Here is a 126,461-nt window from a genome sequence, read left to right on the forward strand (position 1 = left end):
CAGCGTCTAGTCTCTCTTGTCATCATTAACCTAAGGCCAAGGTTTTCTCAGACTATGGTTTGGGGAGCCATGGGATTCCTTGAAAGTTTATCAGGGATAAACTTCCTTAGAAGTTTTTGCCAGAGATGCCAGAGACCAAAATTGGAACCTTGTGCATGCAAATTCTGTGCTTTGCCACTGACCAATGGTACCACCCAATACTCCTTCACACAAGAGAGTTTGGACAGGTGGGAATAGAAGCAAGATCTGGAGATATTACTCAAAGAAGGATCCTCAGGGAGGGAAGAAACTTGGAATCTTGCTACCCTAGAGCACAATTTGCTGAATACGGGAATATTGCACACCCATTACTGTTGTCCTAGCAGAAATGGAGGTGCAGTTAAGGCTGGACTTTGGAGCAGAAATCTAGGGTCCCCTTCAGCAGAATGAGAAGTAGGACCCCCAGCTGACATTTTGAAATAAGTGGAATAATATGTCTTACCCCACTAAACAACATCCCTGTAAGACCACTAAGCTGAGAATCTAGAATTACAGCTAACATTTCACCACTGAGTGGGACAATCCAAGTGACTTGGAGGTTTTCCAGTCACAGTGAAGCAAGGGAGGGGAGAGTTAAAAGAGGAAAAGGGATGAGATTATAGAGTAATGTGGGATCCAGAGCTGAAGAAGTAGAGATAGTTGAAGTGGGACTATGATTGTGAAAGATCTGATTTTATGCATGGTGTCCACAGTCTGAGAAGACCCGTGACAGGGCAACAGCTGGTAGATCAACTAAGCTAGGCTGTTTCTCAGGTTTCTCTGAAAATTCAAATAAATTATCAGACCTCTTCTTCATGTTCTGTTATGAGGTCTTATGATGATTTCAGGTACTTATCATGTGCTCTCTCTTTTGGGGGGTTAAAAAAAGAGGTGCTGGTATATATTGATAAAAGTACCATAGGTGCCAGCCCAAATTGGCTGCCATGGGCCACAAAAGAAGTACTGGTACTTCATACCAGTGAGTACTATGAGGGAAAATGCCCGAGGGGGGGATTACATATCTTCCAACTGTATCTCTGAATTATAGGATATGTTTATGTGTTTATGTGTGAGGTACTTCCTCACATGGTCAAGTATATAAACATTTTTTATATTCCTTTAAGAACAACATGGGGCAGTCTTCCTTTGTAACTTTCTCTAGAACAGTGGTTCTCTCCCTCCTCGCGGACCACTTATTGTTTTTTCTGCCTGTTGTAGCAACTGTAATGTGTGGTGCTACTTGTTGTAGCTTTTAATTGTATTTTTTAATTACTTCTTTTGTTTCTTCTATATTGCAGCTTACAGTACTATAATTTGAATTCCATAGAATGCAAACTGTAGTACAATAAAAATCCAATATAAGGAATAAAAGAAGCAACAAAAACGCAATTAAAATTCAGTACCAGTATTTAATGGGATAGGTGCGCCTTCTCCCATCTTGAACCACAAATCCACAGACATGCTGCAGACTACCTGAATGAAGCTCATGGACCACATTTTGGAAACTCTTGCTTTAGAAGGAATCATTGATTCAGACAATAAAAGCTTATTTTAGCTTAACAAATGGGGCTTGCAACAGAACGCTGCAGCATGGAGTGCTTCCATTCAAGATTCCAGTCATGCCCTTTCCCTGGATGTTCCATTGCATTCCTACTCCCCAAAGGCGGTTAATGCATTTTATAACTAACTAACTAACTAAAGTGACAAATCAATATAATGATTTTTTTTAATTGACTTCTCAGGAAGCCACGGTTCCAAATGGTAATGTAGAGTCAACCTCTAAAACTGCATAATGAAACTCTGTGCATAAGTCTATGGCAGGCCTTCTGCCCCTCACAGGAGAAGACAGAATTAGACTCAACAATGGGGAACTTCTTTTAAAAGCAATAGCAACATATATTTGAAATGTTTAAAAATTTCAGGAAATCTGCAAGTTATTAGGCATTGTAACTGCAACTGTTAACTTTTGACTGGTCTTTTCTTTACGATGCCATATCCTTCCCTCCCACCTGAGTTCAACAAACCTGATGCCACCAATTTCTGAAACATTTATATATATATAGGGAGCACCTGGATAAGACTATACAATGTTCTTGTTCAGCAGCAGAATTACTAAAGACAATGAGAATCTACTGCACGGACAAAGGGCAATTCATGAATGCCAGTTACAAGTTAAGCATAGCGAATGATCCTCAATATGGCCAAAACCACATGTGGTTGTTGGAGAAATATTTATGAATGGCTTTCTTGAATAAGATAACTGTGTAAATGAAACCTGGTTGGGTTTCATGAGACACAAGCTAATCAATGTCAAGAAATGATCAGACCAAGTAGAAAAACAACAACCTATTTTCTTTCTCTCCCCTCATATCCTTTCTAAGTCCTCAGCATGTCCAAAAGAAAAGAATAATATTCAGCATGTGCTTGCAAAATCTGTGCCACAAGATTACAACCTAACACAACTAAGGGAGATAAGTTCCACTTTAGAGCATGTCAGACACATTACGGTACTATCAAGTCGTATCAGCTTCGCCTTCAGCCAAGATGTAGTTCAGTTTTATGATCGTGCTGATAAAATCGCCAAGTTCTACAAAGTCCGCAGTGACAATGTTGACACCACTTTCGCCCGGTGTCTGAGTCTGGACCCACTGCATCATGGCAGGGAGAGCTCTGGGGAGGAAGAAGAGAGAGAAAATTACCCACCATTGAAAGCATCAAATGTGCCGGGACATAAGAAGGCACCTTACATTGAGTCAAACCATCAGCCCATCTAGTTAAGTGTTATCTACAATGACCAGCATTGGCTTCCCATGGTTTTAGACATGGTGACAACTCCTGTCAGTGTTGTTGGGCTCCAACACCCATCAATGTACCTCAAGATACCGGGCGGAGGAGAGAGAAAGGATTTTATTCTCCACATCTTGAGAAATGTTCTTTTTTGTTTTCTGTTTCATTTTGGATGCTCTCTGGTTTTTGATGTTCTGACTGAAGTTCAGAAACATCAGGAGGGCCAACGGTTCCCCACCCTGATGGGCCAGGTCTCAAAAATGAATAAAAATGGAAGTAGCAAATACAATTGGAAAACTTGCAGCAGAGAATCCAACTTAACAAAAGTCTACTTCATTTAATTCTCCTCAAGAGGAGAAGTTCACAGGTAGGAAAGTATATTTTTCCTTCCACAGATAATCTTAAAATTCAAATCACAACCAAAATCTGAACCATTTTAATGAAAATATTCCATATGTACATGGCAACGAGAAGAAAAAAACCAAGTCGGTGTTTTCCCTGGGCTGGAGGTGGTGTGTCTTGTTTAAGAATGGACAAATTTGTTTAAGGACATATAGATCCATTAGTTTGGGTTTCTCAGTTTCTCAAACATAAATTAAATTCTTCACATTCCTGCAGCAATTAAAAAAAAATAGAAACCAAACACCTCATGTAAATGTGTTAATATTTTACTGCAAATTTCTGCCAATAAATTACATTTTGTATGCAATTTTACACATGATTGCTATCAGTTTTCACTATTATGCATTTTAAAAGTCATTTCCACTAATATGTGCATGTTATGCACACTTTCCCCTAATATGTGCATTTTTATTTGGCTGGAGAACCGCATCGCAAAATTTGGAGAAGGGCGAATTTCAAAAGACAGATGTGTTTTGGTTCACATATTGGCTTGAGAAGTGAGAATTAGGTGTTTCCTTATTAGAATTCAAACAAAATCAAATTTGTCCCTTGTCCCTTGTCTTGTTTACAATTCCTTGTAATTCCCAGTGCCTCCATCCCTGTAATTGGCCTCATTAAGCAGTTTATTCAGCGAAAGCACAGCCCATGTGGCATGGCAGATACCCACATGGCTGAATGCTCTTAGAAACATAAAACAGCTACATTATACACCCTGACATTAGCAATAAACACCTTCTGGTTAGCTGTTAAAAAAGAGGGGGAGAGGGGGAGAGATAGTGGATTATGTGTCTGGCCCAATGTGTTTCTCTTTCCCAATACAAAAAACTGCAGGTAGCCAAGGCCTTTGGAGAGTCAGAGAAAGCTCTCTCCATCACAGTGTGGTGTAGTGGTTCAGAGCGGTGGACTCGTAATCTGGTGAACCGGGTTCGATTCCCTGCTCCTCCACATGCAACTGCTGGGTGACCTTGGGCTAGTAACACTTCTCTGAAGTCTCTCAACCTCACTCACCTCACAAAGTGTTTGTTGTGGGGGAGGAAGGGAAAGGAAATTGTTAGCCACTTTGAGACTCCTTAGGGTAGTGATAAAGCGGGATATCAAATCCAAACTCTTCTTCTTCATCATCCCTGTAATGTTCCTCAAGTTTGCATCAAAATACCCACCCACCCCAAGCGCCAGTACCAGTTTTCTTCTTGGAATAAATAACAGGGCTATGGTTCCAATGCTACAGAATGGCCCTGATTTGACCCAAGACTATCTGGAGCTTAGAGTATGCAGATCTGAGTCTCAACCCAATTTGGGAGCCTTGGGCAGTCATGTGGTAGAGGGATGGGGAGAAGGAGACAAATGTTTTCTTCTCCCCCCTGGACTTCTTAAACACGGTGAAACATGCAGTTGCAGGGAGAGAAAAGAAACACACCGGTTGCCTGCAAATCTCCTTCTTCCTCTCCTCATCACAATCACCCCCAGCTCTTTTGACATTCCCCAATCACTCCAGGCGAACCTTACGTGGCCTAGGCCAATCTTGGGCTGCCTCAACCCAATCTGGATGAATCCTGGGTTGCCCCAAATCAGCCCACTCCAGTTCAGAATCTGAGAACCAGCCATATCCAGTACATAGCCCTAGTAAGTAACAGCTACCAGTAGGGAGATTCAGATCGGTGCCAGGGCAGGCCAAATGTTACGTCTCCTGTCCCCTTACACTGTGGCCTTGGCCTGGATTGGGTGACCCAGCGTCATGGACTGGCTGGATGCTGAGGAGGGGTGGGAGGCACCAGCAGGGGAACCCCTAAGGGAAGAAGGCTCAGAGCCAGGGAACTGGTGGTGGGACAGTGATGAGTGAGAAGAGGGAGCAGACTGGGAGGAGGAGGAGTCAGAAGCCGAAGACGCAAGAGGGTCTAGTGAGCAGGAAGAGGCTGTGAGAGCAGTCCAGAATCAAAGGCAGAAGCAGAGGCTGAAGTTGAGGGGGAAGAGAAGCAGAGAGGAGGCAGGCCACTGAAGAAGCCTGGGATGTTCTTGGGTTACAAACCCATCCAGCATGGCCAATGGTCAGGCATGATGGGCGCTGTAGTCCAACAACATCTGGAGGGCTACCACTATATTATGCCGTTTGCTTATCTCTCAGCCTGGCCTTTGCAACCAGAGAGAGGAATTCAGCATAGTGCTAGCAGACTGCTCTATCACTGGAAGCACATCTGCTTGCCTGGTGGAATGACCTGACCTTTCTTCCTCCTGCATACTGCTCAGGGGATCTTCTGCCCCCCTCCCGAAGCCTATTTGAGAGATGCAGGGGGCATGGGGGGTGGAGGGAGAGGGGGGCATTGTGTTAGTGGAAGTGCTTGCACAGGCTTCCACTGGCTGAGCTTGTTTGTTGTATCTCACCAAGAAACACAAGTCCTCCAAGTTGGTGGTGGTTCCTTATTAAAAGGAACTGATCACACAGGGGCGAGGAATGGGGGAAGTAATCAGCTCATGGTTGTTGCCAAGAAACTACCGGGTAGTGATCAATCATATTAAAATGTTCATCCAGCCTCAAAATGTTAAACTGTGCCATCTGATTGAATATGCTTCCAAATTTTATCCAGCAATTGGAGAGTGCTGAATTATAGATAAGCATTTCAGCAGAATGAATTCCACGGCTGCCGAGCGGCAATTTAGAAAAGCTGAATTCATAAATTTGTAAAAGTTACTTCCACTTGTTTCCAATGAGCCTGATGCCTATAAGAATGAAGAACTTCCATGGCTGATGCCCTGAGATCAGCAAAGAATCTATGTCAGGGACAGGGAACCTGAGGCATTCAAGAATTTGTTGGACTACAATTCCCGTAACCCCTGATTTGGGCCATGCTGGATGGGGCTGTGTTATGTACTAAGCTTGGATCCTAGAACAATAGGCAAGTAGGATCCTAGAATGCAACAACTGATTGGCTTGCAGGAAAAGACCAATTAGGCTCCAGGAGGAAGTTAATCAGCCTATTAGGCTGGTAGGATCGTAGAATGCAATAACTGACTTATCTGCAGGAAAAGACCAATCCAGGAGGGAAGCAGAATCAGCCAATCAGACGGGACTCATTGTGTAAATAATGTATATAAAAGCCTGAGGTTTGGGGGGGGGGGCAATTCAATCACTGTTTTACAAGCTGCAATAAAGAAATAAATCACTACAGGACTCCGAGTATATTTCAGGCTGATGGGTGGTGAAGTCCAACATCATCATCCATGTCACCAAGAAGCTACTTGCACATTACTTTCCAAAGTCCTGCTTTGTAATGGAGTGGGGGCTTTTCCAAAAGCAGCAGACCCAGAAGTACCCCCAAACTATGTACCCGCTCCTCCAGAGGGAGTGTAATCCCATCAAGAACAGGCAGCCTCCCAACCATCTGGTCTAGGGAACCACCCACTAACAGTGCCCAAGTCTTTGTTGGCTCTCATCCAGTCCATTACTGAGGCAAGACAACAGTCCAGCACATCCACTGCCTCACCCACAGATGTAAAGGGGAAGCAGAGCTGTGGGTCATCAGCAAATTGCCAACAGTTTACTCCAAAACTTTGAATAAACCCACCCAGTCATTTCATGCAGATGTCAGACAGCATAGGGGATAAAATCAAACCCCGAGGAACCCCAAATTGAAGGCTCCACAGGGCTGAAGAACACTCCCCAAGCAACACTCCCTGGACCATCCAGGCAGGACAGCAACCACCTCAAAGCCACCCACCTCTAACTCGGACACCCGCTCAAGAAGGATGCCATGGTCGATGGTACAGTGGTACCTCGGGTTACATATGCTTCAGGTTACACACTCCGCTAACCCAGAAATAGTGCTTCAGGTTAAGAACTTTGCTTCAGGATAAGAAAAGAAATCGTGCTCCAGCGGCACGGCGGCAGCAGGAGGCCCCATTAGCTAAAGTGGTGCTTCAGGTTAAGAACAGTTTCAGGTTAAGAACGGACCTCCGGAACAAATTAAGTACTTAACCCGAGGTACCACTGTATCAAAAGCCACTGAGAGGTTGAGGAGAATTAACAGAAGAGGAGGAGGAGGAGTTTGGATTTGATATCCCGCTTTATCACTACCCGAAGGAGTCTCAAAGTGGCTAACATTCTCCTTTCCCTTCCTCCCCCACAACATACACTCTGTGAGGTGAGTGGGGCTGAGAGACTTCAGAGAAGTGTGACTGTCCCAAGGTCACCCAGCAGCTGCATGTGGAGGAGCGGGGAATCGAATCCAGTTCACCAGATTACGAGTCCACTGCTCTTAACCACTATACCCCACTGGCTCCACACAGGGACACATTTCCCTTGTCTCTCCCCAACAGATTTCATCACACAGCGCGACCAAAGCAGTTCTTAGAGCAGGTCTGATGAACTTCAGGCCCAGGGACCAAAATGGCCCTCAGGATTCTCTCTAGGCCATGCCCTCCCCAGTCCACACCCATTCTCAGGACACACCTATCACCGACTCTGCTCCAGACCCCCCTGAAGAGCTTTTTACAGGCTGGAATGTGCCTTTGACCTGTGATCACAGCTCCTGCTGCTTGGATGCAGGATGAAGATGTATGTGTGGGTTGAAACCACATCCACTTTTAGCTCCTGCCCCACCTACTCCTGGCTTGTGTCCACAGTTTTGCAGCCCCCAAGCAGGAAAGTGTTCCCTGCCCCTGTCTTACAGTAACTGGCCTGTGTTCTCCATGACTAAAGAAGAGTCGTATTATTAATGTTGTTAATTTTAACGGCAGCTGAACATTTAGACGAGCGGTAGTGTCGCTGAAGGGTCCAGGCCAGGAGTACATCTAGTTACACATGAGGGAAATGGTTGGCTTTTGCAGGAAGCATCAAAACACACCAAAGGTTTAACGAAGGATGGCTAGCTGCCTAGTCATCGAGGTCTGTTGTGTTTCCCAGACAGATGGGCTGCCAAGGCATACCTTCTGTTACAGTCAGCCAGTCTCACGGGAGACCGCAGAGGGCCTGACTCTGTGGTGTCTATTCCCATCGACCTTCTTTGGTGACAAGATAAACCCTCTGTTCAAACTCCCACAGGCGTGAGGGAAAGGCGTTGGAGGCGACATTGCATTTGCATGCCGTTGTGAAAAACCCTGCACTCCTGCTACAGATACCCTTCCCACCATTTATATTTGCCGGCTGAGGAATTCGCCTTACTCTCCCATACGGAGACTCAGCCCCTCTTTTAATTGGATCCTTTGAACTGGCCTCTGCTGTAGTAGAGAGATCGCATCAAAAGCCTCCTTGCTGGCTGACTATATTCAAGGCCAGCAAGTCCTAGAATTCCATGTGGAGCAATTACGGTAATTTCTGTCAATTTATTGGGCTGATGTGGTTCGGTAGACGCCGACAAGAGCCAGCAAGCACCGTGGGCCTCGGGACGGAGGTCATTTGACACTGCTACCTAGACTTATTAAAAAAGTTATTTAACTGCCTTGCTGATAGATAATTCATCCATTGTAAGAGGTTGTAACAAGCATATACGCTATTCATATTCAGGGAATATTCAGAGGATGATTTAATGAAGGTGGCATTTATTTTTCCTCTAAGCCCCACATAAAGGTTGCAGCATCTGGGACTTTTTAGTTTAGGGAAAAGGCAAGTCAGAGGTATAAGGGGGGGTTATGAAGATTTGCCTTTAAACCAACCTGGACTCGTGATCTGAGGCCCTTCTTCAGCGCCCCTCCACAAACGGTCCAGAGCAGGGGTTGGCAAAGTTTTTGTGGCTTGGGCCTGTTCATGGTCCTGCAGACGCTGCGGTGGACCAGAGTGCGCATGCACAAACACTATTTCCGGTCCTCCTTCCAGTGCGGAGGAGGCGTGCGCAGCTTCCCATTTGCTGCAGGAGCTTCCTGCAGCCAATGGGAAGCCGGCCAGTGTCGCAGAAGGCGGTCCCCACTCTGCTCTGTGCCGGTTTAGCACATGGGAGCTGACTGAGCCGGCGGTGGGGGTCCATGGGCAGGTTAAATGACCCCCATGGGCAGCTTGTGGCCCATGGGCCTTAGGTCGCTGACCCCTGGTCCAGAGGTTGACAACATGAGAACAAAAACTTTCCTGCTCTGTTTGTGGAATGGTCTCCACAGGGAGGCTTGCCTGGCGCCTTCACTACATATCTTTAGGCACCAGACAGAAACCTTCCTCTACAACCAGGCATTTCGCTGATTGAACATGCTATGGCCTTTTAAATGTGTTTGCGGGAGGGGGGTTATTGTTGGGTTTTTGTTGTTGTTGTTCTTATTATATGTATCTTGTGTTTTCATTTTCTATTTTTATGCTGTAAACCACCCTGTGATCTTCTGATGAAGAGCGGAATATGACCTTAATTAATAAATAATTTAAATGTGGACTGAATTGAATTTGTCCCCTAGCCCTCCATGCCCCCATTTTTCCTTGCCAATCATGAGGAAATGTTCATCAAATTTGCCCACTCCAACTTTAAAGGTATGTTATAGATTAGGGGGGGACCCCCCACCAACCCTAGAAATTAATAAATGGTAGGATTTTGATTATTTGGGATGTGAAGGGAGAAATACAAGCTGCAGATGAATCCCTAAGTTAGCTTATGCAAAACGACCTGGCCAAGCGAGGGCCATTGAGAGCCATTGGCAATGCAACTGTCCTTTCCCCAGTGCCCTGAGGTGTGAACTGGAGTCTGGAAGGTTGCAAGGATAACTGGGTGCAAGGTGACAGGAAAAGAGAGTTTTTAGCAGGGTGTTCTGTGAAGGAGGAGGAAGAAGAAAGACTGGGATCCATCTTGGGCAGGCTGGCTGAAGGCTAGCTAGGAGAGATGCCTTGGACTCCATAGCTGTCCTGCTGTGGGGGACAAGCTCCTCTTGAAATGACCATTTAGTAAGACCTGGACTCCCTCCATGGAGACTGAAGGTCTAAATTGGTGAATATACCATATTTCTTAAAGATACAACAGTCTCTGAAGTCTTGGTTCTCCAAAGGAACACAGACCCTGGGCGAGTGCCTGGACCCCCCTAGAATCTTGCAGGTATGACACCCAGCTTTTGTAACAGCACCTTGATTGCACATTTCCCCACTTTTCTAATATATAAGGGATCATAAAGGCAAGTGTATGATCCTTGCACAAGTGTATGTGACCTACCTATGCAACACAAGATTCCTTACAGCTCATACCCCAACACAAAGGCTGTTTGATGATGCTGAATTTCCAGCACCAATGCCCGTGGCAGTTGTGTATTCACTAGAGATTACCCAAGAAAATACTGACCAGGCTTACCCTCTGTCTCCGCTTATGATATCTGACAAGAACACGGCTGGAGGTAATTCAACTCCAGGCAATTACAATAGCCCTGATCTGCCCTTCCTGTACACAGCATATGTTATCTCCTTAAATAAAACCACATCGAACAGGCAGCGTTTTCTCTGCAGCGGGAGCCGGTAATGAATTGATACATCCCAGCGCTGTTGGATGCATTTCCCCGATGGAATATTCAGCGAGTGTAACCAAGAGTAGGAGCCAAAGTGACATGGTTAACCATGCAGCTGTGAAATGGAGCACTGATGTGAGAATCCAGGAAAGTGAAACTAGCTAGCTCAGGGACCGAGGCATACATGTCACTGAGCAATCAAGAGCTACATAAAGAAACAGCAGGGGGACGAATGATGAGACAAGTGACATGAATGGAGAAAGGGAGAGCCAAGGTAGCCTAGATTTTACCCAGGGACAATGGTGCAGCAAATAAACCTTAAGGTGGCTCAAGGCATTTCTTCAGTGCTATAAATCTGGTTCTTTGCAATGTAAGAACCAATCTTGAAGCAATTAAGAAATCCCTTGAGACACCTTAAGTTTCTTTGTTGGGCCATTGCCACTGGGTAAAATCTAGCTAGCTTGTTTTTGCTAGAGCCGATGGGTTAAAACAGCTCTTTTCTGATTATGCTTAGACATGCTGGTATCCTTGTTGTTGTTGTTTAGTCGTTTAGTCATGTCCGACTCTTCATGACCCCATGGACCAGAGCACGTCAGGCACTTCTGTCTTCCACTGCCTCCTGCTGTTTGGTCAAACTCATGTTTGTACCTTCGAGAACACTGTCCAACCATCTCGTCCTCTGTCATCCCCTTCTCCTTGTGCCCTCCATCTTTCCCAGCATCAGGGTCTTTTCCAGGGAGCCTTCTCTTCTCATGAGGTAGCCAAAGTACTGGAGCCTCAGCTTCAGGATCTGTCCTTCCAGTGAGCACTCAGGGCTGATTTCCTTAAGAATGGATAGGTTTGATCTTCTTGCAGTCCATGGGACTCTCAAGAGTCTCCTCCAGCACCATAATTCAAAAGCATTAATTCTTTGGCAGTATCCTTAGATACTTGGAAAAATAAGTTCCCCTGGGCAGGGCACCTTTTTAGCACACCCTTGCCCCAACCTGGTGCCCTCCATATGTTTCTGACTTGAACTCCCATCAGTCAGAAAGGTTTTATCTTGTAAAAAGTCACCACCAACTTGGCAACAATTTTTCATGAACCCAGCCTCGCAGGCTGAAAGCTGGTACTATTTAGCACACAAAAGAAACAAATTCAACAAATCAGATTTTCTTCTCGTGGCAAAACTGACCTGACCTAAATATATAAAATACTGCTAATGCAATCTGATGCCCTGCCTGCATTTTGCATATTTCATTTATAGATACTATAGCATTTGTAAACTTGGGAAGTTGGATAAGAGCATAGATCTCTCCGCTCCCTCAGAGATCATTACTGATAATGCTCAGTAAAAAATGGCTAGATTTAATACATGCTTGCACCCCATTGCAGCTGAAAAAATAACACTAAAAAGTATAATCAGCACAGATTTTCTTCAAGACAGCTAGAAATGGGAATGACCCGGGTTAGATTTATCTTTGTGATCTCTGGAAGGACACCTTCCTACATTGTACAGCAAAATAATTATTGTTATGCCACAGCAGCTACAAAGTAAAATACATGATTGAGACACCATAAGTGATTCTCTTAGCAATCATATCTAAAAGGTTCTAATGTAGCAAATAGGCAGTCCAATCAAAAGTGTCCAGATGGAGATCATGAACATAGCTCCCCCATGAAATTAACGCCAACAATGATTCCCGCCCCCCCCCCCAAAGTAAGGTATAACTAGCAAAAAAGAGGCAGCCTTTGAAAATAAGGGACCCATTGTGGCAATCCCACATTAAGGAGCTGTTGTGAATTTATAGGTGGCTTCCAGATTGTGTTGGTCTTGGGCGTTTAATTCTTCACACCATGCATTACTGCAATTGTCTTAAAGCTCTTGAGGCAAAACACTCCTCTCTGATGAAGCTCAGTAAACAAAGGATGGACCTGGCAGATCTCCAAGGCTCCAAACTGCTCATCAACAATCAGTTTTGCTTCAGTCCTTAAAGCCACTTTATCAAGCAGTAATATATTCTACATGACAGTTGCTTAGCTACCAGAACTCTAATTTAGATGGCTCTACAATTTTAAAATCTCCCCAAAGGTCAAAGCCCATTGTATGCTCCATCCTTCGGTCACATTAAACCCATCTTTACATCCGCCTCTTCCTCGTTCATTCCAGACCCTCCAAGTGTCCCTGTTTTTCAGGAACGGTCCTGGATTTACAGAAGACCATCCTGGTTTCTGATTTGATCCTAGAATGTCCTGATTTTCCTTAGGACGTCCGTAATTTCTTCAGAGAAATATTGGAGGGTACGGAGCTACTCAACCCCAAGCCAAGGAGATAAGTATAACTATACAGTGGTACCTTGGGTTAAGAACTTAATTCATCCTGGAGGTCTGTTCTTAACCTGAAACTGTTCTTAACCTGAAACACGACTTTAGCTAATGGGGCCTCCTGCTGCTGCCACGCCGCTGGAGCCCGATTTCTGTTCTCATCCTGAAGCAAAGTTCTTAAGCCGAGGTAATATTTCTGGGTTAGCAGAGTCTGTAACCTGAAACGTCTGTAACCTGAAGCGTATGTAACCCGAGGTACCACTGTACAACCTTTGGAAGACATCTGAAGGCAGCCATGCATAGGGAAGTTTTTAAAAATGTTTAATGTTTTTATATATGTTGGAAGCTGCCCAGAATGGCTGGGGCAACCCAGTCAGATGGGTGGGGTATAAATAATAAAATTATTATTATGGGATAGGACGCCCCATTTTCATCAGAAAAATGCTGAAGGATATGTCATTCTTTTACCAGCTCAAATCATGAAGTCTGGGGGAAGCGGCATTATAGCAATTTGTGCATCTGTTTCGGCCCAAGCGTATTGTGTCTTCCCAAGCCCAAAGTTATCCCATCTCCATTACAAACTCCTCCTAGACCCCCTTTTATTTCTTTCGCTATAAAATTTGACTTCTGACAGTCAAGTGGGAATGCACAAGGCCTAACACTGAATTTGCCCACCTTTCCCCCTTGCAAGGAAAGTACAATCAAATCAGAATAATGGCTCTTAAAGGAATAAAAACATCACCACCTGTAATAATAATAATAATAATAATAATAATAATAATGAAATCACTGTGTTTTATCCTACTGCTCAAAATGAAGTCTGCATCTTTTTCCAGCCGCGAAGAATCATGGAAAGTGCTTTGCAAACATTAATGAATTTAGCCTCACAAATCCTCAATGAGGTATTATAATAATTTTCACAGGGAAGAAAATGAGAAGTGAATCGCTGGCTCCAGAGATATTTCATGAACTACTGAGAGGCAAATGCAGTGAGGCAAAATGTGAGTCTCTGTCTTGCCTGCTTTTTATTGATTTGCTAACAAAATGACTGCTGTCATGGTGGGTGGGATGTATGTGGTCATGAACTGTGCTCTGGTGTGAGACTGGATGGAACCGGGGAGTTGCTGAGAGAATGGAATGTGTTACGGTAAGAGGCAGGAGGAGTCTGCAGAGAGACAGGAAGTTGGGGAAGAAGCAGTTGCAGTTTGCCAGTTAACATGTTGTTGTTGTTTAGTCGTTTAGTTGTGTCCGACTCTTCGTGACCCCATGGACCAGAGCGCGCCAGGCCCTCCTGTCTTCCACTGCCTCCCGCAGTTTGGTCAAACTCACGTTAGTAGCTTCGAGAACACTGTCCAACCATCTCGTCCTCTGTCGTCCCCTTCTCCTTGTGCCCTCCATCTTTCCCAACACCTCAGCTTCACGATCTGTCTCAGCTTCACTATCTGTCCTTCCAGTGAGCACTCAGGGCTGATTTCCTTAAGAATGGATAGGTTTGATCTTCTTACAGTCCATGGGACCCTCAAGAGTCTCCTCCAGCACCATAATTCAAAAGCATCAATTCTTCGGCGATCAGCCTTCTTTGTGGTCCAGCTCTCACTTCCATACATCACTACTGGGAAAACATCACTACTGGGAAAGCCAGTTAACATACCCTCCAACATTTCTCCAATGACAATAGGAAAAGCGGGACATTCCAGGATATAATCAGAAATGGGGATGACCTCTGTAAATCCAGGACTGTCCCTGGAAAATAGGGACTCTTGGAGAGTCTGAGTTAAAGTAGTTGATTGGTCTGGAATTAGGGCAGAGAATGGGGGTCACTTATTAGGAACAGGTCTAGCAGATGTGTTCTGCTGCTTTGAACATTTTGAACCTGGAGGACACCAGGTTTGCGAAGTCTGCTTCCAGGCGCTACCGGACTCTCTGTTGTTTTTCTTGCAATAGACTTGGGTTGTGAAGCTGAAACACAGTTAGCTGAGGCTAAGGCTCATAAAACTCATTGGGACTTCTGAGTAGATATAGGCCAACATTCACAGCATACATATAAAGCACTATGACCCCCCCCCCACGTTAAACTTTCATGGCTACCTCCACAGGATTCTGGGAACTGTAGTTTGTTAAGGGTGCTGAAAGTTGTTAGGAGGCCCCTACTCCCCTCAAAGAGACACAGTTCCCAGAGTTCCCTGTGAAGAAGAATTAATTGCTAAACCATTCAGGAAACTGTAGCTCGGGGGGGGGTAATAGGGGTCTCCTAACAATTCTCAACACCCTTAACAAACCACAGCTCCCATAATTCTTTGGGAGAATCTGAGACTGCTTAAAGCACTTTAAATGTATGGTGTATATGTGTGGCCATACCTAGATTGCACTGTTGTTGTTTTTTAAATCACAAAATGATGTGGAAATGTGGAAAAGTGAACTTACATTTGTAAAAGTGTAAAGATGAAGGAAACCAACATTCACAATATTCACCCATCCCTGTTGGAGACTTTGACTCCATAATCCATGCCATCTCTCAATTCTTGAAAATTACTCCTCAAAATCCCACTTTTTCTAAAGTCTAGGTTTGGGCCAGGCAAAATCTTAGTGGCAGTCGCAGCCACACTACTGCTGGCCTAGAGCTATTCCCAACTGCTTCCACAATGGTGATGACTCCTGATACTTTACATTTAATTCCTGCCTCTGCTCCAAGCAACTCAGGATAGATAGCTTGTGTGGAATTCTCTCCATTTTATCCCCAGCACCCAAAACCCTAGAAGGTTAGTGGGGGCTTTGCGGCCAAGTAGAACAACTCTAAGCTCCTTTAACTCACTGGCTCAGTTAGAGCCATCATTACTTAATCCTTGTCGCCAACTCTAAAAATACAGCCGTACCCTGGAGCAGCTAACACAAAGAGATGTAAGAACCTTTGAAGATAAAAACCAGTGCATACAAAAGTTAGAAAATCTGGGCCAGAGAGCAGATACCTCTGGAGAGAGATCATCTCTGCCTGTTCTTGTAAGAAGGCTCCAACATATCCAGGAGGCATTTGGAGCAGTGTCCTGAGGACATGGGAAAACCCATGGTAGGGCTGCCATATTCCGAAAACTGAAAACCAGGACAACTCCAAAGTTGAGCTTACAAAAAAAAAAAAAAGCCAAAATAACAAAATTTTTCGATTGACTTGCCTAAGATCCAGTAGAAAGCAATGGGGGAAATTTATAACATATCTTAAAGGCCACTGTAAACAGTTAAAATCATTAGTAGGATTGGAATATCACTTGTAGTTTAATGGTGAATTTAGGATACAATGGAGAGATAAAGATCTGGATTATTATAAAAGATGCAGGAGGAAATGATTAACAGTGGGACCCACAAAGGATAGGGGGGAAGTCCAAGAGATTCCTTGTTGTTTGTTGTATGTTGGATAGGTGACTGCAAAATTTCAATCTGAGAAACTAAAAAACCCCAAATTTCTGAAAAAAATAAGATCCAGGAGAAAGTGCCACCTTTCGGAAATTGTCCACCCCCCACCCCTGGATGTCAATTCCACCTTTGAAATCCTGGTAATGTCCTGGAAAATCTGTGGGAACAAGTACCGGTAAGTGCTTTCAATTTTTTGATGCCTTTCAGAATGGGGTTTTTCTACTTTCAGAATGGAGTTTTCCTCCTGAGTTCAGGCCCCTAGGCTCACCCCTCTGACTTGGTTGGAGCTGTGTTGACTTCCCAGGCAGACACAGCTATGTACCTATAGGAGGTACATAGGTGAAGCCAGGCCAGCTCATTTGGCCAGGTCTCAGTTCTGCACAGCAGGTCAGAGCTCCCTCATTCATCAGATGACAGATGGCTTCCTTTGGACAGAACCAGCATTCATCAACAGCTCCACCAGACTGGGGAAGGGGAGGGAGTTGACCAATGCTCATCCCAAATTATGAAACATTACAGAGTGAGGGCCTCAATGTACCTGGAACTCCATCTTGCCCCTGGGAGTTTTAGGGTGTGTGTGTGTGAAACTTTGTTGGTTAGATTTAAGGAGGATCCATTCAAATGAATTAAGAGAGTAAGAACTACTAGCAGCTTTTATTTTCAATAATGGCCCCATCAGATCCCTTTTAGAATGGAAAAGCTGAACACACAACTGACTGCTGTTTATCCTCCAGCCTCTTGTTCCAGCCAATGTTGAATTTGTAAAAGGGAGAAGAAAGGCAAAGAACAGGATGGAAAGGGAGGGGAAAGAACAGCAGGATCACGATGAATTTGGCACAAGCTGCCTGCTAGTCGAAGAAGCTTGGCATGTACATGCTGTACAGGAGAACATGCGAAGTCTGATGTTGCCGCGAGCCTTCCATGTTTCTTAAGAAAACTGAAAATGACAAAATAACAGGAAAGTGCCCACCTGAGTCTTCCCATTTACCCACCCATGCCAACCACTGCTGGATCCAGGTTGCAGTTGTGAATTCAGAAAAGAGCTTCGAGGAATCTGACATTATTACACGCCCCACCTTCTTTTAGACACCAGGGACTAGCTGCCTCTGGTATCAAGCAGCAGAGTTCTTCAGTGAACATTATCAGCCAGAAGCAGACATGGCGTATTTGCTATTGAGCTGTGTTTTCGGGGAGGCCTGCAGACTCCTTTCGCTTTTATCTGGATTACAACGGCGCTGCCTTATTGTACATTTGCTGTGTTGCTTGAGGGAAGGGGGCTGGGGAGGAGAGCAGAGCCATTTTTCATTCTGAGGAGGACAGATGAACTGCGCCCTTGTAATTCCCGTCTGCATTAGAGAAATAGCTTTGTGGCAGGTGAGACGGTGTTTGTGCGTCAATGTACGGCGTCAGCACAAGCTGCTTTGTTGTGGGCATGCACTCATGCGCCACATCAGTGAACTCATCAGTCTTCAAAGACCTTATGGCTGGCTGCATATATTTCCGGCCTCCAGTGGAACATCTCCTCCAGAAGAATTAACATCTGGAGGGGTAGGGTCTGAATATGTACCTTTCTCCAAAAGCGTGTATGTGTGTGTATATACGTATACATATACATATACACATACACATATATACATATAAACACACACACACACACACATATATATACATATAAAGGTAAAGGGACCCCTGACCATTAGGTCCAGTCGTGGCCGACTCTGGGGTTGTGGCGGTCATCTCGCTTTATTGGCCGAGGGAGCCAGTGTACAGCTTCCGGGTCATGTGGCCAGCATGACTAAGCCACTTCTGGCGAACCAGAGCAGCGCACGGAAATGCCGTTTACCTTCCCGCTGGAGTGGTACCTATTTATCTATTTGCACTTTAATGTGCTTTCGAACAGCTAGGTTGGCAGGAGCAGGGACCAAGCAACAGGAGCTCAGCCTATCGCGGGGATTCGAACCACCGACCTTCTGATCAGCAAGTCCTAGGCTCTGTGGTTTAACCCACAGCACTACCCACATCCCTACATATACATGTATATGTACATATACATGTATATGTACATATACCTATACATATACACATACACATATACATATACATACACACATATACATACACATATATGAGTCAGATCACCCAATTAAGGAAATTGGAGCTGATTAATTGTATGCATTTTAATCAATGCATCCATTGTTTAATTGTATCTGCACAAATTTATGCATGCTTTTAACAGTAATTTAGAATGGGTTATGGAACCTGGAGCTTCCAGATATGACTGGAAGACAACTTCCATCATTTGAGGCCGATGAGAGTTGAAATCCACTGATTCCCCACCCCTATTTTAAAGGGGGGGAAGCATCGTTCCTTTGTTAGATGGTGCATGCTGTGTTTCATAGCAGACAACATCTTAGAAGAGTCATTTCCATCTGTAACACAATATTAGTTTAAAAGATATATATATTTTTTATAAAGGTGCTCATTATGAACACATAAAGCAATAAACCCATGAATATATTCATTGTACCGAACAGGGGGAAAGGAGACAAGCCAGCTTTCACTTTTTCTTTAAATGTAAAAAAAACACACCATAGGTGAACAGAAAGGGTTGAGATATGTTTTTAACTGGACTCAAATTTACAACTTTTGGGGAATGGTGGGGAGGGAGGAGAAAGGGGTAGTGGGGGTGGAGAGAGTTAAAATCTGAAGTATCGGTTACTCCAAAGCAAGTCCAGGTCTTCAGATAACCGTTACACAAATATTCATTAGGATTTGTAATGCACGCATTAGCAGTAAGATCAAATTTCAGACTGAAAACATACAATTAAGTGATACAATGAAACCCTCTAAGGCTTAGATGTTTTCCAACCCAAGCTAGGCAGCTGAACCTTGATCATTGCCCTATTTTCTTTGAATAATATTTCAAGTGGGAAAGAGCAAAGAAGGAAACTAATCCCCCATGGTAAGAAAAAACTAATCCCTCCGACAACCTTTGTATGAATGGAAATATATTTCAAGGTATTTTCCCAACAGAAGATGCAGAGATGGGTTTTGCACTACTTGAATAATCAGGTTCAAAGTACTCCTTGAAGTGAATTGTTTCAATGAAAAAATTAATTACTCCTAAAACAAAGAAAAAGAAAACAAGAAAAGTGTTTTGAAAATAAATCCCCTTTGACAGAAGTAAAGCATGTGGTAAGAAGCATCCCTTGAGATGCATCTACACTTAGAAAATAAATCAGTTTAATAATGATTCCTTCTCTTTGGGGAACTCTGGGAATTGTAGTTCTGTGTCAAGGGCTAGGGAGCTCTAATAGAGAAATCTCAACATCCTCACCAAACTACATTTCCCAGGATTCTTTGGGTGAAAGCTACTGATGTGATATATAATATAAACAATATAAATTTCTGAAGTTGGACGCCCTTTAGCTCTCATCATTTTATTGTGGCTTGCAACTTAATACAGGAATAAAAACTATTGGGAAGAATTGTTTTTGGAAATAAATTGGTATTCTTCCCCATCTCAACTTCAGGCAAGAAAATGTCATGGATTAGCTCTACCTTGGTGCAAGAGAACACTGTGTTTTGTTTTGCTTTGTTTTGCTTTGCTTTGCTTTGTTGTGTTTTGTTTTGTTGTGTTTTGTTTTGTTTTGTTTTGTTTTTTATGCTCAGCCCCCCACTTCCCTTTCTCATTTCAGAAAGGATCACAAAGTTGGGTGTACTGCAAATCTATCCCTACATATTTACATCTGGGTCACCCATTCCTTCCTCTCTGCATGGTGGCCACACCTAATATTCAGACCCAGACTCAAGCTGCATGAAGGACATTAATCAATACTTAAACCCATCACCTGTAGATAATAAGCATGCATGTTTACAAATACAGACCAAAAAAGAGGGAAACAGTCATTATCTGATTTCTGGCCAATTGCTCCCGTCCACAAGTAACAGTAACAATTGTTGTTTCTGCATTTTTTGACCAACATAAATTAATAAGAGAAGACAACTCTAATAGGATCTTACTTCCATGTAATAATAATAATAATAATAATAATAATAATAATAATAATAATAATAAACTTTTATTTATATCCCACCCTCCCTGACCGAAGTAGGGCTCATAAGATATATAACATTGGTATAAGATCAAACAGTAATTAAATTACCTCCTAAAAACAGGTCAAAATCAAATTAAAGTCTAATTAGATGGCTTTCCGAAGGGTTAGGGTTGGGAACAGTAAGTGCTCATCAGCCTAACGGTTTATGCTGATTTTTTATTGGCCCGTGAGAATGCTGGGAGGCCTCTTTCATATTGGTTCTTATACAAAAAGAAAAGGGGAGTCAGGCTGAGCCCTGACCAAAGGCCTGGTGGAACAACTCCGTCTTGCAGGCCCTGTGGAAAGATGTCAGATCCCACAGGGCCCTGATCTCTTGTGGCAGAGTGTTCCACCAGGCCGGGGCCAAAGCTGAAAAGGCCCTGGCCCTGGTCAAGGCCAGCCTAATCTCTCTGAGTCCCAGGATCTCCAAGGTGTTATTATTTGCAGACCGTAAAATCCTCCGTGGGGCGTACTAGGAGAGGCAGCCCGTAGATACGTATATCCTAGGCCATATATCCAAGCACACCTGGATTTGTAAGGCACTCACCTTTCTGTGATGGTTTCTCTGAGACCACTAGTGACGCCTTTGACCACAGTGCTAGCCTTTGGGGTCAGCACCACCTGAGATATAAAAAAGGAGCCCTTCTTCCTCTTCTCAATGATGGATGCCTGGAGAAACTGGATCAGTTTTTCAGGATCTGTTGTGTTGGCCCACGGAGCTGGCATCATCTGCCCTGGCCACAAGAAGGAAACCTCCAAAGCCACTGGACTGTGATAAAACACCAGCACTTGATAATCCTTCTCCCACAGATACTGGAGACAGACTTCGTGAGCAAATATAGCCGGGCACATTTTATTCCCAAAAGTGTCTTTGAGCATTTGGACCAGTTTTTCATGGTGGCACATTTGCATCCCGTAGAAGTGGTTGAAGTCCAAAAAGACCACTTCCTTGTGGTGGTCAGCAAGAAAGGCACTGATCTCCTCAAGGCCCTCGTTGACTTTGGCACTGAACAAACCATGAGCAAAGTAGAGTTCATTGTCAGGGTCTCTGGGCTTGGTGGAGATTCTAAGATCAAAATACCGTATGCCTGCTCCAAGCTGGCTTGTGAAGTTCATCGTCTGCGTCGCCAACCATTTCCTCATCAGCTTTTTAGCCACAGTTCCAAACACAGAGACAAAATTCTGGACGGTGTCAGGTTGTTCAGGTCCAACGGGTGAGGCCTCATCAATGTAGAAGCTAAATGAGTCATGAGAGCCTAAAAATAACACAAAACAACACGTTTGCATTTTTTTTAAAAAAAAAGCAAGATTTGAAGACTGATACTCAGGGTTGCATGAAAATATTCCAGAGCTCAAATTACAAAACAAATCACTTGTTTCCTCTCTAACTGTTTTAATATCAGTTATTTTAGCATTGGAAAGATGTCGCTAGTAGTATCCAAATGGGCTACCTGTGTAGCAAGAGAATCACAAAATACGTTCTTTTCAGAAGGCACCTGATTGCTTCACACTTGCTCTGGTGTTCTGATAGCATTAGTTTGCACCTCGCAGAGTCAATGAAAGGGATAGCTGTGTTTGTACTATGTTGAGTGTTTGGAGGTCAAAGCATATTGTTAGCTGGGAGGGGGAAATGACTTAACTTTTCAGGCTCAGTCAGTGGTGTGCCGAGTCCCTGCCGAGTCGTGCTTCTTGCACAGAATATGACTCGGCACTGGCAATTGTTTGGTTTTCATTCTGCAAGACCTCGATCTGTTTGAGTAGCAATTGTTAGTCTTGAAGGAAACACACTGTTAGTCTTGAAGGCTGACAATGAGGAATAACTCCAGCTGATATCAGGCCAAAATATATGAATCCAACACCTGTTTAAATTATATGAGAGAGGGCTTAGTCCTAACACCTAATCCTGACATCTGTGGCAGGGCCAGAGGTAAAAGCAGGCAAAGCCACAAATGTACAGTGATACCTCGGGTTAAGTACTTAATTCGTTCTGGAGGTCCATACTTAACCTGAAACTGTTCTTAACCTGAAGCACCACTTTAGCTAATGGGGCCTCCTGCTGCTGCCACACCGCTGGAGCACGATTTCTGTTCTCATCCTGAAGCAAAGTTCTTAACCTGAAGCACTATTTCTGGGTTAGCGGAGTCTGTATCCTGAAGTGTATGTAACCTGAAGCGTATGTAACCCAAGGTACCACTGTAAATTTGCAGCAGGCTAGTTTTGACACACACTCATGCACCCTTCTCTATTCTCCATGAAGACAAGCCACTGAGATGTGTAGCCCGAGGAGAGTTATGAGGGCTGGATGGTGAGGCCATATTCAGTCCCTGGGTCTAAGCTTCCCCAACCCTGACCCAAATGTGCACTCAATTTGGATCATCACCATCACAGTGTCCTTGCAACAGCACAAACTGTAGCATTGTGCAGACACTGTTCAGATGATGGGGCAATGTGCCAGATAGACAGAAGGATTGCATAGGAATGGTTGTCATTATGGACTCATAGGATGAGAATGCTAGAATTATAAGAGCATCACTATGATGCAACCTGGAGCTGACTGTGGCTCAGATCATCAGCTTCTTATAGCAAAATTCAAGCTTAAACTGAAGAAAGTAGGAAAAACCACTGGGCCGGTAAGATACAATCTAAATCAAATCCCTTATGAATACACAGTGGAAGTGAGGAACAGGTTTAAGGATTTAGATTTGCTGGACAGAGTGCCTGAAGAACTATGGTTGGAGGCTCGCAACATTATACAGGAGGCAGCAACGAAAACCATCCCAATGAAAAGGAAATGCAAGAAAGCAAAGTGGCTGTCCAATGAGGCCTTACAAATAGCGGGGGAAAGAAGGCAAGCAAAATGCGAGGGAGATAGAGAAAGATACAGGAAATTGAATGCAGATTTCCAAAAAATAGCAAGGAGAGACAAGAAGGCCTTCTTAAACGAGCAATGCAAAGAAATAGAGGAAAACAACAGAATGGGAAGAACCAGAGATCTGTTCAAGAAAATTGGAGATATGAAAGGAACATTTCGTTCAAAGATTACTATAATAAAGGACAAAAGTGGTAAGGACCTAACAGAAGCAGAAGACATCAAGAAGAGGTGGCAAGAATACACAGAGGAATTATACCAGAAAGATATGGATGTCTCGTACACCCCAGGTAGTGTGGTTGCTGACCTTGAGCCAGACATCCTGGAGAGTGAAGTCAAATGGGCCTTAGAAAGCACTGCAAATGACAAGGCCAGTGGAAGTGATGGTATTCCAGCTGAACTATTTAAAATTTTAAAAGATGATGCTGTTAAGGTGCTACACTCAATATGCCAGCAAGTTTGGAAAACTCAGCAGTGGCCAGAGGACTGGAGAAGATCAGTCTACATCCCAATCCCAAAGAAGGGCAGTGCTAAACAATGCTCCAACTACCACACAATTGCACTCATTTCACATGCTAGCAAGGTTATGCTTAAAATTCTACAAGGAAGGCTCAAGCAGTATGTGGACCGAGAACTCCCAGAAGTGCAAGCTGGATTTCGAAGAGGCAGAGGAACCAGAGACCAAATTGTAAACATGCGCTGGATTATGGAGAAAGCTAGAGAGTTCCAGAAAGACATCTACTTCTGCTTCATTGACTATGCAAAAGCCTTTGACTGTGTCAACCACAGCAAACTATGGCAAGTTCTTAAAGAAATGGGAGTGCCTGATCACCTCATCTGTCTCTTGAGAAATCTCGATGTGGGACAAGAAGCTACAGTTAGAACTGGATATGGAACAACGGATTGGTTCAAAATTGGGAAAGGAGTACGACAAGGCTGTATTTTGTCTCCCTGTTTATTTAACTTATATGCAGAATTCATCATGCGAAAGGCTGGGCTGGATGAATCCCTAGCCGGAATTAAGATTGCTGGAAGAAATATCAACAACCTCAGATATGCAGATGACACAACCTTGATGGCAGAAAGTGAGGAGGAATTAAAGAACCTTTCATTGAGGGTGAAAGAGGAGAGCGCAAAATATGGTCTGAAGCTCAACATCAAAAAAACAAAGATCATGGCCACTGGTCCCATCACCTCCTGGCAAATAGAAGGGGAAGAAATGGAGGCAGTGAGAGATTTTACTTTCTTGGGCTCCATGATCACTGCAGATGGTGACAGCAGCCATGAAATTAAGAGATGTCTGCTTCTTGGGAGGAAAGCAATGACAAACCTAGACAGCATCTTAAAAAGTAGAGACATCACCTTGCCAACAAAGGTCCGTATAGTAAAAGCTATGGTTTTCCCAGTAGTGATGTATGGAAGTGAGAGCTGGACCATAAAGATGGCTAATCGCCGAAGAATTGATGCTTTTGAATTATGGTGCTGGAGGAGACTCTTGAGAGTCCCATGGACTGCAAGAAGATCAAACCTATCCATTCTTAAGGAAATCAGCCCTGAGTGCTCACTGGAAGGACAGATCCTGAAGCTGAGGCTCCAATACTTTGGCCACCTCATGAGAAGAGAAGACTCCCTGGAAAAGACCCTGATGTTGGGAAAGATGGAGGGCACAAGGAGAAGGGGATGACAGAGGACGAGATGGTTGGATAGTGTCTTCGAAGCTACAAACATGAGTCTGACCAAACTGCAGGAGGCAGTGGAAGACAGAAGTGCCTGGTGTGCTCTGGTCCATGGGGTCACAAAGAGTCGGACACGACTAAATGACTAAACAACAACAACAACAACAATGATGCAACTGGACCCTCCCAGATGATGATGAAACTGCACTATTCCTTTGGATTTGGATGGATGAATCAACTGACTTATTGGCAGGTCTATCACATTTCTATTCCACGCATCCTCGGAGGAGCAAAGGATGCGTCAGTTTCCAGGGCTGGAGAAGAGTGCATAACATTCAAAAACCAATAGCTGTAAATGAAACGGGCCCTTCCATGATTCTAAGAAGGCTTTGAGTGATAATACGAGAAGACCAGTAACATTATATAAAATGAAATTTCAAAAGACTACAGAACAGTGTGAGCATGGAGGCAACAAGTTTAGCTCATCATAAAGGACATGACGGGTTTTATCCAAGAGAGTCTTGGGACACTTCTGCCACCAGATTCCCTACAGTTCCCCCCAAAATGCAAGGAACGGCACCACCGCCCAGTACACATGCATGCATATACATAGGGATCTTTTTTGTTTCAGGTACAAAATATTGCTGTTTAAAGGCTGAAAAACATTATACCCCAGTGCCATAGAGGATGAATCTGACAGAGGATAGGGAGGTTTGTTACAGGAGATGGATAGCTTCAAATCTACCTGTCTCACAAGATACCCAGGGGGAGGCATTTTCTTGCACAGTCTGAGGATGTAGCTCTTCCCTCTTCTAGAACTCTGAGCAACCCGTCAGAAAACCTGCCAGTGAAGCAGGAAATCCCAGAGGCAGCAGAAGGCTCCCTAGTCCCATCACAGTCCAAGCCTAATAAGGCACAGCCCCGTTCAGCCCTGATAGGAATCTCGTTGGGAGTGGAGTTGCAAACAGCAGCCCTCTCTGGTTTGCTCCAGATAATTGCTGAAGCAGAATTCCAAGTTTGCGACGCCTGAGAGCCATGTTTCCTGCCGGAGTTGGAACCTTGCTCCCCAAATGTGCTGACCATGGTCCTGATCTCCAGCGACCTATCCTAAGATCCAGCCCTAACCAAAAGCAGAGCAACAAAGGCTGAGGCTCTCTTAAGGAGCATGCATGTGAAAGCGCCAGCAACAAATTGGACACATCTGCACGTTATCTGCATGGCAAAGGACCCTAGAAAGACTCTCATGTGCCACACTCTGTTTAAAGCATAGCGTCTTCTGTTCTCTGCACTCACACCACCCTGCAGGTCATTTACTGAAAGGGGATTAGACAAATTCATGGAGGACAACATTATCATTGCTTACTACTTATTACCAATGGGTAGTCAATGGCTATATATGACCTTCGGGATCAGAGGCATTATTCCTCTGAATTTTCAGTTGCTGGGAAATGCAGATGGGCATCCTGTATGGGGGCCTCCTATAGGCACCTGGCTGACCAAGGTGAGAACAGGATGATGGACTAAATGGGCCTTTGACCTGATCCAACAGAGCTCTTTTTATGTTCTCAGCTCTTTGCAGTGATGCTCCCAGTCCAATCCTTAAAAGGAATCTGAGTGGCTAGAGTGCTTTTCAAGAGAAAGGGTTGCATTCAACGCAGTGCTAAGCCTAAGGCTATCCTTGCACAACAGAATGTTCTCCCCACCCCGAAATCTATTCTGGGTGTTCTCCCAATCCTCCAAGGCAGATCTACAGATGGCCTGGGGGGGGGGCATGCAGGGGGAGGAAGGGAGGGAAAATCTCATTGTTTTGCTGTTTTTGTTTTAATTACTTATTTGTGTTTTTATCTTGTATTTTTATCTCGTGAACCGCCCTGAAATCTTCTGATGAAGGGAGGTATATAAACCTAATAGTAAATGGTAAATAAAATAAAAATTATGCTAGCGGCAGTCCCAGAACTATCTGGTTTTCTCACTGTGAAGGGGGGAAAGGGGAGGGCCTGTAACTTTGAACTCTTTGGAAGAAAACCAGTAAAGGGGAGGAGGAAGATAAGATTCCGGGCAGAAAAATAGCAAAGAAAGGGTTAAAACAGCTGACCACTCCACCCCACCCAAGTCTCCTACCTTTAGAACATCTGTGTGTCCTTTGAAGACTACAGACAGATGGGGAGATACAGAGCAAGGTGAGATCCTGAGCAATGGCTTGACATAGGAATGAAGCAGATTGCTATGTTCCTAATTCCACTTGCAGAAGAACTCTATTTTATCCAGACCTCGGAATGTTTTTGAGGGCTGATTCACTCACGAATGTTTGTCATATAATGACTGAAGCACTGAGCAGTGGATTGCCATCATAAATCAAAATGCCACAGATATCACTTCACATCACCTCAAATAGAGTGTCTTTTATTGGAGTTGGATTAGACATATTATGGTGAATCATCAAATGCTGGCTAGCTAAGAGCGTGCATGTATGAACCGGCACTCGCTCTTCGTGACAACAAATTTCACCAGAGTTTAAGCCGCCGTTGAAATAGTTCCTGCTAAAAAGTTCTCTTTAAAAAAAATAAATTAAAAATACCAATCTTCGATGTTTCCTGCAAGCGTTTTTACTCAGATCTTACTACAAAGGCAACCATGTAAGCACATAAAGTTAAATATATTTGTGCCTGGGTGGAAAATAATCTGGCAGACTTCACTATTCTCTCAGTTAATTATCTGATGATCTGAGATTTTCTTACACCCACAATCATTATGTTTTGCAAACCCAGGTCTGTTCATTCATGTGCAAATACTGTCTTCTGTCAATCTATTCTTGCCTTAGTCACTGAAAAGAGGTCCCCTGTTAGGAGAAATGTCTGTGTTGATTAAAAGTAAATACTGTAACTAGTTTCTATGTTGAAACCAGGGATCTGGAAGTTGCTGCCCTCCAAATGTTCCTGGACTTGAATTGCCATCTGTCCTGGACAGAACGGGCAATGACCAGCAATGATGACAGCTCTCCAACCCTGATCTGACCCAATCACTACATCATATGAGATGTTGCTTTGCATCATGAGCTGATTGTGAGGTTCTGTGCCCACACCTAGTAACACGTGCTTTCTTCACTGCAATCTCATGATGTTGTGTCCTCACAGCAATGCAAGGATGGACAAGCATTTCTGAACTGCAATGGGAGAGCTCACTTACTCTAAAGTAAGCCCCTTTCTGTTTTGCAGGTCCTGTTTGAAATGGCAGCCTTTGGTCTGCAAAGACTTCCCCTTTGAAGTTTAACGCAATCCCTGCTTCTCTGCAAAATTAATTAATGAGCCGTTTCCACCATTGCCTTGAAAAGCGAAATTGCAACCCGATTGTCTGCATTTCTACTCAGATGTGAAATCCTACTGCATTTAGTGGGTACAGAGTTAGAGCCTGCAAAAACCTACCATCCCCCCCCGAAAAACCCAAGTTAAGGGGCAGGAGTTAGGCAGAGAGCACTCTCCCCCACTCCTTTAGAAGTTCAGCCTCAATCCCAGCTGCACTTCCACAAAATGGGGCAGCAGTGCCACTCTGGCCCATGGGCATAGACAACGGGGGATGGGTGGGAGGCAGTGGCCCCCTCTAGATCAAGTAAAACAATAGAAATACTTAATTAACTGAACAATCACATCGGTTCTTCCCCCCCACACACAAAAGTCCTCCCCTCCCCACAACCAAGTCCTCCCCCCAAAAAAATCCTGGCTATGCCCATGCTCTGGCCTAGAGGTTGTCCTAATTCCATCCTCTGGCTCAGAGGACTAAATTTCAGGTGCTCCAGTGAGATCAGATTCAACTAATGAGTCCTCTCAGTGGAAGCCATGTGCAATGACTTCCGCTTGTGCAACAGCCTTCCCCCTCTGTGTGCCCCCCCAAAACATAATAATAATGGAGGGAGGAGTCAGGGAAACAATTTGTCTGGCAAGCTCAAATGCTTTCACTGTGCATGCTACTGAATTCCTCTCCGGGTCTGCCCTGTTCCATCTGAGTAAAAGACGCCTGCAAGGACCTGGTCTCCTCTTACTGAGGAGGAATCTTTCAGCGTAGCTGAACACAGGACAATCGCTGCTCCTATAAAGGGCTCAGTCTAAGCCTGGCTGTTGCTGAAGCAACATCCACCTGCTGTTCTTTGCTAGTACAGTGGTACCTCGGGTTAAGTACTTAATTCATTCCGGAGGTCCGTTCTTAACCTGAAACTGTGCTTAACCTGAAGCACCACTTTAGCTAATGGGGCCTCCCACTGCGCCGCCGGAGCCCGATTTCTGTTCTTATCCTGAAGCAAAGTTCTTAACCTGAAGCACTATTTCTGGGTTAGCAGAGTCTGTAACCTGAAGCGTATGTAACCCGAGGTACCACTGTAGTCAGGCTGAGCTCTCTGCTCCCTGCAGAACAAGCTGTTCTCATCTTGGCACGAACTGGGTTGAAGTTCCTTTCCACACCTGGTACCATCGGGGTATAAGGAACCAGTACCTGGGCCACAGGACTTTCTTGTTCAAGCTTGAGGAGGTGCAACTAAAGTTGTTTTATTGCAATATCAAAATACACAATGGCATTGCTTTTGGCGGGGTGGGGTGGGGAGAGATACCATTTGCACACGCTTCAACTTTCCCCCTTCCCACCTCTTGTGAGCACTTAGGAAGGATATATTGCATCGGAGACCTTTTTGTGATGCAAATGGTATTTCTATTAAAGAAGCCATCAGTCAAATGAAAGCCCTGGTTTAAATAAATCTATTTACCCAGCGTAAAATATTTGCATTGTATCATCAAAACAAAAATAAATCAGTGGTTAATAGCTAATTCTTTCTCCCAAGTCACATATATATAGGCAGAGAGATCCATTGCCAGGCAGTTAATCTGCTCAGGGCTGCCCATATTGACTGCACAGCTTTTAAAAACTCATTCTTCAAGTACAGGAAGCCAGCTTTTTTCTTTTTAAAAAAGAACTCTTTCCAGGATAAATTAGTCTGCAACGACTATGCAAAGATAAAGATATTTGGAAACCAATATTCAGCACAAAGACAGATGTTAAAATATTGGGTGTGTTGTGCTATGATCATGAACAAAGCTGGAGTTGGGTGCTAATGGATGGAGCTAATTTTCTCTCTGTCTTTCATAATCTAAGACTTGAACACAGAGGGAGGAAATGAAACCAAGTGGCAGAAGGTTTGGGACAGGCAAAATAACTTATTTGCACAACACACAATTTATGGAGTCCACCAGCACTTGCCTCGTATACTGAACTGTGCTCCTCAAAGGCTGTGTACCCAACGTGTTCCCCTCCAAATGTTGCTGGACTCCAAATCCCATCAGCCCCAGTCAGTATGGCTCATTGTCAGGGGTGATGGGAGTTGTGGTCCAGCAACATCTGGCTAGCCTACGTTGGCTATTCCTGCTCAAAGGTATCATTTGGACTGCAATGCAATCCCCATCACCCATCTTCAGGTGGCTCAGTGGACCAGTCTGGATGAAACACACCTCACTCTCTGAGTTTTATCTTCCATTTTCACCACTTGACTCAACCTGATACCCCTATCTAGATTTGTTCCTGTTCCCTTTCGCCATATTGCTTCCTGCCTTGGATGAGTTTACTTGCTTCTAAACCATGGGGTTTTTTTCAGCTGATGATTCTGCAACTTGACCTTCATGACCTTCTGTCTGGTTTGGACTACATTACCCAAATCCATTGGGACTTCACTCTTGGGGTTGCTTCCATTGATCGTTCTTCATGCTTCTAGCCCTGTGAAACTGAATCAGATCCCCAAAAACGTGACTGCCAGCAGATCCTCCCATCAAGCACGCAGCACCCCAGAGCCAAAACAGCCACAAAAATAAGCAAGCGAGCTCTTAACTTACAGCACAAATTATTAATCAACTTGAGCTTCAGTTGATTAACCTACCAGCTAAATGGTCTAGCAGCTCTTGTGAGAAAAGTGAATAGGATTCCATGCAAAGAAGGAGATCCACACACAATTTAATCAATGACCAGCATGCTCAGGTGAAACATGTCTAAAGTAGCCTACATTGCTGGGCAAAATGTGGGGGCTTGATTTCCGCCCCCACCTGCAATTTCCTCCATAAAGCAGAATTCCTCGAGCACTTTCACGCTACTGAGCATGAGAGACAGCGTCTTTTCTACGCAACGACGTCCCCATCATCATTTGTGTTCGGAATAATCCTGGCACGTCTACTGATAAAAGCAATTTAAGAAAGAGAATCGCTTGTATTAGAAAAGAAGATGATGAAATTTCCAGACGGTCCCTGTTAAAGGTCTTTGTAGCACACAGCATTAAGTGAGTGAGGGCAACACTTTCTAGTAAAAGGAAGTTGAAATCAAAGTGTTCCCTCTCAGCCCTGAGCAGTCTCTTGATTGATGTTATCTGTAACAACAACAATACTTAATAGATTTTTATAATGGGGAGAAACCTTTCTTTGAAGTACAGTGCTTCACAGTACTAACACGATTGCTGGACGAAAAAAGAAAAGAAAAAGCAGTCTTCATGCCAATTACCGGAGCTCATCAGCGAAAGAAACCTTCTGGATCGCTAGCTTATTTTTCCACTATAATTTTCCCCCAGTACAATCCGTACAGTCCTTCCTCGGTGCAAGGCGGACTTGGATGTATATTTTTAGACTCCCTGCAGACTTTTTCAATGTTACTTTCACCCGCTGCTTGTGTAATAGGTTTTATTAAGACTGTAAAAATAATAAATCCAGAATCTATGCTGGAGTTTCATATTCTGTCCTTTAAAAAAACAACCACCAGAAACCTACCAGCCCTAGCATTAGGCAGTTTGCTGCCACTGCCTCAGGCTGCAGATTCCAGTGAGGGGCAGTGGTGCTTCTCCTGGGAGGGAGGGACATACCCTTCTGTTGGAGGACAGAGTCCTGCACCCCCATAACTACCTTTACAAACTGCCATTAGTACGAAAGATATGGCCATTCCTGGTGCAGGAAAGTTTGACCACAGTAATTTATGCATCGATTCCTTCAAGCCTGGGCTTCCCTTCTGCTTGATCTGTAAGAGGCAGATGGGTGCGGGATGCTGCCCAATTTAGAACCCCACTCTGTACCCACTCAGCCACCCAGTCCCCAGTCCTAACACCAAGGACCACTGGCAGAGACCCCTACCTGACTCTGCTCTGTATACTATATGTTTGTTTACTCTGCAATAACCTGTCCCCCATGCATTTAAAAGCTGGCAGAGGCTGCTTGTTCTTTTGCCTAAAGATACCCAGGGCAGGGGGTGGGGGGACCTGAATTTGCCTTCAGTGTGTTCTCTATGCTTCAAAATATACCTCAGCAGCTGCAGTGTGTGACATATCAAGCTGGGCACTGCACGGTGCCTTATAATGTTCATGCCCAGGCAAAGACATCGGAGATTGTTAGAGCCCAAAACACCATGGTGGATATCACCATTAGAGGTATTATCTGTTAAAAAGAAAAACACAGAAGGCAAATGGGTCAGATATCAGCAATTAGTAAAAGAAGATCAAGGCCAATTAAGGTTAAGATCATATGAAGAACTTGGCCAGTATTGTAACACATGGCTACAATATGGAGAGGCATTGAGCCATGATTGCTCTTGCATTTCAACAAAAGAGAGCTCCTGTGAGTGCTTTTGCTTGGCTGGAAGGTACTGTTGAACTGTGTTGGTACCTCTTCCTGGGCAATGGAGAGATGAGCATGTGGGTTGTGTGTAGAAGATAATGGCTTTTGCATGGAAGGAAGGTAGCCATCTTTACATATGTTGCTCCACCACTTTTGCTTCTGGTTTTGCTGACTTTTGCCTCTGCCCTGCCCACCTCTGGCATGCAGCTCTCGGCAGGTTCCATACAAGGAAAAATGGCCCCCTCAGACTGAAAAAGGCTCCGCACCCCTAACCTGTTGCATGGGATAGCCCAGTTTGGGAGCTATATAAAGGGACAGAGCAGACTAAGACTCCGGGCTGCAAATTGTCTCTTGCTCCAACTCGTGATACACCCCTTGGAGTGTGTTTGCAGCATCTGCATGCTAACAAATATATGCTGGTACAGGCATAAATCTCCCCCCACAATGAGTGCATCAAAAAAATTTCTAAACAGTTCTTACAAAATATGAGTTACGGCTAATTAGCGCGTGCCAGTAGCACAATTAGCAAAATGGCTTGTTGCCAGAAAGGAAGGGAAGAGAGACTTTGTAGGCATTTTAATTCCTTATGCAACAAAAATGGGAGCCACAAAGATGAGAGTTTCTAAAAACCAGAACAAGCAGCATAACAGCATTTAAATCCCAGCCAGAGGGATGATGATGATAACTGCAAAAAGACTGAAAATACAAAGGTCTTCACCAGGTGCCAAAAAGATGTTCATGTAGGTATCAGGTCCTTAGTAACCTCCAGTTTCATCTCTTTAAGTGGGAACCTAAAAAGGATCTCTGGTGGTAATAATCTGAAGGCCCAGGCAGGTATATACGAGAGGATACCTGACCCAAACTGGTGTAGACAATGAGTTCTTGAGTTGTCAGAGTGAGCTTTCTGAAGGTCTCCCTCTCACATGCAGATGTGCAAGGCTGCTGTGTTATGAAGGACCAGTTTATATCTTTAGGATAATTAAAGGTATAATTACTGGAGTGTACTAATTCAGGCTGACCATAAAGTAGGCTGATCGCCGAAGAATTGATGCTTTTGAATTATGGTGCTGGAGGAGACCCTTGAGAGTCCCATGGACTGTAAGAAGATCAAACCTATCCATTCTGAAGGAAATCAGCACTGAGTGCTCACTGGAAGGACAGATCCTGAAGCTGAGGCTCCAATACTTTGGCCACCTCATGAGAGGAGAAAACTCCCTGGAAAAGACCCTGATGTTGGGAAAGATTGAGGGCACAAAGAGAAGGGGACGTCAGAGGACGAGATGGTTGGACAGTGTTCTCAAAACTACCAGCATGAATTTGACCAAACTGCGGGAGGCAGCGGAAGACAGGAGTGCCTGGCGTGCTCTGGTCCATGGGGTCAGGAAGAGTCGGACACGACTAAACAACTAAACAACAACTACTTCAGGCTACAAGGTGGGGGGACTGCTTGAATGTTTTAATGTTCAGCATGCATGCACACCCCGTACACTTCCCTATACGTTGAAGTAAGACATGTAGGAGTAGTTTAGGCTGAATCACCCTGACATGCTGAGTTTCTACATGCAAGGAATTGCTTCCCAGCTAACAACTACTTACAGTATTAATTTGCTTCCCAAATCTATTGTGGTTTTAGGAAACAGGTAAAAGACACACCTCTTCCACAGCAGGCTTTGGAATGAGGGGACAGCGATTGCAGTAATTTATTAAATGGTTTGACACTGCAGCTTTTGATATGAGTTATACAGAAATAATAGTTTTAAAGTTCTTGTGTTGCATGGTTATTACATTGCAAAGTGGCCTGTGCACCAAATAAATCATACAATCTAATACAGCATCAAAACCTACCTACAGCATCAAATAGTATGATACAGCTAAAGCTTGATCTCCACATGCCTATTTGCATCATTGGCAAAGTAAAGGTAAAGGGACCCCTGACCATTAGGTCCAGTCGTGGCCGACTCTGGGGTTGCGGCGCTCATCTCGCTTTATTGGCCGAGGGAGCCGGTGCAGTGGCATAGCGTGGGGGGTGCAGGGGGGCGGCCGCACCGGGCGCAACATCTGGGGGTTAGGGTTAGGGGGCGCAAATTACTTGCCTTGCCCCGGGTGCTGACAACCCACACTACGCCACTGCCGGCGTACAGCTTCTGGGTCACGTGGCCAGCATGACTAAGCCGCTTCTGGCGAACCAGAGCAGCGCACGGAAACGCTGTTTACCTTCCCGCCAGAGCGGTACCTATTTATCTACTTGCATTGTTTGGTGTGCTTTCAAACTGCTAGGTTGGCAGGAGCAGGGACTGAGCAACAGGAGCTCACCCCGTCACAGGGATTCGAACTGCCAACCTTCTGATCGGCAAGTCCTAGGCTCTGTGGTTTAACCCACAGTGCCACCTGCGTCCCTTATCATTGGCAAAGGCAGAAGCAAATTAAGCAAGGTTTACTGAGACTTTTCTCAGCTAAGCAATGTAAGGGGTGTGCTCTCCAGCTTTCCAGTATAAAGTATTACCCAATTTTCAGAGTATTCAAAATAAAATGGCAATAACAGTTATGCCCCAAACATGCATATATTGTATTGATTCATTTCATTTATTTTGTACACAGAATTCAACTTGCTGTTTCTTGGGGTGTGTGGTTTGTTTTGTTTAGTTTTTTAAAAAAAGCATTTCCATTTTACAGCATTTCCAATTTTCAGCTTTAGTGCCAAAACATAAACAAATATATTTGCCCAAAGCGCCTATCTATGGTGCATATGATCACAGTAATTATCTAAGTGCAATGTTCTGCTCTAATATAGACTGTTTACACATCTTCCTTACATCAGTTGGGGAAAATAGCAGAATTTCTGCATAATTTAGACAGCATAATGTAGATTGCATAATTTAGACCCAATTTGCATAATGTATTATATGTGTGCATATGTGTGTGTACACACAGCATAATCAAACTATCTTCCGTTTCTCTAGTGCAGAAGTTTGCCAGTTCTACCTCCCAGCTTAGTTGCTATGCAGACCAGCAGGCGTGTGGCGCCGGGAAGTGGGGGGCACCCTACAGACTGGGGAGCGGGGCACAATACAGTACTTAAAATTGCCTTTCTGTGCGTCATAAAAATGACGCTCAGAATAATTACTATAATAGGCATGCTGAAACGCTGTTAAGCCAAGCAGTTCTCTGCAGAACATGCTGTTTTGATTGATGCGTCGGCTAGAATGCAAACTTTACTTAGCAATCTCTTATCTGCTGAATCAAAGTACTTAATCAATGTGCATGGATGAAATGGGGTTCTCTCTCTCTCTCTCTCTTGCTTGATGCCGAACCAAAAGGAAGACATGCTCTTGCACACTAGGCCGGGTGAGTCCAAAACAGATGTTTCGAAATCCACAGCTTTCAAAAGTGGGTGGATCTTCCTGCAGTGGTCAAATATAGCAAGGAAGTTATGGCAGGATCAAAGAGGTGCTGGCAGTTAAATAAAGAACCTCAGAGTAAGCTAACGAGATCAAGCTGTAGATAGCATCACTCCAGCTAGAAAACTTTGCACAAAGGCATACAGAATATATCAGAAGCCCAATAAATTAGATCTAATTAAGAAGGTATGCAACCAGTTAAATATGGTTAAAATAACAGCTGTATTTGAGGAGGAAGGGAGGCTTAAAGAAAGCAAAAATAAGAGGAACCTGGTAACTTCTTATATCTCTTTTGAGAGTTGGGAAATCCAGGACAGGGAATGGATAATATGTAATGATGAAGACATGAAATTAATGTTTTTAAGGAAAAGTCAAAAGCTTTAAACAAAACGAAGAATAAATCAAATGCCAGTCAAATTATCTGCCACAAAGATGTAGTATCTTCCCAGTCCACAGCACACAAGATTTTCTTATCTATATTCACATTACCCAAAAGGAATGGGTGCCATTAGCCTCATGGCAAGCTGCATGTATCTCTGAGCAAAACTACACATTACTTTTTTAAAGGGGCACTACACTGTTTAGCATGGCAGCATTGGCACTTTGGAACTCCCAGCTTATTGATGCCAGGCAGACACCTTAACTGTATTCTTTTTGGCACCTGCTGAAGACATTCTCATTTAGACAAGCCTACTCAAAGGTTTAAGGGATGCGGGTGGCGCTGTGGGTTAAACCACAGAGCCTAGGACTTGCCGGTCAGAAGGTCGGCGGTTCGAATCCCCAAAACGGGGTGAGCTCCCGTTGCTCGGTCCCTGCTCCTGCCAACCTAGCAGTTTGAAAGCACGTCAAAGTGCAAGTAGATAAATAGGTACCGCTCCAGCAGAAAGGTAAACGGCGTTTCCGTGCACTGCTCTGGTTTGCCAGAAGCGGCTTAGTCATGCTGGCCACATGACCTGGAAGCTGTACGCCGGCTCCCTCGGCCAATAAAGCGAGATGAGTGCTATGGAAATGTAAAGAGACTGATGGAAATGTAAAGAGACTGAAGGTACATTCTTTCACCTTTGGTGGACATGCCCAAGGATTAAGACTTTCTGGGATATGATCTATCATGAAATGAAAAAGGTATTTAAATATACCTTTCTGAAGAAACCAGAGGCCTTTCTCCAGGGCATGGTCGGCCAATTGGTGCCAAAGAAGGATAGAACTTTCTTTATGTATGCTACAACAGCAGCAAGAATACTTATTGCAAAGTACTGGAAGACACAAGATCTACCCACCCGAGAAGAATGGCAGATGAAGGTGATGGACTACATGGAACTGGCGGAAATGACTGGCAGAATCCGAGACCAGGGAGAAGAGTCAGTGGAAGAAGATTGGAAGAAATTTAAAGTTTATTTACAGAAACATTGTAAAATTAAGGAATGTTAGAAGGATGTTGGAATGAAGTTATGTGGCTTTAGCAGAAATGTTATAAAGTAAAAATAGACTGTTAATTGGTGAAAGGAGGGAAAGTAAAGTTACATTATATTAAGATAAATTATAGGACAAAAACTGGGAAAGATGGAAAGGATTTGCTGAAATAGCTAACTGAACTAGAATACAAAAAAGGGAGGTGTGAAGAGGTTAAGGAAACAAGCAAATGAAAGATAAGTTATGGGAAGGTTCGTTGTGTTTTTTAATTGTTTCTATTTTTCTGTTTTTTCCTTTTTTTTTCTTTTTCCTTATTGTGATGTGTTGACTTGTTTTTGCTTAATTTGGTGATTTCTTTTTTTTCTTTTTGTAACCTTTAAAACTTTAATAAATATTACTTTTTTAAAAAAAAATAAAGCGAGATGAGCGCTGCAACCCCAGAGTCGGTCACGACTGGACCTAATGGTCAGGAGTCCCTTTACCTTTACCTTACTCAAAGGTTTATAAAGTTTGTGTGAGTTTTAATTGGTTTTAGTCTGTCCTATTGCAGTTTTAACTTTCTGTTACTTTCTGTATGTTTTAAAATTACGGCAGTTTTATTCCATCTTCCCAACGTTTCTCAAACTGCTGATTTTGTTTTATCTTTTACACAATGCAAAAGTCGCTTCTCAATGCTGTAGATCAAAGCATACCCTGTGGACGTGAGCTTAATCTGTAATGTCGTGAAAGATTTTCCAAGCCTGCTTTGATGCCATATGGATTACTGCATACAGAACATAACACTGATCCTTGTATTTGTCCTGAAAGACAATTCTCAGTGTCTGGTGATTATTAATTTTTAAATTTAATAGTGTTTGTATTTTTGTAAGCGACTTCTGGAAGTCTAGCAAGATATAGCGGAAGCCTGGTGCTCATTTCTGTGTTATTTGCTGCTGGAAAAACTTCTGATTGAAATCCCATTAAATCACAAAGCCATGGCAGTTTTATCCCAGTGGTTTTCATGATCACGCCACTACTACTCTCATGACAAAATTTGGGGTAGCATCCTTGGCTGGCCAAATCTCCCCACCTTTCTGAATAAAGCTGCTCTCTCTACTTGTGCTGTTACAAATAACTTCTAACTCTGAAATTCAAAGAAATCCATAGGTCTGTTATACTGTGCCTTCCGCAGATAATGATATTGGGTGTGTATCATGCACTGCATAATGGAGTGTATCTTCATGAGGGTAAAAAAAAACAAAAAACTATTTCCAAATACTGAGATCTATTTATATCAATTCCCGGAGTTTGCCTTGTTAAAATGGCTTGCCAATTGTACCTACCGTACATTTGTGCTGATTAGCTCAAGGCCAGAAATCAGAACAGGCAACGCATCTCAAAAGGCTTTGGGCATAATCTGCTACTTTGTGCAGGAAAACTTCCCGCTAGATGAGCTTTCCCCATGCCGATGACCTCCCGATGTGTTGGACTACAACTCCCATCAGCCCTGACTAGGGCTGATGGGAGTTGTAGTCCAATACATTGGGAGGTTGCCAGCTTGCAGAAGGCTGTGCTAGATGGTGTCCATTGACTGACTTTGTCCTGGCAAGATTTCCTGAATCGCTACCTGAATTGTCAGCAAACCCCTGTGCAGTGCAATCCTTGATAGGTCTACTCAGAGGTAACTCCGAGGGAGTAAACCAAGGCAGGTAAGTGGGCATAGGACTACCGTCTTTAAGTCTTTGCTGCATGACCCACCGAAAGTGTTTACGCAGACATTGTTCGTCACTTGATGACAGACTGCAGCAGCATCATATGACGAGTTGCATGGGTGAATGCAGCCCCCTCAGATACAAGCACCAGGGTCCACAGATACCACTTATTGTATCGCCTCAAACAAACAGCCTTTTTTTTAATGGAGTCCCTTCACTCATTTGGTTTAACGTTATGCAGCATTGAGCAATGACACTGCTGAATTTGGGCACTGCTGGCTCAAAATGCAAATATGGCTGTATCCTGCATCATGCCATCCCCCCACTCCTTCTCTGGCTTGAATTCTAATCCAAACTGTGGAAGAACTACCTGATCTGGTCTACCTACTGGTCTGGCCTGGTTTGTCCTTGCCTAGCAGCACCCACCAAAGCAAAGCTGGGGAATCTGAGACTCTGTCATGTACTCCAACTGGGGCTAAGAAAAAGCAATGCATTTTCCAGTCCCTCAGGAAAACAGCTTTAAAACAGACAGACAGACAGACAGACAGACAGACAGACAGACAACCCTGTCCCACAGAAGGTGTTTTTTTCCACCACTAGTTCTGAAAAATCCAATGATCAGCAATTTAATTTAAATGAACTTCAGACTTGTTTTAACCTTTGTGCAAAGACTACTGTGTTGCAGAAACCCAACAGTCTGGACTTTGAAAGAAGAGAGAGACCTCTCAGCACCATGGAGAGAAATGGAATTTCTGTGCTTTCCAACCACGGCGGCCATGCACCTACTTTTACAGATGATAGCCATCTGTTTGAAGCCCAATTTTTAAATAATGCGCCGTGAGAATGGAGGGCAGGGGCAGACTTGGAAGTTGCCCAGTGTCAGGCTTTGGGGAATCAGATCTTTCCCCTGGTGGCAGTAAATAAGCATATCAAACGAAAGGAGCATTCTTACCAGTTAGTTTCTTTAATAATCACAGCGAGAAACAAAGGAATGCTTATCTCTCTAGAAATGGCGTTGCTCCCAGTAAAGGTTTACCCCCTCCATCCCCATTAATCTACGTCACTCCTATGTCGGGTAATCTGAGCTTGTTGCCGCTATGCTCTCTGTTCTATCATTCTCAAGCCCATCTAGTCTTAGGCGAAGGGGGGTCAGGAATGCTGTCCAAGGACACTGAATCTGCCAGCTGCCTCTCCTGGTGTTTCCTCTTCTAGCTGTTCCTCACCCAGTGTTTCCCAGCTTTTCCCTCTGCCAACCACTGCTCTAAATCAATACTGTACTCCTGCCCCTAGGAAGGTTGAGGAAAAGGGGGGCAGCTCCCACCATTCCTCCTCAGTCCAGCACTTGACACCCACCAATACTTTCCAAATCCTCCACTTGACGTCATCGTCTGCTGCTGGGACACATGGACCTCCAGGGGCAGAGGGAGGCAGGCAGCAATGTGAGAGCTTGCCCCTGTGTTGCCATTTCCACCCAAATAACATGTGTAGAGAGTTAGACATTTTGAAAAGTTATTATTACATTTCGAGTTGACTTGTAAGACACCTTAGAAGGATTTCGGTCCTTCAAGGTGAGATACACACGATTTCAAAAATAAATAAATAAATAAATAAGCAACTATATTGCTAGGCTGATGCAATGCTGAGAGAAGGGAAGAAGGGGATTTTCTGATGGCAGCCAAGAACTTAGCTCTGCTTCCAGCTGGATCTTACTCCCACTCCCCCCCCATCTTGCCATGCATTTATAAAATGTGCTAATGAAGAGAATGTGTTAATCAAGGTAAATCAAGGATAGGCAAGAGGGGTTTTCTGGTGGCAGCAGAAAACAATGATCAAGATAAATCATGGAGGGAAGGATTTTTTTCCTGGTGGCAACTAAGAACTTATCTCCACTCCCAGCTGTATTGAGATCACTTTGCGCACATTTATAAAATGTGCTAATGAAGAAAATGACGGATTTATCTACGCTGTGTTAAGCTAAATTGTGGATGGTGGGGAAGGGTTTTTTTCTGGTGGTTCCAGAAGCTGTGTTTAAATCTCTCCGTTTTAAACTCTTTTTAATTATAGTATGTGTAAGTCGCCTTGAGACAGTGGTTTAGAAGGGCAATTAATAAATTAAGCGTAGAAATAATAATTATAACAATACACTTGTAAAATGTGCTAATGAAGAAAATGAACAATTCACCTGCCCTATGTTAATCAAGCTGAAACTAGACGCATGTGAAAATGCTTTTGGCGTTGCGTTTGATATTCATGCTAACAGCAAGACAGTCTCGAAGGCAAATAAGTATCCTGGAGACAATTCTAGGCACATTTTTTCAAGTTTGCCACGTGCTGGCTTCCAGGTGACGGCCCTTGTTAGGGTTTGCTTGTCTTTTCCATGTTATTTTTGGGTTTCCTCCTTCACACAAACATATACCCTTTTGGATGTACACACACAGAGGCAGACAGAGATTTAAGACGGTAAAAATAAACTTGCTGAATTTATTCTCCAGTGACTCATAGCAAAGGTAGAATAGAACAAAAAATTGTAGAGTTCAAAGGGGTCCCGAGGGTCATCTAGTCCAACCCCCTGCAATGCAGGAACCTTTCCCCCAACCTGGGGCTTGAACCCACGACCCTGAAATTTTGAGGCTCCTGCTCCAACGACCAAGTTATTCCAACAGAGGTGGAAAAAAGAATGGGGAGCTGTTGATTTCCCCCCCCCCTGTTATCAAGATGATCAGGAATATCTAACCAGCATTGGTCAGGACTAAGACTGGAGTGGTTCTATACACATATTCACATAAGAATAAGGCCTTAGAATCATTGAATTGTAGAGTTGGAAGGGAGCATGAGGTTCAACCAATCCCACCCCATGCAATGCAAGAATCTTTTACCCAACATGGGGATTCAACACACAACCCTGAGATTATGAGTATCATACTCTACAGACTGTCAGGGACCATGCTGAGGAGCACTGCACTGAGGAGGAATGGTGGGATCCACCCCCTCTCCCTGTTCCTGCTCCTGAATCTTCCCAGGAGCAGGAGGACAGTATAGATTTGGAAGAGTGGTTTGCAGAGGGGCATAGTTCAGAAGGCAGAAGCTGGGAAGAACTGGGTGGGGAACAGCTAGGAGGAGAAGAACTGGGGGGGGAGAGTTAACTGTCACTGGGAAGCGTTCATCCACTCAGCCCAAGCTCAAGAAGAGCAGATAAGGTGGCAGCCATTTTTTGGGGGGGTGAAAGGCGTACATGGGGGAAGGAGAGAGAGAGAAAGCCTCATTGCACAGATAGAAGCCCTTGCGAATGGCTTCCGCTTATGTGGTTCACTTGGTAAATCCCATCCTATTTATGTCTTTCCTTTCAAGGTAAATAGCAATTGAGAGTTGGGGATGTGTGTAGACTTGATGGAGAAAACAGATGACTAGGGAGGAAGTGGGTGGAGCTACCCCCTCTCCCTGATCCTGAATCTTCCCAGGAGCAGGAGGACAGTATAGATTTGGAACAGTGGTTTGCAGGGGGACATAGTTCAGAAGGCAGAAGCTGGGTAATACTGGATGGGGAACAGCTAGGAGAAGAAACACTGTAAGAGAGAGAGTTAACAGATTCACAGTCGTTGGACAGCATTCCTCCACTGCCCTCCCCAAGATCAAGAACAGCTCAGAAAGTCTCGGAACAGAAAACACACAGAATGGCAAATTAAGCTGTTGGAATATGCCGAAAAGGCAAAACTGACCGGAAGGCTCAGGAACCAAGAGGACAAAAACTTAAAGAAAGAATGGGAAAGTTTTATAATTCATTTAGGAGACCACTGTAAACAAATGAAAACATTAGCAGGATTCTAATAGCACTTGTAATGTAACAAAGACTATGGACAATATGGAGATACACAAAATATGGATGATGAAATATTATGCAGTTGAAAGTTTTGACAATAGGACCCAAGGAGGGGATGGTGGAAAGTCTGGAGAAATCTCTGAACATGAACATGTATTTGGTATTGTTATAACTTTACACTTGTAAAATCAAATAAAAATTATTTTTTAAAAAAATTGGTTTTGTTTATTAATCAAGCACAACCTAGGCCTTTACATCTAGGCCACATGACACATCCTTTCAGCACTAAACCCTGGCTTTTGTCCTTCTCACTCTCTAATAACTGGAGGAGGGGCCCCACCCATTTGTCATCTGGTCCATAGCCCTCTCTCTTGCTTTCTTAATGGCCCCTTTGTTCTCTGAATACTTTCTGAATCCAGGGACTAAGTGTCTGGCACCCAGTTTAACACCCCAAACCTTGATTAAACTCTAAAACTTACCAGAGGCAAGAATTTAGAGGAGTTTGGCACCCAAAAACTCATAAAACTATACTTAAAATACTGGCTTTCACCTGTCTATGTATACCCATTTCTCTGTGTTTATACAAACTTACATAAAGTTAATAATTCACCAACAGATGGCTAATCAGTTAAAAGGATTTCATCAGTTGACAGCCCTAATAGAAAAACTGTACTGCTGAATCTTTTCAACACAGGTGTTCAATTCTTAATGATATTTTTTTAATTGCCTGTAACATGTAGAAAGCTCAGTATGTGCATTTTATTCTTTGCAAAACAAATCTAAATTATCCTGCTTTTAATTGCCCTTTAATTGTTCTTAAGTAACATTTGCACTGCAGCCTTAGAAATCGTCCGGCTTTCAGTTCTGCGTTGCATACTGCATTGTGCTTTTATGATATGTAAGCCACTTTGTGTGGGCAGTGCTCAGAATGGCAGACTATAAATGAATTTATAATAACAATAATTATAGCCAAAGCATACTAAAATCACAAGCCCTCTGCCATTGTAATCTCAGGTCCTCAGACTCACATCGTGCAAAAATGTCCCAAACCTTCTGCAAAATGGCTGGATTAGAAAAGTTTCTCTGTAGAATTCCGGTAGTTCTATTTAAATAGCCAGGGTGAATTAATGTAGGCTGGGATGGGAGGAAGCCCCTATGCACCTTCTACTGAATGTCTGCTTTGGAAAGCTGGGTTACAAGTCAAAAGCAGGGGGTCCAATGTGTGTACGTTAATAGGCAGATGTGCTCAGACTTCTGAGTAAATTTGTGGGTCAGGAAATAATAATAATAATAATAATAATAATAATAATAATAATAATAATAATAATTTCTTCAGATACCGAAGAGTCTTCAGGTATCTGAAGAAGTGTGCATGCACACAAAAGCTTATACCAAGAACAAACTTAGTTGGTCTCTAAGGTGCTACTGGACATTTTTTTTATTTTTTTATTTATATTTTGACTGCGTCAGACCAACACGGCTACCTACCTAAAGGTTACTTAAGTTCATTTTGGAGTAGGACAATGTTTGGTTCATCTTTACATTCATTCCTGCCCCCTTCGCTCCAACAGGAGGGCTGGACTTTCAGCTTTCATTTTAAAAATAAGTAAATCAATCACACATATATAACGAAAGTTAGAAAGCAAACTGTGGAAGGAAAGTTCCAAGGTTTATTAGGCAGACATGGGGCCACTACTGCTGCTCTAGTGCTGCTAAGGATGTTTGGTCCCTAAATCACTGTTGCTAAGCAATCAGAAAGCGGGAATGTGAGCACTGTTGGGGATACTGATAAAGTACAGGGTGTTCTACTCATGTTCAAACACACACTAAACACACTATTACACTGAACATGCAAAGATCCTCTCATCACTCACCCTGGGTATGACTTCTGAATAGGGTTACTGTTGTAAGCAACCAACAAGACCAGTTCTCTATGGATCCTGTCCATCTTGTTTTACCCTTGCTTTCTAGGGAGACAGTGGACATGATTTTCACCGCTCGACAGCTTCAGAAAAAATGGAGAGAGCAAAACCAACCCCTGTATATGGTGTTTATCAACCTGACTAAGGCTTTCGACACTGTAAATCATAATGCCCTATGGACTGCCCTTCTGAAAATTGACTGCCCAGATAAATTTGTAAACATCTTTTGGCTCCTCCATGATAATATGACAGCAACAATCACAGATAACTATGGCTCTCAAAGTGAACCATTCACAGTGGGATCTGGTGTTAAACAAGGTTGTGTTATTGCCCCAACTCTATTAATTATTTTCATTGCCATGATCCTACACTTTGTCGAAGGGAAACTCCCCACCAGACTAGAAATCATATCTCGAACAGATGGAAAGCTCTTCAATCTGAGCAGGCTGAAAGCAAAGAGTAAGGTTACCGTAACTTCCATTGCAGAACTTCAGTATGCTGAGGACAACGTAGTATGCGCACGCTCAGACGATGACCTCCAAACCATCGTAAATATCTTTGCAGAAGCTTACGAAAAGCTTGACCTATCACTTCATATTCAAAAAACCAAAGTGCTACACCAACAAGTACAAAATAACCCCTCTGCAGCACCACAAATCCAATTCGATGGTGTAACGTTGGAAAATGTCAATCACTTCTCCCACCTAGGCATTTATCGTTCAACAAGGGCCAAAATTGATGCCGAAATCCAGCATCACCTGAGCTCTGCGAATGCGGCTTTCTCCCAATTGAAGTGCAGTGTTTGAGGACTGGGACATTCAGAGGGAAACCAAAATGCTTGTTTACAAAGCTATTGTACTACCAACCTTACTGTATGCTTATGAAACATGGACCACTTATAAACACCATCTTCAACTCCTCAAAAGATTCAATCAATGGTGTCTCCAAAAAATTTTACACATCACTTGGGAAGACAAGCGGACTAATATCAGTGTACTGGAAGAAGCAAAGATCACCAGTGTTGAAGCAATGATTCTTGAACATCAACTTCGTTGGACTGGTCATGTTGTGCGGATGCCTGATGATAGTCTTCCAAAGCAACTATTCTATTCCAAACTTAAAAATGGAAAGCATAATGCTGGTGGTCAACAAAAGAGGTTTAAAGACTGTCTCAAGGCAATTTTTTAAAAAAATGTAGTATAAACACTAACAACTGGGAAACAGTGGCCTTCGAGCACTCCAGTTGGAGAACAGCCTTTACCAAAGGTGTCATGGGTTTTGAAGACACTCGAACTCAGGAAGCAAGGGAGAAACATGCTAAGAGGAAGGCATGCTTGGCAAATCCACACTGTGATCAACTCCCACCCAGAAACCAATGTCCTCACTGTGGAAGGATGTGCGGATCCAGAATTGGCCTCCACAGTCACTTACGGACACATTGTTAAAACCATGTTTATGGAAGACAATCTTACTCGGCTACGAGTGATCACCAAAAAGAGAGAGAGTAATATTTTATATCCAGAACGTATCAGAGTCTCTATCGCTTACAATATATCTGTATCTAACTAGCTAGTTGGGTATGTTAAAGGTAAAGGGACCCCTGACCATTAGGTCCAGTCGTGATCGACTCTGGGGTTGCGGAGCTCATCCCGCTTTGTTGGCCGAGGGAGCCGGCATACAGCTTCCGGGTCATGTGGCCAGCATGACTAAGCCACTTCTGGTGAACCAGAGCAGCGCACGGAAATGCCGTTTACCTTCCCGCCGGAGCGGTACCTATTTATCTACTTGCACTTTTGACGTGCTTTTGAACTGCTAGGTTGGCAGGAGCAGGGACTGAGCAACGGGAGCTCACCCCATCGCGGGGATTTGAACCGTCGACCTTCTGATCGGCAAGTCCTAGGCTCTGTGATTTAACCCACAGCGCCACCCGCGTCCCTAGTTGGGTATGTTATGTGCCATCAAAAATTGTTAGCTCTCCCCCCCCCTCCTTTCTGAAACCCAAAGAAGAAAATATTGGAACAAACTGTATTCAGCAAAGATACCAAGCATCTGTTAGGTCAAAACCACCTAGTTTCCTGCTGTGGAATCTTTAAAAGAATGAGAGATGAAAGGGACTTCAGAGTCCAGTGCTTTGCTTGTACCACAAGTCCCAGAAAACTGTAGCATGTGGCCAAGAAGACGCACTGGGATACAGCCAACTTATTTTAAGCTACTTTGAAACCTTGATGCTTATTCTTAGCAATTGTCTGAAAACGTTACCTTAAATGTTCGTACAACTTATTCTTTCTTTTTTCAAAAAATATACTGTGGAGAATTTATATTAACAAAAATGCCTGGTGCCCTTGAGCTAATACTGGACGACAGCTCTCACCTTCCATTATCATTGGACATGCTGGCTGGGACTGATGGGAACTGTGATCCAAAACACTTGGAAGGCTCCAGTGTCATGATGGTTGATCTGCAAAGTGAATGGGGGCCAAACCCAGGCACATTTAATGCTGCAAGAACATTGGGTGCACATTATTATTAATAATATTAATATTATTCACATCTCCCATTTCAAACAGCTCCTCCCAAACCTGTAATAAAGAACTCCATTTCCAGATGACCTTTGGGGTTTCTTCCATCTCTACAATTCTATGATTCTATTTTAGTTTTGCACCAGGACCTGGAATGTTTGAAACTTTGCCATTTAATTTATTCTCAGCACAGCATGTAGGAAACATGACGGCTTCAGCTTAATCTGTTTGGGTTTTTTCCTTGCTTTAATTAGATAGCCGTGTCTCTTCCCCACCCACCCCAATTTTTTAGGTTCCTGCTTTCTTTTATTCACCAACCTGACTGCAGAACAATATGACACTGCAGGTGTCTGCTGAAATATTCTGTTTGTTTATCTGTTTTCACAGTTTTATTTTGCTTTTGTTGGGAGGCTAATAAGGGGAGCAATTAAAACATGGCTTTCTGCACAGCCCTCTCCCCTTGCTTTTGTGCTTTTTCCACATTATCAGACTGCTCCATCCACTCCATCCACTGCCGTGGCACAGGAAAATGGCGGGTGCTACGGCAGTGAGCAGCTCCTGAAGCTAGCCAGAGCCAAGTGCGTTAACAGGCTGGCTCCGGGCTGCTGAGGCTGCTGCTGCCATGTTTACCAGGGACAGATTTGCAAATCAGGGAATTGTCCCCAGGAACCGGGGACGTCTGGTAACCCTACACTGAAAGCCTTATTGTCCATGAATTTGTTCCCTTCTAAAGCCTTCCAAGCTGATGGCCATCACTTCATTTCCTCCTGCAGGAGCAAGTTCAATAGTTTAATATGTGCTGTGTGAATAAGTATTTTCTTTTATCTGCCCTGAAGCTTCTTCCAACATTCAGTTTCACCAGATAGTCATAAGTTCTAGTGCTATGGGAGCAGGGCAAAAACTTTTCTCCAGCAACTTTCTCCATGCCATGCATAATGTCACCTCTTACCTTTACTCTAAGCTAAAAAGTCCCAATAGCTGCAAAAGTGACCCTTCTCTGAAGCTTTTCCAATTTTATAATCTCCTTTTTGAGGCAAGAGGACCAGAGATGTATTCCAGACATGGTCACATATTTGCATCACGGCATTATGATATCAGCGGCGGGGGTGGGGGGGAGAACCATGAGCACCTTCAAGGAAAGGTGGGGAACAAATGTTAAATCAATACATAAAATTCAGTGTGGAAGGGGGCATAGTCCAAGCAGAACAGAGTCATGTGTCTGGAAGCTGAAAAGTCAGGTGGCACATCAGAGATAAGCTATTGCCACAGCAGCTTTTGTAGGAAATGGCTTGTTTTATTGACTGTTCAAAGTGGTCTGACCACAGCGGTCTGTTTATACTGCAGCTGTGTACTGAAACATTCACCTGGTAGCTATAGGCACCAGGGAATTCCATGCAGGTGAGAGCACTGAATTCCATGCTGGAGAATTGAACGGGCTGGAGGAGGAAAGCTGGAGCATTCTGCTGCTTTTCTGCATCCAGCATAGCTCATTTACTGCGAGGTTGGAGAACCTCCAGACTAATTTGGCCCAGCATGGGTCTCAATTTGACTCATAAGGCCATATTCCCCAAACCACAGCTGCTTCCCCTACACGTAATCTGGTGTAGGCCTGGTCTTTTCCTCAGAGCAGACTAGTAATACTCCATTGACTGGGGTGGAGTGGGGGTGAGGCTCAGTGTGAGTCACTTGTCATGGATAGACCATTCCCTGGTGAGGTTTAGGCTAAATGTAGCTACTCAACTCCACAGGAGAGACTCAACGAGTTGGTGCACTCTCAAAGACTGATGGAATCTGATGGATTCCTGAGTGTTCTGGGGGATTTTCAGGCTTGCGCACTTATCAAGACTCTTGTCTCACTGTGGAATGTGCTTCTTGAGAGACAAAGCGGCCTTTTCCATAACCACTGGTTCAAACAACCTAGCTTTTCTTTTGCTTTTTTTAAAGATCTGTCCTTGCTTTCCCTTTTTCTTTTGCATTAGCAGATGAACTTTCACTCTGCCATTCAGTGCGCTCTAACACACTCTTCTTATGAAACTAGATTATCGTGCTCGTGGAGTGCCAAATAATAGAAATCACAGAGTTCTTACACACACAAAAACACGCCATCCTGTGTACATAAATGTCAAACTTTCATCACAATGCATAATGCTTTTCAAGATCTGCAAGGCACAGGGAGTATACTAGGGACAGCATGTCTGTGTAGGCAGGATGAATAGCAGGAACATTAACGCATGCGGAGTGGTACTGGCTTGGGTGGGGCTTACCCCCTTTTTATTTTCCACAAAGGCAGGGGGGGAGGGCTACCATACGAAATCAGGGAGGGAAGGGGGAGGATGGTAATGCAATTCCACCCATTAACGACTCCCTGCTAAGCACCAGCATAGCAGTACACACTTTCAAGAATCCGTGCAAATTAAAAATGAAAAGGAATCCTTTACTGCTGCAGCCAAGAAATTACTGCATTAATTGGTGTTTAAATGATAGCAACACCCCGCCGAACCTCTGTTTTCTACATTACGGCACAAAGAATCACTATTGTCACTCAGAGAGCTAAACAGTGGCTTCTAACTCAAAAGAAAATTATACACGGGGAATTCCTGCTTTGAACAGATTTTTGAAAAAAGAGCTGTCCAAAGCGAGCAAGTTCTTTAAAGATTGCTATTTTTGCTGCTCGTAGAATTTCTCAGCAACAAGCAAGTCTTAAAGCAGAGCCAGGCAACTGCGGGTTGCAGCCAGGAGCCTGAAGGAGCTGCCTAGAACTGTGACGCTCTGCCGTAGGGACCACCGCAGCTCACTGATCAAGCACCAGCTTCAACATATGGAAGACCCCTGACTTGGTCTGATGTTCCCAGTTGAAATGACCTCAGACAGCTGAGAACGTGAGAAGAGCAGAATCCAGAGTTGGGTTCACAAGGTATTGTGAGCCATTTTCTCAGCGATGTGTTTCACCAAGAGGAGAGGAACCTCGTGTCAAGGGGGTCAAATGTGGCCCTCCAGGTCTTTCCCCCAGCCTCGGGACACAGGACACACACTCTCCCAAAGCCACCTCCTTTTGGAGTGATTTTCCGGGACACATTTTGGGTAAGAGGTTGTCCTGTCCTTCCAGAAAGTGCAGGAGGCTGTGGTGGCACTAGAGACAGGTTTGAAACTTTTACGAGTATTAAAATGAAGAACACCACTCAGCCACCTCACAACGTAGGAGTGGGAAACCTTCCTGTTGGCCAAATTAGGCCCCTGCCATGCTTCCTCATTTGAATTGTGCTTAAAGGCAGCCTACTGCGGCCTAATAATAATAATAATAATAATAATAATAATAATAATTTGTTGTTATTTAGTCGTTTAGTCGTGCCTGACTCTTCGTGACCCCATGGACCAGAGCACGCCAGGCACTTCTGTCTTCCACTGCCTCCCGCAGTTTGGTCAAACTCATGCTGGTAGCTTCGAGAACACTGCCCAACCATCTCGTCCTCTGTCGTCCCCTTCTCCTTGTGCCCTCAATCTATCATTTATTATTTGTACCCCGACCATGTGGCTGGGTTTCCCCAGCCACTCTGGGCAGCTTCCAACAAAGATTAAAAATACATCAAAATGTCACACATTGAAAGCTTCCCTGAACAGGGCTGCCTTCAGATGTCTTCTAAATATCATATAGTTGTTTCTCTCTTTGACATCTGATGGGAGGGTGTTCCACAGGGCAGGCGCCACCACCAAGAAGGCCCTCTGCCTGGTTCCCAGTAGCTTTGCTTCTTGCAGTAAGGGAACCGCCAGAAGGCCCTCGGTGCTGGACCTCAGCGTCTGGGCAGAACGATGGGGGTGGAGACATTCCTTCAGGTATATTGGGCCGAGGCCATTTAGGGCTTTAAAGATCAGCACCAACACTGGAGTTCTATGGCCTATGCGGTCCCTTTATGGGGCGCTTTTGTAAACTTCATGCCTCCGGTGACATTGCAAAATCTTTTTCTCAGACGCCTTTTGAAACTACCCTCCTGTGTAAGCAACTCTGCTATTCGCTTAGAACTCAAGACCCCCTCCTTAGAGATCCTGATGTGGAGACATGCCTTTAATTACTGGCTGTCCCTTTGGCATAAATTGCCCAATTACCATCTTATTCAGTGCCTTTGGAGAGATGAATTTACCAGCCCATGGGCAACAAAAATCCATTCCAAACTGTTGTCTTATGGAATCTCTCCTTCCGATATACTAAATTTAGATCTAATTACAGCAAAAAAGGTCATCAAACAAAGATTGGAGGAGGTTGATTTGCAACAAAATCTTACTACAGGTGGAGGTACATGTTCCCCGATAAATCAGGGCATTACATTTATGTCCCAGATACCTCGATATCTGTCTACCTTATCGGTTGCGTCGCATAGATTCGCTTTTGTTAGAGCCAGATTTAATGTGTTCCCCTCAAATGTGCTGAGTAATAGATTTTCTAACGGTAAAACCTCTGTTTTATGCGCATGTGACAGCAAATCAATAGAATCCCTTTATCATATCTTGTTTAATTGTCCTTTATATATTGTTCCCCGATCAAGGATTCTGAGTTCAATCATCTTGGAAACTGTTACTAAACCACCTGAATTACATCTAGCCTATTTACTCCAGGACATTGACTCTTATAGAACATTACAGGTTGCCAGATTCCTGAATTCAGTTCTTTCATATAAAAGACTTCATGGAATGCTGCATGACTATTAAAAATCTAGTAAACTTTATCCACCATCTTTATATTCAAGGCCACAATATGGTACATCTAGAGATTGTATGTAACGTGAAGGAGATTATGCGTTGAAATATTTTAGTTGATATTTTAGAATGTAAAATGCTATTTTATTTATTGATTGGTTTTACCTTGTGGGCTTATAGCCGAATAAAGTATTATCTATCTATCTATCTATCTATCTGGAGTTCTGGTATCAACACACAACGTAACAGTCTGTTTTTGACTATGTAACTTCTATTTCAAACACAATTCAATATATAATATCTCACAAAGTGTAATTCCATAGACCAACACATCATGCAAACAGAACATATATACGTGGAACATCAGAAGATAAGCATACCATATTATGGTTATTGCCAATATGCCAATTTAGGAACCAAATGGATTTTATCTCCTGACCATCCATTGGACTTTAATTTCTCTTGATATGTTCTGTTTGCATGATGTGTTGGTCTATGGAATTATACTTTGTGAGATATTATATGTTGAACTGTGTTCAAAATAGAAGTTACAGAATCAAAAACAGCCTGTTACATTGTGTGTGTTGTTACCAGCATTGTATATACGTAACCTAAGGTTTAGTAGTGTTTTGCCTCATGGAGTGCAGCAAGACTAGCGGCAGCAACTGAAACCTGATTCTCTGTTCACTTTCCTTTGCTCAGTACTTACGTATTTAAGTCTAGATTCGTTGGACTGGTCATGTTGTGTGGATGCCTGATTATCGTCCTCCAAAGCAGCTACTCTATTCTGAACTTAAAAATGGAAAGTGTCACGCTGGTGGTCAACAAAAGAGCTTCAAAGACTCTCAAGGCAAATCTTTAAAAATGTAGTATAAATACCAACAACTGGGAAACACTGGCCTGAGAGCACTCCAATTGGAGAACAGCCTTTACCAAAGGTGCCATGGGCTTTGAATACACTCGAACTCAGGATGAAAGGGAGAAATGCGCTAAGAGCAAGGCACATTTGGCAAACCCTCACCGTGATCAACTCCCACCCAGAAACCTATGTCCCCACTGTGGAAGGATGTGTGGATCCAGAATTGGCCTCCACAGTCACTTACAGACTCACTTTTAAAACCATGTTCATGGAAGACAATTTTACGCAGCTACGAGTGATCACTAAAGAGAAAGAGTTTCTTTTGTAATACGGAATTTACTCTATGTTGGTTCCATTGTTGATTTTTGCCCTGCTTGAATTTATGGATACGTTTTGTAAGCTGGCTTCTCTCAGCTACCCCCAATGCTTGCTTTTTTGATAAGTGGGTGTTTAGAGGCATCTGCCTTGGGGCACAGCTCACTGTGGAACGGCAGCATGTAATAAATGAACTAAGCCATTCTGCCCACCAGGGCTGTTTCAGCCAAGTCGCCTCCACTTGCCCTATACCTAACATCAAATATGGCATCAGGGATAGGGCAGGCAAGGACACAGCTGGACCAAAGCAGGTTTGTAGGCACTGACAATCTGCTGACCAATGGTACCCCTGAAGTTCTGCATACAGTGTTTTGTGATTGGTGAAAATCAGCACATTGCAACACCAGGTGACTGACAGCTGGGTGGCTCTGCCCCCTTGCCAAACTTGCCTCATGAGGAGCGGGAGAGATAAGGATCTGGTCCACCAGCCTAATTCAGGCTGAATCCACACAGCATTATATTTCTTTTCCCTAACTGTTAATTTCCACATTTTACTTGAGGTTTCACACAATGTAGAAGCCACCTGCAGAAATCTGGTGGCAGTTTAGTGCTCATTTCTCTGCTCATTGCTTCCATTAACTGCAAGTCCATTAAGTTAGAAAACTGCAGGAATAAAATGATGGAATTTGGGGTGGCATACTGACATATAGTTCATTCTTGAGGTTTTCCCGGGTGATCTGTGGGGGAATAAGAAGCATGCATGTGTGGAAAGGTGGGGGGGGGGGACAGAGACAATGTCCAACAGCACCCATTGTTGTGTCACAGCACAACCGCTGGTATGAATGAAATTTAGCATGATATGCCAGTTTATAGGTCAAAGAGCCACTGTTCCATAATGCAACGGGCACTGCAGTGAAAGGAACACTAGAAAACATGAAAAATGTGTTAGCATTATAATCGAGAAAGTTTACACAATATTTCCCAGGTCTGAATGAATTCTCAAGTCCCCTGCCTCTCACATAATGACCGCTCCCCACATAAAATGGGGGGCGACCTTTGCGTGGACGCGCGCAGCCCCTGGATCTGGAGCGGCTCCATAAGCATAGGCTTGGCTTTGCCTTCCCTCAGGTGGGATACCTGGAGGTCTCCGCCTACCCCAGTCAATTGTCCAATCCCACCTGGGGGAAGCGTTGCCAAGGAGATCAGGCCAGGTGGGGGAGGGATTACCTGCCCACACAATAGAGGGAGGATCTTACCTGGGAATCCTCACTTGGCTCCAGAGCTTCTCCCACCCTACCCACCCTCAGTTAATGCCTTATTTTGTAGGTTAACTTTTCTTCACAGGTTTTGCAGGTTAACTTTTCTTACAGGTATGCGGGCGCTGCTACGTTAAGGTCGCTGTCAAAGGGCTGGAAAGGAATTTCCCTGCATTGGCAGGTTTCGCCTTTCCCATAGCAAAACGTCACAACTTTGGCGGTATCAGGCCTTGGGCGGAATCCTTTTGTCCATCTTCCTCTTTGCAGCGGCGATACCAGGGTTCCCCATTAAAGGGGTTTCTGAAGGGAGGCTTTGACCGTACGCCAAAAGGTCGTCATTGATCTCCCCTGCGGTGGCGGCGTAACGGGGGCGGCTATCTCTGCTTGAACATATGTTCTCCAGAGCCGGCCCATCCCCCCCACACACACTGGATAACCCTGATGCTCCCTAGGTCCCCAGCTGGGGACTGGGGAGGGAGAACGCCCAATGCCTGAGCCAAGGTCTACCCACATTTGAAATTTAATAAAGTTGTGGCCAATTTAATCCCATAGCACGTTGTCTTGAGTCGTTATTCCACATGATGGGGGGGGCCGCTCGGGACCTGGGGACTCCGCCTGTCCACGCAATGCTATTCAGCAAAAAACCGACAGGCCACAGGGCACTGAATTTCTCCCACTCTTTCCTAATATGGGCAAGGGAGCTATTTGCTTCTGCCCTAAATGGGCAGGGGAGAAATGCCTCCCAAATATCAGGTCATTTCTAGTCTTGACACCTGGCCACCCCCAACAACACTCCCCATAGTATGTTTTTATTGTGATAAATTCTAGGATTGGCAATCTCCACTTTTAAGTCAATTATTAAGGCCTTTCCTGAGCATACATGTCTCAGCTTTCCATTGCAGGACAACCATCAAGGTCACCCAGATCTTGGCACAGCCTCAAAAAACATTTAGCACAAAGCTCTAATGGAGGTGGAGAGAGGCAGATCTTCTAACACAACCCTTGCAAAGGGTGTTTTGCAAAGAACTTCTCCATGCTGAACAATTTGCATTTGTTTCCCTCTGTTTTCTGAACAATGGGCTAGCAGGAAAATAACCTGGGGCCTCATCCACCACTTTTTTCTATTAGATGATCACATGTTTGCTCATTATTTAAATGTTCCACCACAAATGCATAGCACATTTTTTAAAAAAAGTTCACAGTAACGACAGCTAAGCTCCAGGTTCAATCCACTGATCAGAGAATGTCCTCCAAAAATATCTATATGACATCCATTAAAACTCCATCTGTACTATACATTTAGAGTGGTGTAACACCATTTTCCCATTCATGGACCACTGCCTTGTCGTGGTGAAGGGGCTTGAATAACTCCAAGAAGCTATGAGCTATGCCGTGCAGGGCCACCCAAGATGGACAGGTCATATTCGAGAGTTTAGACTAAATGTGATCCACCTGCAGAAGGAACTGGTAAACAACGCCAGTATTTTGCCAAGAAAACTCCATGGACATAAAAAAGGAGAAGCTTTGAGAAGAAAGTAAAAGACTTCCAAGGCATGCTCTGGTTCATGGGGTCATGGAGAGTCGAACACAACTAAGACGACTAAACAACAACACCACAATTTTAAGCCGTCATAGCTTCCCCACAGAGAATCCTGGAAGCTGTAGTTTGCCAAGGGTGCTTGTAGTTGTTAAGAGACCCATATTTCCCTCACAGAACTATGATTCCCAGAGTAGTTTAACAATCAATCCCTCTTCCCAGGGAACTCTTGAGTACTGGAGCTCTGTGAAGGAGATAGGGGTCTCCGTACCAGACTCTTAACCCTAAACCTAATCCAACAAACACAGAGAGACAACCACACACTCACTTCCACCCCAGCAATTAAGTTTGAGAAGTGATCTTGTGGAAGGCATCGAGGTGTCATTCGTGGCAGTTGTAAGTGGCCCACAACTCTCTACCATAAAGCCATGTGCTCAACACACAAGCCCGGTAGACCTTCATCTTGGTATTGGATGTTAAGCATCACATTGTCCCATACCCTTTCAGAGAGGTAAGCCATTGCTGTAGCTGCCTTGCCAATATGCTTGTCTAGCTCAGCATCGATTGAGAGGTTGCTGGTCATGGTGGAACTCAGGTGGACAAAATGGTGTTGGTAAAGTCAAACCCCGCCCTCAGTGTGCAGGCAATGAGAACAGGGCCACCGGTGTCCAGGAATATTGGAGGCAGAAGCAGGAGGACACAGTCTCAAGCCCTTTTTTTGCATGCATATGAAGGAACAACTGAATATGGCTTCAGACTGTAGTCAGTGGGTTGGAGTATTCTGAACACAGCTGGAGATTTTAGCCCCCAACTATCAGGCTTGTCTCTCCCTCCCTCTCTCATATATATAGTTAGCTAATTATTTGTTTCATAAATCTGCTGTTCACAGTATTTTTTTAAGAGATTCTAGATGTCAGCTTGACATTCGTATCAAGATAATTATGTGCAACATATTATTAATTTTTGGTTTTATGCAAGTTGTACGCTGGTGGTTTCCTTGTGACTGTTATTCAGACTACTTTTTTTTTTTTTGACAGATTCATAGCTCTGTTCTTACATCGATTTTACTTTCGGTCCATTGACACCTGCAGCTGCTTCTGATGAAAAGAACTGTTGATACACTAAGCAATCCTTTGTATTAATACGTTCTCTTTAGGCACTTGGTTGAGATTCACCACTCTTTTCACTCCTCTTTTTTCCCTATTCTTTCTTTTCTGGCTCTCTTCTCACAACTGCCAAAGCCAAATCTGTGACACCAAAACTATCTGCAACAGTTATCCCTATCAGGGCCAGAGGCAAGCTCTTCTTGATGTGTGCTACTGGCACAAGGTATGTTGGTCAGTGGGAAGGATCTTATTAGCACAGGAACAGAGTGACTGCTTGCATGTGGAAGTTCCCAAGTTCAAAATAATAATAATAATTTATTATTTATACCCCGCCCATCTGGCTGGGTTTCCCCAGCCACTCTGGGCGGCTTCCAACCAAATATTAAAAACAATACAGCGCCAGATATTAAAAACCCAAAACAGGGTTGTTGTCTTTTAAATCCCCAACACCTTCAGGTACAGCTGAGAATGTTCCTGGTCTGAACAGTGGTGAAGGAAAGCTCTCCGGCCCCCGGTGCAGGGTGTTGAGGGGTGGGGCGAACCACCCACAGGGGCGGGGCAAACCACCCGGTGGAGCATGTGCAGCGCCGAAACAGACGGCGCCGATCAAGCACCACCAATACGGACAGCGCTCGAGCAGCGCCCATAACAACAGCGTGTGTGCGCCCTTGGCCACCCTACAGTGAGTGTAGCCTTCAGCCAGCCGCCATTTTGTCATCCCCCCTCAGGGTGACACCTGGGTCTGAAGCCATAGAGAGCCACTGCCAGATAGTATTAGGAGCTTCCAATATTCCTAAGCTTTCTGATAAGAATCACAGAATCATAGAATTGTAGAGCTGGAAGGAACCCCAAGGGTCTTCTAGTTCAACACAAACACACCCCACAAAGTGATCCACAAATCTCAGAGGCCATCCAACCTCTGCTTAAAAACCTCCATGGAAGGAAGATCCACAACCACCCATGGGAGACTGTTGCACCGTCAAACAGCTCAACTTTGCTTCAGGATGAGAACAGAAATCATGCAGCGGCGGGAGGCCCCATTAACTAAAGTGGTACCTCAGGTTAAGAACAGTTTCAGGTTAAGAACGGACCTCCAGAACGAATTAAGTTCTTAACCCGAGGTACCACTGTATTTGAAGATGGCTATCATATCACCTCTGAGTCTCCTCTTTAACAGGCTAAACATACCCAACCCCCTCCATTGTTCCTCATAAGGCTTGGTTTCCAGACCCTCGATCATCTTGGTCACCCTGTTCCACACATGTTCCAGCTTGTGACCCACTTTCATCTTTCCATCATGATACTGTACTTATAAAATTATAGTAACATGGTTCCCTTCCATTTATGCATGCCACTTTATAATGCTTCCCTCCTGGTTTGGGAGATTACCTTAACCCTACCAAAGTCAGATGCAAGGGAACTTTCTTATTATAAAAAGGTTTACTTTGTTCTTCTATGGTTTATAAGCCATCCAGGGAATGGTGATGGTCACTGAAGAAGCAGGTATCCGTTTTAGAAATAAACACATTCCTTGAAAGCTTAATTCAAATACAAATGGGAGCCATTAGGACAATTGCGTATCTTAGTGGCTTATGAAAAATGTACCCCCAACCCCCCCCCAAAAAAACCTGTGATATTTTATAAAAATATGCATGCACCCTTTGGAATGTTTTCACCTCCAGTAACTCTCTCCCTCCTTGTCTTTGTACACAGTAATATTGATTGGGAGATTGATCACTTGGGGCATGAGCCATAATTTGCAAAACTGTTTTATTAAGTTGAACGTGAAAATGATTTATGGACTGTTATGTCATTATGCTGTCTACGTTTGAGAAAATATGAACCTAACAATCAAATAGCTCCTTGGTTCCCTGCCCATGTATGGTTTACCTTAAACCAGCAATGGGCAACCTGCATGTGGCCTTCACTCAAATTTTATGTAGTCCTTGGCTGACTTTGAAAACTCCTCTGCAGGTGATCTCTGCTCAGACATCTGGAAAGAATGATCTGTCCCTTCTGCAACAGCCCATTGGTTGAGCAATGGGGAGGGAGGGAGGGAGGGAGGGAGGGAGGGAAAGAGGTAGAGAGAGAGGGAGGGAGAGAAAGAGAATGAAAGAGAGGGAGGGAAGGATGCCATCACCTACTTTGGGCTCTGGTCATTTCCACCATTGCCTTCAGCCCCATCCACAATCATCACCAGCCCCCTAACCTACGCCAAAGGAAATTGGGCCACCAACAGCAAAATAAAGTTTGCTCACCATTGCTTTGACCATCTCTCCAGGAAGTAAATCTTTCGGTTGTAAGCATGGCTGCTGCACCACTCAAACGATAGACTTATTCTTGCACAATGGAGCTCCCGCTCCTCCTTCAATTTGCAGTCCCTACTCTGTGCACCCTCAAAATCTGCTCCGATGGATTTAGGGACCCTCCATAGCACATTTCATGGGCATGGAAGTGGAATTCTGCTTGCCCAGCAGGATACAACCCTCTTGATTTCACCTCCCAAAATGAGCCGTTCTGAATTCCACCCTAGCTTATTGTCCTGTTTTGTGCTTGTGCTGACAGTATGCCGCCACTAAACTCCTCAAATCTCTTGTTCACACAAAAGGTCATCTTGCAAAATGAGAGTTAGATTTATATATACTGTCAAAAGGCAGGAAAATAAAGCCTAGCTTTCCGCCAAGATCCCAGGTTCAGATTCTAGCTCCCTGGTGATTTTGAGCCACAATCGGTTTCTTTTTCCAGCTACACCTTGCTTCAGAAAATTGTATTACAGGAATTATTTCGAAAGCTGGAATAGCTCCACTTCCTCCCGGTCTCATTTTTAAGAGCAAATTTTGTAATCCAATAAACCTCCTCAACAGGCTCTTCCCTCCCTAGCAACAGCAGCCTGTGTGTGTGTCATACATCTCAGCTAATCTGCAGATGTAGTGCCACGTATCAAGTGCAGCTTAGTCTGAAATTGACACCGTGGAAAGTATTTTACTCTTCCCAGAGTGCTTGGAGATAGGCAGTACTGAAGGTTAGGTGGAAGAAAGATTGAACAACCTTTACACAATAAGATGGGGGCACTTCAAGCCGCCATAATGGCCCCTGAGGGCACAAGAGGCAGCAAGCCTTCTGAAGCTAAGCAGGTCTGCATCTGGGCTGGGCTGGATGGATGGGAAACCACAACAGACCCTCCAAGTGTCCCTGTTTTCCAGGGACAGTCCTGGATTTACAGAAGCTGTCCAGGTTTCTGATTCATCAGAATCAGAGAAATGTTGGAGGGTATGCCACAATTGCTTGGAAATTCCTAGGCAGTACTTTGAGTTCAACAGAAGAAAGGTGGAACATAAAACAAAATAAGTAGGTATAAAACAACTCTCAAGGAACTAGACAATATAATGAACTGGGCTTACTCCGGATTTGTGGCTATTGTTACTATTTTTTATTTTTTATTAAATTTATCTTCTTCTTGTTTTGGCAATCACTCATAGCTGAGTAAGATTGTCTTCCATAAACACAGTTTTAACAGTGAGTCCGTAAGTGACTGCGGAGGCCAATTCTGGATCCACATGGTGGGGATATCGGTTTCTGGGCAAAGGTTGATCACGGTGTGGATGTGCCACACATGCCTTCCTCTTAGCACATTTCTCCCATGCGTCCTGAGTTTGAGTGTCTTCAAAGTCCATGGCACCTTTGGTGAAGGCTGTTCTCCAACTGGAGCACTCGCAGGCTAGTGTTTCCCAATTGTCAGTATTTATACTACTTTTTTTTTTTATAGATTTGCCTTGAGACTGTCTTTAAACCTCTTTTGTTGACCACCAGCATTACGCTTTCCATTTTTAGGTTCGGAATAGAGTAGTTGCTTTGGAAGATGATAATCAGGCATTCACACAACATGTCCAGTCCAACGAAGTTGATTTTGAAGCATCATTGCTTCAACACTGGTGATCTTTACTTCCCCATACCTGCAGGTCTCAGGGTGGTTCACAAGCTAAGTAATGATTGTGTGTTGGCTGCAGTTTGTAGCTTAGCAGCCACCATTGGTTTTATCTTCAATGAACCTCAACTAAAGGGGTACCTAGAGTGCGGGGTTCCTTATTACTTATATACAACATAAATGCTGGACTCCCAATTTTCCCCAATGCCAACAAGCAAGAATGTCTAACAACAATTTCACAGGAAGCCCTGAGCTCAAACTTTTGAAACGTCTCCAGGTATGACAAATTCACAGCTGTGCAACTAGACAGCAAAAATGCCCTTTGTAAATTCCTTGACCGTTTAGCCAAGTGGATGTTCTTGGCCGATATATAGTCTTGGCTGCTATGAAAGTCTGTGATGAAATGTAAAAGAGAAAATGGTCTCTACATGGTGCATTTAGAAAATCTTGTAGCTGCAGGGGGAGAGAGAGAGAAGATGGGGAAAGTTTTCCAGTCAAGACTTAATGGTATATGGGAAATGAATGAAGTAAGAGATATAAAAGAATAATTCCATATATTTTGTCCCCCATAGAACCTATCAATAGCAGTGGGATTTTATTGAAAAGAGTAGTAATGAGAAAGACAATGCAAAACTATATTAATTTGCACTGAAACAACATGGAAATGGAAATGCAGGTTTTTGGTTTGGTTTTGTTGTTGTTGTTTTTTAAAAAAACTTCTTTGAATTTTGTGCTCCAACCAAAAATGTTTGCAAAAGTGGGGGATGTGTGTGGATTTTGTTCTCCAACCAGCCACAGTTTCCACCCAAGAATCTGGAGAACTGTAATTTGCTAAGCATGCTGAGAGCTGTTAGGAGACGCCTCTTCCCACCACAGACCTCCTCTGATGATTTCCAGAGTGGTTTGACAATCAATCCTCCTTGCCAGGGAGCTCTGGGAGTTGTGGTTCTGTATTGGGAATAGGGTTCTCTTAGCAATTCAAAACAAACTACAGTTCCCAGGATTCTTTGGGGGGGAGCCATGGCCATTAAAGTGGTATAGTACTGCTTTAAAGACATGCTCTTTCCAAATTTTTAACTATTTTAAATTGGTTTTTAATGTCAAGTAACAAAACGTACTCATACAGAGCTTAATACAGAAAAGATAATACAGAAAATAGCAGCCAATGGTTGTACAGTGGTACCTCGGGTTAAGAACTTAATTCGTTCAGGAGGTCCTTTCTTAACCTGAGACACCACTTTAGCTAATGGGGCCTCCCGCTGGCACTGCGCCACTGGAGCACAATTTCTGTTCTCATCCTGAAGCAAAGTTCTTAACCCGAGGTAATATTTCTGGGTTAGCGGAGTCTGTAACCTGAAGCGTCTGTAACCCGAGGTACCACTGTAGTTTGAGACGTTCCAAGAAAAGCAGTTCCAATGAAAGCACCTTTCCATAAGTTTCCATGAGTCAATGGAGAGTGAAAATCATGTTAATTGTCTTAAGAAAGTCAACAAAAGGGCATCATATTGCAGTGAGAGCTTCACAGCTGCTGGCCTTTGAACCAGCATGCAGACACCACATAGATGATGCTCAATCCATTCCAACCTCTTGCTCAGTAGAAGAAGCTACAGTATCTCTAACAGATGTCCAGATGTCTCCTGGGGTGGGATTCCTACTCCGAGTAGACCTAACTTAGTCATGTTCATTAGTTCAAATGTCACTACTCTGAGTAAAATGCATATCTGAATTCTACTCCTTGTTCTACCTTTACAGGCAGCCTGGGTCTTTTTTCCAGGAGAAATTAAAATCAAGAGCTACACAAGCAACAGGCAGAGGCGCTGCTGGCAGACGGATTTGTAAATGTGAGAAGAGCAATTAATCACTCAAGGTTAAGCCACCAAGGTTACTATTATTAAAATCAAGCAGCCATTGAAGTCAGAGAAGTGCCTCCTTGGAAACTGGCTGGGATTGGGTCCAAGACAAGAGACAGACAATAACTTTTAGGAGAGCTGAAAGTAGCACCACAGGGATGTTGTCCCTCATGGCATCTGCAGAAATGTTTCCATTGTCCAACTCACACATCTGGTCAAAAAGGTTTTCAAACAGTCCTGGGGAACCTCAGGCATCTTTTGTCTGTGGTTTATGAAGTTGGCTTGTTGTGATAAACCATAATTAGCTTAACAACAGCCTAGAGTTTGGACAGAATGCGAAACTTCGCTTAACTGAAAATGGAAGCCTAAGTTTCAGAACTCTTCCTTGTGCCCACGCCAAAACTGGAGATGGAAGTAGGAGGCCATGATCCAAAGTAACTTTTAGCATTTATGTCTAAATTGGCCTATAGTGGCTGGTCCAAAGTCATACTGCAAGAATCATGACCGACCAGGAGTTTGAACCCAATTTTTTCCACTCCGAGCCAGACTCTTCATACCTGCAGTGGCTCTCAGAAATGGAATATTCTAAGGTGCAGAATAGTAGCTGCAATCAGGATAGAGCGAAAGGAGAGAGAAGAGCCCCAGAGGAAGCCCATTTTGAAATTCTCAGTTATTGCATTTGATCTATTTTCTATTCATGCCCATGCTAAAATAGGAAGAAGTACTTTAGCAAAATTTAAACAGCTGAATGGTATAATTTCTACATGCTTCAATAGCCCCCAAATGGCTAAACAGATGTTCCTAAAACTTTCCAAGAAAAATTTGATCTTGGCCAAATATAAGCATATAGAAATGTCAGCCTAAGAGGTAATATACACCAGCAATTTGTAGATGCCAAGAGGAGGGCTAGAATTAAAATGTCATTAAGAAAGAGAGAGAAAAAACACACCCGTCATGATGCTAGGATTTTATACAAAGAAAAATATTCCACTGCTATACTAATATGCAGGATAATAAGCCAATAGAAAACAGGTGTTGGAATACACACCACGAACAACATTTGCCGCACATTTCAATGCATGTGCAACATTTTCTGTGCATTCCAATGCATGTCTAAAGGTAAAGGTAAAGGTACCCCTGCCTGTACCAGTCTTGACAGACTCTGGGGTTGAGCGCCCATCTCACTCAAGAGGCCGGGGGCCAGCGCTGTCCGCAGACACTTCCGGGTCACGTGGCCAGCGTGACATCGCTGCTCTGGCAAGCCAGAGCCGCACACGGAAATGCCGTTTACCTTCCCGCCAGTAAGCGGTCCCTATTTATCTACTTGCACCCGGGGGTGCTTTCGAACTGCTAGGTTGGCAGGCGCTGGGACCAAGCAGTGGGAGCGCACCCCGCCACAGGGATTCGAACCGCCGACCTAGGCTCTGTGGTTTGACCCACAGCGCCACCCGCGTCCCATGCATGTCTACCCAGAGGTAAATCCCAGTGAGTTCAATGAGACTGACCACTAGGTGTGTACAGGAAGAACGTTAAGAGCCCTACTGGTTCCAGCGTTCTGTCTTCACAGTGGCCAAGCAGATACAATACCTATCTATAGAAAGCCAGGAACACAACAGTGCTCAGCCCACTTGTGACATCCAGCAACTGATATTCAGAGCTATACCATCTCTGACAGTAAGTCAGAACACAGCCATTGGACTAGGTAGAAGCCATTGATAGCAGTAACCTCCATGAACTTGTTTAACCCTCCTTTAAAGCCTGCAAAGTTAGTGGGCATTGCTGCCTCCCGTTGGGAGTGAACACCATCATTTAACTATGCACTGTGTGGCACAGTCCTTTATTTAGTCTGTCCTGGCTCTTCCAACATTCAACTTCCTCAGAGGTCCTGGACTTAGTACAGTAGTACCTTGGTTCTCAAACTTAATTCATTCCGGAAGTCGGTTCCAAAACCAAAGCGTTCCAAAACCAAGGCGCACTTTCCCATAGAAAGTAATGCAAAATGGATTAATCCGTTCCAGACTTTTAAAAACAACCCCTAAAACAGTAATTTAACATGGATTTTACTACCTAATGAGACCATTGATCCATAAAATGAAAGCAATAAACAGTGCACAGTACTGCAGTCACACAATTAATCAATCAGTAGCTGAACTGTGTTTCACACAGTCACAAAAACAAACAAAAACACTGCAAAAACAAAAACGTAAAATAAATAGCAAAAACAGACATCAGCGTAACACTCAAAATGGAAGTGTGGCACTCAAATCAAAAGCATAACACTCAAAACGGAGCATGTTCAGCTTCTGAAAAAAGTTCACAAGCCGAAACCCTTACTTCTGGGTTTGCAGCCTTCTGGTTCCAAATTGTTCAAGTACCAAGGCATTTGAGAACTAAGGTACCACTGTACAGTGGTACCTCGGGTTAAGTACTTAATTCGTTCCGGAGGTCCGTACTTAACCGGAAACTGTTCTTAACCTGAAGCACCACTTTAGCTAATGGGGCCTCCTGCTGCCGCTGTGCTGCCAGAGCACGATTTCTGTTCTCATCCTGAAGCAAAGTTCTTAACCTGAGGTAATATTTCTGGGTTAGTGGAGTCTGTAACCTGAAGTGTATGTAACCTGAAGCGTATGTAACCCGAGGTACCACTGTATTATGAAAGAGAGAGAGAGAGGTTTCCTATTGGGTTTCTCCACACAGTGCATCATTTCAAACAACTCTATCGTGTCCTCCCTTCCTACCTTAGGCTACAATCATATTTACCTGGAAGTAAGCCCCACTGAATTTAGTCACACTTGATTACAGATCAAATTTAAGACTGCACTCTTACCTGGGAAACTTACTTCTCTGACCAATGGGGTTAACTTTCAAGTAAACAAGCACAGACCTGCACTATTAGACATGCTGTACATGCTTAGCATGGACCGTACCAACTAATTCAGCATCACCAGCCAAATATTGCTCTTAAACCTCTAATGTTCCACAAGCAAAGACAGGCTCCAGTGGACAAGACCAGTAATGGGTCCAAAGGTCAGGAAGGGAGTTTGTGCACATGTTGTAGAGGGACGTGAGGAGCAGATGGGGTTCATCAACCTGGGGAGGTAGCCCATCTAGGAGATCGGCTGGCTTGTGGAACATCTTCAGGAGAAGGAGCAAACCCTGCACAAATCCAGAGTGGAGTCCTTAAGACGGTTGGATGGCACCTTATACGCCTCCTTCTAGCAACTCCTGCAGCCAAGCTGGTGCCAAACGCATTGCTCTGCTTTCCTTTGGACCACATCAACAAGGCCAAGGGAGTGTTCTTGTTGTCTGGGCAACCCAGGACCTCCATACACATTGCCCAGGCTTGCATCCCAGAGAGGTCACTTCGGTGCTGCTAATGCTGTGGTTTGACTTCACCCCTGGAGACACATGTCAATGTCTCTCGAGACAGATGGATGCCAACAAAACAATGTTCCACATTAAATGTAAGGCTGGACCCTATATTTGCCTTTTCCTTTAGGGGCCAGTGAGAGAACAATGCTTCACAGGGGAGGCTATTTTCAGAACTCCCTCAAACCTACTTTCTCTCTCTCTCTCTCTCTCTCTCTCTCTCTCTCTCTCTCTCTCAGAAGACCATTGATTCATCTGGCTCCCCAGGATTTTAAACGAGAGTTTCCCAACCATACCAAGATATCCCAAGGATTGCACCTGAGGCCCTTTGGGTTACAGACAGCCCTTCTTGCTAAGATTAATCCATCCAGACAATCAAGGATCATTCATTCATTCATTCATTGCATACCCTGCCTTTCCTCCCAAAGGAGCCCAGAGGAGGCAAACACATCAGCCATAACACAATCTAAAATGCAATGAAGTGAACAACGTTGCAGGACCACAGAGCCGATAAGATTTGGCTATGTCAGAAAGGCAACTGAGAGTGAGGGCACAGTGTCCTGGATCAGAATTACCTCCACTCCGAATGAGCTTATAAGAATAAGAATATCCACAGGCCACCCTTCAATTTGTGGAGATAGTTATTTATCATGCCATCACTGTGCATGATGATTTACAGAGTAACAGAAGCCAAATATATGTCTCTGCTCTAAAGAGCTTTACAGACTAAATTTAGACAGCGAAGAAGAGATTGTAGGAGCAAGACAATGGAGAGAGAAGAATAGTAAGAGATAAGTGCAAGCAAACGTGTTTCTGTCAAGGACCGAGGGCTTTGCAGAAGAGACAGCAGTGGTTCCATGCTGGAATTGCAGGAACATATCTCATGCAGCCTCTTTTCAGAGAAATCTGTGTGACTGATTCATGTTTGTTCAATTTTTGGATTATCATTCTGATGCCCTACCCCTCCCCCCATCTCCCATACATTCAAGAGGAGTTGCTCAAAACAACACGCAGTTTGAAATGTTATTATGGAGATGGAGCCAGAAAAGAACATAAGGAAAGAATTCCAAAATGCTGTTAATACCATGCAAACAATACGGGGATTTGTGACGATTTCCAAACATGCTTCACATTCTTGAAATCTCTTACACACACACAAAACAACAACAACAACAACAACAACAACAACAACCCTGGGCTGCTATTTGGGGACTAATTGAACATTTCACTGGCATTTCAAGCTGCTCATGAAATTACACACTTATTGGTATGAGAGGATGCATTCAAATAACCCATTATTCACATTGTGTAGCAGTTTTTCATTCTGGTTCATTTTGTTTGCAATAGCAGCAAGGCGAAACCTGCTTGAAAATCAGCAGTGTGAAGCTGTCCAGCATATGAGTAACATCTATGTCCATTTTGGTTTAGCAAACACATAAAGTAATTTTATCCATGGACATAGCAATTCTTGAAAAATGTAGTGCATTCCAGAAAGGAAGGCTGCCTTACTTTAAAATGAATTCCACATTCCTCTCCCCGGTCAGCAGTATTTAATGACGGAAAAGAGAAAATCCTGCTCAAGAGGAAGACACACTGAACTCAGTAGGCTTAACTCCCAAGTTAACTTATTTGTTTATTTCATATGATTTAATGCATCACTTGATTGTAAAAAGAAAAAAGGACCCAAAAGCAGTTTACAAAGAGAATAAAACAATTAAATTATCAGTAAAAACAACTCTTTAAAACAGTCAAAAGACAAAATCAGATTAAAAACATACGCCAACATTCTACATGTCAAGGCAAGCTCGTCTAAACAAAAATGTTTTTATCAGGCACCGAAAAGAGTACAGTGAATGCAACTCCCTGGTGTAAATAGGCAGGGAGTGTAAGTTCTGCCACACTGAAAGATTGATTTCTTACAAATGCAGAAAAGGTATTATGAGGACCAGTTGCTGTGTCAGTTCTACAGACTGAAGCAGTCAAGTGGGTGGATATGGGAATAAGATGATCCTGCAGGTAAACTTGCCCCAAATTTCTAACTTAGATAGCACCCTGAATGTGTTTTACTGTGTCAGGCTGCAGTCACAGAGTCCATTTTGAGCTGCACAAGCCGCTCTGCCAGGCCTGCTGCCCCCACTAAGCCCTGGAATAAACTGACGCCTGATATCAGCCAACTTGAAAACATTTGTAATCATTTCCACCCTGAAGAAGAAGAACAAAATTTACATCTATTTTTTTTAATCAATTGATAGTCCAGAAATCCATCCTTGATGCTCATTCTGCCCGGTCCAGGTGGCACCCATGGCAGAACCCTCTTCCTACCCACTCCTGTTACATTGCTTGTTATCTAGTATAGCAGCACTCGCAGGGCAACTGTTAGCAACCACCTTGCTTTCTGCAAAAGAAGCTGGTGAATTAGAGCAAAGTGGGCACTGCCCCACCAACTTCTGCCCACCCTCAGCCAGCGACTCCTGTCTTTTTACTTACGACCATTTCCAGCAAGGGGCACTGCCTGCCACATTCCTCCTCTCCTTAGTTTCAGTGTTGCCCCTTGAAGAACTCAGCTGGGAGGAAGATGGAGTTTTGGGCTGGGCTGCCATCAGTATGCTGATGACACCCAACTCTATCTGTTGATGGATGGCCATCCTGACTCGTCCCACAGAGGAATTTATGGTCTTCAAACAAAAACATCTTGAAGGTCCCAGGCCACAGAGAGGTTAGGCTGGCCTCATCTAGAGCCAGGGCTTTTTCGGCTGTGGCTCCGATCTGGTGGAACGCTCTGTCACAAGAGACTAGGGCCCTGCGGGACTTGACATCTTTCTGCAGGGCCTGCAAGACAGAGCTGTTCCACCAGGCCTTTGGCCAGGGCACAGCCTGACTCCCTCCTCTGGCAATCTTCACAGAACTCTAGCCCAATGGTTGCCATCAATTTGATTTGAATTAATTTTATAATGACATGATTTTAGAATGTTGTATTATTTTATTGTTGTTAGCCACCCTGAGCCCGGCTTCGGCTGGGGAGGGCGGGATATAAATAATAATAATTATTATTATTATTATTAAATCTCTAATCAGTCAGCTCTGAGAGTCATTGACTCTGGGTCTACCTACTGTAGGGCTCTCTGACGTCTGCCCAAGGGGTACCAGCCCCCGCTTCTTTGGCATGTTGTCCCCAGCCCCATCCAGGATCTGCTTCCTTACCTGCCTGCTTGCCCACTTCCCAATTTTTCTGCATCCTGCTTCCAAGCCCCTTCAAATGGGCATCATAGCCCTAATCCTGGGCAAGTGACTGGTCCTTGCACTGAATTAACCTTTTGCTGAGGATGTCACCCCCGCCCCCCTTGCCTCCTTCTGGGTCCAGACTGCCGAGGTTATTGTTTCAATGATGAGTGTCAAGGCTGATGTCTGATGTATTAACTTTGATATTGAACTCTCTCGAAGAGGATTATCAAGAGCCAATCAAATTATTTCTATTGCACACACGCACACAAAACTCTCCTAGGAGCTGCAAATCTACTCCTCTCCCGCTCAGCACTTGACATCTGCATCAACTGAATGGGCAATTAAGGTACTGGACATCACAGAAATGGATCCATTAACAGATAATACAGGCAGAAGAAATGGACACGTTGGGGAGAAATAGGCTCTAAGTAGTTCTTATTGGCGTAATCATTACAACTAGAACATAAAACTGGAATGAAACATATTCTTTCTTCTTCTTTTGCGGTAAAGTTCGAATTTCAAGTCAAGTGTGATGTAGCAGCAAGAGTATCAGACTAGGGTTAGGGAAGCCCAGGATCAAAACTCCACTCTGCTACAAAGCCACTTCCGAGCTAGGGAGGAGGTGGGGTTGCGGGCTTCATGCCCCTCCCCCACCCTCGCGGGGGCTGGCTTCAGCCCCCATAATACCAGGGAATCCTCAGACGCATCATCCTCAGGCCAGCCAATTGGCTGGCCCGGGAGGCGTGGCCTCGCTGCATTTAGGTCTGGCGCAGCCCCTCTTTTCCGCGCTGCAGCTAGCCAGGTTTTCCCTCCCTCCCACCCATTAGGCTAGGCGCTCTGACGTTGCTATGGACTTCGGTTGGTCGCCGTCAAGGGGCCTGGTAGGATTTTTTTTCCATTTGGCAGATTGGCACCAGCCACTTGGTTTTCACCTACCTCATAGCAATCCGTCACAACTTCTCGGTATTGGCGGTTAGGCATTGGTAGGGGTATTGTTCTATTGTTATGCAGATGAAGGGGAAAGGAAGCGCCATCACCTTCCCCAAAACAAAGGGTAGTCCGATAAAGGATTCTGGGGGGCGTGGCCTTGTCCTGAGCCTATGGAGGTGTGGGCCCACGGCACGCCCCCAAGCAGTAACTCCGGGGGGAGCTCCTAGTTGACGTGCATCAGCAGGCCTCCCCCTACTGGTGGTTAACCCTTACCGGTCTTCAAGCAAGCGGGCTAAAGCCGGTTAGTCGTTAGGACCAATGCCTAAGCCAATACCGCTCAAAACCTGTAATCAATAAAGTTGACCCATTAACCCGAATTCTTGTGTCTCATGTCTTTATTTCTGAGGGGGGAGGCAGGAACTTGCCACGCAAAGCTCACCATAGGTGAACAACTGCCTCTCAGCCAGGCCTACCTGGGCTGCTTCGTTATGCCAGTCACAAAGCAAACCACACAGGAGCACAGAATAAATTTATTTCATGATAAATCTCATTTCTCAATTGCAAGACTATTATACTTTGGGCGCATCAAAATCACGTTTTGTTACACGTATGGGAATTGTGAAAAGGCGAGATGTGCAGTGCGGCTGGGCTAATTACGAGTCTCCACAACGTCACTAGCAGCAGATCGCCCCTAAAAGCAAACATTAACTCGAGCCACGTGACTCTTTCTCATTCTATGCACAAAGAACAAGCAAAACATGTAAGCACAGTGAATTATCAGGAAACCAAGTATATCTGATTACCCTAGGAACATCTTCAATATTGAATCAGTCAAGACAAATCCATTAGGAAACTGAAGATAAGTTATTGTATGAATATACACACACACACACACACACACACACACACACAACAGATGCAGATAACATTCTGAGCTCAAACTCTTGCTATGCCAATATCAAGATCAACATTCTTCCTACTGGGGGGTGCGAGGAGAAAACAACAAATTCAAATTCTGTCATTGGTCTAGACTGATTAATATTTCAATGAAGGTGATAAGAACAGGTTATACAAAAAAAATTTACCCACACGCGTAGGTATTTATTTCTGGAGAAAGGCTTCACATAAGAATTGAATGCAGTGTTCCCAATTAATATACAGCACTCACTGATTTCCCCAAAATGGTGCCTTGAAGCAATTTTGAGAAGGGTCACCATGTGAGCAGTGAGTGGGCCTGGCAATCAACTCACCAAGATGGCCGCAGAGGAGAGAAATAAACACAGACGTGCTGTCAGAGCTCTGTCAGGCTATGTGGCCACACTAGGCACACCCTTGATGGCAGGGATGTGGAACCTCAGGTCCAAGAGCCAAATGGGACCCTCTGTCTGAACTCTACCCAGGTCCCATGCCCTTCCCAACCCTAAACATTTTTGCCTGTCTGGAATGTGTCTTTGAACTCAGATAACACTTCCATTGCTGGATGGAGGAAAGAAGGGGAATCAGTGCACAGAAACTAGCCTACTGAACAACCTTACATTCATACTCAAGGCCCCGCCCACTTTTGCATCTTGCCCCACCCACCACTGGCAGGTGGCCCTGAGAAGGTTACTCAGAAGGGAATGTGGCCCTCAGGCTGGAAAAGGTTCTGCAGCATCGCTCTAGAGCAGGGATTCTCAAACGTGGGACTCCAGCTATTTTTGGACTACAATACCCATCATCCCTATCTAAGCAGGACCAGTGGTCAGGGATGATGGGAACTGTAGTCCCAAAACAGCTAGAGACCCAAGTTTGGGAAACACTGCTCTAGAACAACATAAAAGAATTTGGGGGGACGCCGGTCATATTGTCCACTGCTTCATTAGCCCATCTTTGAAATTAACATATGGAACTGCCTTAAAACTGAGTCAGACCAGCAGCTCATCTTGATAGCCTCTGCCTGTGGCTCTCCATCAACATGAGCTACTACAGCAGGGTTTCCCAAACTTGAGTCTCCAGTTGTTTTCAGACTACAGTTCTCATCACTGCTGACAACTGGTCTTGCCAGCTAGGGATGATGGGTGTTGAGGTCCAAAAACGGCTGGAGGCCCAAGTTTGGGAAACACTGTACTTTGGCATTGGCTCTTATCCAGCCACAAAAATATATACTGCTGCCAAGATTACCCTGCCATGCTTTTAACTGATTAGTGTATTAATTAACCAATTAAAAGTAACGTAGGAGATAGTTGGGAGAATTATGTAATGAGGATGGAAGGCTTTTCCTAAACTGACACTAAGTTTTTAGTGAGTGACATTTTAATGTATTTTTAATCTTTGCTGGGATGCGGGTGGTGCTGTGGGTTAAACCACAGAGCCTAGGACTTGCCGATCAGAAGGTCAGCGGTTCGAATCCGCGTGACAGGGTGAGCTCCCGTTGTTCAGTCCCGGCTCCTGCCCACCTAGCAGTTCAAAAGCACGTCAAAGTGCAAGTAGATAAATAGGTACAGTAAACGGCGTTTTCGTGCACTGCTCTGGTTCGCCAGAAGCGGCTTAGTCATGCTGGCCACATGACCCCGAAGCTGTATGCCGGCTCCCTCGGCCAGTATAGCGAGATGAGCGCCGCAACCCCAGAGTCGGCCACGACTGGACCTAATGGTCAGGGGTCCCTTTACCTTCACCTAATCTTTGTTGGAAGCCACCCAGAGTGGCTGGGGAAACCCAGCCAGATGGGCGGGGTACAAATAATAAATTTATTATTATTATTATTATTAGTTGTCAACTGCTAAGTTGGGTCAACTGACCTTTGCTGGTTCTCGCTAGGTTTAAACTCAGTGGATCTGAGCCAAATCAGAATGATATACTTAGCATGTTTGGGCCTTTAGATCCAGGTGCAGAGCAATCCTGTACATTTTTACTCAGAAGTAAGTGCCACTCTGCTCCATGAAGTTTGTATATATGATTTCAGCCCCAGCCTAAACAGCCCTGGTGTATTTCTAATTCCCTTTCCTCTCCTTATCTCTCATTTTAATGGCAGGAGTTCCAAGAGTTCTGAGCGTTTGGGGATACTAATCCCCTTGCAACTCCTACAACAAAAGAATATTATCTTTTGCCACCTTCCAAGAAAGGGAATTGGAGTGCGTTAATCAATACTGCCAAGGTCATTTCAGATTAAGCGGTGGCAAATAAAACCCTAGTGGCGGGCACTGAAAGAAAAATAAACTCCCTCTATATTCGAGAAGGTAGCATGGTTGGGATTTGCAGGAGGGGTCCCAACATTCCACAGCAAGATATGGAAAGAAAACCTAATGTCAAAGGCAACATGAGGGGGGGAAATCCATTTGTACACATACACACCAATCTCTTATTTTCTCTTTTATGGAAAAGGTCCATAAAAGAACAACCAAAATGATCTAGTGGGTGGAGCAGCTCCCTCAAGAGAAAAAGTTGCAATGTAAAGAGATTCTTTACCTGTAGTTCTTACATTTCCAGTGAGTTGGGCTACATGACCCTTCCAACTCTACAATTCTGTGATTCCATGATTTGGGGCTGTTCGGTGTAGGGAAAAAGTAAGAGGGGGTGTTCCAGAGGCACATAAGATTCTGCACGGTGCGAAGAAAGCAGATAGGGAAAGGCTTTTCACCCAGAAGAGGTCATGATGGCCGCCAACTTAGATGGCCTTGAAAAAGGACCAGACCAATTCCTGGAGGGCAAGACTATAAATGTCTAACGGCCATGATGTTTATGTTCTACCTCTACTGGTTTGGGAGGCATTATGCCTCTGAATAGCAGTTGCTGGGAATTGCAAGTGGGGAGGATGCTGTTGTGCTCAGGTGCTGCTTGAGACCTTCCCATGCGCATGTGGTTGGCCGATGCAACAAGAGGACATCGCATGTTCCCTAAGGTTACCTGCCCAAAGTAAGCCCCCCAGAAATTATGGAGCCAGCCGTCCACCTACTGCAGGAAAGGTTGGGGGAATTGGTCCAGAAGAAGAATAAGAAAGCAAACAGCATTTCTCCCATTGCAACAGCAAAGCACTAGTAAGCAATCCCCTGTATTTATTTAATGTTGCTTGATTCGCACGCCTTATCAATACTAAATCAGATCACCAATGAGCTGCAAAGTGCTTTGTTCCAAAGGAAGATCAAGCCTACATTGCAGCTCTAGGAAACTGCTTTGTACTGAGGTCATTGGCTTGTCTTACTCACTATTGTACTGTACGCGGACTGCCAGAGGCTCTCTAAGGTTTCAGGCACGAACCCAAGACCTTTTGCATGCAGAGCATGCAATCGACCACTGTGCTATGAAGCATCTAGAGCAGGATTAAATGCCATCCACCCACAGATAGCCATCATCTGTTATTGCAAGAGCAGTTTGCGCTGTTCCATAATCTTGGCCCTACACTATGGGTTCTGGCTTCTGCCTTTAAATTGCTCAGTATAACAGGAAAGCTTATCTAACCACAGGCATGCCAACCCACTTCCCATGGCAGATCCGCTCAGCACTCAAGGTGCTTGAAAAACTCAGTTTGAGTGTGTGTGTGTGTAAAGAGAGCAATAATTGTGTGTTTTTGTTTTTAAATTTAACTAGCCAGATAAACACATCTCCAATCAGCAAGCCATCCACTTTCTATGTCAGAGCAATTAACCTATTTGCATGCATTAGTTTTCAATTAGCATATATTAGATTTCAATTAGCAATTAGCAGAGAATCCATTTCTTTGTACTGCAGAGAATACAAAGGATTTCTCTCTCTCTCTCTCCCTCCCTTTCTCCCCCTCCTCTCCAAAATGTTATTTTGGGCAAGTTACTTTCATATCAGACAATTATGGAAAGAACATATTAGAATATATTCCCCCCCCCAAGAAGCCGCCTGATTTTTACCTTTGTTCTGTCTCATGCTGACACCCTAAACACTAGTGCAGCCTTCACGAAACCAGGATGCTCCAGATGTTGTGGTTGCAACTCCAATCAGCTCCAGTCAGCAAGCTGTGCTCACTGGGAACAATGTGAGCTGTAGTCTAAAACATCTGGAGGGTACCAGGTTTGCAAAGGCTGAGCTAGGAGTTCAGAGGCAGACAAATTGATCATTGATTCCTGCAATGATCAGGCACCACCTCTCTCTTGCTCTTGCAAATTCCGAATAACCTTGGCAATCTGCACAGATGCTCCTTCGCACAGCAGCTTCAACAATATCCCAAAATTAGAAGATATCTTTTGTTCCACAAAGCAACTCCACATTTTCAAGTCATGTCCTTTGTCTGAGGTCATCCAGAGCCAAGTGGTGTCCCCACAACTGCTTCCTTTGCACACACACCTTGCAATCCCAAGACTACAGGCATTAGGATGCATTTGGCATGTTGGTCTAGCAACATGCACACGGAGCATTTTCACAAATGTGACTTAAAGCGCAATCTTCTCTGTAAACCCAACTGAGTTCAATGGGACTTGGCACATTTACTAGGGAACAAGTTCTACTGAACTCAGTGGGACTTGCTTCTGAATAGGAATAGGGTTGAATGGTTAAACACATTCCTTGCTTCTCAGTTTGCAATGAAAATATGAAATCTGCCCTGGCTAGAATGCTCATCTGCTTTGTCTTGCACAAAAAAAGCTTCCAGGTCTCCACACGAACAGCATGAAATAAGTTGAAAGGCAATGTAAGTCTTGTGTGGGAAAACAGCACCAATATAGTAAATGACAAGGAGGCTTGTTGTTGTTATTATTTTTAAAAAAAGCTTATTATTAATCCCAATAAATAAATTTATTCTGCTTTTCCAGAGAAAGGTACTTTTTCTAAACTGGATTTTTTTAGGGGGGTGGGAGAAATCTTTCATGTGTTCTACAGTAGTGGCAGTGGCCGTTTCCTCCAAGGACATCAAAGACTTACACAATTTATCCTCACAATGCTGAGAGGCAAAGTCAAGGCTGAGACAACTTGCTCAATATACACCCTCTGCCCCATGAGATGCATGGCTGAGATAGGCTTTGACCCTATTACAAGCCCAAGTCTGCCATCCATTACAAACTATTGACTCTGCAACAGAGTAATAAGGCAGATCATTTTGAAAAGTTGCACTGTGTCAAAGGTTCTTGGGTAGATTTCAAATGATAGATGAGTTTCCCACTTTACAAAGCAGGGATGGGAAACCTGTGGCCAGATGTTGCTGGACTCCATCTCCTATCATTGCTGCCCATTGGCCATTCTGGCTGGGGCTGATGAGAGCTGAGAATCCAACATCCATTAGGACTAGGGCTACCCAGCCCATTATAGAGCAAGGCTATCAGCAATGCAGAGTGAGGCACATCAACCCCAACAGACTTCCCTCTACCTGCTGCATGCAAACATCTTGACCCCTGGATCCTAGCGCTTGGTCTTGAACTGTCCATTCTTCATGGCTCTCTGATGGTTGCTCACACATGTACGCACACACTCCTACCTACAAGGGTCAGCTCATGCATGAACACCCATCACCCTTTCCCTGCACCGCCAGGAAACATATTGTTGCATGCATGCAACGTCAACGATGCAAAAACCACCCAGGCTAAACACTGGTTTCATCTCACATCACCTGAAAGGTGCAATGCTTTGCTGTTTAGGCAGCTCACAAGCTTGGGACCACTAGACATTGTGGTGGCCATTCTGTGGATTTGAAGATGAGAACTACCTCAGCTATGCAAACAGAGAGTGGTGGGATGAGGTCAGTCATGCATGCCAGTAAGGTTTAGGACAAGGAACTGGGAAGACCCAAATTCAAACTCCCACTCAGCCATGAGCCTCACTGGCTGAATTTGGGCCAGCTGTTGTGTCTCATCCTAATCTACCTTACAGGGTTGTTTGTGAGGACAAAACTGGGGGAGGTAGAACCTTGAGCTCCTTGGGGGAAAGTCAAATAAAAAATAAAATGTAGTAACAAGCATATGTGCCCAATTTTAACAGCAAGAGGTTGGTGGTGTCAAATATCTAAACTGACCCTTGCTTGTCACTCATCAAGATGCAGCAGTCAGAGGCAGAGAATGAAGAGAAGGGCATGCATGTGTGAACCAAGCCAGATAGATCTGCCACATGTATTAGATCATGGAAACACATGATCTATGGGACACACATCAAGGTGCCATTGAGCTTCTAACAGAAGGTGGAATGGAAGAGGGAGAGAATAGAATGAAATGGTTTCATTAGTCTGAACTTTTGTCCCTCCTTTTCTTGGAACTAGAGATTCATTTTTAGAGACTTGAGGAGAATATTAAGAACCTGGATGCCAGGCAGTGGGCGAATTATCTAAAGCCATAAGCCTTCCAATGCAAGTCAAACACAGACCTTCTGGCCACAGAGGCAGGTGGAGAAGGTGAGGATTTTTAGTATTACACACACATTTCCAGAGGGCGAATTCCTTGTTGCAGTAACACTTTATATGCCTGTGGCACCCTAAGCAAAAGCCAATTTTATTGCGGCGTAAGCTTTCTGGGATTCAAATCCACTTTCTTCCCATATGCCATATATATTATATACGGTCTCCAGCCTGTGAAAGATTATGCCTCGGCAAGGCTGCAACCCCTAACCACACTTACTAGGGAGTAAGTCCCGTTGGCCACAATGGAACTTACTCCTGAGTAAACAATGTACGAGATGGCGTTGCAAATGCGCTCGCCTTCAAGGAGCCACGAGAGTCTTTGTTGTTTGCTTGGTGCAACGCGACTGATACCAGCTACCCTTCTGGAAAGCATGTGCACAGATGCGCACGCAATACGCACACACACATGAAACGCCGAGGGGTTCACATACAAGCCAGTTTCTCCCAGCCCTCCATCACACACGCCAGCCATTCCCTAGAAGAAAAGCCGTTATCTCCCTGCAGGCGAAGCGAAGAGATTCTCTGGCAATGTCACCTTTCCCATGTCTGGCTGCAGCCCAAGAGCTCATCCACATTTTATAAAGGACTTTTTAGGCAAAACCAACCAGTCCTCCCCAAATCCCAACCCTCGAGTCGCCTACCTGGGATCGCCAGATTCGTCAGGGGCACGCTGTGGATGCTCTCGGGCAAACTTGCCATCCAGTCCGCGAATTTCAGCTCCAGCTTGCCTTGCGACGAAGCCATGCTTGCAGGTCGGAGAGGGGCGCAAAAACGCACTCGCTCACTCAACCCCGCAAGCTGCGGCTGCTCTCTGGTCCCAGCCGGCGGCGGCAGCGGTACCAAGAACAGCGACCTTCTCCTCCTTCTCCTCCACCTGACTCCCTGAATCCCAGACTGTTCGCTCCTCTCCAGCCTCCGCTGCGCTCGGGAGTTTACGCGCCACGCTGCGCCACACCCACCCGATGATGGCGCAGGCACAGGCGAATTCGAATCGGGCTGCGCGCAAGAAGAGAAACAAGCTGCGAACTGCCGCGCTGCTGCTGCTGCTGCTTTTCTCTCTCTCTCTCTCTCTCTCTCTCTCTCTCTCTCTCTCTCTCTCTCTCTCTCTCTCTTTGTAACCTGAAAAGCAACCGCGAAAGCCTTTGGGCTGGAGGGAGGAAACCCAGCCAGGAAATGGGAGGCTTCATTCTTCTTTTGAGTAGGGCCCGGGTCGCAAAACAACGAAGGCTAAAGCCACTCCAATCAGCCTGTTTCCCTGCCACCCCCCACCCCCGGGCCAAATCACAGCCCCGGAGTGGGAATTCCAACGAGATCATTAAGAAAGGTTGGAGGACGTCTATCTCAACCCCCTTTTCTCATTGAGGGGACTTGTGTGCAGTGCTGACGTGACATTTATTTCTAGCCTGCTTAATATATTATGCAGGATAAATCTATCAGCAGCTACTAGCCACAGTGGCTATATAGCCTGTGTGCCTTTGAATACCCTATGTTGGGAGCTGCTGGTGGGAAGAGTGATTTTGTGCTCAGGTCGTGCTTGTGGGCTTCCCTTGGGCATCTGTGAGCTTCATGGCTGAGCTAGACGACTGATGGTAGCAGATAGCCACAAATGTGTGACACAATTGTTTAAGCATCTGCATTAACTTCCCAGCTATGACTGAGCCAGGTCTAAGGTCCTTGCCCTCAGCAACTCAGGTAAAAGATACCTTAGGGACCTCCTGAACCCTTATATCTCAGCTGAGTCACTGAGATCATCTGTAGGGGCATCTCTGGTTCTCCCCTGAGTTGGCAATGCTCATCTGACATCAACACAAGACCGGGCCTTCAGCTGTTATAAATACACAAGAAGAGTCCTGCTGAATTGGGCCAAATGCCCATCTAGTCCAAGTTCCTGTTCTCACAACCAGGTGCCTCTGGGAAGCCCACAAGCAGAATGACCGTCCAACCACATTCTCCCCTCTTGTGATCCCCTGATATTCAGAGTATACGGCCTTCAGTAATGGAGGAAGAACATATTCATTGCAGCCAGTAGCTACTGATAGCCTTATCCTTCATGAATTTGTCACTCCAGTTCCATAGTTTATCTAAGTGCTGCTTGATGAAGGACTTTCTTTTGCGTGTTCTGAGTCTTTGAGCATCCAGCTTCTTTTGATAGCACCCAGTTTATTATTTATTTTATTGCACTTATATCCTACCTTTTTTTTTACTCCAAAGAGCTCAAGGCAGCATTCATGGTTCTACCCCTCCTCAATGAATCCCCATAACAACCCTGAGAGGTAGGTTAGGCTGAGAGGCAGTGACTGGCTCAAGTTTACTCAGCGAGCTTCATGGCTGAGCATGGATATGAACCCTGGTCTCCCAGGTGCTGGTCCCAACACTCTAACTACGACATCACACCAGTTCTCAAAATCTAAACTCTTACACTGTCCATAGTTCTCCTCTGAATCACTTCAAACACCTCAACTTTTAAACATTTATACCCCACTTTTATTCCATGATGGAATTCTGGGTGATATACATGGGGTATCCAGAAGGTCTAGCATCATCCAGTCCCTGACCAGACCCACACCTGCTTTGCCTCAGCAATTGTTGCTGCATCCTGCGCTTACAGCCACTGCCTTCTTGCACCTGTCTTGAAGATGCTATGGATCTCAGCAAAGTGCGACTCTGACAAAAACACCAGTCCTTGCTAGTCTTCATTGCCGTTTGGGGGCAAAGTCAAACCTCATTTGGGTGTTACTAAACAATGAGCTGAATTCTTCTTTTTCTCTTTCTCTCGCTCCTTCTTTTTTTCAAAGCTGTGTTGTTCAGCACAGCTAAAAGGAACCCAATGAAGTATTTTTATCTCCGAAGTGTTCGGCTAAACATGAAGGTGTCACATTTAAACAGTCACCAAGAGGATGTGTGAGATGGGACTTGGAGGAGGTTGTGTGTGTTTTTTCTCTCCACTGTCTGTTTCACATTTCACTTTCACTCTGATATCAATACTTCAGGTAGGTTTGCAACACTTGGCTCACTCCAGATTTCTTTCTCTAAAATAATAATAATGTGTGTTTATTAAGTGAAGCAGCAGAAGGAAGCCATGAAGAAGAGAATGGGTGGCAACTAAAGCAATCACCTAAATATCCCAAACAAGATCTAAGCCTATTTGCTTACTTGGAATACCAGATCTGCTCATCCTTCCATATGCATGCTTAGCATTTTAGTCTGAGGGCCAAACTACATCAGATGAGAAATATGTGACTCCATTTCTGTCTTTTTAGACTTCTAAATATTTGTATATATCAGCTAGAGGGGATCTGGATCCAGTCTGGGACCATGGCACAGCTAGAAGGAAGATTTCACATTTCCTCCCTCTCTTTTCCCCCATCAAGTCCACACACATCCCCAACTCTTAATTGCTATTTACCTTGGAAGGAAAGACATAAATGGGATGGAATTTACCTAGCGAACCACAGCAGTGGAAGCCATTCGCAAGGCTTTCTCTCTCTCTCTCCTTCCCCCATGTACCCCTTTCACCACCACCCCCAAAATGGCTGCAGGGGGTCAGGAGAACTCCTATAACAGCAGGGAAGGAAGGGGAACCATTCCCTTTGGAAAGCTGATATGCTTGCACATTCAACATAGCACAATCCTGAATTCCTCCAGTGGTGTTGTCATTCGTATTGTTTTCCTCCCAGGCAAAAGCAGCTGGGGGGCATTGATTTTTCTTGGGAAATGACACAGGACTGGTGGGGGCATTAGTCAAAACTCCCGCCCACACCATCATGGTCCTGATTCAGATCAGGCCTACTACTCACAGCTGCCAGGACAGCCCTGCCATCTGAGTCGACCCAATACATTTTGCCACCTGAGGCAAACCATAAAATGGTGTGTGTGGGTGTGTGCCACACACACACCAGGGAAGAAGGGGGAAGTGAAGATCAACATGGGGACAAAGGGGGAATAAAGATCTACATTGGGAACAGTGGTGGTGGTGGTCAAATCAACCTTACCCGATGGTTGAACTGGAAATCAAAGCTAATCAAGGGGGGGCACTCTGAATCACACTGGGCAAGTGCAGAGCCCAGATGGCAGGCTTCAGGGACTTGGCTTCCTCCCCACCCCCCGGCAGTAGATAAGCAGAGCAAAGAGAAAGGAGTCTCTTACCAGTTAGAATTTTTAATGATCACAGTGAGAGAGAAAAGAATCCATTCCTAGGAATGAAGGTGCTCCAAAGTAAGGGTCCCACCCACTTCCTCCCTAGTCATCTGTTTTCTCCATCAAGTCCACACACATCCCCAACTCTTAATTGCCATTTACCTTGGAAGGGAAGACATAAATGGGATGGGATTTACCTAGCGAACCACATCAGCGGAAGCCGTTCGCAAGGGCTTCTATCTGTGCAATGAGGCTTTCTCTCTCTCTCTTTCCCCCATGTACCTCTTTCACTGCCACCCTCAAAATGGCTGCCATCTTATCTGCTCTTCTTGACCTTTGGCAGAGCGGATGAATGCTTCCCAGTGACAGTGAGTCTGTTAACTCTCTCTCCTCCAGTTCCTCTCCTCCTAGCTGTTCCCCACCCAGTTCTTCCCAGCTTCTGCCTTCTGAATTATGCCCCTCTGCAAACCACTGTTCCAAATCTATACTGTCCTCCTGCTCCTGGGAAGATTCGGGATCCTGACTAGGAGCAGGGGGAGGTTCCCACCATTCCTCCTCAGTGCAGCCCTGACACCAGGAGACTAAGAGGGAGACCCCTGCCATTTCCTCCCTAGGGGTGGGTGGAGAGCAGCAGCATCTCCCATTCACCGAGAGGCCATTGTGAAGGGGCTTCTGAGGAGGAGGCAGACCTGGCCTCAAGGAGTGTGCTGCAGACACCACTGCCACTGCGGCAGCAGTGGTGGACGATGTATTCCTTGGAGGCCAGATCTGCCACCACTGTGGCTCTGCTGCCTGAGATGATCATCTCACCTTGCCTCATGGATGGGCTGGCCCTGCCTGCCATGCAGTAAAGAGATGTGCTTCAGGCTGCACCATGAATAGATGACAACAGGAATTGGTACCTGGATGTCCTTCAATTATTTTTGTTAAGGGTTGGTCCTGGTAAGTGTTGGGCAGGTGCCATCTGGGGTCTGCTTCAGGCAGCAAAACGTCCTGGGTTAGCAGCAACAGGGAAATGGAAATACCCTAAGTCTGTGTTCAGGTGCCCTAAGTCTATACTCTGATTGATCCACTGGGCCGCTTTTTCCAGAGCTGTAATCTATAGCATTAAAGCTTAAGTGACAAAAGTCCTTTAAGAAGAGACTTTGCTTTGGACAAAGGATTTCTCTCCTCCAAAATAAACCTATTAAATTAAGCTCAAAATTGATATGTTCTCCATATTTATGGAAGTGGCACTCTTGATATACGAGAGCCATCGTGGGCTTTATCACAAGATGTTTGCTGCCACACCTTGTAATTTATCTTAATTAAGGCTGAATGCTGCTTAAGCAGTGATTATTTATGCATTTCTGATTGCTTTATTGGAGGGTCATTGGAAAGGCAGTTCCAAACCTCCAGAGAAATCCTTGTTTTATTACCTTAGTTGTGAAATTGGGGAGGGAGGGAGGCTTAGCCAGATGGAGCCTCAGCGCTGCCAATAAAAGACACTTGACATGGGATTCACATATACGTACTAAATGTTATTGAACGAAATGGCAGACCCAAAGGCCGCTTAATTAATAACAAAATGGATTGTTCTTTCTTCTTGGTCTTTTGAGGCAGGACTGAAGGTCCATTAATGAAAAGGCTGCCTTGTACTTTTCAGAGCAGTGAAGATCAACTTTCTGGTAAAAATAGATGCAGACCATTACAGGCAGCTGCACGCACTCAACAAAAGCTGGAAAGCTCTCACTACAGATGACAATTGATTGGGGAAGGGTCATAGCCCACTGGGGGAAAGGGCAATAGCTCAGTGGAAGTGCACATAGTTTGCATGCAGAAGGTTCCAGGTTCAATCCCCAGCATCTCCAGGTAAAAAAAGTCAGGAAGTGGGATTGTGGTACCCTGGAAAACTGCTACCAGTCAGTGCAGACAATACTGAGGTAGAGGCAGCAATGGTCTCAGCTATGCATAAGGTATAGGAGCCTTAAAGGCTTGAGGAGTGATGCCATTATTTGGCCTTGATGTTGCTGTTTTGGGACTATCATTGCTTGTTAATCCCTGCTCAACCTGTATGTTGGCAACTACAGTGGTACCTCGGGTTACATACACTTCAGGTTACATACGCTTCAGGTTACAGACTCCGCTAACCCAGAAATAGTACCTCGGGTTAAGAACTTTGCTTCAGGATGAGAACAGAAATCGTGCTCTGGCGGCGCGACGGCAGCAGGAGGCCCCATTAGCTAAAGTGGTGCTTCAGGTTTAGAACGGACCTCCAGAATGAATTAAGTACTTAACCCGAGGTACCACTGTACTGCAGACAGACATTACAGAACCAGGAAATGCTGCCTATCCCCCACTCCACCAACCAGTTGGTGTAAAAAAGAAAAAAAAGAAAGAAAGGAGAATTCCTAGATGCCAAATTCCAAGTTTGGGGCAAGTACTCTTTGGTGAAAAAGCCCCAGCAGAGAGTTAAAGTCACAAAGTATACAGCAAAGTAGAGCATAGAAATATAGGCTTTAGACCTATAAAATATGAGTTCCAAAATTTCCCTCCCAGCATAGGAAAAGACCACACCTTTGGTTAAAAATTGTTTACTTACAAACTCTCCAAAGGTCAGATTCCACACCTTAGTCAAAAAAGTTGCACAGGCAGTAAAACATAGCTTAGTTACAAAGTGGTAAAAAAATCCTAGATTATTGGTATAGGAACTCAAGAGTGGCGGGTGAGAGTCATGTGACTGAGCTGGAGCAAGCAGCTCAAGTCTCTTCACATTCTGTGTTTCTCGGTAAGCAATAGACCTGATTACCTAATTCCTCCCAAGGTAAGAGGAAGTGGCATAGCTAAGCCTGGCAGGACAGCTTACTCTATGATTTTAACTCCTTCATGCATTAATTAGACTTAAACATGTTGTTTATATGAGGCTGGTTATCCGACACAACCCTCTCCCTTTATATCTCGCCCAAACCCATTATCACCTCACAGCTCCTTTAACCACCCCCCATTCCCGCTACACTTCCTTCTGTGGGTGATAGAGAGCAAAGGGAAGAAAGACTTTCTCATCTTCATTCAGGGAAGTGAGAAAGTTTGCCTGGGCCATTCAATTGCCTGCTCACCTGCTCACACTGCTGGCCTGCTCACTCATGCCACCAGCCTGCTTGCTTCACTCTCTCGCTCCAGCTGCATGAGAACTCTTCTTCTTACAAATACCGTATATCATATAATAAGACAAGTCTCTGTTGTTCTCTCCTCCAAAAGGAAACTGACCCCTGAGGATCTTCCCTGGAAGTTCTCACCCACGTGTATCAAACATTACAGAGACAGCTCTTTCTTATCTCTTCTGAAACAACGTAAAGATTGTAAAGAGTTCGGGGAATTCAAAACGCAACACATGCAGATGCTGGGAAGCACAGATTGCCGCAATAAATCTCATTTTGGTTTATTGGTACCTTTCCACAGAAGCTTTCCTTCTCGCCTGACGAGCTTCCACTGTTTCTTAATTTTGGATGCCCAAAGGACCTATCTCTATTTACATGGTAATGAAGCACTCCCCAAAGGTGTGGAGAGCCGTCAATGAGCCTAATGAGATTTTATGAAAATTACTTAAATCAATATGCTGGTTTCGGTCCACAGCACAGTTTGCGGGTTATGTTACCATCTACAATGCACATCTTGCAGGCCTGAAAACCAGAGGGACCTAATCAAGTTGATTATGCAAGACTGTAGTTTGTTGTGGTGGTGGTGGTGGTTAATATATGCATCTATCCAACTCCTGGAAATGGGGAACCTGACTTCTGTAGTCCGTGCTTTGGCAACCTTGAGGCTGGATTACTGCAACACACTACATGCAGCAGCCCTTGGGGCTGGCACAGAAGCTTCAGCTGGTGCAGAATGCAGAGACTATACTACTGAACCCTTATGCCAGAAGCTCGGCTCTGCCCTCGCCGGTCCTGGAAGGATCCTTTAAAAAAGTCCCATATGCTCAGAGACTTTGCGCCTGTTCTTTGGGGGAGATAGGAAGCCCACAGCCCTTGGGGGGCCGCTAGGGGCACATTGGAAGATTGCCGACAATAACATCTCTCCGGCTCACACGAGGTAATTAAGAGGCTGATATGGGAGTAGGCAGCCTCCCTTTGTTGCCCAAGGGAATGGGGAACACTGCCTTGCCTGCTGTGGCCATAAATCACCCCCAGATTCGAAAGAAGGGGGTGAGGGCACTAGGCACAAAGCCCTCGTGTGGGTCCGGCTCTCCCAGATCACGCGCTGGCTGCATCAGCTCGAAATAAACAATTAGAAAAGAAGCAAATGCACATACTTCGAGTGAAGATCAGGAGTAAAGACTGCTAATTAAAGGGATCTCTGGGATGTGGAGTGACGGGCTGGATTCAACAATAAATCAAGAGAAGAAGAATCATCAAAGGATTGGTATGTCGGAGCGCGACTGAAAAGGGGGGACTTTTCTTTTTTTGTCTTATGTGAGTACCCAATAACCCTTCCCCCTAAGAAAGAATCATCGTGATTACTGATCACAAGCAGGAGGAGTAAGAACAGTGTGGAAATTAATTACTAAATCAAAGATATGGCGTGTGAGAACATCGAGAAAGGAAAGAAAGTTCTCTGTGACGCAGTCATAAAAAGAGTCTGTTATGCCAGGCCTGCCCGCAGGAGGACTGAGGGGGAGGAGGACTTGGCTCGTTACTATATCAGAATGTGAGATCGGCCTGGCAGGGCCCCCTGAGAAAATTTATGAGAGCGGCAGACCTGTGGAAACCAGGACAGACTATGGGAAACGTTTTGTATGGAGATGTTGTAATGATGTCTGTTTATTTTGATATGGCTCTTGGATGAGTGTAAAATCCACACAGGATATACAACGTTTGTTTTCAACCCGCTTGTGGAGACTATCAGAGATCATAAAGAAAACAAGAAGATGAGGAAAACAACAAAGAGAAGATGGAATAGAACTGTGAATACTATTTGGACAGAACTATGTATAGTAAAGCAGCAGTAAGAGAGATGTTTGGATCCCGTTTGGAGCTCGAAGTATGGGTACCCCCAACAAAAATTTTAAAATTTGGCTGTGTAATTTGGAATTAATGTGATTTGGGATTAATGTGATTTGATTGGCCTGTTAATAAAAATTATTTTTTAAAAAAGGAAGCCCAGAGCCCTTGTTCTTTAGATGTCCCTTTTATGAAGAGGCACGTAGTGATCCCCTGCTGGTAAGGCTCGCTGACCTCCCAGAAAAGCAAAAATTTGACCTTTTCCTGTTAGGCAAAGATCATAAGACAACCCGGATGGTCGCCAGATTCTGTGTACAGATCTGTAGGCACAGACCATCTCTCAACCCAAACTAGTTCGTGAAGAAAATCCCCAAACTCGGTTCTATGGGTGACTCTGGGTCATTTCTCTGCGGTAGCTTATCTTAAAGTTTTAAGTGTCTATACACTTATCACATTTATAAATTTTAAATTTATTGTTATACATTGTTTTAAATGTTTGTTTGCCTTCTAGGATTGTACCCCCAAGTGTGTTTTATAATCTGGTCTCGGACTGTAATAAATTATCTATCTACTGAACCCTCATATCTCAGCTGAGTCACTGAGCATCTCTGGTTGTACCCCGAGTTTATTATTTTTATTTATTTTTTAAGAAAAAAAATATTCGATTTTACAAATTATTGTTTACATTCACAATCATAAATAAGAACAAATAAACAAAATTCTTCTGAATCTTTAGACTTCCCTCCACCCTTCCATGAATGAAAAGATAACAGGCAACTGACTTTCGGGTTTGGTGGGTGTGCATCAGTAAACGAGGGGAATTAAGACTAAGAGAGCTGAGTGGGGGATGCTCATGTAATATCACTGTATACAAGTTGTACAAGTGACAATAAAGTACCGTATTTTTCGCTCTATATGATGCACCAGACCACAAGACGCACCTAGTTTTGGGAGGAGGAAAACAAGAAAAAAAATATTCTGAATCTCAGAAGCCAGAACAGCAAGAGGGATCGCTGCGCAGTGAAAGCAGCAATCCCTCTTGCTGTTCTGGCTTCTGTGATAGCTGCGCAGCCTGCATTCGCTCCATAAGACGCACACACATTTCCCCTTACTTTTTAGGAAGGAAAAAGTGAGTCTTATAGAGCAAAAAATACGGTATTTCAAATTCAAAAAAAGAAAGGGATTTACTAATGAAATACCGAGGTGTTGTTTTTATTTATTTTATTGCACTTATATTCTACTTTTTTTGCTCCAAGGAGCTCAAGGCAGTATACATGGTTCTACCCCCTCCTCATTTAATCCCCATAACAACCATGAGAAGTAGGTTAGGCTGAGAGGCAGTGAGTGGCTGATGGTTACACAGTGAGCTTCATAGCTGAGTGGGGATTTGAATCCTGGTCTCTCAGGTCCTGGTTAAACAGTTAAACCCAGACACTACACTGGCATCTGTGTGGTTGTCATCATATCTCTTGTGCTGCACAAATTAGACCAACCACACCGATGCACACACTTCAGCTCTAGCTTCCGCTTGTTAGCATCAGCAGAAATTTCCATGCTCCCTGTTTCCTGAACCATGGTTGATGATAAAGTTATGTGCATCTGACTCTTTTAATTTTAAATCCTGCTTCCTTAAAAACCAGCTATTTATTTTCTGTAATAACATTTGCCTGCTCATCCTAAAAAATAATTTATGTGCATGTTTCATACTGAACTTTGCCTTTCTCAAAAAAAGTGGGGGGATGTTGTCATTATATGCAAAAGCTCCGATGAATATGTTAAAATATTTTCATTACATGCAGAATAGTTTTGGATTATACAGATAATTAGGTGTTGAAACTGTAATAACATTGTACAAAATAAGGGATGAATTGCTAATAAAGAGCTCAGACCCCATGCGATTGGATCTCATTATTGTTTCTCAGTTTGAGCTACAAATTGCAGCTATCGGTTCCTGCAAAGTAAACTTACCGCTATTAGCAGGCATGGATTAAATAAGAAGTTAACCTTTGGAGATATCTTCAGCTTTCCCCTGGAAGCGTAAGAATCTTGTTTGGAATTTTAAAATAACAAAAGGAGAAAAATAGAATTCAGCAGCTACACGATGAATAATACAGCACTGGTCAACCAAGAACCCGTATCTTAAGCTAACAGCAAACTCATTCCCCAGTTGCGGATACCTAAATGATCAGTACAGCACCATCTATGCCAAAAAGGGGGTATCAGCAGGCTTTGAGAAGCCTCAAAGTTTGTAAAAGTAGAGAGAAACCTTAGAAACCCTCCTCAGGGGCTGGGGGACCCAGTGAGAAATTGACTGAGCCATGCTCAGTAGCCATAAAATGCTGGTGTACTGTTGATGGTGGACTAGGAAGCCAAGAGGTAGAGATGGAATATGCTATTGAGTAGAACCATTGAAATGAATGAACCCTGTCCATTAATTTCAACGGGTGTACTCTAAGTAGGACTAGCTTTGTATAAGAGCCTGCTGGATCAGGCCAGTAGACCATCTAATCCTGGGGTAGGCAACCTAAGGCCCAGGGGCAGGATGCAGCCCAATCGCCTTCTCAATCCAACCCATGGACGGTCCAGGAATCAGCGTGTTTTTACATGAGTAGAATGTGTCCTTTTATTTAAAACACATCTCTGGGTTATTTGTGGGGCCTGCCTGGTGTTTTTACATGAGTAGAACGTGTGCTTTTATATGCATCTCTGGGTTATTTGTGGGGCATAGGAATTCAATCATTATTTTTTTCTTCAAAATATAGTCCAGCCCCCCCACACACACATGGTCTGAGGGACGGTGGACCGGCCCATGGCTGAAAAAGGTTGCTGACCCCTGATCTAATCCAACGCCCTATTCTCACAGTGGCCAGCTGGATACAGCCCAATAGAACAGGCATCAAGTGTAGAGTATCAAAAACAAATTAGCTAACTCTTAGATCAGAGGTAGTCAGTGGGATGCTCTTCAGATGCTCTAAGGGACACCAGAACTTGTGGACATCCAACAAAGCTGAATGTGGGAAGAGTCAGGACAGAAAAAAGAAAGCGATTGTTCCCAAAGCACATGGTTGAACTATGGAACTCACTCCCATGGGAGGCAGTGATGACCACCAGTTGGGATGGCTTTAAAAGAGGATTGGACAAATACATGAAGGAAGGGGCTACTGGTGGCTATGTTCCCTCACCACTGTTAGAGACAGCAAGGCTTCTGAATACCGGTTGCTGGGAACCACAGGAGGGGAGAGGGGTCTTGTGCTCTGCTTCTGCTTGCAGGTTTTTCACAGGCATCTTGTTGGCCAGGATGCTTGACAAGATGGGCCATTGGCCTGTTCCAGAAGGCTCTTCTTATGTTCTCCAGTGTGGTGTAGTGGTTAAAAGCGATAGACTCGTAATCTGGTGAACCGGGTTTGATTCCCCGTTCCTCCACAGGCAGCTGCTGGGTGACCTTGGGCTAGTCACACTTCTCTGAAGTCTCCTTGCCTCACTCACCTCACAGAGTGTTTGTTGTGGGGGAGGAACGGAAAGGAGAATGAGACTCCTTTGGGTAGTGATAAAGCAGGATATCAAATCCAAACTCTTCTTCTTCATCATCTTCTCATGTCCCTATCAGATCCAGAAAGCATTGCCAAAGCTCAGGGGTGACTGGAGTTGTAGTCTAAAGCACCGAGAAGCCACCGTGATGGCTACCCATAATTGATACCAGGACCCTCTCAGTCTTTGGGGGCAAATTACCGTACTTTTCCGTGTATAAGATGATTTTTTTTTTACCTCTAATATAATGTTTAAAAATGGGGGTTATCTCATACACGGATAGAGCATGTGGGGATGGGTGATAGGTTACAGCCATGAGCAGGAACTTGCCAGCAGCGATTTGGTGGTTGATTTGTGGCTTCTGCAAGGGCTGCGTTTGATTGGTGGCTGTGGCCATAATTTGGTGGGTGATTGGTTGCCGCGGCAAGGGCTGCTATGGATTGGCTGCCACTGTGGCAATTGGACATGGCTTGCAGGCTTCGGTGACGCAAACAATTGTCAGCGTTTGTCACTCAGGTTAGTGATTTTCAGCATTCCCCCCTGAATCTGAATCCCAAAAAATAGGGGTCGTGTTATAAACGGGGGGGGGTTATACACAGAAAAATACGGTATTTATTTCAGAGTAAAAAATGTTAGACTTCTCTCCCCTGCCCCCGCATCATGATGATGTAAGATCTATTCAGTTTTGTAGAGAAAGTTCTATCTTTATGGCTCGTGGTAAGTTCGGAACAATTCAAATGAAGAATCCTGTTATTTCTGATAGTTCTAATAAGAACTTGTACAATGACAAGAGCATCGTCCTTGATGGTTTGCAGACTCTAAACCACTCTTCTAACACACTGTTTTGAAAGCACAGGTCCTCTCTGCAGCAATCAGCAGAAAATAAAAGGCTTGTCTTTACAATGACATTCCATAGCACCTTCATTTAATTAGCCACATTGTTTGGCATTCAGTTTCTTAAGTGCATGCTAACTCTGAATGTCTCTATATTGCCCGTGTCATCTCCACCATAGAGTTCAAGTATGTAATGGAAGCACGTGCAAAAAGAGGCACGGGGTGTTCTTAGAGAGCGGCCATCCAAAGGTTACTTGTAAAACTTGTTTGGATACAGTGGATAATGTAGAGTGGATAATGGGCTGAGCCGTTTGTGGGGCTGCCTCTGAAGATGGTCTGGAGACTACAGGTGGTGTAAAACATGGCTGCTGTTAGAGGCCAGGAGATACCAAACACACAACTCCAATTTTGTGCCAGTTGCACAGGCTACCAGTAATTTCTGTCAGATTCTCCGTTGGACCAAGCTGATAAAGCTCATCTAAACGGCCTCGGTCCTGTATACCTGAAGGAGCGTCTCCACCCCCATCGTTCAGCCCGGACACTGAGATCCAGCGCCGAGGGCCTTCTGGCGGTTCCCTCATTGCGAGAAGTGAGGCTACAGGGAACCAGACAGAGGGCCTTCTCGGTAGTGGCGCCCGCCCTGTGGAACGCCCTCCCATCAGATGTCAAAGAGATAAATAATTACCTGACATTCAGAAGACATCTTAAGGCAGCCCTGTTCAGGGAAGTTTTTAATATGTAATGCTGTACTGTTTTTAACACTGATTGGGAGCCACCCAGAGTGGCTGGGGAAACTCAGCCAGATGGGCGGGGTATAAATAATAAATTATTATTATTATTATTATTATTATTATTATTATTATTATTATTATTATCTTCCTCCGGCTGAGTCCTTCAGAATCGCCCCCGACGTGATTGATGACCTGAGCCTTTAATGAGGCTCCAGGCACATCCCACTCAGCAGAGAATCAAAGCAGCACACAGAAGTGATGAGATTTAAGGCTACATGCTATGCTTTATTACTAAGCTACACAGACAGCAAAGAAAAATACATCCTCTCTCTGTGAAAGCAAAGAGCAACTGAACAAACAAAGGAACAGGAAACCAGTAACATCACATCCGTCTCCTGTCTTCCGTGAGACTTCCAACAGTCTGGAATCCCAGGAATATAAACAGAGTCCTGTGACTCCAAGAGCACTGCACAGTGGCAACACACAGAAACTGACAGTTTCTGGAACCAATTTCAAAGCGCTGGACTTATCTTTTCAAAGCTCTAAATCAGAGAGTCTTGAACCTCAGACCAAGGGGACAAAAGTGGCTCTGCAAATTTCTTTTTCTGTCCCTCAGGACCAGAATACGATTTTCAAGGGACATCCCTGATTTAGAGAAGCCATTCCAGTTTCTGATTTGATCTAGGAATGTCCCACTTTTCCTTAGGATGTCACTATTTTCATTGGAGAAATGTTGGAAGGTATGGAGTTATCTGACTCCCAAGCCGTCTGAAGGCAATCCTGTATAGGGAAGTCTTTTTAAAAAAATAAGTAATGTTTTATTATGTTTTATATATGTTGGAAGCTGCCCAGAGTGGCTGGGGAAACTCAGTAAGATGAGTGGGGTGTAAATAGTAAAATTATCATTGTGGAATGGAACCTCCCTATTTTCATCTGAGAAATGTTGGAGGGTATGCAAGCCACACCCTTCACTGTCTAAATATGCAACCTCCTTGAGAGTTTTTGCTGGAACCTCCAGAACAGGGTGCAGGTTGGGTGAGAGGGAAGATCGCACCACCAGGCAAACAGAAATATTTTCACTAATGGAGTGGTCTCCTTAGTGCTACATTGAATTTCTCCCCTTGTCTTTCATGCCTTTGTTAAAGTGTAGCTCTGAAGAGAAGTGTCAGATGTGTTCTATCAATAAATATATTCTGCAGAATTTTGAGACATCAGAAATTCCAACAGATGTTCGGGGACCAATTTGGCAACGCAAGTTCAGATCCAGGTTTCACTCCCAGCCTTCCCTGCACTAAGGGAAAAGGGAAAGGCAGAATGCAGTGCAGTTGAATGCCGTCTCAGTCCAAACTGAGATGGCAGATTAAATCTGTGTGCGCACATGCAGCCTAAGAATGAACCCCAATGCTATGTCTAGTTTGGTCCTCTGGCCCTTCTGTCAATCAATCAAACCTTTGCAATGAAGGGAGAGGTATGGGAGAGACTATAGCTAAGTGATGGGGCACTGAGGGCTACTGTGCTCATATCCTGCTTGTGAGCTCCCACTCAACATTTGGCTGGCCACCATGGGCACAGAATGCTAAACTAGATAGGCTTTTGTTTAATCCTGCAGAATTTTTGTAGTCTTATTTATCTTGGTATGCAGAACATCTGAAGTTCCACCTTGGCTACCACAAGTTAATAGGACCAGGTGACGGGCAAAAGTCTGCCTGAGACCCTGGAAAGCTGCTGCAGTCAGAGCAGACGTTACTGGGCTATATGAACAAATAATTTGACTTACCTATCTTGCAGTGTCCTGAAATGGCTGCATTGAAGAGATCGCCCTTTCTTCAGGACCATTGCTCAGTGGTGGAGCATCTGTTTCGGATGCAGAAAGTCCCAGGTTCAAAACTTGGCATCCTCAAGCAATGCTGGAAATGCATCTCATCTGTGTGGGAATGTTCAGGGATGCAGGAGAGGATATATTGTCTGATTATATCCTTATCCAACTTGTGTTAACAAGTTCCACAATTTCAGCAGAGCAACATTCCCCTTATTTTAAACTTTGCCACTGATACGTTTGCTCAGGCTTGCTAAAGCCTCTATAATAACTGTTCTGGTATTTCCCCCTTATTCCCTCATAAAATATAAGAGATGACACAGTCTTTTACAAAAGTATAAAAAGAGTTTACTCACATTCTGTTCACAAACAGATCCCAGAAGGCAGACTTAGCTTCAATTCAATAGATTTTATTGCATTAGCCGTGTGGCCATAGCATGATATACATAGAAATAACAACGTAAAATGGGGGTGGGGAGGTAAAGGTAGATATTGTCCTGGGCAAATACTTACGGGGGAAAAAAAGAGATAACAGAAGCGACAAGGGATTTAAAACATCGAGTGACCGATAATACAAAAACAAAAAGACCAAAAAACTGCTGAGGGTGGAGGAGGATCGTTAAAGGGGTCCTTCAGCTCCTCGGATTTATTCCTAGCTCCATTGACCTTGTACAATAAAGCTACTTGGAACTTCGTTCGATTGTGCAGCGTATCGACTGCAGCTGTGGTGTTAAAAAAGAAGTTAGTGCCGCTTTCCTCTTCATCACACTGAGCAAGAAGTTAGCTGTCATCTCGGTAATCCAACAATCAGAATCCTGCAAAAAAAGGGACACTATCCAGGGCTGGATTGGGAGATGAAGCTTGTTCATGAGAGGAGTTAAAAACCGAGATCTTTCATCTGTCCAGTTGGGACAGAAGAGCATTACATGTTCCATGGTCTCCAGAGCCGTGTCATTACAGGTGCATGTTCTGTTTGCAATGGGGACTCTGGAATAACGACCCGACAGAACTGCTGTAGGAAAACAGTTGAGACAGGCACAGGTAAAGGCCCTTCGCTTGGCCTCCGAAGAAATTGTGAAGCAGGGGGAGGAATAGCTAGGGCTAGGCCTGAACACGGCCCTCTTGCATCGGCAGCTGTATTAGAGAAGTCAAGTTGCTGTAGCTTCTTTTTAATTGAAGGTAGGGCCGCCGGACTGATACACTCTAATTTAAGAACAGTTTTGCAATTCAGATTGAAAAGAGAGTGGAGTTTGAGGTTAATTGTAGTTTTCCAAGGGGAATTATGAATATCTCTTAGGATCAGATTGGAAAAACCACCTCTAATTCGAGCATCCGATGCTAGTAGATGGGAGCTATAGGAAATGGCTCGACTCCATGCTCGTTTTACAATTGAGGGCTGGGCGAACTCAAGTCGTAGGGCTGTACCTGAGACGCATCTCGGGACACCGGAAAGAGATCTCAGAAACATATGAAGTGGGCGATCCAAGTTACCTGATATTGCTGCTTAATGAAGTAACATACACTTGGAATCTATCTCATAAGAAGACAGTCCCTTTGTCCTCTCTTGGCTGGAAGCCAAGAGGGCATCTTTGGCTCAGTAGATGTTGTTTCTTCGATGCATGTGGTGTAAGATAGAGAGAGATGGCTGCCCTGCCCTGTCCTTTTTGTCATTACCTGCACAGGTGAGGCCACACCCACCTCCAGTCACATGCAGAGGAAGCCTGTCCCAGCCCAGAAGAAAACAGGAAGTTTCCTGCTGGCTGGACAAACATTCCTCCCCATGTGTAAACATGTTGTACTTGACTGCTCTTGTGTTTCACATCCCACAATCTGAAGCCCTGGTGAGCAGCTACCAGTTATTGTAGTCACAATACTGGGCTACATGGACCAACGGTCTGACTCAGTATAAGAGAAATTCCTGTGTTCATGTTCCTAATGTCTCTGAGGCGCTTTAAAAGTCTATTCCCAATCAGAAGGTCAGTAATGGCAGAGAAGCTAATGGCAGAGAAGTAATGGCAGAAGAGAGCAAGCTTGCCTCAGGACCATAGCTCAGACCTCAGCATCTTCATGTAGGGTTAGGAATCTCTGCTGAGTCTAAAACCCTGGAGAGCCACAGCCATTACTGAGCTAGATGGACTTGAAACAAGGCCGTTTCCTGCATTCCTTCTTTCACTTGGCCTTTGTGTTTCCCTTTTCTCATTTCTGCATTTCCCTATCTAAGAATTGTGTGTTCAAGTTTTCTCATTTGTTCCTTCATAAATTCTTAATGTTGCCTTTGCATCCAATAAATATGATGCAGTTGGAAATGAGAAAAGTGGGGAGCACTGGGAGGGAGACTACAACAGCTCTCTTCTCCCTGTATAGCTCCGAGCAGAGGTCATCTACCAGGATGGCTGAAGTTGTCTCTTTCCCCCCAAAATCATTCCTGAAGCTGGACTGGAATGTGCATCTGTTTCATCTGACAACCTTTGAAGCTGACTTGCTACCACATAGCCAGACACCTAGTCCAAAAATTGAAGACTCAACACTGGCAGGGAATTCTTCAAAATGGAGAGTCTACACAGAGTCTAACCAGAAGCACTTTAAGGCTTGATGGAACTAGAGTTTCCTCAAGGGAGAGGCATTAGCTGCTCTCCTGACCCAAACTTCCTTTGGCTGTCTTATGTAGCCAAGGCAGGGAAAGATACTTCCCTGGTGTTGTACTGAAACCTGTCCTAAATATTTTCTGCCCTCCTGTGGCCTTGGACCCATCACAGAAGTTGGGCTGATAATACGTAGATGGCATGAGTGAAAGTGAAAGTCAGGAGTAATAAGCAAGAGTGAAAGTTGGAGCGAGTCTTTGCAGCTGTGCTAGAGAATCAGTGGTTTCCTGATGTATGATGTGCCTTCATCTTAAAGCAACTGTTCATGGTATTGGCCCATTTAAGTGGCAAATTGCAAGCATTTTTTCAAATGCTCTTGGATCGAAACTTGCAGCAACAATTCAATCAGCAAGGCAGACTGATATGGTTTAGTGGTATCTTTCATGGAACACATGGTCCCTGAAAAATGCCACCGCACTCCATTATTAATCCAACTGGCAGATGTGGAAAAATACAACACAGTTTTTCTCCATGTTCAGAACCTTTCTCTTCTTCTTCGGTAAAGGACAGCTCCCCAAACTGAAACAGAGGCTTACAGAGCGTGCTTTGAAGGATTACCGCCTTTAGATGTTCCGAGTTTTGGAAGGAGTGATATAGTGGAAAGAGACAGTTAAGGGGATTTTGCTATGATGAGAGTGAAATATTTATAAAAACAGATTTGTACCTAAACTACACGAAAGCCGCACGAGGGAGTTATAAATCGATGCTTGCAGCATGCACAGTGAACTCCACGGATACTGGGTCTGATGTAGAGCTCAATCCAGATAAGACAAAAGCCCCCTTTCAGACATTAAGGTTCCAGAGAGAGAAAACGAACAGGGCAGCCCCTCCCACTGGTGTCAGTATGCCCAGAGCAAATGTCTGAAGCAGGGGCAGAGGACCTTGGACTCAGTAGCTCGCCATAGACCAGCCCCCTCAAGTGCTTTTGCTGGTCGCTGAGCTGCAATAATGCCTCTTGCCTGTCTGGATGGAGAAATGTGCATTTGTAGAAAACATATTGCTTTTGCATGGCTAGGAGGTAGCCTAGTCTTCAAAGGTAAGAATCTCATCTGTTGTTCCATCCACTTTCACCTCTAGCCCTCCACACTGTTGGGAGTTTGGTATAAAGACTGCTGGTTGAAAAGATGAAGTGTCTTAAGGTTTTTCCCCACTCCTGGCAAAGAAAGCCATTCCAAGCGCAAGCTTCCTTGTGGCCATATCATGGAGTCAATGAGGGGAACAAAAGGAAGACCCAACACTAACATTGATGAAGAAAGGAAGGAGGGAAGCCAGGGTGCCAAGAGCAGGTTGCTTTTCTGTTTGTTGCCCCCAACTGGTCAGGGTAATTCATTGCAAGATGGTTTCTTCGCTTCCCACACACCCTTTTGCATCTCTTCCATGTGTTCTGTTACTTGGAGTCCCTGACAGAGAAAAAGGCGGGGTATAATAAATAAATATATTACTTATATTATAATCCGGCAGGGTTCTTACAATATTACGGTCTGATTCAGTAATGTGGTAGAAGCTGGTGTGTTGTTGTTGTTGTTGTTTAGAATTTATTGATGATTTTTTCACAATGCGAGTAAAAGAACAAACTAACCTACAAGAAATAAAGAAAAGAAAGAAACCAAAGAAAGAAGAAAAAGAAACTACAAGATCCTATCTCATCACTTTCATCCTCTCCAGAGGAAGGTAAACCCTTCCATCTTTCACCTGAGCTCAGCCCTCTGTTTTCACAGCCTCTCAACCTGTGAGATTTCCCCTTATCCGCCTCTCACACGGGGTTCTCTTAACTGTGTGTTGTTGTTTGTGCACTGACTGTGAATTGCTTTTGGGTTTTCTCATCAAGGTTTGACTCCTGTGCCTGAATAAACAGTGACTTTCATAACAACAGCGACAGATTTTAAGCCATATGCATTTTGTCAATTCATCCATCAGCTACAGCTTTCCGCAGCCATCAGCAATCCGATCCTACCTAGTTTTTTTGTCCCCTAGTGATAGTAAGAACAAGGACCCATAGCAGAACTTTAGCCAATAAAAGGCCATGGAGGCTCTGCTTAAAATATCCCTGGGCAGCACTAAAGCATCCTTCTTTGTAATTCTATGCATCTAATTAACAGCCTTCATAAATGCACTAAACTGGCCCATTTATCTGTGCTTTTAACACGAGAGAGGAATAATTTCCTTTCTGATCCTCTCGTCAAAAGGCACAGAGCTGTGCACAGCTGCCTCTTATTAGTCTTAGCCCCAGTAGTCAATAACATTGTATTCTTTTACCAAGCTAATATTTTACCTTCTCTGTTACGCACATCCTCATTTAGCAAATCAAATCAATGGATGCCCATTATTGATTGATGCCATTGCTGTATTTAGATGTCTCCCGCAAGAGACATTCAAACGATACCCTATGGAATCACAAAGTATCTTGTTTTATTAAGGGTGAAAAGGCCAGAGAAAGGTCTATTTTTTGGCAGATGCTGTTTCACAGCCTGTCTTCATCAAATGTTTCTAATCGTGCTGCATGGTTATTAAGAGCTGCTATGGATCTGTGGTCAGCTGGTAACAACAAGAAATTCTTCATCTCAAGGTCATGGGTTTGAGCCCCACGATGGGCAAAAAGATCCCTGCATTGCAGGGGGCTGGACTAGATGATCCTCGTGGTTCCTCCCAACTCTAAAATTCTATAAAATTGAGTCTGCATCATGAACAGCTAGTGTGTACTGAGTAACTGACCATAAGCAAATCATCATTGCCTGGCCTCATTTCCTATTCTTAAAATAAGTTATTCCAATCCACAGAACTGGTGTCAGGATGAACTAAATAAACATAGTTATTTAGGATGCAGCCAGACCACCAGAAACTAGAGGTAATGGCAGCATTAATCTCTTGTGGGGTGTCTACCATCCAGGAGTGTACAAGCAGTGCACACAAACGGCTAAACACTTGTACCCTTGTACTTTTACATGTCACGTTCAAAAAAAGTACAGCGTCTGCACACCATAGTTTAGCTGTACAAATGAACAAGTGTACACCCTTTCACACAAATGCTTGTACACAAGTCATGACAGTTTGTGCTTGTGTTCAGTGTAATGTCTGGACAATCCTCGAGTCAAGATATCCAAGGGCTAAAATAAAGGTAAAGGTAAAGGTAAAGGGAACCCTGACCATTAGGTCCAGTCGTGACCGACTCTGGGGTTGCAGCACTCATCTCGCTTTACTGGCCGAGGGAGCCGGTGTACAGCTTCCGGGTCATGTGGCCAGCATGACTAAGCCACTTCTGGTGAACCAGAGCAGCGCGCGGAAACGCCGTTTACTTTCCCGCTGGAGCGGTACCTATTTATCTACTTGCACTTTGATGTGCTTTCAAACTGCTAGGTTGGCAGGAGCGGAGACCGAGCAATGGGAGCTCACCCCGTCACGGGGATTCGAACCACCGACCTTCTGATCGGCAAGTCCTAAGCTCTGTGTTTTAACCCACAGCGCCACCTGCACCCCAAGGGCTAAAATAGAAGAGTTTTAATCCAAAGAAGTGAGAGATGGGGCAGAATCTCATGCATAGCCAGAGTTTTGTTGACACTGGTGACAGAGCAATCCCCGCAGCTGAAGAGGCAAGCCACAGAAGAGTGTAAATAGGGCTTGTCCCTTCGGCTGTAGGAAGTACAACAGTGCAGATCGCATATATAAGAGCCAGGGTTCTTTCTTGTTTTGTTTTGTTTAAACCTGTTTTGTCAATCTAGCATGGAGAGGGCAGTCACCTTTCAAGTGGCAAGCCTAATGCAACTCATAAAGGTAATTTCAGTGCTCTGGATGCCCTCCGCAATTTCCCTTAAGTGTGGTTTTAAAAACATTTAATAATAATACAAGAAACATGCTTGTCCTTGGGGACTGCTCTTTGAAAACATTTCCCTGGGCTCAAACACAAAAGCAAAATCAGGACATTTGCCATTCTTTAGAGGTGTCACTTTAGAATTTACCCCAGGATTCTCTATACCCTGCTGACAGTGATGAATAACAAGCAGTCTCCCCATTCAGGTAGAATGTGTTTCAGCTGGGTGAGGGAGCATTTAGCATCAACAAAGAAAGACAGCACGAAGCTGTTGTCATGTTGTGCTATTGTGGTCTGTGAATACATGATCCTTTAAATTTCTACTAGCAAGAGTGGGGAAAATATCATTCACACAAGGTTTGTGTCTTTCTTCATTTCATGGAATTGTCTACTCGGATGCTCACTATCTTAGAACTGTCTTTGCCTTCTATTTTTGACAAAAATATTTTCAGTCATTCATTCATTCATTCATTCAGTATACCACCCTATACCCATAGATCTTAGGGTGGTTCCCGACATAAAATCACAGTATACAAAACACATAATAAAAACAGACAACCCAATAATCCACATTTCCACCACACATTTTAAAAGGACAAATATAGATTTGTCCGTGTTGAGTAGCTAAATTGGACATCTCCATTCCAGAGCATCAGGATCTTAGAATTAGAAACATCATGGGAATTTGCCTGAAGAAGAACCCTGGGAGTTTGGAAAGCCTGCCCCAAAGGGAGTGGGCAAACTCCCAACCCCTGGTACTGCTCCCCTGCTCAGATCTAAAACTGTAGCACTGAGGGATGAATCCCTGTCTCCACTCCTTCTGCACACCACCAGAGGACCCATCCCTGCAGTGCTTCCAGGTCCACAGAATTCTCTCCCCTCACGCATTGTGTTGTCCTTGTCAGTGGCAGAGAAGCAGTGGTGGCAGCAACTGAGGAATTAAAAGGAGAAGGGTCTTTTCATTCCCTCAATCACACAGACAAAGGAGAGTGCTAAGGAACTACAGGTCCCACAATTCACCAGTCCCCTGCCCTTTTTTTCTGGGCCAAGGGTGGAACTCTTTACGGAATAAGATGGTACCCAGACACACACACACACAGAGAGAGAGAGAGAGAGAGAGAGAGAGAGAGAGAGAGAGAATGTGAGGCACCCAACAAATTACATGATATTGCAACTCCTTGAGGGGATGTCATTCAGTGTTAAGCATCTTAGCCAAGAGATAAGCCAGACAAACATATGAACAACAAAAAAACTCTCTGCAGTCTGCATAATGGTATGTGTGCCTATCAATCTATTTTAAGGATTTATAAACTTCTTCCCAACAAGTGTTTCTGAACGACAGAAATATCCCAAAACAACAAGTATACACACACACACACACACACACACACACACACACGAGAAAGAATGTGAAATACATGCAACAGTCTAAAACACAGATCTTAAAAGCATCAACTTACAAAATTATCTATCATATACAATACAAAATGGCTGAGTTTCTTCAGGGGAAGCCTGTTAAAAAAACAAAAATAAAAATTGTTAATCACTGTCTAAAAGCTGTGATTCTCTATGTTCATCCAGAAGCTGATTCCATTGAGATGGAGTGGAAGCCAAAAGGTTTGGTTTCTAGCTGATGTCAGTTGTACCTCTGGGGCATAAAGAACTCCTAATATACCCCATCAGGTTGGGGTACACAGAGCAAAGGTACTCCCTCAGGTAGCCTGTCAAGTAACCTGTCCCCAAGATGTAAAGGGCTAAAAGGAAAACCTTGAACTGAGCCCAGGAGCATCTTGGCAGCCAGTGCAATTCTCCCAGCAGAGGTGTCCTATTCTGTCTGGGAGACATCCCAGCCGGCAGCTGGGATTCTTCGCCAGCTGCAGCTTCCAGGCTGCACCCAATGGAGGAATATACCGGTAACTGAAAGGGACTTTTCTAAGTACAGTGGTACCTCTGGTTGCGAACAGGAGCCATTCCAGAGGCCTGTTCGCAACATGAGCAGAACACAACCTGCGTCTGCGCGTGAGCGGGTCGCGATTCGCCGCTTCTGCGCATGTGCGTGGTGTCATTTTGCACGTCTGCACATGCGCGAGCGGCGAAACCTGGAAGTAAGCCTTTCCGGTACTTCCGGGTTGCTGCGGGATGCAACCTGAAAATGCTCAACCTGAAGCAAGCGCAACACGAGGTATGACTGTATTTCACTTGCCTTCCACAAGAGACAGTGGTGGCCACCCTAGTTGAATGGCTTTAAAAGAGGATTGGACAAAATCATGGAGGATAAGCTCCTAGCTATGATGAAGGTTTCTGAGTACCAGTTGCTTTGAAACCACAGGAAGGGAGACTGCCTAGGTCCTGCTTGAAGGCTTCCCATAGGCATCTGGTTGGCCACTGTGAGGAGAAGAAGAAGAGGAGGAGGAGTTTGGATTTGAAATCCTGCTTTATCACTACCCAAAGGAGTCTCAAAGCGGCTAACATTCTCCTTTCCCTTCGTCCTCCCCCACAACAAACACTCTGTGAGGTGAGTGGGGCTGAGAGACTTCAGAGAAGTGTGACTAGCCCAAGGTCACCTAGCAGCTGCATTTGGAGGAGAAGGGAAGCGAACCCGGTTCACCAGATTACGAGTCCACCGCTCTTAACCACTACACCACACAGGATGCTGGACTAGATTGGCCAAAGGCCTGATCCAGTAGGCATTTCTTATGTTCAGAAAGTAATATTACTCTTCTCTAGTTCTGAAAATGTACAAACACACCCACCCACAATGATAAAAAATGTTTTTTAGAAAAATTGTTTTTTATTCCATTTGATCCAATGGCAATAGGATAACTTAGCATCTCAGCTAAAATAGGCAGCAATCCTTAATGCCAAGACCCTATTAAATCCAATAAGCCAGTGTGGTGTAGTGGTTAAGAGCGGTAGTCTCGTAATCTGGGGAACCGGGTTCGCGTCTCCGCTCCTCCACATGCAGCTGCTGGGTGACCTTGGGCCAGTCACACTTCTTTGAAGTCTCTCAGCCCCACTCACCTCACAGAGTGTTTGTTGTGGGGGAGGAAGGGAAAGGAGAATGTTAGCCGCTTTGAGACTCCTTCAGGTAGTGATAAAGCGGGATACCAAATCCAAAACTCTCTTCTGACACGGTTTGGATTGTGCTGTTAGTCTGTCAATCTAAAGGTGTAGCAAAGTTGTCATGACCGCTTTTGACACCAAAGCCTTGCTCCGTTTTAATTCCCTTGCCTCTCTTCTCATTTTTTGTCCTGTATAGTCAAAGCTGCAACTGAATACTAAATAAGTCTTTTCAGTTTTTGAATGAAAACATGTTTAAAACTGTTGTTATTCATGCAAAGCAGCTGCTATTTCTTCTTTGATCTGCTGAACATCACACCTTCCTGGCAGAGAGGAACGTGTTAGGACTAGAATATTAACGCAGGGCCCAATCCACCGGGGAACTCCCCTGCTGCAAGCCCATTTCCAAAGGGTTTTGCAGCACATTTCAAAACCATTTTTCATTAGGGTTGCATAAGAGCCCATCTTAAAGGCTGAGAGCTATGGATACTTCCCACACTGATTATTACCCTTGTGTTTGCAATGGATTAAATACATCCACTTATTATTTTTCCTTTCCATTAGCTAGCTTCATTCCTGGCTGCCAAAGCTCTTGTAATTAAAGACTATAGCACTAGTCCTATTTTGTAAAATAATGGCCAAATCTTTCTGCAGCTCAGCTAGAAATAATATAATTATTACAGGAATCCCTCATTACTACCAGTTCTAAACTTGCTCCTTTTTAGGTCAAATATATTATCAAGAGCATACTTTCCCTTTTTTTAATTTAATGAAAACACCCAGTTGCATAGCAACCTCTCTTGATCCCTCTTTTACTTCATTTCCATAAATGAAGCCCAAGTTTGCATATTTCATTTCGTTCATTTATGGTATGCTTTTCCACTAGCCATAAGAACATAAGAAGAGGCTGCTGGATCAGGCCAGTGGCCAGTCTAGTCCAGTGTCACAGTGGTCAACCGGATGCCTGTAGGAAAACGGCAAGAAATAACTCTGCAAATACTTTACTCACATGTGTAAATAGCTACTTCCCCGCTCCTCCACATGCAGCTGCTGGGTGACCTTGGCCTAGTCACACTTCTCTGAAGTCTCTCAGCCTCACTCACTTTACAGAGTGTTTGTTGTGGGGGAGGAAGGGAAAGGAGAATGTTGGCCGCTTTGAGACTCCTAAGGGTAGCGATAAAGCGGGATATCAAGTCCAAACTCCTCCTCCTCTTCTTCTACTTTGATAACATGCAGTGCCTTTCTTCTCTTGCTCACCTATCTGGAGAGAAGCACCGGAAATTCATGCCAAAAACCAACTTGCCGTTAGTGTTGGGAGTACATCTCTTGAATGAGCTTGAATGAATTAGACCAACTATTCTGAGCTTCCTGAATGAACATTGGTAGGTGGTAGTTCTGTTTTCAGAGGACCATAGGAAGGACCATTGGTTTAACTTAGCTTGATATTATCTGCTCTGACCAGCAGTTTCCTGCTACCACCATCCCCTTGAAGGTGCTGCTATTGCCCCCAGAGGGCAAGAAACAGTCGAGGGGATTTCTGCACGCAGCCAATGCTGAGCCCCAATGAAGATCAGGAACACATCAGTTTAGGTGCTCTGCACCTGCATTTTTTCCCAGAATGAAAATGACCAGTTTAAGCACACCTTTTTAAAAGGTGTGCAGTGGTACCTCGGTTTAAGAACAGCCCTGTTTACGAACTATTCGGTTTATGAACTCCACAAAACCGGGAGTAGTGTCCCGGTTTGCAAACTTTACATCGGTCTAAGAACGGAAGCCGAACAGTGGAAGGGCACCGGTGGTGGGAGGCATCATTGGGGAAAGCGCTCCTTGGTTTAAGAACAGTTTCAGTTTAAGAACGGACTTCCAGAGCGGAGTAAGTTCGTAAACCGAGGTACCACTGTATTTACCATAACAAGTTGCTGACCCAGGTGCTGAATCCACTCGCCCTCCTGTTTTCCAAGTGCTTTGCTAAAATCTGTCCTCTGGTTTTTCAAAAGTTTTTTTCTTCTTCATTTATTCTTCATTATTTTCAGGGCAGGAGTCAGCTAATGAGATGCATCAGCAGGAACCCTATGCAAGGGCTGCCACTTGTGCAACAGGGCTTTTCCCCTCTCTTCACCCCATGCACCCCTGCAACCCACAAAATTGGCTTGGGGTGGTCAGGAGAACCCCTAAAACAGTTTGTAGAGGAAGGAGAGGGCGCGTTCTTCTGTTTGGTAAGCTGGAATGTTTGCCCAGATGGAATTATCACTTTGAAATTATTTGCAACATTGAAATCATCCCTGGTTCATTTCTTTGGAATTGGATTGATGTGCGGTTTACCTTATTGTTGCAAGGTGGCCAAGGTTGGTGCGTGTGTGTGTGTGTGTGTGTGTTTCGTTCCAGTAAAGATCTCTTCAACATTCTGCATCCTGCCCAGCTGCCCATGTCTCCTGATCTGAAAAAAAGCCCCATAGAAGGAATTATTCACTTGGTCCAAATTATCTCCATGCTAGATTGGCACTCTCTCTATATGTTAACGCAGAAGTCCACAGCCCTTTTTGGGCCCAGGTCATATCTGGAAATCTAAGAAACTGATGTGGGCACCACAAAATACTCATTTCACTGAAGAAAAACTGGCAGTGCTCTGTTGTTGTTTTTTCTAATTAGCAAGCAAAGCCCCTACATGCACACACACACACACACACACAGAGAGAGAGAGAGAGAGAGAGAGAATAAAGTATAGGCAAAAAAGTAGGCAACACTCACCCCCATACACAAAACACTTTCCCTGAAAAGCTATTAAAAAAAACACTCCAAGTTATAAAGTTTTATAAGATGCTAGAATTTAACCCATTCTTGCTCATTTCTTGGGTGGTTTTTAGCTGGCCCTTTAAAAGGCATTGGTCTATTGTCACTTTTGCACAAAATCTGTGGAGCCTCAAGGTGTGGTTGGGCTTCCATCAGCCCATGTCAGAATACCAAAAAGCCAAGGATGGTGGGATTTATAGTCCTGCAACATCAGAAGTGTATTTTAGTATTTAGCATTCTTATTTGTGAACTTTGTTTGTTTAGATATTTGTGAGGCTGAGGCTGCCTTTTTTTTTTTTAATGAGTGGAATGAAACAGCTTTTTAAAGTCTCAAGCATTGACTTGACCCAGCTTCTGGACCAACCCTACTTTCTCCTCATTAAGTCATTCATACATTCCATCCACACTCTATTTATAGCACCTTCCTACAATAAATGATTGCACACAAAAAGCAAAAAAAGCAACAGCGGCTCTCTTGCATTCCCTCCAGGAGTCAGCAGTATGTTAATTGGCGCAGCAAATTATAGACCTGGCTCTATCTATCTATGCATGCTTTTTAACCTAGCTTGTGTCCTTATTTATTTGCTCATGAGAAAATAGCAGCAGCCAGGGATTTGCAAAGGTAAGTGCCAGATCTCACGGGGAACACCTTGTGTTCCATGAGCTGCGGAAGAAATACAGTTTGTGGCAAGTGACCTTTTTCTTTCAGCAGCCTAGGAATGTGGAAACTTCAATGGGGATTTAAAATAGCTTAAAGAAAAGTATCCTCTTGGTGAGCTGTACTGAGATAGATGACAACTTTGACAATACTCCCACACACAGATTCGTACAGAAGGCTTGACCTATTGCCAAATAAAATCCCCTTACAATCAAGGGCCGTAGCTTGGTTTAAAACCAAGAGCTGATATCAGGTGCTCTTCATATTTTGTGTGTGATCCAAATTCCCCAAACACTGAAATGTTCAAAAGCTTTCAACAGCAGGTCTGTCACCCCGTTGACAGAATTATAGCCAATAAATCATAACAAGCTCACACCAACTAATTGTGTACATTTGCAATTTCTGCTTTGCTCTTACCTAAGAAGAACATAAGAGCTCTGCAGGATCAGACCAAAGGCCCATTTCATTTAGAATCCTCTTCTCCCAGTGGCCCACCCATAGGTGCTATTGTGGAGGCGGCCAGACCTCCTGGGAAAGAAACAAAAATAGTGGGTCTTTTTTAATGTGGCATGTTAAAATTTGGCATGCTCTTGTTGCAAGAAGCATTTTTCTAAAAAAGTTGCATGAAACAGTATGTTGGACTAGACAGGTCCTTTGTCTGATCCGGAAGAGCTCTTATTCTGTTCCCTTGCAAATTGTACATATTGCCAAGCATGGATTCCTAAAACCTAGAATACATGCCGGCATTATTCATTTCCATATTATGTTTTTAAAGAAGCCAAGAAACAGGAATCAAAAGGCATAACCCGTGAATTCCTCCCCCCCACCCCCTTCCTCATCACCTCAGCTTCCCCTCCTGCCTTTTTATACCTGCTTCTTATTTCTCACTCCAAAATTGTCTCCGGTTCCCTCCCCCTTCCTTTCACCCTTCAGAAAGGTGAGGAGAAAATATGATTCAGAGTATAAATACAAATTGTGCTATTGCTGCGAAGAGAGAAAATAGAAACATAAGCGCTGCAGTAACATAACAAACCCTTCTCTAATCTGGGAAATGGTATGACACATTGTACAAACACAGTGACTAATATGTTTCTTTGGTCCCCAGATATATTTCTTTTGTCCCCCACAGGGAAGGAGCTTCACTGTCTGTGGGGACCACCTTTTCCCAAAATAAAAATAAAAATGCAAGGTGATGTCCCCAAGGAGAGAGAAAAGAGTTGATTCTTCTTTCTAAAGCTCATTGGCCTGTTGACCTTAACTAGTCACTCACCCACATGCCTCTGAGCCTATGTTAGATTGTAATGTGTTTATCCCCTTGCATTTTCGCTTAAATTTAGGAGCAGGCCAGAAAAAGTAGTGTGTAGTTAGCTCTCAGGGATCTGTCCAGGGTGCTGAAGGACCTGTCCCTGACAGCTGCCCTCATTCTCCAGGCCATGGCTTCTGAATCTGGACTACATGCAGCCCTTGACCGCTTTTGCCATCTCCTCTTCATTTGTCACTATTCTTTTTTTTATGGCCTCACTATTTTTCTTTGCAAAATGAAGTTTGAGTCACACCCCACATCTGTGTGCATGGTGTGCAGAGCGCTGTCGCAGTTTACAGAACGGCCTTCAAAATACGAGCCCAGCATTTCCCTGAAACTGATTAGCACCATCTCTGGCAAAGTGCCTCTGCCATCTCTCCCCTCCAATACCACCAACAGTCTGCAATATGAAGATAAGAATAACGTTTGTGGAAACGGTTCCTGTTTACTAGGACTGTCCCTGTCATTCCCCCCCTGCCATATTGTCCTAGGGATCTTCAAGGGATCCAAGCAGTTGTCGCCATCCTAGAGCCTTACTAACTGAAACTCATTCAGCATAACAGGACTACACAGTGCTCTGGACACTAGTTAAAACTATAAATTTTCTCTAATTAAAATGCCTGTAAGAAGGAGGAGGAGGAGGAGGAGGAGGAGGAGGAGGAGGAGGAGGAGGAAGAGGAGAAGAAGAGGAAGAAGAGGAGGAGGAGGAGGAGGAAGAAGAAGAAGAAGAAGAAGAAGAAGAAGAAGAAGAAGAAGTCATCTTCAGTAGGCACTGGAAATTCAGCAGGGTGGGGCCCTGTCTGACCTCAGCTGGAAGGCAGTTCTACAAAATTGGTTAGTGGCTACTGGCAGCAGCAGAGCTGATTTTGTCAGATACCATTTTATTTCCCCATAATATCCCTTACTGGCCAATTTTTCCCCCTGCCTAATGCCCCAAGAATGAAGAAATATTCAAATCAATCTGGGAAAATAAAATAGCATGCACCAAAATCGGTTGTTCCGCTTGCCATAAAAAGTAACCCAGATATATAGATAAGATAGATGCACACACAAACACAGTATTGAATGAGTGGCAAATGAATACACAAGGGATAATAACAAAATAAGAGTGCGTGAAAAGATGAGCTCAATGGGCTTCACTTGAGACAACCTTTATTTGTTGTGAAATAGAAGGGGCATGAACCCTGAAGGCACCCCGGTATTGATACTGTGCAGTGTTGTAAGAATTACTGGCGTAAATTATTACAATAGAACAGAGGATAGAACATCAAGGATTGGTGGTTGGGGGGGAAAGGGACATTGTTCACAGTGATGTGTAACTACTGGCCTTATAGCCAGCCATTTTAGAGGGTAGTTATTCTTGACAACTGAGGAACGAAGAGAAGGCAGGGGAATAATATAAGTGGCTGTTCTGTATTAGGTAGGGATGATTCATCATTAGCAAATAACCTTTAAAATTAAAAAACCTGTATGATATTAAAAGCTTCACCCACACTAAGGTATCTGTATCAGGATAGTCGGGCTCACACCCCTGGCAGGCATGATAAGTGTCTGAAAAAATGACATTTAGTGGTAGTCTTTACAAGATCTGCTGACCTGTGCAAGGTGATGGTGGGCTTGAACCAGGGAATCTGACAGCAGGGACCAGGTGTGTTCCTGTTCTGTGCCACCAGAACAGCTTGTAGGCAGACAGAATGTTTGGCCTGGGCTTTGCTGCTCCTCAGCATCACCTTGATACTGGCAGAAAAGGAGATGGCAGCTGGTAAGCTCAGAGGGATCAGGTGACCTGCAGAGTCAATCACGGCCCTTCTGACCTTATATAGCAGGCATGTACAACCTATTGATTGTGATAACCTGTTGATCGCAGGGTGTCAGTGGTCGATTGTGGAATCCTGATCAATCGCCCCCCCCCCAAAAAAAAAAACCGGGGGGGGGGGGAGCTCAAGAACTTTGGTTCACCCTCCCCATAAAAATCTCAACAGCTTTTTTGCTCATCCTCCCCCAAAAAGCTGAACAACTCTGGTCAATCCAATGGGTAGATCACTGCCAGTTTATTTATGGTGGGAGTAGATCACAGTCTCTTTGAAGTTGGATGTGCCTGTTATATAAGAATGGCATTAGGCTTGGCCTAGCTCCTTAGCTGCCAGAGTAGCCAGGCTCTTGTGGGTAATCTCCACCTGCCTCGCCTCTGCAGCCTTCTGAAATCTAGCCTTCTGAAATCTTGGGCTTCTTTGCTTCGCACCCTAAAATAAATCTGGCCCTTGGGTTATACATGCCTGACTCTGGCCTTCCAGACTCTCGGTTGCTGCTTTTAACCTGTGCCTGCAGTCGATCTTGCAGCTTGCCTCCCCCAACCCCGCAACCTCACTTGGTCCTCTCACTTCCGTAACGGCAAAAGACAGTTTGCATTTTTATTTTATTTATTTCATTTAAATCCCACCTTTCCTCCAAGGAGCTCGAGGTAGAGAACATGTTTTCCTCTTTCTTTCCATTTATACTCGCAACAATCCTGTGAGGCAGGATAGGCTGACAGGCACTGTGACTGGCCCGATTCTATTTGTAAACTGTTTTGGTTCTCTTCATGGACTGCTTTGAGGTGTTTTTTTAAGCATTCAGGCAGTGTATAGATTTTGTGAAATAACATAAATACAGTGGTACCTCGGGTTAAGAACTTAATTCGTTCTGGAGGTCTGTTCTTAACCTGAAACTGTTCTTAACCTGAAGCACCACTTTAGCTAATGGGGCCTCTCACTGCCGCCACACAATTTCTGTTCTCATCCTGAAGCAAAGTTCTTAACCCGAGGTAATATTTCTGGGTTAGCAGAGTCTGTAACCTGAAGTGTATGTAACCCGAGGTACCACTGTAAAGTCACCCACGGCTGAGTGGGGATTTGAACCCTGGTCTCCCAGGTCTTAGTCCAACACTCTAATTCATGGGTAGGCAAACTAAGGCCCGGGGGCTGGATCCGGCCCAATTGCCTTCTAAATCCGGCCCACAGACAGTCCAGGAATCAGCGTTTTTTTACATGAGTAGAATGTGTCCTTTTATTTAAAATGCATCTCTGGGTTATTTGTGGGGCATAGGAATTGGTTCATTCCCCCACCCAAAAAATAATAATAATCCGGCCCCCCACAAGGTCTGAGGGACAGTGGACCGGCCCCCTGCTGAATAAGTTTGCTGAGCCCTGCTCTAACTACTAAACCACACTGGCTCTCTAAGTATATATGTTACATTTAAACCACTTCAGCTGCACAAACCTAAATTTCCAGTACATGCTTGAATCCCTCTCACAAAATACTGACAGTTTGGAGTCGCCCCTGCTCTCTTTGAGATCTGTCATATTTGTTGAAACTAGAGCTTATCAGGCATGCATTTCTTACTAAGAGAAATAACCCACCATTCATCACCACTGTGATTGGCATGTTTCAGAACTGTTGGTATACACTGAAGTCTCGCTACATGAACATAATGCGTTCTGAAGAAATTGTTTGTTAGGTGAACATTTGCATCATGAGTCAACAATTATCAACAATTCATAGAATCATAGAATCATAGAGTTGGAAGAGACCACAAGGGCCATCGAGTCCAACCCCCTGCCAAGCAGGAAACACCATCAGAGCACTCCTGACATATGGTTGTCAAGCCTCTGCTTAAAGACCTCCAAAGAAGGAGACTCCACCACACTCCTTGGCAGCAAATTCCACTGTCGAACAGCTCTTACTGTCAGGAAGTTCTTCCTAATGTTTAGGTGGAATCTTCTTTCTTGTAGTTTGGATCCATTGCTCCGTGTCCGCTTCTCTGGAGCAGCAGAAAACAACCTTTCTCCCTCCTCTATGTGACATCCTTTTATATATTTGAACATGGCTATCATATCACCCCTTAACCTCCTCTTCTCCAGGCTAAACATGCCCAGCTCCCTTAACCGTTCCTCATAAGGCATCGTTTCCAGGCCTTTGACCATTTTGGTTGCCCTCCTCTGGACACGTTCCAGTTTGTCAGTGTCCTTCTTGAACTGTGGTGCCCAGAACTGGACACAGTACTCCAGGTGAGGTCTGACCAGAGCAGAATACAGTGGCACTATTACTTCCCTTGATCTAGATGCTATACTCCTATTGATGCAGCCCAGAATTGCATTGGCTTTTTTAGCTGCCGCATCACACTGTTGGCTCATGTCAAGTTTGTGGTCAACCAAGACTCCTAGATCCTTTTCACATGTACTGCTCTCAAGCCAGGTGTCACCCATCTGGTGTCACCCATTTTCCCATGGGAAAATTTCTAATAAGTTCCATACAACAGAATTTTGACACCAAAATGATGGGGGGGGGGAGAACCAGGAAAACCCTTTGAAACTTTGCAAAAGGCAAACAAGGAAGGAAAAAATGCTGCCTCTGTACTCACTCACACCATGGTTTCTGGCAAAACACTGCTTTAGACCAGCAATACAAAAAATGTAATACTTGTTTAAGGTTTCTTATTTGTTTACAGTATTACTTGCAGGTCTGGCTGTTTGGGGTATCTGTGGTGTGCATGTATAATGCGTAATGATTTTTTGTATAATGAGTGTTTGGATAGCGGGGACCTGCATATACTTTCATTTGACTCTACTGATCTGATTTTTGCCCTAACAGCATGCTGAGAAACTGAACTGGCCGGGTGTTTGGGCGTAGAGGCAGCACACACTTGAACCGAGAAAGCAGGATACCAATTAGAAACAGAAGCCCACAGGTGAGCAGCAGACACACTCCATGTCGGCCTCTGGTAAACAGGTTTTGCAGGGGTGTTGTATCATTTCAAAATCCCCCAGAAGCTTTTGGACTTGCAGATGCCTGGGGGAACAAAAAAAAGTGTACACAACATGGAAGGCAATGCTTCTCCCAAACCATCTTCAATTTTATCTCTTAAAAACAACTGCCTTTCTCCAGCCAGAGAGATTGCTCCTGGCAACAGACTGCTGGACTTAGGAGACACCTGTCTGATCCGCTAAGACCATTCTTTGAAAGGGTTGCAGAAATCCAAATCAACATGGCCCGGTGCCAATTAAAAAGACCGGCTAGCCGAGTGCCTTAAAAGCTGAATCTAAAGCGAAAGGAGACCTGGTTAAGGATCTTCTTTGCCAAATGTCGCTCCAGCTGCTGACAGGGGACTGTGCCTGAAACATAGTGGTCAAGGACAGTTCCTGAAGTTAAAGGATATAAAGAGAAAATGATGAATAGCTAGGTTTTTTTGGGGGGGGTGCATGAGGCCCAAGCCGGAGGCTTCTGTAAGGAAAATGAGGTTGTCTCGGAATGACTGGGAATTCAACTTCTCAAGGGCGACTTGGGTAGCAGTAGCTGCATTTTAATGAATTGGCATGCAGGGAGGAAGGAGCGGTCAAGGATGGACCATCAAGGCATGTCAGCTAAGACTGCTAGAGCTAGGCTGTTCTGTTATGCAAGGTGGAAATAAAGAGACTTCTCTATTGGGTTGGTGTAGGCACCAGGATGGGGACGCGGCTGGCGCTGTGGGTTAAACCACAGAGCCTAGGACTTGCCGATAAGAAGGTCGGCGGTTTGAATCCCCGTGACGGGGTGAGCTCCTGTTGCTCAGTCCCTGCTCCTGCCAACCTAGCAGTTCGAAAGCACGTCAAAGTGCAAGTAGATAAATAGGTACTGCTCTGGCGGGAAGGTAAACGGCGTTTCCGTGTGCTGCTCTGGTTCGCCAGAAGCGGCTTAGTCATGCTGGCCACATGACTCGGAAGCTGTACGCCTGCTCCCTTGGCCAATAAAGCGAGATGAGCGCCGCAACCCCAGAGTCGGTCACGACTAGACCTAATGGTCAGGGGTCCCTTTACCTTTAGGCACCAGGTTGCCTCCAAGATTGAGGGGGCCCAGTGCGTGTCACATGTATGTGAAAGACATCACATGCGCAATGCGTGAGCAACAGAGGAGGCCGAGCACTCTAGAGGAGCTGGCCGCTGGACCTGCAACATGAAATGCACACCACACACGTGACACCACACACACACACACCAGGTCCTCTCAACATTGAGGGAGCCAGGCCCCCTTCCGACAAATATTGACAGGGACGAGCTGTCTTCAGCCCCCTAAAGTTGATGGATCATCAGTGTTTGTCTTATGGGGGCAATATAGTGACAGCAACAAAATCCTGGCCCTAATATAAATGGAACTTGAAATCAAGTTCTATTTACAGTATATAAATGGGACTTTAAGTAACTGTGGGTGGCATTCAACTATGCTTTATCCAGAGAGAACCCACTGAAATTAATGGACCTAATCTAGTCATGTTCATTAATTTCAGTGGGCCTTCTCTGAGTAAAACTTAGTTGAATACCACCCCATGTTCAGGATCAAGTTGCAAGTCCCATCAAAAGCACCTGGATTTCTGTTGTGGTGAGCTTGTTCCCTTGGTTTCTATGGGACTAATTGGGACTAAAATCCACCAGCCAATTAAAAACAAATACACATGAAACCATCATTAACAATATGAAATCAAGATGAAATCAATTACAAAAAAAAATACAAAAAAAATTAGCTAAAGATTAGCCGATGTTTGAGTATGAGTCTTTTCATTTCATTGAAAGCTGTGTCTTGTTTGATATACACAGGTGGATACCAGTTTTGTGTCAAAATGCAATTAATGAATAACTTATTCAGTAAAAGGATGAGCGCTTTAGGACTGTGCCTCATCATGCACCCAGCCTGATCAAAATCAGATTTCTGGTCTCGGTCACTGGCTACTTTCTTCCTCACAACTATTTCTCTCTACATCCTTTCCAGGAACATAGGGGTTTGTCATAACCAGAAATGACCAAGGCTCATTAAAAGCTCATCTTCAAACTAGGAAAAACCACTGAAGAAGAATCCTTAGCTATTTTGAGGAACATCAACTGACCATCAGTGCCCATTAGAAAGCAATCAAAGAGGCAAATAATGGCCCCTCTTTACTTTATTCCACACAATAGCTCTTTTGCTACAATATTACTTTATATTTCATCAGTGTGCACCATCTATTCTTTTCAGTGTTGTTCATTCTTAACAGCTCGTTTCAACACGGCCATTTTTTCCTCCGTGGAGTAAATGAGGAGCAAAAGACCCATTTTTATTTCCAGCAGCAGGCACATAAAAAAAAGAAGACTCCGTAGGTTGGGATTCTAAATGGAGCGCTTGTGAAAAACTGGGTGGCAACTTGTCAGCTGTGATTCGTGCATTGCAAGGGGTTGGACTAGATGGCCCTTAATGTCCCTTCTGTGATTCTGTGTGAAAAATAATGTGTGTCAAGAACATAAAATCCACATCGATTTTGCAGAACTTGTTAGCACAAGCGGGCAGAAAACTAAAGGGCAAACTGTGGAGATCTAGGGATATAATTTTTCTCCCAAAAAGCATCCCCAGGGGAAGGGTGATTAATACTGAAGCGGCAGCATGAAGAGGCAGTGTGGTGTAGTGGTTAGAGTGTTGAACTATGACCTGGGAGACCAGGGTTCAAATCCCCACTTATCCATGAAGCTCGCTGGGTGACCTTGAGCACTGCCTCTTTGCTTAAACTACTTCCCCAGGTTGTTAGGAGAATAAAATGGAGAGACGGATGACAGAGAAATCCCACCAGAGAACTCACTGGAGGGATTAATTAAAATTAAGAAGAAGAAGCAGAAGATGATACCACACAGAGAGAAAGGGGGGAAATACAGAGGCAACTGGCCTGTACAGCTGAAAACACAGCGGCTTAGGAAACATTTCTAAGTGATTAGGAATGAGATGGAAAGAGGAAGCTGTCCTGACCAAAGAAGATTGGCAAACCAAGTTAATGGACTATGCTGAAATGGCAAAACTAACTGGAAAGCTGAGAAATCAAGATGATAAGAAGTTTAAAAAAGAATGGGAAATGTTTATTATGTATTTGCAAAAGTATTGTAAACAGGTTAATACATTGGCAGGATTTTAAGAACACTTGTAATTTTAGAATTCATGTAGGGAATTTGAGGTAGAAAAAATAATTTGGAATAGAAATGACATGCAGTTGAAAAGGGAATTTAAGGAACGGGGGGGGGGAGTCACAGGATTCGGAGAATCCCATTTTATCGATCTGATATTATTGTTGTTGTGTATAATTTTCTTTGTGGTGGTTGTGGTGATTGTTTGTTTTTTATTTTTGTTATTTTTTGTTGAAATTTTAATTTAAAAAAATTAATAATAAAAAGGAATGAAGGTGATTTGCACTGTGACATCACTATGCAGAGGCAAAATGTTGAATGCAATTCACATCCCTCCTTCCCCCACTGCACCCCAAAACCATGTGTTGTTTGGCCATGATACCCTTGAAGATTTTGAATGCAGATAGACTATTGTTCCGTGGATACTGCTCCATGGAAGGAAAGCATCTGCCCTGGAATCTTTTTCAGCAAAGACCTCTGTGGTGGAGGTTCTGCAGTGAGAAACACAGCGTTCCCAACAGCTAAAAAAATCTATACCACAGCTAGATTATCCGAAAATGCAGGATTATTTTTGAACGGTCTGTAGAGGTAGCGTAGTCCCTAAAGTATCTCGGTTTCAATCCATTAAGAACCATGCAAACTGGGATCGGGCCAAGCTTATTTTTAGACCTGCAAGTGTGTACATCCCTGATGATTGTTTCAAGGATGAACCCATTGCTAAAAGCCCCTTTTTTGCCCTGGCTGTTTATTCTGCATCAATCGGTTCGAGACTGAAGCTTTGGCCTGTGGTTGTACGAAGCATTTACTGCAAAATACTTCTGTGTTTTTGCCAGCAGTTGGTGTGCTACCGAAAAACACCTTTTAAAAGGACGAAGCCTCTTGCCGCAGAACAAGACTAGAACAGGAGCTTTGCGAGCAAAACATCCCTGGTTCATTTGTAGGGCCAGCCCTACCATTAGGTAGAGAATGAGGTGGCCACTTCCGGCAGCTGATGCTGGGAGGTGATTGTGACTGGCTTTGAACCATTCATCATCTCTCTTGTCCAGCCATTCCGCCTGAGGCTCCGCAGCTACTCCCATTCTCCTGAGGTTGGGTGAGGCTTTCTTGTTACAGGACAAGGCTTGCTGTCTGTCTCGCCTAGTCATCTTCTCCCAAAGTGTCACAGATACTGTTGGAAAATTCCATTCCACCTTTAGTTGCAGACATAGAACTGTTGCATGTCACATGTCTGTTTACATACCAGCACAGCTTGCTGGGAACTTCCGTTGTGTGTATAGCTTTTGCATTTCCCTGTCTCTCTGAGAAGACGGAGAGAGAGATGACATGTTTCTTTGTCCTGATTTATGATTAATAAATCCATAGTTGTAGTATGCTTCCACAAGCCTCAAGCCTATTCTGTGTGTGCAGTTCACTCTGCTGACATAGTGTGCCCTGGCTGGGTTGCTGATTTATGTCGGAGCAGAGGCTGATGGGTCTTCGCAGCGGGACGGCTGGGGCTAGCCAGCTGGCCTTGCAACCCTCTGCATGCCAACAACAGATACCACCCTTGGCTCAAGAGCAGAAGGGGGCATCTATCCCACATCCCCGAGCCAGATCATCACAAGGGCTTGGATGCCTGGCCGCAACACCACCCACCAAGATAGGTGAGTGTGCTGCCAAATACAGCAGTTCTTTCCAAGGATATCAGGACAAAAGGAATGAGGAGGTGGAAGGGGAACCAAAACAGTTTTATTAACAAATAAACAGCAGGCATGCAAAGCATAAAATAAAACATACCCAATAGGGGCTACCCAATCTCCCCTTCAGCTGCCCGGAGCCCCAGGTAGAGCAGCAGGAGAAAGACCCCGACCGTCGGTCTCCCAGCATCAGGTCCTTTGATCTGGGTAGAAGGTCCCCGGGCCCCTCCCACCTATGGCTTTTATAGCCTGCCTTGATGTAATCAAGTGGACCTGGCATTACTCATGATTAGCCCAGGACCCTGAGATGGGATTAATACAGAGTGGCTGAGGGTCTCCCACTACCAGCAGCCGGGCATCCAGCCAGCACCTGCAACACAGAAGAACCCAAGAAACTCCCGACAGGTGTGTGAAACACAAGAATTCAGCAGACCTCAAACTGGGGATGTTAAAGGGAAAGGGACATGCCACCTAACTCCTTGAAATACAATTGTCTTCCGCATTTCTGTTACAGTGAGCGGTCCTATAGGAAGGTATGCTTTAGAGCAGGGGTTGGGAGCCTTTATCAGCTGAGGGCCACATTCCCTTCTGGGCAGCTTTCTGAGAGCCACATGCCAGAAGTAAGGTAAAGGTAAAGGGACCCCTGACCATTAGGTCCAGTCGTGACCGACTCTGGGGTTGCAGCGCTCATCTCGCTTTATTAGCCAAGGGAGCCGGCGTACAGCTTCCAGGTCATGTGGCCAGCATGACTAAGCCACTTCTGGTGAACCAGAGCAGCGCACGGAAACGCCGTTTACCTTCCCGCCAGAGCGGTACCTATTTATCTGCTTGCACTCTGACGTGCTTTCGAACTGCTAGGTTGGCAGGAGCAGGGACCGAGCAACAGGAGCTCACCCCATCGTGGGGATTCGAACCGCCAACCTTCTGATTGGCAAGCCCTAGGCTCTGTGGTTTAGACCACAGTGCCACCCACATCCCTTCCTCTCTTTAGTGTGTACATAACAACTAAGCCGCTTCTAGAGAACCAGAGCAGCACACAGAAACGCCGTTTACCTTTCCGCCCTAGGCTCTGTGGTTTAACCTACAGCGCCACCCGTGTCCCTACATGCCAGAAGTAGGCAAGGGCAAAGGCAAACGTGGCTGGACAAATCAATGTGCATTTTACATTTCTACAGCGAGCTAGTTTCTACACCCCTCTGCATCCCTCATCCAGACAAGCAAGAGGCACTATATCCAAGTTCAGGGACACATCCCAGCTAAGCAAAAATGCCCCAGGTTAGAATCAGGGCCAGTGATAGGGAAGCCTAGATAGGGAAGCCTAGAGAAACACAGAATTGTAGAGTCAGAAGGGACCAAAAGGGTCATCTGGCCCAACCTGCTGCAATGCAGGAATCTTTTGCCCAACGTGGGGTTCGAACCCACAACCATGAGATGAAGAGTCTCATGCTGTACCAGCTGAGCTATCCCAGGGCTGCAGTTGTCCCCTGGGTCTGAGATTCCCCCGCTCCTGATTTGCAGAGAAAGAGAGAGGAATCCGTTTCTCCGAGACGGCAGGCATTTGTGGCAAGGAGCATGCCAAACAGCCCTCTGTCATGATTAGACAAGAGCTCAGCATTGAAGGGTGTCAAACGATGGAGCATCCAAAATTCCACGGCTCTGGAGTTCAGTCCATTGCCATCGCATGCCCCCCCCCTTCCAACTCTGCTGGCGCTGACATTTCCGAAAGGTTGCTTGGGCAGCTGAGCAGGCTCGGTTTCATGCTGTCCGTTGCGCGTGAGATCCGTTGTGCTTAATGCTTCTGATTTATCATTTTAAATAGAAGCTGTGAGATCTGAGCGCCCCAGCTTCCAAGGGAAGGTAGCGGAGCAGAATAATGAAAAGAGCACTCACTTGCGGGCATGTCTTGCCTCCTCCTCTCTCCCATATCTGATGCAGCTTGGACGTACATTTGTTTTGTCACTGCTGTTTATTGTTTGGAAAGATCAAGTGGCGAATATCAAGACCAGAGCAATGAAAGGACCAAATGAGGCTTTTATAGAAGAATCCACATTTGATCTTTGCAAAATAAGTAGCCGTCGCCCTAAGCATCTTCTGGACCATGAAGGGGGAACCAGAAGCCCTCCAGGTGGTGCTGAACTTCAGCTTCTGAAAATACTGGCTGGGGGCTGATGGGAGTATCTGCCAATATGGTGGGAATCAAAATGCAATGGGCAGGAAAGGGTCTTTATTTTTGCTCCAGGCCAACATCTTCCGATCTCCACTCTATCACGTCCAAGGGTCCTTCCATTACAGCACTGTTTCTCAAACTTGGGTCTGCAGCCATTGTTGGACTACAACTCCCATCATCCCTGACCACTTGTCCTGCTAGCTCGGGATGATGGGAGTTGTAGTCCAACAACGGCTGGAGACCCAAATTTGAGAAATAACACACTGCACCATCCTTCACCAATGTGGTGCCCTTCGGATGTTTTGGACTACAACTCCCATCAGCCATATACATAACCATGCTGGCTGGGGCTGATAGGAGTTGCAGTCCAATACACAAGTGAAACCACTAAATCAGGTTCGCTTGTCAAAGATGACACAGTCACTTCTATGGCTCTGCATACCCTCCCACACCAGTCTAGCCAGCTGTTCCCAGGTCTGTGCTCCCAGGTTGCAGTGACAGGGAGCTACTCCCCCTCCACCAATTTATGTACCTCCCCACCCCCCAACAGGCTGCACACATGAAGCCGGAGACTTTGCCTGTGTGGAAACGTCCTCTGCTCATCCCTCTTCAACCCCCTCCTGGTACTAGGAGACAGTGGTGCAGGAGAGGGTAAGGAAACACCCAGCCCTTCACTCACTCAACCTGCCTCTTCAGCCAATGTTCCACCCTCCCTCCATCTCTGAAGCTTTCCCTGCCTCTGACTCTGGCCTCCTGGCTGGTACAGTTCCCCCACAACTCAGTGGCCAACTCTCCCAACTCAGACTCCAGCCCCCCTTCCCCGAGTCCACACTCGTCAGCGTCCTGCTATTCCCTGACATCCGTGCTGATAATTGTGGTCCACAAATTGTTTGTTTCCTGGCATGAATTAAGACAGTTCTTGTTGAGCTCCAGATGTGACATAATCAAATTGCTGAGATAGGGAAAGAAACCATTCAGCCTCTTTGCTTTTCTTTTAGAAATCCAGAATGTGGGTTTGCTTTGGCAATTCCTTAACTTCAATGGATCTTTACAAATTTCCTCTCCTTGCCTATGTCTCCCCCCACCCCACCCCACCCTGTAAGATTGCTTAAACCCACTGCCAATCAAAAAACCCAGGTGTTGTGTACATTAGTGATCATGATGGAGTCAGAATGCTTGCTGTGCAGTGGGAAGATCATTTGACAGGTTATTACTAAATTTATTTTGCACTGACACATAATGTCAGACCTCCTTGGCTATATTTTCAATCACTCTTGCTCGCACGCTCTTTGAGGAAATTGAAATACCCCCTTTTCCCCTACTCCTAAGTTTTCAAGTAAGTTATGACTGAGATATCAATATATCTTCCTGCAGTTCATGAGGAAGCTGGAGTTTTCCACTGTGGATGGCTCTACAAAGTGAGTTGTCGAACATGGCCTGTTTCCCAGGAAGCGCTGGTCTTATTCCAAAACAGACCCCCTGGCTGAAATCCTGGATAAAGGTAAAGGTGAAGAGGCCCCTGACCATTAGGTCCAGTTGTGGCCGACTCTGGGGTTGCGGCACTCATCTCACTTTATTGGCCGAGGGAGCAGGCGTACAGCTTCTGGGTCATGTGGCCAGCATGACTAAGCTGCTTCTGGCAAACCAGAGCAGCACACGGAAACACCGTTTACATTCCCGCCGGAGCGGTACCTATTTATCTACTTGCACTTTGACGTGCTTTCGAACTGCTAGGTGGGCAGGAGCTGGGACCAAGCAACAGGAGCTCACCCCGTCGCATGGATTTGAACCGCCGACCTTCTGATCGGCAAGGCCTAGGCTCTGTGGTTTAACCCACAGCGCCACCCACGTCCCTTGAAATCCTGGATAGGTGCTGCCAATTAGTGTCCATTGTTTTTCAACCTGAGGTTCCCAAATGCAGTTAGACTACAACTCCCATTATCCTTAGCCATTGGCTTAGCTGGCTGGGGGTGATGGGAGTTGTAGTCCAAGAACAACCTTTGCCGACATAATGCTGTCTAGACATTTTGGATTTCAGTCTTATCAGCCCCAGCCTGTATATCGGGGGGGGGGGACGGGACAGGCTAGCAAAGGCTGCTATGGGGGTAACGTCTGTCGCCACCTTCAGAACGACAGCTTAATAGGATCAGAGACTGAGTTAACACGACAGCTGCATCTGCAGAACGTTGGAGAAGGTAAGGAGAGGTTTAATGAGGCCAGAGAATGCCAAGGCAATGAAACTCCTGCGCAAGTTTTTGTCTCTGCGGGTGGTATGTGTAAATGGCAAGGCAGTTACGAGGAGCATTACACACTGACATGGACGCCTTTATTTTTCGATATATCAAGCGACAGACATTGATGCAAATGCCACCATGTGGCTAAGGGACTCTGGTATCAGAAAAAAAGGCAACTGATATGCGACAGTTATAATGAGTCACGATCTCTGTTGCTTCTTGTCCTGGGAAGAAACTTGCAATCCAGAGGCGAGGACCCTTTTTCAGACTGAGGGCATTCCCTTCCGGTCAGCCTCCCAGGGGTTGTCTGCAGGTGGGCAGCACTAGAAGCAAAAGTGACTCAAAAAAGGAGAATTTTTTCCCTTTGTACAGTAGGCTGTACACAGTCACACACCTCTTTCTATCCTCCCCCCAGGCAACCAAGAATTCAAGGACACACTCCAGCTAGGCCAAAACACTCAAGGAGGATATGAAATAAGGCTGGTGAGAGGTGTAGCTGTGGAGAGTTCTGAGGGCCAGGTAGAGAAGTCTTGATGGCCACATTTGCCCCCTGGGTTTGAGGTTCCTCGCCCCTGCTGCCATCCATCCAGACAATAGCCTTGTTAGGCCAGTATTCTCTCCGCATCCTTAGGACTGCAATGAGAGAGAATAGGGCTGTGTGTACAGGCTGCTCCCCTCCGTTATATCCCTTGCCAATCCTGCCCACCTCACTGTCTACACATTGGGGGCTGAATGCAGACAGGTACTCCCTGTGATTGGCAACCGTGATCATGCAGTGCCTGTAAAGGAATCTTGCATGGTGTCTGACAACGGAGCATCTTTAGATTTGGACTTGACTGAAATTTGGCTGAGCACACCTAGCTCCTCCCACGTGATTATACATTTTACGTATGCATGTCATGCTCAGGGCTGGTTGTCATGCCACTTCTTGTCACTTAAAGATCAATGCATCCATTCTAACCTTCTTCTTCTTCTTCACTTCTATTTAGAAACCATCCAACTTCCTCTAAACCAATGGTTCCCAACCTTTTTTTTGGCCATGCCCCACCTAAAGGTAAAGGTAAAGGTCCCCCCCCCCATCAGCTCCAGTCATGGACGACTCTGGGGTTGCGCGCTCATCTCGTTCTATAGGCCGAGGGAGCCGGCATTTGTCCTCAGACAGCTTCTGTGTCATGTGGCCAGCATGACTAAGCCACTTCTGGTGAAACACAGCAGCATACGGAAACACCGTTTACCTTCCCACCAGAGTGGTACCTATTTATCTACTTGCACTTGATGTGCTTTCGAACTGCTAGGTTTGCAGGAGCTGGGACAGAACAACGGGGGCTCACTCCGTCGCGGGGATTCGAACCGCCGACCTTCTGATCGGCAAGCCCTAGGCTCTGTGGTTTAGACCACAGCGCCACCAGTGTCCCTATGCCCCACCTAAGCATCTTAAAATCCTGATGCCCTCCCTCCCCGGTGACATATAATTCTTATTATTCAAAAAGCCAACTATTCATGTGTTAATAATTCATTCTCAAATTGCCCCCCTTAAAAATCAAATTTCCCCCCTGTGGGGCGTGTGCCCCATGTTGGGAACCATGGCTCTAAACCCATCTTGCTTCCTTTTCTCTCTCACTTTGGTCTTTGAATATATGCATTTTCTTCTCTTGACATTATTTCGCTACAAAATTTTAAACCGGCAATGGTCCAACATCATCTGAAGGGCCAAGGGTTCCCCATCCATCTTGCTTAAACTATGCTATATCAAATATTCATATTATGGAAGATCATATTATCTGGGGGAAGTGATGTGCGTCACATGGATTAAATGTGGAGAACATGTTATTTTAAATAGCAGATAAGTGATTCTATATCTGAAATCATCATTTGACTTGGAAAAACATCAACAATCTCTGAAAGGTGATAGCCAACTCTTCCTTCCAGACATTTATGACATTCAGTCCTTCAACAAAATATTTCCAGCAGAGCACAATGTGGTGAGTTTGTCTTGCAAGCATTTACTTTTATAGATGAGATGTGCCATGTTCATGTTGCATGCCACCCTAATCTCGAGCTGTGTGAGAATCCAGGGGTTCCAGGTGCGTTTCCTTTTGAAATGAGGCACAGCAGAGACTGTGGTGTCTTTATGATATATGCTTTATTATTTACACAATACGTCATCTCTGGTTGTGATGGTGCACCAGTGCCCCGCACCAGAGTGTTGCACCTCTGCAACATATCTATGCGATGCGTGAGCAGCAAAATGGCAGGTCCAGTGTGGATGTTATGGTAGCCAGATTGTGGCTGTGCCCAGGAATGCTAAGGCATACTGCTCTGGCTATTGTTCCAGGTGTGGCCCTCCCTAGAGAAGGCCAACCTGGACACATGGCTTGGTCACGTCCAGGATAAAGTATTGAGACATGCTCCACATGGGGCTGTCTTTGAAGAGCATTTGGCGATTATAGCTCGTGCATAATGCTGCTGCTGGGTGTTATTGGAAGCTTTCTTTGGAAATTATTACTCTGAGATCAGTATTGGCTGATGGACTAAGTGTATGGAAGTTGGAAGTCCAACAATGAGGAACAACAAGGTGGGGTTGTGCAAGAAATTTGATTCAGTTTGCACTTAAAGGAAAATCTTTCTAATTCACACTTTACAAAATGGGAACCAAAATGCAATCCTTCCCCAATTTCACAGCAAGGTTCCCCATCAAAGCGATGTAGGCAAAGGTCCATATACTATATATTTATATTTATATAATTTATTGCATTTATATCCCACCTTTTTTCTCCAAGGAGCTGAAGGTGGCATGCATGATTCTACCCTCCTGACTTTATCCCCACAACAAGTCTATGAGGTAGGTTAGGTTGAGAGGCAGTGACTGGTCGAAGGTCACCCAGTGAGCTATGTGGCTGAATGGGGATTATGAACTCTGGTCTTCCAGGTCTTGGTCTAACACTCTAACCACTACACCCCACTGTTGTGATGACAATAACATACAAAATATGCATTTTGCTTAGCAAAAGGCTTCTATTAGGCAAAATTGCATACAAATATGTATATTAGGATAAATGCAACAAAAATGCCAGTGAATTTTTGGGAGGACTTTAAGAAAACCTTTGCAGACTGGCTTGGAAATGTACAGAACTGAGTTTAAGCTTGGATAAATGAAAAACTGAGAGAAACTGGCACTGACTGATTTGGCCATCCTTAGCCACAATTTCCCTAACCCTCCCCTAGAACGACTCACTTCTTCGATGTAGGGAGTGCATAACAAAATAAGAACATTTGAGTGGGCTAAATGATTTATCAATAAACATCCTGGACTTTATTATCGGAGTCACTTGTGATGGACTGCTCATATCAGAGTCACTTGTGTGCTACCAGATGAATGCAGTTTTGTTTATATTGATTCCATTAAATTTTGTGAATCATGCTGTCATTGGCCTGACTTTCCCATTGCAATCTCCTTTATTTATTGAATCTACCTCCATAAATATGTAGATATGTCACTCCAATCTCCACAGCGGCGCAAGATTCCAGGGATTCCAAGCACACTTATCCAGGGTCTGTGTTTCCTTTTGGAAAATAAGGCACAGCGTAGACTGTGGTGTCTTTATGATATATGGGAGGGACACAAATTATCCTAATAAAACATTGAAGGAACACACCATGCATAATTGCGGGTAAAACTGCAAGTAAAAGGGGTGCAAGTTATGAGACAACTGCCAACGCTCTGTCTGAGCTGTGAGAATCTGGCCAATAGGGAGAACAGCCTGCTTGGTTAAAATGCACCAAAGTGGGTATTGCAAAAGATGCAATAATTCATAAGTAAGATGCCTGTCAACGGATAAGTCCGGCAGCTGCTATTCCTGGCAACCTTATGCTCTCGCAATTATAGCAGCTCGAATTGGATTCTTGTATTCCAGAAAGTTGATACGAGGAGACAATCTGACAATCTGCGCTCCAGATATGGAATGCCATGTTTCTTGCAATGCACATCTATCGGAGAACACAAGAAACATTAATTTGAACCTAACACATGCTCATAATCAAAATACCCCTTTTTGGCGGGGTGGGGAATATAGCTCTCAAGTAGAGAGAGTACAAAACAGCAGATAAGAATATGAAACAAGCAACAAGGCGAATCCATTCAAACATGTGTTTCTTCTATATATGTGCGAAAGGGGAATTGAGCAGTCATAGCTGCCTTCAGCTGATCACCGAAGAATTGATGCTTTTGAATTATGGTGCTGGAGGAGACTCTTGAGAGTCCCATGGACTGCAAGAAGATTAAACCTATCCATTCTTAAGGAAATCAGCCCTGAGTGCTCACTGGAAGGACAGATCCTGAAGCTGAGGCTCCAATACTTTGGCCACCTCATGAGAAGAGAAGACTCCCTGGAAAAAACCCTGATGTTGGGAAAGATGGAGGTCACAAGGAGAAGGGGACGACAGAGGATGAGAT

General features: G+C 44.5%; 1 protein-coding gene across 1 annotated transcript; it reads right to left on the bottom strand.

The window, feature by feature from the left end:
• Positions 1–1,546: 1,546 nt before the first annotated feature.
• Positions 1,547–78,730, bottom strand: PLCXD3 (phosphatidylinositol specific phospholipase C X domain containing 3). The gene is made up of 3 exons (XM_053408211.1): positions 78,356–78,730; positions 20,956–21,664; positions 1,547–2,688 (listed from the first exon to the last, which is right to left on the bottom strand). Exons 1-3 carry the CDS (start codon positions 78,456–78,458, stop codon positions 2,532–2,534), a joined length of 969 nt encoding a protein of 322 aa, XP_053264186.1. The 5' UTR covers positions 78,459–78,730; the 3' UTR covers positions 1,547–2,531.
• Between the last annotated feature and the right edge of the window lie 47,731 nt (positions 78,731–126,461).

The sequence above is a fragment of the Podarcis raffonei genome, chromosome 11, assembly GCF_027172205.1.
Source record: "Podarcis raffonei isolate rPodRaf1 chromosome 11, rPodRaf1.pri, whole genome shotgun sequence".
NCBI classification, from domain to species: Eukaryota; Metazoa; Chordata; class Lepidosauria; order Squamata; family Lacertidae; genus Podarcis; species Podarcis raffonei.

What these genes read in the sequence shown, in the direction of transcription:
- PLCXD3 (XM_053408211.1), bottom strand. Translation starts at nt 78,458, where the DNA reads ATGGCTTCGTCGCAAGGCAAGCTGGAGCTGAAATTCGCGGACTGGATG. An exon ending in GACGAATCTGGCGATCCCAG is followed by an intron (nt 21,665 to 78,355) that starts GTAGGCGACTCG and finishes TGTTATTTTTAG; the next exon opens with GCTCTCATGACTCATTTAGC. An exon ending in AGAGAAACCATCACAGAAAG is followed by an intron (nt 2,689 to 20,955) that starts GTGAGTGCCTTA and finishes CTTCCTCCCCAG; the next exon opens with AGCTCTCCCTGCCATGATGC.